Consider the following 124879-nt stretch of genomic DNA (forward strand, 5'->3'; position numbering starts at 1 on the left):
AATTAATTAATATGAATAGGGTATGGACTAATATGGAGGAAGCAGTATTCAGCAAAGATATTTAGAAACGGACCCTTGAATTTAACTTTACTAAGACTGTTCAGTCATTTTCCCAAGAGACGAAAAACTTTTTGAAACCTCGAAGCCATTTAAGGAATAAGGAGTTGGTCAATGAAGCTTTGGGAAGTCAACCATAATAAAATGATGATGAGAATCCTAGACATCATTATGGCAAGTGGCAGAATTCTAGAATCAATAGGTCATATTTTAATCATTCCTAAAGACCAGATTCTCTAGATCATATTGTTATTTTTATATTAGTAGTTTTGGTATCAATAATTATCGTTTTATGGAAGCCAGTCTACATAAAAAAACCCAATCAGTCTATTTATTATTATTATTATTATAAAAATAGTTTAGCTTATGATGTGAATGAATTGAATTTTTAAAAAAATTTAGGTATATAAAATTATCACATGAAGCCGAAGATACAGCTCTCCATAATATGGAAAGCAACAGAAATAAAAAATAAATCATCCCCACAAACTCCCATCTTAGAAGTGGACATTCTAAGGTCTGACACTTTTTCTAGGTGAAAGTGATATGAGGATTATAAAGCCATGTTTCACAATTGCCATAATTATCATATAAAAAATCACTAACTCATTTCTTTAATTGCATTTTTCATATATTTTAGATATTTTGATCAGTGGTTGGCACAAGTCACCACATGTATATACTTTGCCCTAACTGATATTGACATTTTGAGGTGATTGGCACATTTCACATATTTTCGTCTTATTTTCATTATTATATATTATTTATTCGTACAGTATATGATTAGATGATGTTAAAATTATTATTTTAGAAACATATTGGGGAATTTGACGTCAGTTTAATTGATTGAAGATGACGAGACATTTCTTCAAAAGCGAAGGCGAAGGTTCATCATTAAGGACAAGGACGGGCGTTTCGGCATAACCCTTTAAACTCCGCTCCGTGTTGGTAAGCATTTTTGACAATTTTTATCTTAAGTTATCCCAATTGTTGGGCCAGAAAATTATTTTTGGGATGCCGAATCTTACACGTCCAGAAATTTGACGAGGAAAACTGTTGTCAGTGATAAATATCGATGTAAATAGGGTGTCAAAGAAAATTTTTTTGGGTGTCGCCTTAGAGTAGTGGATGGATGTCGTGAAGACAGTCGATGCGTATTTTATAAATATCATGTCGGGCTTCATTTTATGAAGCATATTGTGCTAGGGATAATTTGTACATTAATATTTGGCGATATTATTCGAGGCTATTTGTAAAAAAGTCCTAGTCTTCCGATAATGTCTAGTCTCATGAGATAAGCCCTAGGCTAGTTTTAGGCCTTAGCCGGGCCTAATAATTATTGAACTCTAGCCAACGATAATTAGAATTTAATTCTCCTTAATATCGATAGTCTTTATGAACTGCTTTGGTATATGTGAGGTAATTATGGAAATGTCAGACTAGACCTAGTAGGCTAGGCTAGGCCCTGTAGCAAGGTAGCCAGCCTAGGCTAACCATAAGGCTGGGTGGTAAAACTGCAGAGTACCTCTGCGCCCCTGCGGTTCGGTAACTGCCAGTTTACATGTTAAATGGGCGTTGTGTCTAGTACCAGTCCCTCTCCCATAGGGGGTTAGTGCTGTGAGTGGCACATATGCAGAGTAGGGAGACGTGTTGGCTTGAGAAATCTGACTGTTAAAACTAGCATATCAAAAATAGATCGGCGGGACTAAATTTCCGTTTGGACACGTGGTCTGGCACTGGCTACGAACTAATCAAAACAACCTTGACCTAACCTTTCCTAGAGCGTCATGCCCTAACCTAACCAGATCTTACGATTCTAACCTGACTTAGGGCTTCATGCCCTGACCTGCCTGGAAGGGCTTCACCCTCCTTGGAGCTCCCCAAGTAACACTCAACATGGACTGGGGTAATGTGGTAGTAGGTTCAGACTCTTGAGTTTTGTCATACTAATTTAACAAAAATAACAAATGAACTGCTTACCAAACTCGAAAGCATTGTTTAGCATTCTTCAAGTGTTTGGGGGTTGATCATGTAAGTGCTAGAACTGGATCATATTGTATTCGGTCAGGATGGTGAAATGTATTCTGGAGGCAGTGAACATATTTAACTATTTCAAGAAACATCAGAATTTCACACCAAACACCTTTCACATATCGTTTCTACAGCATCAAATTCATCACGCGTTTTAACAGTAAACAAACATTCACGTCACTGCTTCCACTTTGGAAGATGGAACAGGAAAGAACAGCTGCATCAGGATCAGAGCACTTAAAGTAACTTTTATTCTATTGAAGTTTTCACTAGGAGGCAAAATTACCAACATATAGCCCTGTTCAGAGCAAGTCTTAGGCCTAAATGGTAGTCCATAAAAATACTTTAAAATTCTTAATACGTAATATGGAATTTTGGGACGTTGTAAAGATCAGCAACCCCAGAGTACCTGAGGGTTGTTTATCTTAACAAGCTAGTATTTGGGGTGGCTGATGTTAACAAGCTCATTCTGATACTGGCGGTGCATCTGTTTGTTGTCGGCCAAATGGAATGTCCCTTCGCCGTGTTCAGTACTGGGGGGTGGCTGATGTTAACAAGTTCATTCTGAGGATAGCCAATCTTTACATGGGTATTCTGGGGTTGCGGATCTTTACAACGTCCGAATTTTGTTAAAAACTAACCAAAATATTTCAAGTTGATTGCTAATTTTGGGTTATAATACAAACAAGAAGGCAACTTTACAAATTCCCTTGTTTTTGAAGTAAGATTTTGTAGTTTAGAAATCATTCCTATTTGTACGAGAGTAGATAGCCTGACTGTAATGAAATTTGTCAAGAACATGGATTTATTTGTATTTTCATTATCCACACTCCTCTTAATAACTAAGGAACCACTGTATAAGACCTAGTTTTTATGATGGGGAAAACAGAAAAGAAATAACACCAATTACAGTGGCAAAATATCCACGGAATAGAGAAGCAATGAGAGGAATATTATCTTTGTAACATAATTAAAAAAAAAAATTCTCTAAACCAAGAGGTTAAAATGACATTTAGGTTTATGAAATTCTCTAAACTGAATGAAATTTTATAGTCTTTTGCAATATTTACAGGAGGTGATAATCTCAAAACGCACAATGCCAGCTAGAGGGCGGGGTTGCCCCATCTCTCAGGGAGAGGCACTACGAAGGCCTGGCCAGATAAGTAAGTGTAACTGATGTGCATTTCCACTAAATGGTTACTGTAACACAGCAGATCTATGATGTACAGCAAGCAGATGTTTTACTTGCACTTTATTTTTCACATGCAACCAGCTAGTTAATAGTTTACAGGCTTTAAATAGGTTATTGTTATCAGTAATCTCAGGACAGAATATTGGAAAAGGATTGTGGAGGTAGGCACAATGGTAGGAAGGATCATATATTGGTGGAGGTGCAGGAAAGAAGTGGCTAGTGTCCTGACACAAGAAAAGTAAAAGTTCTAGGAGGTGAAATTGAAATGCAAGAATGTGGGTGCCATTGAGGAGATTCAAGCTTCAAAAGGATATGGTGTTCATGAGAAAGAAGTAAGAGGAGGTAAAGGGAAATGCAGAGAGAAAAAACTATTGCTTTAAAAATTCTTCTTTCATAGTGCATTGGCTGACAATCTGAGAAGCAGGTGGAGCAAAGACGTAATACGCCCTTCACTGAGGCTGCTCCAGTTGCTGTGTATTCACCACCAAAACTAGCATAGCAAATATGAGGGTAGTTTACAGTTTACCGGGGCAACCACGCATCAATCAAATCCCTCCACATAGGTAAGTAGTTCGACCTTGACCCGACCACGCGACCCATTCATTCTAGCACAGAATTCAAACTGTTAACATGGCATCTTCCCATCCATCTCAAGTTCAATTTGCTGCTGCAAATTTGGTCACTATTATTGATTTGGTTAAATTATGTGATGATGAAAGTGAATTGCATTTGTTTCTGGTGAAAAATGGCCTTTTAGGCGATTTTTGTGGTCTCTGTGAACAGTTTAAGGAAGGAACAGTTAGTTTTGTGAAAGATGAAACACGGGACGTCACGGTACAAACGGAACAGCCATTGCCCGTCGTCCAAAACAAAAGAAGAAAAATCGACTTGCCAGAATGGTCCGACAATTCTGATTTAGAATAAGGCACATGTGTTTTTTACATATATAGTATGAGGGGGGTATGGTAGGATTTTCTTGGTTAGGATAGTAAATCGTCAATAACTAGAGGTTAGGGGTAAAATTTCGTCCCCTGTAACCCCTGTGGGAAGCGCGCAGCGCAAAATTATTGCTTGCCAGGACATACATGCTTGCCAAGAATCTTTCAAAATGCAGATAAGGCGCGAAGCGCCGTTACGCCACACCAAAACTGAAATCAGAAATGTGTAAAAAAAATGACCGCTAAAATTTTGTGGTAAATATTAGTTTTTGTCTTGTCGCCATTTTTGTTGTGTGTCCCTCCACCAGTTTTCTTGTCAGAGCTTACTACCATCTAGTGGTAGGTTCTGACTAGAAAATTGGCCAAAGTTAGGGTTGCCTAGGTAAACTGTAGCCGCTCCAATTATGACATAAAAAAAAATTGTATAAAAAAATTTCCGGAAGATTTACTTTGCCAGCAGTAGTTGCAGTGTGCGCTACATGTGACCTATTTATTACTGTATTTACATAGTAAAATATCACATGGTAAGTGCTTTACTTTGGTATAGAACTTTACGGTAGGCATGAGGCCTCTTACAGAATTTTATATTTCATTTTGGTTACTTTATTTGTTAAGTTTCATAAGTAATTGCTCTTTTTGTGGTGTTTATCCATCTTTTAGTAGAAGTAATAACCTCATTATCAGAATAAGACTATAAAAGGCCTTTTCATCTTGTAATATTTTCATTTGTTCTTACATGAATACAAACCCTTGGTCTTTACATGTGGAAATACCTTCACTGCAGCTGGAAACCTGCCATTTGTTCTTAACAAGGTTGTTAGGTAGTTAACTACCGCCAGTAGAGTGGGGAGTCCCACCCTTTCAACAAGCATCCACTACCTTTTGGCTTCCAGATGAGAAGTATGATCATGCTTGCATCTGCCTGCCAAACCAGGCCACACTTGTGATCCTGATTTTTCTCTGTTGTGATAGTTCTTGTGTGCTATTTGTCTATATTTGTGTTTCTGTGCATATTGTAGTTTGATATGCAAATCCATGAGTCATCACAGCCTAAGGAGAGGAAGCCTCATACCATGAGGCATTGCCCAGGCACAGGAAACATTCCTTGCAAGCGCCCCCTTGAGATTGATCCGCACTTATTGTGTATGCAGTTAGCCATAAGTGCAACAAAAGTAGCCCCTTGTGTGGTTTGGCAGTTGGATGCAGTTTGCTTGGAAGAGAAAATATAAGAGGAAGGCTTCCTGCATGCCGTCAGAGGGCCCCCCCGTGATGCTTAAGGTTGCCAGTCCATCTAGTTCCTTCCTCCAGTGTAACTGCCTGTCATTGCTACTCTCCTCAGGGAGAAGACCAGGACGACAGCTCGCATGCTGTTTCTGTTCATTTTGTGGGCAGGCGAGGAATCCCCCTCAGAGCATAGGGAGACGGCCCAACTAACCCGACTTTTTCAGGTTTGGGGAGATCCAGAAGATGTTTGGCCCTCCCTAGGTCTCTCTGGGAAACTCCATGTCGGGGGTTGGTATCGCACCTTAGTGGTTCAGACTATGACTACTGCTTCTGTAATCATGACTGCAGCCAGGGTTGCAATGTCAACTGGGACCAGAATCGCACATTCTGCTTTGATGTCATTGACCTCCGTGCTCCCTCCGACATCCTCCTTCTCAGAGGATGTCCTCCTACAAGCCTTAGTTGAGAATTATCAATGCAACTCAAGAAGAGATGTGTCTGATTGTCTTCATTGTCATCATCTTTGTCTTGTCAGTGTCTCCTCCCTTCTTCTAAAGGTCCTGTTACTCGAACAGACCAGACAAAGAAGGAGGAGCTTCTGATAAGAAGGCCCATAGGCCTTTGTACAGTCAGCCTTCTTCCATGGAAGAGGCACTGGGATCTCTCAATTACTCTCCCATGCCTCCAGACACTGGAACCATGGCACAGACCCCATGACGCAGGTGCAACAGGCGCATGGGTCTCCACCAAGAGCCAAAGCTGGGCTGTCAGCACCCATGTCACCAATACCGGTACACGGAAGTCACCCTCCAGTGCCGGTAAAGAACCTCCCTCCACGGAACCCCATGTAGCAACAGCAACTGTTGTACATGTCTCCATGGACCCCTGTGCTACGGAGGCTACATGCATGCGGATCTCCACGGACACCCACGTCACCGAAGGTGCACGAGTTTCTGTGAAACCCTGTGTCACTGATAGCAAAGACTCAGAATACATTGGTCCCTGACACCAGATCAGAGTCCTTCTTGATCCCCTCCCCAGAGGACTTTGTTGGCAGTGAACCAGACTAGATGCTACTGTGTCCAGTTAAGAGTACTGCAGTACTGCCTCAAGAGGGCTTAGCAGCTCAGGCGTGAGTGTCAATGACTCTTCGTTAGTACTGGTTCAACCAAGAAAGATGTGTCCAAGAACACCATTTCTTTCTGGCTTCACGAGATGATCAAACGGGCGTATTCTACATCTTACGAAGAGAGCAACAGTACGTTCCGAGCCAGAGCTTACAAGGTCAGGGGCAGTGGTATGTCTCTCACATTCGGGAAGAACCTGTCTTTTCATCAGGTACTGAAGGCAGGAGTTTGGTCATGACAGACCACATTCACCTCCTCATACCTAGGGATGTTGCCCATTGGTCCTTGGACACTTTTTCCTTAGGTTCTGTGGTGGCTGCTCAACAAGTTGTGTGGCTCATCCAGTTTCCCTAGCGGGGACAGGTATCATTTCACCTAAGATGTATGGTTGCGAAAGAGAGTGTGTGTGACTGGTCTCCTCCCTATCTCTTTTATACCCCTCCTCTTCCCACGGGCAGAGGATCGGTTGGAAAGCCGGCATGTGCTGGAACAGGCTTGATGCACGAGTTAAATTTGTAAACATCTTTTTATTATCTAATGTACTGTGAACTTACAGGAGCAGGGCCTACCTTCTCTCTAGCAAAGGGAGAGAGGGGCTGACAATAAAACAAACCTGTTGTTATCTTTAGCTTTATTGTCTTCGACAATAAAGGTTCATCCAGACCTTTTTCGAATCAATGATGCTTCCCAAACCCATTAATTCAAAAGGCCCAGAAGTCTGACAGCTGAACACTCATATGTTCAGGGGGCAGAGGCATGGGACTCCTTCCTTTGCTCTAGCTCTACACAACCAGGGAGAGAGGCCCAGGTTAGGTGAACCACCAGTCTGTTTAGAAGTAATGTCATTTTCCAGGTGTGCTGAAGGTATTTCCATATGTAGAGACCTTGGGTTTGTATGTTAGGAAAAATACAAATTACTTTAAAATTTGTCATTTTGGTGTTGTTCCTCCAGTGTTATGAATGCCTGGGATCCTTTTCAGTTTTTGTATAGTATTTCTGCTGAAATAAACCAGTATGGGTGAATGAGATGCTACAGTATTTGTTAGATTGCAATTTAAATTTGAACTCCCTTTTTTTATGTTTCAGATGATGAAATTAATCCTGCTCTAGTCAATCTCATTGATAACATCACTAGCATCAAATCTCCAGATGATATCCAGGTTTCAAAAGTGGCTGTTGAACTTAAGGATACTGTTAAAAAGTTTGATGATCTTCAGTGAGTACAGGAGATTTTATTTCTTGCAAAATTAGACACTGTATTGCCATGGTTGTTTCAGGAGCACATTACTGTAAATACCTAGAGTTATGGGACTACGGTATCTGTTGGAAAAATGAAGAGTGATCTTAGAAATTTCTTTATTATAATATGTATGTGTAAACAATGAGATCCTTTTTTGTCATATTCATTAGGTCATGTGGGATATTGGATAACTGAATAATTCTGATAATGAAGGATACAAACGCTTCTCAACAACTCATTTCCATTCCTACAACTCATTAAGCAAATTGTTTGATAACTAGGAGTGTGGTTTTAATATATAACGTAAATTAGAAACTAAAACTTGAACACTGTGTAGTTAAATTACTTTTAAAATATGATATAGCCCCAAAGTAATATTACTATAATAATTAGGAAATATTAAAATTTCAATGTTTGTTGATATAATTTCCTTAATATATCACTGAATTCTTGATATAATTTCCTTAATTTAGGACAATTCTACATGATCTGGAAATGTTTCAGGTACTGTGTTACAGAGTTATGCAACCGTGGACTTAGAGATCGAACCTGTTCACCTGTAGTGGCCAAAGTTTTTGGGTTGACTGCTCAGCATTTTGTTGGGGACTGTAAAGTTCTTTCTTTCTTGCTTAGGAGAGTACAAACTGAATACCAAAGTAAGTGTATTTGAAATCTTTATTATTTGGGATGAATCTTACCTACTGTTAAAGTTAGCTTACATCTTCACACGATAGGTGAGCCAGCATTCAAATAATAGATTGAATGGCTGCCCGGATGACTGTCGAGTTTACCTGTTCTCCACCAGGTGTTTAGAATGTTTTAGCTCTTGTCAGAATTCTTCTTGTCACCATTGGGTATAGGCACTTGTTGGTATTTCATGGCTTTTTGTTGTGGTACTATTATTTTTCCTAGGATGCCTCCACTGGAATCAAGGCTAAGAACGTCAGGTCCTGTAGGAATGATTACTGTGTTAGCAGAATGTTTCTTTGAGGAGATGCACATTGTTTATGCCAGCTGCAATGGTTTTAAGTGTGATCTTCAGAATAGATATGAGGAAGTGGGGATTTCTGAAAGACTTTCTGCTTAAGTTCTTTAGTATAGGAAGAGAAGGGAAGCAGTTAGATTGTAAAGCAATTAGTTAAGTCAGACTCAGCTTATCAGCCTGTCACTTCTCCCCCTTCTCCAGGTCCTTCCTCTGTAGGTATCCTCAGTCTAGGCTTTTCCTTTGCTAATACTTTACTTAGTACTGAGATTTTCTCTTTAGCTCCACCTTCCACTCCCCTTTCGGTTCAGGAAAAGCCTATTGAGAGTTTAGAACAAGACATAAACCTTATTTTGGTCAATAGCATATGGAGAGTTTAGAACAAGACATAAACCTTGGGTTAGGGAACTGGTCTGGGTCCCCCCATTGTGCAATCATTTTCACATTCCCTTGTAAGAGTTAAGGTGTCAGTGCCCTCGCTCGCCCGTGGCTCGAGCCTAGGACTGCAACAGTTGGATTCTGAGGAAGAAGTTTGCTGCCAAGGGACTGGGTCAGTTCTCAGGGCGCTGTGGTTCTGTGCCCTCCGTCACCTGCCTATCGTTTTTTCATGTTCATAGTCTGGTATAATGCATTAGCCGAAAGATCGTTTTGGTAAACGTTAATCTTCGCTAACTATGCGACTTCTGCTGTCATCGGCACCTAGTAAGAGGTTGTTAGCACTGATAGGACTAATATGTGTATACAGTAAACCCTCCAGTATTTGTGGGGGATGTGTACCAGACCCCCGCAAATAGCTAAAATATCCTAATATTTACAATACCTACAGAAATGCTTATAACTGCCTATTAAGCGCAAAAAAAAAAAAACTAAAAATACTTACACATCAGTATTTTAATAGTTTTATCACAAGAAGTGTATTTAGTCACAAAAATTATTAAAATACTGAGGTATAAGCATTTTTAGAGGGTTGTTTTGTGCTTAACAGGTAGTTTTAAGCATTTTTTTTATAGGGGTTTTAAGTATTCAGGGATTTTGCAGAAATAATGTAGGCATTATTTCCACAAATAATGCTTACATGTGTTCCATAGAGAAACTTGCAAATGGGTGAGAACATGAATCTCACGAATGCAAATACGGGGTGTTTACTGCAGGTACAGTGAACCCCCCGTATTCGCGGGGGATGCGTCCCACACCCCCCGCTAATAGGTCAAATCCGCGAATGCTTAAAACCCCTCTAAAAACACTTAGAACTACCCATTTTGATAGCTTAAACCAAGAAAAACCCTGTAAAAATGCTTATACCTGAATATTTTAATAGTTTTATCACAAAAAGTGCATTTATTCATGAAAATACAGTAATTAGTGAATTTTTCTCAGTGAAAAATACATGAATGGGCAAATTTTCCTTGAATGATGGCTAGATATGTTCCACAGAGAAACCCGCGAACGCGTGAGTCCATGAACCATGAGAACGCTGAATCTGGGGGTTTACTATAGTTTTATTAAAAATAATGTGTCATAGGGAGTTTTACTTATTCTGATGTTATGTCAACTCAGTCAACTGTTTAACCAATCTCTTCATCTTGTACTCATTCTAAATCCTTGTCTACTAGCCTATTCCTCTTTCTCCATCAAAATGCACTTGTTAGTTCTTTATGAAGCCTTTTCTTTGGCTGTTGGTAAATCTCTTACATCTGCCTTGATTAATGTTTTTCTTTCCAAATCTATCTTCTGTTGTCCCAAGCTAGATGTTATTTTAGCTACATAGCTTTCTAAGGAAGTGTCGTATGGGAATGCTCTAAGTCTGTTGACTCCCTTTTGGATGAGGCAGAGGGGTCATTGTAAACACCACCCCCTGCCTCCCAACTTTCCCATTTTCTTTTGGCACCTTGTTTGTTTTCTTTCACTCAGCTGAATCGCTTCAACTGCTTTTTTCCCGTCTAATAAAGAAGCATTTTCCTGTCTACCTTTCATCGAGTCGAGGATGTGAAGCAGGTGCTCGGCTGCTGTTGTCTCCTGTCGCCAGTTGTTTCTGGGAGACAGCTGTCTTCTCCTGTTGCCAGGAGATGGCTGTCTCCTCCTGTTGACCTCTGACAAAAAAAAAAAAAAAAGTTTGAATTATAGGACCTCCTTCGGTTTGATCGCTGTTCGCTAGGGCTTTGTGCTTCACTGTGTCCTTATTTAGTTGAGGAAAGAGACCACATAGAGTACAGGTCTCAGTTGTCTTTGAGTATTGTGGCCCCCTTAAGTATTTGGAGAAAGAGAACCCAAGCTTTCTCCTTCAGTTAGAGCCGCTGGTTTTTTAGGAGTTGCGGAGCACTGACTCTTGCGATACAGGTGCTTAAACCGTCTGCGGTGGAAAATTCGGTTTTCTTTTCTCTTTCCTGTGAAGAGGTGAACTTGAGACTGACAAGTGCTTTGGACATGCTGAATCAGTTTAGATTGTTGAAGTTTCATCTTTTATTGAACATTTTCTCAGTATAATGCATCTTCTCTGTGTCAGCTCAGAGAGGTTGAGGCTCCAGCTTTGTGTGTTTTTGGCCCCAGCTTGGTGTTTTTAGTGTCAGCTTAGGGAGTTTGTGAAGCCAGCTGTAAGGGTTTTTGGCACCAGCAGGAGTTTAGTGAGGAAGAGTGTTAGTTTTTAACTCATTTCTGATGCTAATGGCTAATATTCTCATACTTATACTAACTCAGTTTGAAAGAAATGAGAACAGTTATACTCCTATCTGTGTAGTAAAGGCTTATGCCGCACAGGTAGAGGCAAGAAGGGAGTACAGTATATATTAGTGCAAGTCTTATTTTATACCTTTTGGGGATAAGTTCGGCCCTATGGTTCTGGTAGATGGCCAATTGCAAGCCTCCTAGCATGCTTGGGGAGGCTTAGGAGCAGAACCTTACATGGTGGAGGCAATGAAGGAGTGTTATGATTCCTGTTAGGTTACCCTCCATTGGTTTAGTCTCTTATAGCTGTTCCTTTGTCTTCTCCAGCAGAAGTCTCTCTTTGTTTAGTTGGAGGTTGTAAATTAGAGAGAAAGAAATGGACCAGGCAGTAATTCACTGGGATTTTTGCCTCTTGACTTTTTCCTAGCTCCATAAGCAACTGGAGATTGGTAACCACTGTTGGACACATTGAGACTGAATGACTTTACATGTCTGTCTCCCTGCTTTTTGTTTTTCCAGCATGGTTTTAGTGACTTACCGAATGAACGATCAGATGTTTTGGTGGACTTGCAGGAGACATTTTTCACATACCAGTATACTCAATCACCCAAGTTCCTTCAAGGTGTATTTACAGAGGAGGTATTGCTGTTCCAGGCGCTTTGTTGGGGCTCGTGTACAGCACCTTTATAAGTATTCACAGGGAATATGTTGCCCACAGGTAGATGGGGTCAATTTTTAGGAGCAAGATTCTTTTCTCCCAGTCTACTGGTTCAAGTTAGCCAACTCTTGACAGTATGCCAAAGGCTAAGGATCAGTTGCTTCACCTGGCTCATTCTCTGTGCAATATGATTTTCAGTCGACTTCCCTAACTCCTCCTCATTGCTATCTAGTGATGTGGTAATGATACTAGAATTTGCAGGCATGTCTGTCATAAGGAGAGTAGGCACTTGCTTCTTGAAGAATTTTAGCCCTGAAGGAAGCTTCCTAAGTGGTAAGGGCTTTCTTTGTTAAGAAACATGGCCTCACTGGGGATTTATCAGAATAATCAGGCCTAATTACAGTACAGTCTTAAAAGATTATGACCTACAGCTAATGTTCATTAATCTTGTAAATTATCCAGGACCATCATTGTTGCCAGGTTCTGTAGGAGGGACTCAGAAATCAAGTGTTGACCATTTTATTCTTAAACCTACATCCAGGTTTTGTTTTTTCCGTGTCGTGTAACACGAAAGAAGGAATTTTGACTAGTGTCATTACACTTGCATACAACATAGAAGGGTCAACACTACATCTGGTAAAGCTTACTAGATGTCAGGGCAGTGGGAAGACCATCGAAGATGCCTAGCAGCTTTATCCCTGATCAGAAATAAAGTCATAATGGAAAAATTGCTGCTTTGAGTAAACTGAACATGATGTTGGTTTGATAATTCATTCTGTGGAGGGGCAGGGTTTTTGGCAGTTTGGGATTCAGAAGAACAAAACTACCTACAGAGTGGCCATTATATCCACAAGTTCAGCAGTTGCTGTGGGGTTAGAGGAGCACTCAAGTGTAAACTTACTAGCATGCAGACGAACAGGAACAACCAATCGATTGCTTCTCCTTTGAGGGTTCTCAGGGTTGAGCAGTGGATATGTTTCTTTAAGTTTGGCCTGATTCAGACTCAGGCCTTTTCCCTCTATCTAAGGAAATATTGAGCAAATTTCATGTTCAAGAATTGCTTGGTGACTCTGGTAGAACTCTAGTAGCCTCAGAGCTAATGATTTTCGAACTTTTTAGCTCTCTTGGTACATGTATCTCTTACTCTTCCATTAAGGGGAAATCGACTCAGACTACTAACTTTCTTGCACTTCCACTAACTACTGCATCTCACCACCACTTGGAGATGCTCGGTTGTCTCCTCCCAATAGGGAGATTTCCAAAGGTATCGTGGGTTCTACCCTCCCTTAACCGGGTGAAGAACAACCATTATGTCAGAAGCAGTGGTTTGTGTATTAATCGGGGTGCCTTTTTAGAGGAATTTTCAGCACCTGGTGGAACCTTGTAGTCAAATTTTCTATGCTTTCTTGGATATAGTAAGACTTTTTCGCTGTCTATGTTATTGTTCTATACTTACCTTGGTATTGCATCATGTGCTTTTAGATCTGGCTGATGATCAGCACATAGGGTTTTGAAATCAGTTGAGATGGAAGCTTCTTCAACTCAGTACTGTATAAATCTTTATCTGGATTTAGACACAGGTCAAAAGTTTATCTGCATATTCTTGTGAGCATCTAGAATGAGTTCCATTGAATTGTTTACTATGAAAACTTCTTTTATTTAGTACTGTCAGCAGTTAAAAAAAATTAATTTATTGCAAGCATTCTCCTTAAGGCTTTTGTAAGGGAATGTTATTTTATCATTTTGCATTTTAGCTGAGAATGAGGTTAAGGCTAAGTTTTCAGAGAACTGTAAGAATTCCATTTAATCTCTGGTGGGGAAGAAGAGGAAACAATTCTCTGTCATGTTGGGGCAATTAAAACTTACTTAAATAGGTTAAGCCTGAAAGCGGCAGTTATCCTTTTATTTTGTGATTTTAGAACTTAGAACATCTGTGTCAAAGGTCAAGCCGGGAGGAGGCAAAATTAACCTTTTGTATTGTGGTTTTAGTAAATGTAGATGTCCTTGTCAAGGGTTAAGCCTGCAAGAGGTAAAGTTAACCTTTTGTTTTGTGGTTTTAGAAATCTAGAATGTCTTTATCAAAGGTTAAGCCTGGAGAAGGCAAAGTTAACATTTTGTTTGGTGGTTTTAGAAAACCTAGATGTCTTTGTCAAAGGTCAAGCCTGGAAGAGGCAAGGTTAACCTTTGTTTTTTGGTTTTAGAAACCTAGAATGTATTTGTCAAAGAACACTGGGTTCTTTGTGACATATTTGATTGGGTTAGTGCATGAGAACTAGCTCCATACCATTTACCTTTATTGAAGGTAAATATTCATAATGTGAGAGTTGCCACTACCTTGTTTAGTTTGATGATAATTGTCACATGAGGATGGGTTTAATGCAGCGCAGAAGTGCAATTTGGATTTGCCGATCAATACCTTAAGTATCCAGAATCATGTTTGAAACAGTAAAGCCATTAGTCCGTTACTATTAGCGGGTAAAGTCTTTTCCTGAACTGAGGAAAAAGCAGTCTTTTAGGCTCTTTGTTTTAAATCCCAGGTTTTAGTATTTTGGGGAGCATGAAGGTACATATATTGTATAGGAGTGTACCTTTATATTGTAAAGGTATTGGTTTTTAGTGATTGTCATTTTGTAGGGCTTTTGGACCCAGGCACAGGGGTCCCCTCACACAGCTTCTGTTTCATTCCAGCTGAATTGAACTGGTTTTCTCGGCAAGGTTGCTCTTCGCTGCACGCATGAGAGCCTTACCCCTGAATAGAATACAACTTCCGGCAGCGGTAAGATCCAGAAAGAATTCCAGATCAGGTAAGAATGTTTTGGGTTTAATGCAAGAAACCTTTAGCTCGATTGGCTGAAAGGATTTAGTCTACCTGCACTACCCACCATCCTCTTCTCAATGTGGGATTCAACTTACTTTAACAGTAGGTAAGATTCATCCCAAATAAATTTTCATAATAAAATTTATTATTTTGGATACTTACCTACGTTAAAGTAGACCCCACCCAGCCTCCCCCAACTTAGTGGGCTGTCAAGGAGAACTCTGACAAGCTTAAAGATTTGAAACACACCAGGTGGAGAACAGGTGAACTAGACAGTCATCCAGGCAGCCATTCGATCTTTTGTTTGAATGCTGACTCGCCTATCGACATGGAGATGTAAGCTAACTTGAACAGTAGGTAAGTATCCAAAAAATAAATTTTATTATAAAAACTTATATTTTGTTACAAATCATATTTGGTGTTCATTTCTGGAGTCATGATGACGAGAATTTGGCAACTTCAAGTACAGGGAGACAGTTTCTTTGCACACTTCTCAATAGCAACACTAAAATAAGTCCTTGGGTTTTTCAGAGAAGGACGAGTTAGCCAAAAGTGATAGAAATAAATTTGTTACTTCTGCACTTTTCCTTGGAGAAGTTTTTCATCATGTTCAGTCAGAGAAAAAGACCCCTTTCAAAGTAAGTAGATATTAAACATATTAAGTGTTTTTCTATTGCTTGTAGAATGCAGTAGTTATTTTAGGCTCCAGTGTGCCAACAAAAATGTTGTCATTGTCATTTACACAAAGGTTTTTTTAATGATGTTTTCCCTCTAAGGTTAGGTTAAATGTGGAGTAAGTTTTTCAGTTGTATTCATGTTAGTGCTTTGTTCCTGAGTACCAGTCATTTCTAGTCTTCATCCATGTCCTTTTTTAATTTTCTGGTCCTTCCTGTGGTTTGTTTCCTACTACTTTACCATATGCTTCCTCTCGAACTCACTGCTCCTCTCCCCTTCTCAAAAGAAACAAAGTTATATTCGGTATTATATAATTAGGTTTCATTTCCAAGGAACATGTCTGGTCAGGAACTTCCTAGGAAGCTTTTAGAGTGCACATATACAGTAAAACAAAAGTACAGAATGGGAAACTATAATTTTCATGAATTTGCAGTAAAAAAGAATGGAAAACTTGTGATTACTTGCCAGATTCAATGTCTTTAAATTAAAGATTAGGTAATAGGTAGATAAGAAATAATAGACAAGGCAAAGGTCATTGTACTTTTATGTACCCTTTATCTAGGAAACATAAATCCCAGACTAGAAAGCCAAGGTACAGAGATCTGAGTATGGTGGTTTTGGTTGTCATCCAATGTGAAGCACTAAAGTGTTACTGAGCATGACTCAGTATCACAAATAGAATAGATGTTCACCAATTAGTCAGGCAAGACAAATAAGATTTGGAATTGTTGAGCCCCATCAGTTATAACCTTTTGTTCCACAGTAAAATATGTGGTGTATTGTTATAAATCAGTGGATTCTGTAGATTAAGTAAATGTCAAGGTTTTGAGTTTAGGCTTGGGGTAACCTACCAGATGCTAAGCATAGGACTTATCCTTTATTTCAGTTTTCTGTACCCTTTATAGACTTAATATTGTGGTGAAGAGAGAGAGAGAGAGAGATTAGGATGTAGGAAGTGCAGAATGAGTGTCCAGTCTACAAAATTATGTCGGTGTGTTAAAATTGTAATAATTAATTTATTCACTATGCCAGTTTTATTTTATTTTATAAACAGATTCTTCTTCAGGCACAAATTTCAATATGCTGAAGTTAAAATTTCAGCATTGATTGGCTTTTCTAACTCTTGTAAGTTACATTTGTGCAAGAACTTTTCGTATACTCGAGTAAGTACTTCATACTCCTAAAAGACTATTTTGTTATTGAAAGATCAAAGACATTAGTCATCTTTGGTAGTACTGCTAGCTGTATTGCGTTTGAAATTTGAAAATTTCACATGCAATTGTGCCCATTGGAAATATAAGAAGGATAACGAGTTTTGTTTGTTGATGTTCAGGTTTTGGTTGAGCCTGTGTTGAACTACTTGGACATGATCATGAGACCCCATCTCACTGAAGACCAAAGAGAAGATATAGATGATGATATGAGTGTAGTTTCTAAACAGGTAGGTGTGTTGCTGCTTTTATTTGAGTTAGAAATAGTTTGTTTGCAAGAAATCTGTGGCATCTGGCATCCGATACGTAGAAGAGGTGGAAGCGGGTCAGAGACCTAGCTAGAACCTTGCGATGTATTGTCTTTCTTCAACGAACTTGAAGAGTGGACATTTGTTTTTGCTCTCCTCCCCCCAAGCCGGTTTTTGTCTTAAGCCCGTGATTCCTTTCTCTGGTTGTGTTGTGTTTTTGGGTGTCAGTGTGTGTGTATTGTGGTTTTATCATGGATTCCTCTAATCAGCCAAAGAAGTCCCATAAGCATCAACACGTGTCCCAGCGTTCCAGGGTTCCCATGTTGGCGCTTCCTGGCTTCCTCTGAGACAGACCGCCCATAAACTTGTAGGAGGTGTTGTTTTAATTTTTGTAATATCACCAATCCATGCCTGGAATGTCATTCCTGGCCTGTTGAGCAGTGGAAGAAGTTCTCCAAGGAGGAGCCCAAAAGGAAGTTGGAGTTACCATTTGGACACGTCTTTTTTCCTTCATCACCATTCGTCATCCTTTGATGCCTTGTCTCCTTCCTTTTCTTCCATTGATTCACCTTTGGAAGTATCAGGAGTTGGTCAAATGATTTTATGTTTAATGCTGCCCTGTCTCGCTCAGCGGGGAAGATTGCCCCTTCAGGGAGAGAGGAGGCAGCGCCATCTTGTTCCTTTGTTTCAGGCCGCAAAAGAAGTGGGCCTCCCTAGGTCATCAGGAACCCTCCCTGGAGGGTCTGTTGTCCCATTTCATGTTCTCACGCCTAACAGTGTTGGCTCCCGAGGAAGCACTCCTTCCCCCTCCTGGCCTCCACTACTTTGGGTCTCGTGTGATGCCACCTAGCGGGACGCCATTGGTACTAACTACGCATCATCCTGGGTCGATGTTTCCCTTGCCCACAGCAATTCCATTGGCTCTGGGGCAGACTCCGTCTGCTCCCGTGACGTCACTCCCTGCATCGTCTCTCCCCGTGACGACATTATCCGTGACTTCATTTCCTCCAACTGTTCCCGTGACTTCACATCCAGCTGATACCATGATGTCATCATCTACAGTTGCAGGTCCATCAGATGCTTTTGTATAGACTATGATGGACAAACTGGACTGTTTTTCAAGAAAAGTATAGCAGTCCTTCTAAGAAGAAAAGACGTAGGCACCCGTGTTCTTCTTCTGTGTCCTCTTCGTCATCTTTGTCATCATTGTCGCCTTCGTCTGCCCCTGCTCGTTCTTCAGTTAGACTTTGGAGGATTAAGGACTTTGTCGCTCCGACTTCTGAGAGGCCAAGAGCTGTTGTTTCGCCTTCGTCAGTTTCTTCTCACGGACTTGTGTCACCAATTCGCTTATGCGGACGTAGTTCTGTCTTCACCTCCTCATTCCGTACAAGTTCAGCAGAAAGATAATAGGCTCTGATTAAGAAGTTGAAGTTGGTGGAACCCCCTGTTTGAAGTCCAGTTGCTCCGAGGCCTCCAGGATGTTCTCCTTCCCCTTGATTCAGGCCTCATTTGCTTATGAGGATTAGGGATTCCTTGCCTGATTGTGTCATCCACGGACGTGTTTGTGGTCAGATCCGTGATGTTGGGGATGGACGTTATCTAATCTTGGGCGTGCTTCTAGGACCATACGTGGATCTGGTAGTGACCGTGATTCTCTGATTCCCAGGAGACTGAAATGTCCCATGTCTCATTCTCCTAGGAGGACCCACGTACGTCGTTCATCTTCCAGAGTCCATGGACGTGACTCATCAAGACCGAGGATTCATGCTTCTGTTTCTCATTCTCCCGAAAGGGATCACGTACATCGTTCGTCTTAACACATCCACATACATGACTCTGATGGTGTGGGACGACGCATATCCATCGAGTGAGAAGAGGTCTTCCGTTTCCAGAGTAAGTGATTGGGACCCCCCCCCCCTCCTATCTACTTCAGGACAACAGCCTTCTTTGCAGGAAGCAGAGGAATGGGAGAGTCCAGAATTTCTTTCTTCCTACATGGAGGTTATTGATCTCATTCGTGATTTCAATAATCTCTCTAAGAGGTCTGAGACTCCATCTCCAATGACCCCTACAGGCATAGAGGTGGCCTTAGTAGGACCAAAGAAGGATGTAAGGACATCTTTTGAGTTGCCTTATTCTGGGTATGCTAATTCAATCTTACGGCATGTGAATTCTTTGGTTTTGGGACAGGTTAATTCTCTTTGTTCCCACAAGTCATTTAAGCTTCTTCCCCCTCCGCTTGTTCGTCATAGGAAGTATCATTCAATAAATCTTGTACCTCATGAGTAGACAGATCAACTCAGATGTCATTCGGTTGAAGCTTGGGTTAACCCTGGATCAGGTTAGGGCTGAGGGTCCTTCTCTAACCTTCCAGGAAGCATCTACCTTGGAGTCGACTGCCTCTTCTGCCTTTCAGACTGTCTCATGGCTAGATTTGTGGTCATTGGCGGTAGCTAGGATTCCTTCATCCCATTCTGCGAGAAACATTCGATAGTCTGTCCTTCATCAGGTTACTACAATCTGGTGCTAAGGCCATATCATACCTAGGCCATTTGAATGCAAACTTGGGGCTAACTTACTACTGGTGAGAAGAGATGCAGCCCTCTCTAAAGTGGCTCAGTTAGTTGATATGGATTCTTTGCTGTCCTTGCAGAATGGAGATCTCCTAGAATCCCAGCTTCTCCTACCTAGGGAACAGTTGGACACTGCATTTGACAGAAGACGGGCTGACGATAATGATCGACTTGTCCAATAGGCAGTGACTAAGTCTTCAGGTCAGTCTTGTTCATCTGCTCCAAGGCAGAATAGGCAGTCCCCTGCCCAGAAGTCTTCAAGACCTTCAGCTTTGAGTAAGGATTCTCAGCCAGCTCCAGCACCAAAGAAGAAACCTCAGCAGCGTCCCTTTCAGTCTCGTCCTTAGAAACCAGGGAGGAGGAGTGGGGACAGAGGCAGGGGAGGACATTGGTAGATAGGGTGCCACTCCCCACCCGTTGCCACCATTGGGGGGGGATGCCTGGCAAGCCACTGGGCTATGTGGCAGATGCACGGAGTGGAATAGGATAGTAAGGTGTCCTTCAGGTAGGGTATCTACTTCCTTTTGACTTCCCTCCTCCTCTCTCTGATCGTCCTCTCCTACACCTGACTTACACCCAAGGCTCTCTGAAGCACTTAGCTCTCCAGGAGGTGGTGAGAAAGATGGACAAGGGGGCAGTAGAAAAGGTAGCACGTCCCTCTCCTGGGTTCTACAGTCGAGTTTTCCTGGTACCAAGAGCCACTGGCGATTGGAGACCAGTGATAGATCTGTCAACTTTGAGCCACTTCGTCAGGAAGACGAAGTTCAGAATGGAGACACCCCGGATAGTCTTAGCAGCCATGAGAAACGACTTCATGCTGACTATAGACTAGGACGCCTACTTTCAGATTCATGTCCACTTTTCGTCCAGGAAGTTCCTTCGCTTCAGTCTTGGTGAGCAAGTGTTCCAGTTCAAAGTTCTTTGCTTTGGACTGACAACAGCTCCATAAGTGTTCACAAGGGTCTTTACCCTAGCGTCGACTTGGGCTCATGCTCAGGGGATTTGCCTGTTGAGATTTCTCAAAGATTGGTTAGTTTTAGCAAGTTCCTGTGAAAGGCTGATTTGGGACAGGGACCATTTTCTCCAGTTTTGTCACAAATTTGGAAAAGTCCAATCTTCTTCCCAGCCAGAGGATTCTATACCAGGGAATGATGATAGATACAGCCTTGTCAAGAGTTTTCCTGTCAGACCAGGTGCTCACTCCTTCCTTTTGAGGGAGGAGCTACCAGCTCACCACTTGCAAGTAGTCCTGGGCCTCTTGACATCTCTAGAGAAGCTGGTTCCTCATGGGCATCTACATACTCGATCACTGCAATGGAGACTAAAGGACTTTTGGTCCCCAGCAGGAGACCCCCTTAGCTCCAGATCCCTCTGTCAGCAGAGGTGAGAAGTGACCTCCTGTGGTGGTTGGACAACCAGAACCTGACAGTGGGCATTCCTCTCTATTCGTCCCCTCCAGATCTTCTTCTGTTCTTGGAAGCATCCTCCAAAGGTTGGGGTGCTTGTCTGGAAGAGCTCCAGGCTTGGGGGTTGTGGAACTCTCAGGACAAGCAACTCCACATCAACATGTTGGAGTTGAAGGCTGCCTTCTTGGGTCTTTAGGAGTTTCAGGAGAGGGTGATAGGTCACTCTGTCGTTCTGATGTCAGACAACACTATGGTGGTAGCATATGTGAGCAAACGTTGGGGATGGTGTCATGCTACCTTCACTCACTAACAGTCGAATTGCACCAGTGGGCGATCAACAACTAACAACTCGATGGAGCTCATGCTCATGGCCAGGTACATTCCGGGCAAAAGGAATGTAGTGGCTAACAAACTAAGTCATCAGGGACATGTTCTAGGTGCGGAGTGGTCTCTGCATCAGGACATAGCGGACAGGCTATTCCATTTATGGGAAGACCCATGTTAGACCTCTTTGCTTCAAGGTTCAACAGAAAGCTAGAGGTCCATTGTTTGGTGGTCCCAGATCCATTCGCTGTGACGGAGGACGCCCTTCAACATCCTTGCGACAACCTGGAAGTTTATGCCTTCCCTCCATTCTGCCTGATCCGCCTTGTCCTGAACAGAGTGATTGGTTCCAAGAATCTCAGGATGACCCTAGTAGCTCCTTTGTGGCCCCAAGCAGAGTGGTTCCCAGATCTGCTGTCTCCTCTCTCAGCAGTGCCAAGAAAGATTCCCCTTGGCACAATCTTCTCTGCAAACCTCATGTAGGAAGGTACCACCAGTCGGAAGGGTCCCTTCTCTTCATGGCTGGAGACTATCCAGTATCTCTTATGAGCTAGAGGGTTTCTCGCAGAGCAGCAACTTAGATGTCCGTCTATCTCAGGAGATCTTCATCAGCCATGTGCCAGGGCAAGTGGGCCATTTACTGTGATTGGTGTCGTCAACAGGGTTTCTCTCCACTCGGAACTTCTGTTCAACAGGTAGTGGACTTCCTGAGCTTTCTCAGAACAGAGAAGAGTCGGAGAGCTCAGTGGTCTAGATTATGATGTAAAACATACCAGAATTTGTGGCTAAGACTCAAAATCCCTCTGTTCACGATGACAGATTTGCCTCATTTTCCATTCCTTCCCTTAGGGATTTTGTTAACAACGATCCTCAGGAGTTACTGCTTTGCCCTGTCAGAGCACTGCGTTGTCATCTAAAAAGGACTCTCACCTAAGACCTAGGTGTCGTAGACTTATTGTTAGTACAGTCCGAGCCAAGAAAGAAGAGTCCAAGAATACTATTTCGTTTTGGCTACAAGGTGTTTAGGCAAGCCTACTCCTCATCATCAAGTTCTGGCATTCAAGAAGAACTTGTCTATTCATAGGATTTTGAATGTTGGTTCTTGGCTTTGTCAGACCACTTTCACTTCTACCTGAAGGACATTGTCCACAGGTCCTTGGAAACTTTCCTTGGGTCCAGTGGTGGCTGCTCAACAAATTGTGTAGCTCATCCAGTGCCCCTGGTGGGACAGTTAGTGTATCTTGCCTAAGGTGATAGTGTGGAAGAGAGAATGAGTGAAATGACTAGTTTCTTTTCTTTCCCTTTTTCCTTTCTTCTCTACCTCCAGGCAGTTGGAAGAATATACACATCATACACTGGCACTGGCTTGATGCAGTTGTGTTGGAGTCATGCTGTGACAGCATTTATATGTTCCATACAACATACAAATATGCATCTCAGTAGCCTTTACTTCTCTCTCCAGCAAGGGGAGTGAGGATGTGGCTGACATGGTTTGTTGCTTGAACAGATATCGTTCTCTTTGACTTCCATGTGTGCAGTGAATCTCTCGTGTAACATTGAATTTTAACCCAGTGGACTGGGTGTTAGACAGCCACATATCTAACAACTCAGAGGCTTAGGTCCTCTTCCTTAGAACCCTAATTTCTAGGAAGAGTGATCAGGTGTGCCGAACCTCCAGTCAGTTCAGGATTCTCATACCTCTCTCCAAGTGTGAGTCTGTCCTAATGTTAAGACCGAAGGTTTGTTCCACGTGTGAAGAAATGACAAATTTTTAATTAATTTGTATTTTTCTTAGCTAACAAACCTGAGGTCTTAACATTGACTGCCCAGCTCTAGCCACCCCTCTTATGTCTTATCCTGGGTTGGAGGAAAGACTGGATATGTCACGAGGTTCTAGCTAGGTCTCTGACCCGCTTCCACCTCTTCTGCGGATCGGATGCCAGATGCCACAGATTCCTTGCATATAAAATTTTTTATTGTTTTTAACTGGTTTCCAGCTGGCACCAGAAGATTTATCCTAATGTTAAGACCTCAGGTTTGTTAGCTATGAAAAATACAGATTAATTAAAAATGTCATTTTTGCTCAAGCGCCATTAAGCGGTTTATCGGCACTATTATTGTCGATTTTTAGTTAGCAGCACTCAGCCGGGAATGGAACCCCCTGCCGTTAACCTGGGACTGCCTGTATTTTACAAGAGGTCAAAACTTTTATTTTTAAGATACAAAAGTTAGAATTACAATATTTTGTATTGTTAAAGCAGTACTGAACAGATGAAGCTTTTATGAAGTGACAGCATTACTTAGAACATGCTATTTACAAAAGATTCTTTAAAGAACCCTATGTCTTTTCCAGTGTGCCATCTGATTAAAATTTAATCTGGTAAGAGCAGGGACCTTATACCATTCACTGTGATAGAAAAATTTACTTTTAAGTGTTTTTGGTATGAGAAATGCTAGAAATGTTCTACTTTTCCATTTTGTTGGTTTGTATTTTTCCCTGTTGTTTGCTTAGTTTTGAGATAACTTGTGTTTTCCAGCTTTTACAGAGTGGTGATGTACTTTGTGAGTTTAATGCGGAGGGAGTCCTGAAGGTTGTTCAAGACGTAACTGAAGTTCTGTGCCGTCGCGAGTTGAATATGTCAACTCGCGTTAACTTATTAACTGCATTAGCTGAACTCTGGCCTCGGCTAGCTACATATTATAATGCTCGCACAATCCATGCTCAACTAGCAAATAGGCTGGAAGTGTCTCTAAAGATCTAGTGTGGATTTTACAAAATGGTAAGTGAAGTAGTTTCCAGAATTATTTGTAACATGTTTAGCAGAAAAATTTTAGTGACCAAACTGAGCAAAAAAAGTTTAATTCCTCTACTAACAATGTTGCAAAGAATTTTTTCCATATCCAATAATATAGTACATTTTTGTTAAAATATAGTAATCCTTTGTTTATGTTTTGTATTGTCTAAAGCTAATGGTAAGTTAGTGTTTATGAATCTTTTCTGTACCCTAAAGAGATCTCTTCTTATAAGGTGAAATTACATGTGGAAATACACATGACACATAAAATCAATTATATTTAGTTTTTTATACAAACTGTAGCTTTGTGTTCCCTGAAAAATGAAACATACATTTGATTATTGATTTTACCAGATTCCAGCTGGCACTAGATATTTATCCTATGTTAAGACCTCAGGTTTGTTATAAAAAATACAAATCAATTTAATAACTTAGTCATTTTGCTTTGGCAGAGGGGGCTGTTTGCATTAGCATGCCTTAAAAATTGAGCTGTGAACAGAGAGGCACCCTGTATCTTACAAGCAATTACTAAAGTAGGACATGATTTCAGTATGCTGCTTAATTTTCTTCTTTGCATATTATTCTCAGGCCATATTCTAAATGTGGCATTGTTTACCTTTTAATCTAAAGGCACGTCTGAATGCTGCAATTAACGTACAGGTAGTAGGTTCAACTGGTGTAATTAAAGGATGCTGATCTTTCAGGTCTTTAGTGTCAAGGTGTTCTTCATTACCTTCTTCAGGAATTTTGTCTAACTTCTGCATAGAAATGTCAGTAGCCGGACATAGAGTGATTTATGTTTGCATCTGCCTCAACACTCTTGGGAGGGAAAAAAGTATACCTTAGTTTTACCAGACCACTGAGCTGATTAACAGCTCTCCTAGGGCTGGCCCGAAGGATTAGACTTACTTTACGTGGCTAAGAACCAGTTGGTTACTTAGCAACGAGACCTACAGCTTAATGTGGAATCTGAACCACATTATAGCGAGAAATGAATTTCTATCACCAGAAATAAATTCCTCTAACTCATCAGGCGGCCGGGGAATTGTACTCCGGCCCATCGACTGACAGTCTGCAGCTCTACCGACTCACCCAACAAAGAGCCACTCTTGGGAGGAGATATATTAGATGCTACAGTTTCTTTACCTTATCAACATGGTAAGGACATAGGCTTTCATAATCCACAATATTTTAATTGTGTGGAACTGTAAGAGGAAATCTGGGATATTTGTGTATTGTGTTAACAAGTAATGGTTTGCTGTTGCAGGTGGAAGAGGTCCTTTCTAAAGGTTTGGCTGCCTTGCAGAATTGAGTATCAAATTCAGATTTGTCGTTATTTCATAGGCACTTTTGGCCAGGTTCAATTTATAGGCTTTATTTCATGTAAGACAGTAAGATTATCATTCCTGACAAATTGTGAATCAGTTACTGTGTGGTAGGTAATTGCTAGGTAATTGGACATTTACCTTGTGAAAATGCTTATGCCAGAGCATAAACCTTCTTGTTGCAGTAAATTGTATTAAGATCAAGAATGATGAGTCAGTTTAGTAATTTACTTGGTCTTTGTTACCATTGCTGAAACATTGTGATTTGTACATGAAGGCAGTCAAGTTGTATTTCTGATACTTGAAAATACCCTAGTCACAAGTAGTGGTAACACTCACATTATCAATATGGGCAAAAGTAACTCAAGATGCAGTTTTTTATGTTATGAATATTAAATTAAAAGCTGGAAAACTTTAATTTCAAAAAAGATTATACAGAATATGAATATTAAATTAAAAGCTGGAAAAACTTCTTAATTTCAAAAAAGACTGTACCGAATTTGTCATCTTGCCTTGAAAGCTGTACATAATCCTGCTGGTCAAATGGCCCCTTGATCAGCAAGGTATGCATGTCCAGATAAAGATACAATAGGGGAACGTGTAGCCTACCATGTCATCAGTGGGTGGCAGCAGAATTGCATCCAGTAGAGCAATGGTTTATTGTTAAAGAATAGTCAACTCCCATTTTAGTTGTATGACCTTATTTGAAGCTATGTTTGAGCCTATGTGATACATGTACTGACTAGATGCCACTTCAACAATTTGGAGACTTCCACTCAACTGAAATTCCAGTTTTCTCATATTCTTATTTTATATTAAGTGGCTAACAAATTTCAAGGAAATATATATCTCATATCAAACCTTTTCATTTTAGGTTTGATAAGTTTGTATATCACAGTATAATCCCTCAGTGGCACCTTTATTAACCAAAAAATTCACAAACAGATGCAGTGGTGTAGCTGGCATTCCTTCAGTGGGGGACCTAAGTAGGGCCAAGATATTTTTTTAGGTATCAAAGAAAATTACAAAGAACTAATGTACCAGTTCTGTAATTGGTAAAATATACTGTTCTCAAATGTATAAATCCATGTGAATGAAAGAAAATAATATTATTAGTAATTAGTAAACCTGTATTTGAAATTATAGAGCTCAGTTTTCAATTAATTTTCAACTCTTACTGTATGCAAATGTATCAAATACTGTCAGGGTTTAAGTTTAGCTACAAAGGGAATTTCAACTTCGGGTGCCAAGCATCTGAGCTGGACCCCCCCACCATAGCAACGGCCCTGAACAGATGGTGCAACAGAGTTCAGGTTCAATTTGTCGGGCAGAGTTGTTTCAGTTGGAAAGATCTCCAGGAAGTTGGTGGAGGTGACCCCACTGCTTAATGTCTAGTTTTGTTAAGATATAAATTTAGATCTTGTATTAACCTTCCATTGTTAGTCAGATTGTAGTGGAAACAAATATATTACTACATAGCTTTATTCCACTTCAGCGAATGATAAGCATACTCATCTGTAAAAGAACATCGATATTGATTAGAAATTTTTCCACTAATGTAGTAAATAATGAATTTAATGTAATTTAAACTTTGAAACCTGTAAATATCTATGAGCCATGTTCCTGGACTTCAGTGTTGCAGACAATTTTGTATACCAAAAGAAAAATAGTGGGAGCACTATGCATTGGCATATAGGTCCCAGAGCCTCCAGTAGCTAATTTGTGACACTTATGTAATTTGAACTGTTAGCTACAGCAAGTTTCCAGGGTTTGGAGCCATAAACAAAAAAATAATGAAAATATTTTTTTGTGTTTGGAAGAAACTACAGTTTGAAGAAATTAGAATCCTCCTATGTTTCACCCAAATCCCATTGTTACAAAGAACAGCCATATGGAGTCCAACTTAGCACGAGTGTAAACATACTGGAGAGTAAGTGATGTTTAGTAACACATCTCAAGAGATGCAAAAGCCCAGATAATTCAAGTCATGCTGTCACTGAAAATCTTTCTAGACTTCGTCCAAAATGGCATTTGGATGGTTGCATGTCTGAATTCTTGCAGGTCAAATGCTGAGGAGTTGGTTTGCCCAGGTGGTGTTCAAAAATGTGTCCAGATCCTGGCATCCAGGATTGTTGCTGTGAAAATACAGACTACACTACCCTTGGCCATGACTGTATGACCAAGCCGCATTAGGACCAGCACTTGGTCGTGACTGTATGACCAAGCTGCATTAGGACCAGTGTCCTACAGATAACTAGGACTTGCAGCAAATAACAGGGTCATGTAAGACAGGATTTCTTTGAAGGCACCACCCCAATACCAAGACCATGTAAATGTCACAGGTCATAATCACATCAAGAGCACCAGTGGGACAGTAATGCAGTAAAGCAGAGGGTCATGCAAGAAAACATTTCATTGAAGGTACCACCCTAAGATCAAGTCTGTGTATATGTCAAGAGTCATGATCACATTGAGAGCACCAGTGGGATAATAATGCTTCAGTGGTGCTATACCAGGATAATGTCCACATAGATGTCAAGTCATGATCACAGCAAAGGTGTATACAAGATCGTTTCAGCACCACTCACCCTTGCAGGTCCTCTACAATAGTCATTTACCAAGGAAAGTAGGCATGGATCATTGCTGGTTTGAAAGTGGTTTTCTTTCACTTGAGGCTTCTGTTCCCATTCTAGCAGACTTAAAGAACCTTGTCATACTTTACTTCTGCATACCCATCTGCACCTTTGACGGCTTTAATCCACTCTGCTAGATGCTCAAATGTGTGTGTGTACCTGCTTCAGTATTTTTTGCTGCCCAGAAGCTGCTTCGGTGCCCTTGCCTGGGACCTCTGCAGATCCCTCAACTTCATTCTCTAGATATTTTGCTGCCATATACCAGCCCCTTCTTTTAGTAATTCCAGTAAGGTCTTTCCTGTCTAGAGTATTCTGAAACCTGACAGGAGAATTGCTATTCTCCCAGTCCAGGGGATCAGATCCTTGGCAGCTTCAGATACAAGAGTTCTCTTGACAGGCAGAGGCATTACTTGGACACTCCAAGTTGTTTCCAGTAAGCAAAGCTCTTTACAGTAAGCAAAGCTCTTTAGTCCAGCTTGCACTTGTCATCTTTTAGGACCTTCTCAGCTCCACCTCCAGCACTTGCCATCTTTTAGGACCTTCTCAGCTCCACCTCCAGCACTTGCCATCTTTTAGGACCTTCTCAGCTCCACCTCCAGCTCTCGCCATGTTGCTTGTAGCTGTGAATTGCATTGATGACCACTAGTCTCTGCATTTCTTCCTGCAGTTCTTCACTTCTTGGACTGTGTATCCACTTGCATTAACCTGATGAAATCCTAAGTCCTCTCAGACAGTCTTTGATATGCACGCTTTCCAGGATAACACATGTAACTGTCAAGTTTTAAGCACAGACTGCCTCTTCCAACTTCAGTGACTACTCTTAGGACAATGACTAGGTGTCAATTTCAAAGAAATATGAGCTTCTCCCTGCAGGCTTTGATCCAAGATGATAGGTTATGTATTAAGGGTTGAGACTCCAGAAGGTATTATGACCTCCTCTTGAGTGCTCCCCATGACGTTTTTCTGTTGGGCTAGCACCTTGGGAAGTTTTATCAGACCCTTGATGGTAAAAGAAGGCAGCCTAACAGCAACCTTGTATTTGATAAAAATTTCCCAAGACACTATTCCAGTAGAGAAAGGTCATGAGGAATTGCTCATGGGTCAGTCATAACCTCTGCTGGAATTACATACCTTCTTAGTCTGACAGCTTATGGGAAAAAACCAAATACCTAGCCAGGGAGGACCCTCATATTACTTAAAAACTGACACCTCACTGTTGTCCTAAGAGCAGCCACACAATCATCACACTGATTTAGGGAGGTTCAGTCAGTGCTGGAAATGTCAAGAGAGACAGTTAAGGATATCCACACGAGGATGATGTCATGGAGTGTACACAAAACTGCTATAGTTTCTTCATCCAATCTTCCACTACTAGTAACATGCTTCAGGTAGATGAATCAAATGTTTCTTCCACATAAAAACTTCATAGATATATCTGGCATGTAAACAGCCTTGGTTCAGGGTGGGTGTTGAAGGTTCTCCCTTCAGTTTCAAGCGTAAACATCTTTGCAAACCTTACGTCAAGAAGGGACTCCATAGTATCACAATTAACCTGTTAGAAGAGATCTCCTTTATGAAACAGCAAGTAGAAGGGTGGCCTTAAGGATAGGGGGACTGCATCTGAGTGATAAACTTATTATTGGATGTTCTCAGTGGTCTCATTCAAGGTACATAAACTTCCCACATACAACAGTGATAGTCATACTGGGGGCCACAAAAGTGATAGTCAGACGGGGGGGCCAGTTCTCAATATATGTCCTTACACAACATCTAGCTTTTTAATTATCAAAAACTACTTTAGATGTTTTACTTTCCATGGTCAGTCTACAATACACAAAATTAGTAACTACTGTAATGAAAAATGAAGAGAAACTCATGAAAAGACAGTCAACCAGTAATTATTAGGAACATTTCCAAACATGTCCTGCACAGATTGAAAATTGAAAATATCAAAACGCATATTTTATTAAAAATATAGTAATTGTAGTTTCATAATTTTTATGTGAAACACCACTAACACCAGAGTTATCACAAACTAAAACAATACTAAACAGTCACTTTACATTAATTTACAAAATAACAGTAGTTTTATTAACAATAATAGATTGCAAACCATTGGTTGAGAAAAACAGGACTATTCATATCTCCTACTGAATTTTACATCAGTATAAAAAACTATTTACTGTATTAATACCTGCAATAATATTTCAAGAAAATTAAGTAAAAATCAACATATCAACACTGTATTAGTGAAGTAGTAATAATCATAGAGTTTCAAGTGTATGTACTAATGTCAACCCACCCCTGTCATTGTTACACAAAAATAATCAGTGGATAGTTTTTCATAACTTGTGAAATCAGAAGTCTACAATATCCAGTAGTTTTTGGTGCTATGACTTAACCCACCCCACATTATTCTAGTTCGCTATAATTGAGAGTCTTTGAAAAGAAATACAGTATTAAGTGGATTAAAAATGTTACTAGTCATTTTAAGTCAGTTTGAAGTGGGACAAAAGCTTTTCTTAGTAAGTAGTATAAAGACTATACAGCATTAGTAAAGTAACTTCATAAATTATTTACATATAGTTTATGTAAATAATTTATGAAGTTACTTTGCTAATGCTGTATAGTCTTTATTCTCTAAGTAACACAAGAAAATGTTACCATTTGTTAAAATATCAAGGAGTACTTTTTATGATGGTTCTGTTGTGAATATTCTGCAAGTTATGTATACAGTATTACTGAAATTTTTATTTGTTTTCTAGGAATCTTATTTATTGAGACATAACATATGGACAATTATTACTGATCATTCTTCAAGCAACTTTGCCAAGGCAGATCTTTTATCTTCTATGAAAGTGATTTTGGAGTTTGGCAACAAGAAATAACTTTATTGTGATTGTGTTAATTTTTTTATTGTTTTGTTGTGCTGTGTATTATGTTCAATGGACAGCATGTGATAAAACACTTTCAGGTGATGAAAAAACAGTATTTTGATGATAAAATCATATTTCAAAAGCATATGTTCATGTTTTTTAAAACATTAAGGGGTATTGTGAATTTTAAGTTATCACAGTGTTATTGCATATCTAGTCACAGTAAGGAATAGAAGTTTGTGCACAGAAGCCAAATGAAAATGGAGTCTCCTTATAAGTGGTGCTTTACTATTTAAGCTCTTGATTAATTACTAGCTATAAGATATTGCTATGAAATAGAAGATATTACCATATATATAGAGCTTTAAGGACAATATATAGTTTTTTCCAGATACAGTAGTTTGGGTCTTGTAAATATATTTGAAATTAATCCCAAATGAAAACGCAACATGGCTATCATGTGTTTTGTAATCATATGTATTGAAGTATGTAATACTTAGTAAATGTCGAGTGTAACTTATATTTTTATCTGCCCAAGGTAACAGTTTTAACATATATTGATTGCATTTTGAGATAGTGTCATTGACATAATTACCCATAATGAATACATATTTAAAACTTCATGCCTTTGACATAATTACCCATAATGAATGCATATTTAAAATACATTACTGCAGCAGGAAGACCAACATCGGTGTAATTCTGGCTTAACCTAAACCCTAGGGTTACAGGCTTAACAGTGGACATTGAGCTTCGGTTGCCTATGAAAAGTAGTGCTCTTCATGTTTAACCATCAAGGTATACCATTTAACATTTTTAATTCTTGCATTTTGATGTCCACTGAATGAGGGCATTAGATCAGGTTTGACCTGGAACACAGCAAAGTGAATAATGCTTAGGGTTTTTGCCTGAATGACTTGGTATTCAAGGTACTTATTTATGCGTCTTGGGGGGTGAAATTCTATTAGCCATGTAGACTTCAGGTTGGTTGTTTACCTGAAGTGGGACAGAAAAGATTAATGTTGGATTTACTTCGGTTCCAAGTCAGATCTGGGACAGTGTTTTCAAGACACTCTGAAGCTTAAAACTAGAAATTTGTCATTACAATAGGCATTTTTGGGAGAGGATGGACTTTGGCATTAGCAAGGCTAGCCCTCCTGTTAGGCTAGTTAGCGTATTACAATAATGCCTTAGCGTCATGAAAATGAAGTTGTTGTTGTGCCAAATTTCATTCTTTTTGTTATACAGTTGTAATACCTAAGGTTTTCCTTGTTACCCTTGCCATGTTTGGTTAAAATGTTAATTAATTACAGTCATATTATGCAACACCTTAAGAGCCAACCATAGATTGTTGATACAAGGCTGGTGTTCCAAGGCTGCTTTTATTTCAGTCATGTTTCAGAAAAAGGTAAGCCATTTTGGGACATATTGTTTTAATGGTATGTAAGTGTTTTATTTTTAAATGGTCTAATGAAATTATAGGAACATGTTGCCACACCTAGGAGAAATGAAAAACAAAATTATTGAAAATGGCATAGTTAAACTATAGGATTTTTACATTCTTATCCCTACACTTGTTTAGGTAAAGGGCTGGTAATTTTTGTGCAGATGTCACCACCATATTGTTAATAAGGCTGGTACATTATAGAATGCTTGTGGCACTCCAAATTAGTTAACATATATTAGTTAATGCTTTAATGTAAATGTACGTATTTTAGATTGTTATTGTTTAAAAGAAAACTTAACTTTCAATATGCATTTATCAAGAGTGCTCTAATGTAAAGGTGATGATGACTGTCCATTAATACTTTTGTAAACAAGTTTTCACTCTTCTGTGTAAATTTTGTGTGCATTCCTTTCCTCCCATTCTTTTCATTTTTCTCTCAAGACTTCCTACAAGTAATTGTTGTAAGAATTATTTATAACTCTCTCCAGGTGCGAGTTATAAATAATTCCCTGACCATTGTAAGCAGTATATGATAAAATCAGGTAGGCAGACTTCCCCATTAAAAGAGGGCCACCTTTTGCACTGGTATATGGTAATGATATACAGAAACAAATGCTACTGAAGTTAGTATATGAGCTCAAGAACCAATATTGAAAGCAAAAGAAGTCTTCCTTCTGGGAAACTTGTCAAATCCAAAGTATCAGACAAAACTCTAAAAAAATTGAAACAAACCTATGAAAAAGACAAATGCATGAAAATGAAAAAAGGGCAAATTATAAACAGCCCAAAACATTATTGATAGCTCTCTTAAAAAACACATGTTGATATATCTTCTATAGCCTTGTGCAACATAGTCAAATGTGTTGTTTTTCCATGTAGGTAGTAGTTCAGTTAGCGAAGTATTTGTATTGAAATTTAAACAAATTTGTTTACTTCCCATCAATGGAACAAGACTAAAATAGCATTAACTCCTTTAATGAACTCTAGCAAACAAAATTCTTGAGAGGAAAAATTAAGTGCCAGATGTAACTGTATAATTTCAGATTTCAAAGTTAAAGGTAAAATAACAGCAATATTTTTCCATTGACAATAGGGCAACTGTTTCCGAGTTTTTCAGTAAAGGAAATGACACCAAGGAACTACAGTAGTATGTTCTGTGCAGGAAATATTATTAGATTCTCAAAGCAACTGGAAATAAGAGTGAAATGGGATTTCCCTTCTGGAATAGAGGTTATGGAAGGTGGCTGAGCTTAAGTTAGTTTCAGTGAAAAAAAAAAAAAAAAAAAAATTTTTTGTCAGAAGATTTGAGAAGACTGCTAACATCCACACAAGAGAACAGTATTCCATCAGTGTCCGAACAAAAGAACAGGAAGCATGTGGCGTTAATACCATCTTTTCTGTAGGTGTAGTACTCTTTATAAATAATACATAGCCTTCTGACAGCATTAGACATTTTGCAAGTATTACTGAAAAGAAAGCTTGGAATGAAAGATAGTTGTTGTCATATCTAGAGTCATTCAAGCAAAGTGTTTCTTTAGTTGGAGGCTTCCAGAAAACTTCCCTAGCCCTAAACTGGCTTTAAAACAATACTAGAAAATGTGCAGCATTTCATGAATAAATTTTTGTTAATTAAAAATCCAAAGTCGTCTCGATAAACTGTACTACTGGAAAAAGTTATAAACTTTAAACAGACTCCTCCTCAGTGTTTACATTGAAAATGATAAATTATTTCTACCAAACACTACGGAGGAACAACATTCAGGTATTGAGTTTTGTTTAAAGTTTTTAACTTTTACCAATAATACAATTTGATATAACAGCTGATTTTTAACAAACAGTCATAACCAATTATCACACCGGTGCAAGGGTACCTCATATTACCCGTGTATGTTTCTGCTGAGGGTTTCTTTTATGTGGTAAAATATTTTAGCAAAGGTGTTAAGATGAATGGTCCATTCATAATTTACATCCTGTAGTTATTTGGTAGTGTATAGAATATAATTGAATCAATGCCTCCCTTCTGAAGGGTTGTTATTCACTGGTATTAATAGGTTTTAACAAAATACAGCACAGACAGTTATACTTTATGGTGTTAATAGACAAAGGTAGGGAGCCAGATATTGAATAGCTGTTAAAAATGAATGAAGGAGGTTAATTTGTAAAGTAGGAAGTCCTCTGGTCCCACCTGTTAAAACCTCATTCCTTTACTTTGTTTCTTGAGCAGCAAACATGCAGAGTGTACAGTGTTAAACATAAGACCCAGAAATGTTTGCATGGACTTAAAAATTTTTGGTGGCATTTCACTTGCACTTTCATGGCAAATGTGAAGAGGCTAATGGAAGACAAAACACAACCTGCCTGTACCTCATCAATGGAAATATGTTACCAATTTATGTGATTTTCATAGTTTAATATTGCCTCTGGGTTAAGGTGTAATTCAGAATATGAACATTTCTTATTACTGCATAGACAACCTTTTACCAAGGAGTAAGAGTTATCAATTTTAACTCTTCAGATAAACTAATAGGCTATTCTTTGTTATCCAACACCCTTACCAGTCAAGGCATTTCAGATAAAGGATTTTACAGTGCCATACCAACTCTTTGCAGAGCTCAAGTCAAAAGAAATGACTGTTGGAATTACTGGAAATGCAAGTAATAAGAATATCTGTAATACATAAAAATGCCTTTTACTAAGAATGCCCTCCTTGTAGTCTACAGATTGCTACACTTCTGCAGTGTCAAGGAATGAGAGCTTTTCAGATGTTAACACTGGGGACCTTATGTTGCAGTTGAAGTCTTAAACATTATTAACCATTACAAATTGGTGCATTTTAGCAGCTTTCTGGCACCTTTGCCTATCTTGTAACAAGCTTGTTTTTAAAAATGTAGTGAATACAAAATGTCTGTATTTGTATGCTGCAAAAGAGTTAGATAAATACAGCAAAAGGTTTAGTCATGTAATTTTAGAATAGTCTATAAAATTTAGATATTTTAATAAAAGTTTGTTTAGGTTTGAAGTCATTTTCAGTGCTTTCGCTAATGACCATGGCCAGTAAATCAGTACCTGAAGAGAATGAATTCCATGACAGTTCCAGTCTTATAATGTACATGTACCTTATTTTGTCTTGCGTTTAAAAGTTTTTTGTGTATGTTTTGTCCTCTGACTTTCTTAGCTGAAAATACTCTTATTTTAAGAAAATTGTATGTCAGGAAGTTAGTTCCTGTAAACAGTATTTTTTTTGCAATCTCCATAACTGCTAATTTGAATTTTTGATGTTTAAAATGTTCACATAGTTGAATAAATCAAAATGCCATGTATTATAGTTATTACAGTATTTGTAACTAGTAGTATCATCCACACCGTATCATATATTTTTTCACCTTTTAAATGTAGAATAAATCATTTGAAATTTTACGAAATTTGAGATGCGCTATACATGCCTATTATGCTATTCAAATTGGTGCTACTTTTGAGATTGCAGTTTAAGAAAAAGACATTGTTTATAGAAAAGCAGTTATTGTTAATGGAAAAGCAATTGCCTGGAATCTAATTCCTATCTGGCATTTGTTTATGCACAGTTCTCTAAGCTCAAAATTAACTAAGGGTATTAGTATTACCATTCTTTAGGGCAATAACTGCTTTGCTATGTTCTTTGTAAATATTTTGTATGATATGGTTTTATAAATTGTCATTACTATACAGCCTTCAATTTTTTTAAAGCCATGTTTTGACCAAGAAATTCTGATGTACTTTTAGTTAGAAATCAAAACTTTAAAGTTTCCTTTAATGTCAAGTGTTGTGTACGTGATATACTGTATAAAGTTAGCAAAAATATCATCCATATGGTCAGCCCTATAAGTCTTGGATGGTCTCAGTGATTTGGTCAAGCTAGTAAGCGAAGAATGACTTTGAGATTACCGTTGTAGGTATTAAAGTATCTGATCAAAAACTGCATAGAACTTTTTTCATTAGGTTAAAATTTTATAGTAAGGAACCTATAAGAGTAAAACCAAAGAGCATTTTTAGCCTACTCCATAATTCTGATTCTACTGGTGTTTATCTATCAGTACATGCACATTCTGCAGTACTGTGAATGTCTAAGTTACAATGTCACCTTTTTAATATGAACAAAAACAGAAGAATTTAGTTTATCGTCATTAGTGAAAGCTAAGTTTGTTTAGGTCCAGAAATTTCCTAATATTCCACTTAACATACCATATTCACATACATTAGATAATATTGCAGACTAATGAGCAGGATTATAATTAGTTAAAAACTTGACCAGATATTTTTGCTTTTATCAGCGAGTATCAAAAATTATAAAGTGGGTATTGTGAAACTTTCTTTACCCTTGATATCTCAGAAGATGGGGTTTGTGAAATAGGACATTCATTGCCCTTATTAACTTGCAGCACCTTTACCTCTCATGTTTGTTTATTGCAGAAAATTTTATGATATTCAGCCAAAAACTTCATCTCTGCAAACTTATGTTAGCATTGATAGTACAGTATTGCACACTAAACATGATAATACTGTATTAAGGAGGAGAAAATTTAAAGGCAACAGATAAGTACACTAATTTGTCAGCATTCATGGTTCACTTTTGTATCCAAAAATTTCACTAAATCTTTGAGTGCATCTGTGTTTTTTTTAAACATTCACTCTATAGTTTAATTGGCTTTTTCAGATTTTTAAGTAGTTGAAAAACTCAAGTTGGTGGTAGTTTAATACAATTTTATTAGTGCCAGAAATCCTGAGTAGAGTCATACCCCGACAAGTGTTATGCTTTGCTTGCTTTAACAGTAATCTTTTTGTAGCCACATTCAGATGGGTATCTAAGTGCTGTCTTCCAGATGTACTGTAATGGGAATGTTAGGCATATATATTATGCTTAAGTTGTTTGTATAGTAGCATATTTTAAGATATGTAAGTTTAAATGAAAATTAAATGGCAAGCTGACATCCATCCAAGACCAACATGGGTTAAGCACCTCTTTCAGAAGGCATATTTTGTATAACACCAGGTTAGTTTTTGGATAGAATTAGTAGGTAGACTTGTAAGACTCTTACAGTATGATGTGCTGTTGGTAATGGAAGTATTATTTGTGGTAAATGTTATTAGCCTTAAGAGTAAAATGCCAGATTTGTTATAGATGATTAAAACATTGACCTGGATGCTCACTGTGCTTTAAATAGTCTGTATATCAGGATTCAGGTCTTTCAACTTTGAATTATTCCGATTGTTGCCAATTACTTAATGTGACTGTTACTCGTAGTTAGATGATGTACAGACTCAAGCTATACAGATAGTTAGGATGCTGTTGTATTTTATTAGGCTTATTTTAAAAATATTTTTTCAAGTTCAGGTATGTACAGTGATTTATTTTTTCATGGCTGGAGGGAGAGGGAGAGAGTGAGTTTGTTTTGTATGTGAAGTTCTGTAGATTGTAATTTTTAAATTTTGTAAACAGAAAATGCATATCATTCTAAGTGACAGTTGGTGCACTAAAAAATTAACTAATGCACACACACATCTGGTCTAAAAGATGTACCTTTAAATGAGAAGTGACGGTGGAGAAGGTTCAGGAAGAATGGTCACTTATGCAATGTATAAGGAAGAAGGTACTGAAGTTCATTGACAAAATGATGCTGCAAAGAGCTCATCATACTGTCATCAGCAATCCATTCTAGAATTGTCATTATTGACAAATCTGTTTGACCCTGAAACAAATACTGTTACAAAGTAGCAAAATGTTTCAATTGACTAAATTTGTTGTGAGAATCTGCCAGTTGATCTACATTCCCTTTAAAATAAAAGACAATGCACAGATCTTTAAAATAAGAGAGACAATGCACAGATCTTAAGTTACTCTCTGAACAATTTTTGTTCCATTCATTAATCTACTACCTTGTGAAGAGGAATGGAAACTTCAAGAAGAAAATAGAAATTTAAAATTGTGATTGGATTTTTCAATAAACCTGTTCTGTAGAGATTCTTCATTCCATTTTTTTTAGCAGAATAGGCCAATAGGAAAACTGGGCGTATGATCAGCTAAGAACTTGCAGGTTAGTTTGAAAGGCTTCCAGTAATGATGTGATACTGTACTAAGATGTATATTGAGCTTTCATGCCAGCCAAAGCCTTTGTATTTTTTGTGGTCTACCAAGTGTTTTTATATGCAACATTGTGTTTATTAATAATTTGAGAATTTATTTTTTTATTTGTCAGAGTCAGTGTTGTAGTTCACTTACTTCGTGATTGTCATGTTGATTATTGCTAAAATGTATTGCACTTTTAAGGTTTAGCTTTAAAAGCCTGGTGCCAAACTTGCCCATGTAATATCTTAAGGTATTAACTATGCAAACAGCAATGTGGTTATTGCATATTGTATAGAGTTCCAAAATCTAAGTGTATATTTATTTATTGTATAGCTGTTAAAATGTTTTTTTGGCTGTTTATGGACTGCATCCCTGAATAACAGTTTGTATTTACTGATCTGGGATCCTTACTGTTGAGTAAACTGTATAAAAAAACAAATGAACTTTTCTTAACTTGCAGTTTTCAAAATACATAATAGATAACATTGTGAATCTTATATTAGCAAAAAATCCTGATTTGTAAAAGTTGCCTTGGACTAGTATTTTTATTTTTAAAATTTTTAAGTCCAGCCTTCATGAGTTTCATGATTATGGGTCACCAAAATCATAATGAAAAATTTTGAAGTATTGAAGGTGTCATTAGATGACGATGAGATCAAACCTTAATAATAGGCAGCATTTGTGCCTTAATGCCTGAGACAGTTCAGTCGAGTTCCAAGTGCATTAACTTGCAAAGAGGTGGTTAATGCATGGAAAGGTTGTAGTCTTATCTGCTGCACTTTTCACCTCTGGGGCCTACCAGCAGACCAGGTCTGTGTACCACCCAAACGAGACTAGGAAGAAATTGCTCCCAGTAAAAAAAAAATACCTTTTATATACATATTGGCTTCATGAAGCATTAGAACTCAAAACTTGGTATGGAGGTCAGTGAAAACATTTCTTTGTACAATTCAAGTGTGACTGCTCTGAGCAAGAAAAATGTTTAATTGCTAAGCCATAGTTAGAAGGTGTGATCTCTTGATGTAGAAGAATAGCACTTTGCTGCTGAGGTAAGTAGATATTTAAGCAGCACCATGAGGAATGACACAGGTCTGTTTATTTGTTGACTGGTGAAGAGAGCAAGATTCTTTCAAGAGAGTTCTCCCCTCCAATGACAGTATCAGGAAGGGGGTCAGAAAAATATTACCTCAGTTAAGAGCCTGTGAGAGAGGTGCAAAATAATGAGCAGGGAGACAAGTACTGCTGATTTATTGATAAAAAATAGCTGCTTATAAAGCGGGATGCAGACGTCTGTATAGTGTGCAGAGACCGCTGGTACAAAGATTTACAGGTGACCTAAGGTCAAACTAATTCCTTAAAAAACAGGACAGTTTCATACAGAGAATATAGTGATAATGTCTGACATATGAAATAAATAACTTGTTACTTGTACATAATAAATGATTGCTTGGAAAGACAACATATACATGGTTTATAATTGTGATGATAAATATATATTCCGCAAGACCTTAGGTTGCGGAAACGCACCGCAGAAAACGGGATGTTTTCACAGAGAACGTGTTGAGCGGCGACTTTACAATACTCCCCCCCCAAGACGGAGGTAACGTCTAATTAAACCAGGTATCTCCTGGGGTGATGAAGGGGGCCTTTCTTGATGTCAACTGGAGAGGGTGGTCGCCTTCCCCGATGTCCTCTGCAGTGGTTTGTTGTGGTGCATTTTCGTCAGGTTTCTGGGTTTTCCGGGGACGCCCTCGCCTCCTTCCTAAGACCGGGGTTGTTTGAGGGGCTGCCGTATCCTGCAGGAGATCTTGGGGTCCACCTCCGTTGCCCCCCTCCAGGAATGCAGGTTTGAGATGATCTATTGACGCCCAGTCTTCCCGCCCATGGATGGATATTCGGAATGATTTCTTGTTCCTTTCCAGGACAAGGAAAGGTCCTCTGTAGGGCCTAGTCAAGGGTGGGTGTATGATGTCGTCCCTGACGAAGACGTGGGTGGGGGAGGACATCTCACGGGGTGGGGGGGGGTGGGCATGAGTGGGGACGTCCTGTTGGTTAATGTCTTTTGACAGGGGCGAACTTTCCAACTCTGTCTCGAAGCCTCTGTATTCCTATGTCGTCCCTGTTCTCTGCAACAAGTTCCCCTGGGACTACCAGTCTTTTCCTGTAGACTTTTTCTGCTGAGGAGGGGTCGCCGTTGGCTCTGGGGGCAGTCCTCAACCTGTGGAGGACCCAGGGTAGCTGGTACTTCCAGTTTTCAGAAGAGCAACAAGCTGTGGTGAGTGGTCCCCATAGGACATGCCAGGGCCGTCCACAGTTCGGACAGGAAAGCGGGTCCCTTGTCTGTTGTTATGTCGTCCAGGACACCGAACCAGCTAATTCCAGCTGGAGAGGAGGGGTTCCGCGCATGCATTGGAGGTGGCTTCTTCCATGGGCGTAGCTTCGGGCCACCTGGTGGAGCGGTCGACAACTGTCAGTAGTATCTGGCTCCTCCTGATGGGGGAAGAGGTCCTACTACGTCGACGTGGATGTGCCCAAAACATCTCTTTAGCTGGGGGAATTCGCCCACCCCGATTCGGTGTGCTGCCCCACTTTACTTGTCTGACACTGCATACATTGTCTTGCCCAGGCCGCGCGTCTTTCCGTATGCCGTGCCAGACGAACTTATCCGTCAGCAGTCTAGCTGTTGTCCTTCCGGAGCAGTGGGATAGGCTGTGGATGATGTCGAAAACCAGCCGACGTCTGGAGGCGGGTACCAGGGGGTGGGGGCGGGGGCGTCCGGTACTGATATCGCTCAGTAATGTTGATACTTCCGAGCCAAAGGGCACGTCCTTCCACTTCAGCGAAGTGACGGCTGTATGGTAGGCTGGGGTCTCAGGGTCAGCAGCTTGTTTGTGGGCGAGGTCCTAGTAATCTATCCCGAGCTGTACAGAATTGATCTCGATCCTCGAAAGGGCGTCAGCTACCGGGTTCTTCCTGCCAGGGAGGTACTTGATGGTGCAGGTGAACTCCATGATGGCTGCGAGGTGCCACTGCTGCCTAGAGGACCATGCGTCACCCAGCTTCATGAAGGCGTGGACCAGAGGCTGGTGGTCAGTCCATATTGTGAAGGGCGCCCCCTCTAGGAGGAACTTGAAGTGCCATACCGCCTGGTATGCTGCTGATCTGTTCCAGAATTGCCCAGCAGACAACGTTGCTGGCGTCCATCGTCAGCTGGAGGGGAGCGCTGGGATCCTGGTGGGCCAAAGATGTTGCTTTGCCAAGGGAGGCCTTCTGCTGGTCAGGTCCCCACACTAAGGTCTTTGGACGTCCCTTCAGCATCTCCATCAGGGGGGCCATGGCGTGAGCGATCCCCAGGATGAATCTTCTGTAGTAGTTGACCATCCCGAGGAATTCTTGTACGGCTCTGATGGAGTAGGGGTGGGGAACCTCTCGACGGCTTCGACCCTCGATGACATCGGGTGGACGCCCTCCAGGGATATCTTGTGGCCCAGGAACTCCATCTTCTCGACACTGAAGGTGCATTTGTCAAACCTGATGACGAGGCCATTCTCCTGTAGGCGCTGCAGGACCTTCCGGATGTGTCACAGGTGTTCCTCCCGGGATTTGGAAAAGATTAGGATATCGTTGGCGTAGCAGACACAGAAGTCCAGGTCCCCCAAGATGCTGTCCATCAACCTCTGGAAGGTCGCACCCGTGTTCTTCAGGCCAAAGGTGGAGAAGGCGAAGACATAGGATCCAGAGGGCATGATGATGGCGGTCTTGGGGATGTCCTCCGGAGTTACTGGGACCTGAAAATAAGATTAAGTAGGTCCATTTTGGAGAATATCCTGGCCCCGTCCGTGGAAAGAGGCCGTCAGGTCCTGCATGTTCAGTAGGGGGTAGTGGTCCGGCTCTGTTGCCAGGTTCAGCCGCCTGTAGTCGCCGCAGGTCCTCCAGGTGCCATCTGCTTTCTGCACCATGTGAAGAGGGGAAGCCCATGGGCTGGGAGCCTTTTTGCATAATCCCATCCTTTCCATCTCTGCGAAGGCCTTTTTGGCCTCCTGAAAGCACTGTGGGGGAAGCCGTCGGAACTTCACGTGCATCAGGGGGGACCCTTTGTCTTAATATGGTGGTATAAACCGTGTTTGGCAGGAGTCCCGGGCATCTGGCAGAGCTCAGTTTTGAAGACCTCCGGGAACTCCTTCAGGAACGAACCATAATGGTGGGGCGCAATGGAACAGATGGCGGGCTCCCTGGGGCCTGGCAGGACTGGGTGTCTAGCAGGCATTTGCAGCCGACGTCAACTGTCAGACTGAAGTGGGCGAGGAAGTCCGCCCCCAGGAGTGGAGTCATGACGTCTGCGATGATGAACTCCCAGTTGTACCTCTGGCCAAGGATGGAGATCGACAGGAACTTGGTGCCACAGGAGAGGATGGGGGACCCGTCTGCGGTTGTCAGGCAGGTAGTCGGGTCTGGCGGACGTCTGAGGTCCTCTCCTGAAGGTGGAAACACCGAAAGCATGGCTCCAGTGTTGACCAACATCATCCTGCTGGAGATCGCGTTGCGGATGTAGAACCCTACTGGTAAGGGGCCACTGGGTATTTTTGTTGTTGCTGCCACGGCGGCCTTTGGGGTTGGCCACCGCCACCTCCGTTTTTTTAAGAGAAGAAAGGGCAGGGTTCTTCGCACTTCCGGGCAGCTCTCCCCTCTTCTGCTGGTGGGACAACCTTTTCTGCTCAATGGAGTTGATGGGCTCCGTGGTGGGGTCCTCCAGCAGGAGGCAGTTGGCGGAGTGTGCGGGCGTGGTCGCCCGCTTGGCCGCCTTTGTGGAGTCATTCAGCTGCTGCGCCAACCTGATTAGGTCCTCAACCGGCAGGGTGTATGCGTCCGTGATCTGCTCACGGACCTCCAGCAGTAGCTGCCGCCGGAAGATCCCCCTCAACAGACTGATTTCCTTGCGCCTGCCGCCGCTGTCAGTCTCAGGGAGGAGGAGGAGGTCCTGGAGGGAGTGCCACACTTCTAAGAGGTTTCCCTCTGGCCGGGGGTTGAGGACGAGGTCAAGGGCGTGGGCAGCTCTCTCAGAGACCAGCAGGGAGCAGGTCTCGACAAGAGTGGATTTCATTTCTCGGAAGGTGGCGGGGACTGACGTCATCATCAACCATGGGGCGATCTTCTTATAAATCTCCTCCGGGAGGGCGTTAATGGCAATGTCCGCCTTCAACACCTTGTCGGTCAGGCCTGCTATTCTGAATTGCCCCTCGACCCTGTAGAACCAAGACTCTGCATTCTCCCTGGTGAATGGCAGCAGTCTTATGTTAAGGGCCGTCTTTGGTTGGTCCGTCAGGGGAGCCATCAAGTGGGGCGGCAGTACCGGTGTGGAGGTGCGAGAGGGAGGTGTTTGCCTCTGAGAGGTTCGCGGTAATTTGTACGTGGTTGGGAATGTCTCCGTCCATGCTCTCTTCGCCCTCTCACTTGGAGTGCGTGGGAACACTCACGCCAGTACACGCTGGGGGAGTGTGCCATATGGGTCCACTAATGACGTTGGCGACCTGCCGACTAGAGGGTCGGTTAACGCCCAAACACTTTGTTAGAGTGCCGTAGTTAGTCCATTAGGGGTGTAGATTAGGTTCATTGGGCCAAAACTTGTTCGTCGTTCGGGTCCGTTAATGGCTTCCGGGAACCACTACAGGGGTTACCACTGTGAGAGAGGTGCGAAATAATGAGCAGGGAGACAAGTACTGCTGATTTATTGATAAAAAATAGCTGCTCATAAAGCGGGACGTGGATGTCTGCGTAGTGTGCAGAGACCGCTGGTACAAAGATTTACAGGTGACCTGAGGTCAAACTAGTTCCTTAAAAAACAGGACAGGTTCATGCAGGGAACATAGTGATAATGTCTGACATATGAAATAAATAACTTGTTAGTTGTACATAACAAATGATTGCTTGAAAGACATATATATATAGTTTATAATTGTGATAAATATATATTCCGCTCGACCTTAGATCGCGGAAAGGCACCGCAGAAAACGGGATGTTCTCCGCAGAGAACGCGTTGAGCGGGGACTTTACAAGCCCACAAAACTACTGGGAAATGGAAGAATGAATAGTGCGCTTGGTCAACACCAAACACAATACCCAACACTGAAGAAAAAATGTTCTTTCCCCCAAAATTTGAGAGGAATGACAGTGAATAGTTCGTTTAAAAAAAAAATTGGTTTAAATAGTACTCAATACAGTACAAAGAAATGTAATTTTATAAGATATTTTACAGGACAAACTACCACTAGAGATATTCCAACTCCTCGTTCGAGACGCCAAACAAGAACCTAAGTTTGATGGGAGCAAGTAAAAAAGTAAAAACTTTTTGTTTTGTGAAAATGTATCAAACATACTTGATTTGTGAAAAAATGCACCAAAGTAAAAGTTCATTCACCATACAGCCATGACATAAGTTCAGAATGAATTGATTCAGTAGTTCCTACAATCGCGAAATTTTTCCCACCAAAAGAGCTATCAGTTAAATAGATTGACGTGGCGCAATGATCCGTGTTGTCATAAAACGTTCAATCAATTTATTCTCATTCTGCTCAAACATTTAAAAGGAACAATCGACACCCTATATAACAAAGTTCTCTTCACTCCGCTAACAGTAACAGTTGACATTAAATTGATAAAAGTTTACAGAATGTACACAATTGATATTCCACTTCATCCCACCGAAGACAAAATCTATTTCCATCTTTTAAATGACTAGACAGACGACACCAATATATATACAAAACAATGCAGACATACACGGGATAAAATGAATATCAAAATCAAGGAGAAACAACCAGTTAAACTAAACTTAAAGATGTATGGAAGGACTCTTCTTCAAAGACATGCTCTTGTGAACAGACCATAATAAAATGGGATGAAAATGTATCATAAAAAAAAGTAAAAAGTTCCACCAGCACACCGTATTCATGGCAGTATCCTAATCGCATTAGGTTTAAAAGATTAGTGGCGCAATGCCTAATCAAAAAAAGCTAACTAACAGGCCAGCCTGTTTATAGCTGAAAAAAGATAGAATGAAATGGATATTCGGATCGAAAACAGGCCTATAAAAAAGAACTGCCTGTTTATTGCGGATCGCTGGCTGGTATTTAATTTCAATAGGCCTACATTTGAATAAGAATATATAGGCCTACATTTGACTGAGAATATAAAGAGTTTAAACAATTTAAAGCAGTTGGTCGCAATCGAAATGCTTTAGCTCTCCAGTTAGCGTCCGGAATACCGAAATGGCCAACACTAAGCCAAATTCAGGACCCACTTATAAGTGGGTCCTGGCCGATTATATCATGTAAGAAATAAAAGAAAAAGTAACGAGAGATATTGTTCCAGCGAAGACATTGACTTGACACACTCAAGGAAAATGTAAAGAATATGTAAAGCGATTAGAAGTAAATTATGAATAATACAAAATGGCTTAAAGTGAGCCCTGGGGTAAGAAAAAAATAGTCTGGACGGATGGCCTCGCCTGTTAAGAATCACCAGTTTGCTGGTTTAGAGAATGATTTAAGTTATCTTTTCCTAGTAACTTTTCAGTATGGCTTTGCTTTATCTCTGCAAATTTGTATATCAAAAGTACAATCACTTATAGCGTATATAGATTTAGGAAAATGAAGGTTAAATAATCGACTACACTCAAAAACAGATACCGTACTTTGGAAAGTCAGTTAAAACTAATATTCGCCAAATATACGAAGGCGGATTCCCCCCCCCCCCATTCCACGCGATAGTCTACTGAAATAAATAAGCAAATTTTAAAAGATTCACGCCCGTTTACGTGAAGATTCTGTTGAAAACGGAAAATCTTCAATGGTCTAGAAAAAGAGGCAAGAGAAGCCCGACCAATTTTATAGTTTTCCCAAACCTTCAATACTTTTCACGTTTTTCCTAACGTCCCCTCTTCTCTCAGTTGCTGTCTACATCACGTTTTAAACCTCTCCCTCCCAACTCAAACTGAGAACTGTAGAGTGTACGGACTGTCTACTGCTAGACTAAAGGGGGTTTCACACTGTCAAGCATGTTGGCCAACACATTGGATAACAAGATGTTTGTGAGCATTGTGAAAGGGATAAACGTATTGAACCAACGTATTATTAGACGGATGTCTGATCGGCTCTGACTTTTGTGGGCGGGGCTTGCTCGTTCATGTTCATGTATGATCGTCTGAACATGCACCAGTCTCAAACCGTCATACATATTCCAATCTCGGGGAGGTAAGATCTATAGCAGTTCCTCCGGTATCAGACTGGGCCTATTATTTTCAGAATGAGTGACACGTCCGTCTTTAATGACAAGGAAAGGGAAATCATGATGGATTTCATTGACATACATAGGAAGCATAGGCTATAGCTTTGTGGAAGGTGAAATCTCAAGTCTTTCAGACAACTGCGTTGCTAAAAAAACGCAATGTTTGCTCAGCCGTTCATGAGGGCTAATGGACTTTCTCATGACAGTGTCTTTATAAGTAATGAATGGAGTGACCACATTCAAAAGCTCTAAATATGGAGATTCGTACATACGCATATAATTGCGCCAATCTTTTGGCTGTAATTTTAGCTCCTTCATTAAGTTTGAATGAAAAATGTGGTCCCTTTTCAGTAACCAGCCCTTTGTCCACTTTGGTCGCTTCCTTTTCCTTTCCTTGAGAACAACCACTATCCCGATTGCCATCACCTTGCTAAGAGCAGGATCCAGAGAAAAACGGATCTGCTAACTTGATAACGAAAATGAGACCTTTTCAGAGCAGGTAACAACGTGAGCCCCTGTATGTCCAGGTACAGCTCATTAATGCGGTCTTTTTTTTTTAATAATCCGTTTCCTTTGGTACAACTCATCTTCAGTTAAGACTTTTTCTTATTTTTAACTTTGATGCTAAACTAATTCACTAATGCCATGAGTCATTAAAGGTCCGAGGGCACAAAACTATCCAGTAACACGGATAAGAAGAAAACTGTTTTCATCGTAAGTATTATTATATGGATTCATTTAACAAAATAAGAACAAATAACTTGATACCCATTCAGTATTAGTTTAATAAATTTTCTTTCCATGCTTTGGCACTCGTTTTTTTCTTTTTCATTATTACAATCACTTTATTTAAATAATTCGCCCTAAGATACACAAATTTTAGCAGAAAAAGAAAGATTACATCTTTGGGATCATCAGCTTCAGACAATTCTTATTCAAAAGCAAGAGACTTTATAAAGTCTTTAACTTTCCATGAAGTTTCGCCATGAGTTGCATTAACTCTCACAATAGATAACCGAGACGTGAAATCGTGACTGTGCTCAGCCATTATTTTTCTGATAAATTGCAGCCTGTTGTTTTAACTTCTAAATTAGGATATTTCTCTGCAGATTTCTTTATTTTTCACGTTTTCCTCCGCCTTTCTCTGTCAGATTCTGTTTTTCTTTAACATCATCTTTAAGCCTTCAATTTCAATTTCAAGTTCACTGGTTGGATTTTAAAAGAAAATACTAATCAGGCATTTCTACTGATAATTTCCGATCGTTCATGGTTGTTTTGCACAAGCAGATGATGACAACTGCCTATTTAAAAATAAAATTAGTCTTTTTTACATTCAGTGGGTTTTTTTCACTTAACAGTGCAAAGTCTTTTCCTAACAAATACTCTCTCAAGCAAAATTTAAAATTCAATGAATCTGACGTATGCAGCCACCCCCCCCAAAAAAAAATGTTCCAACATATCTTGATTTAATCACCTTGTAGGTATGAATTTTAACGCTATAAAATTTACTTAGTATTTCATAGAGAGACTTACTTGACAGAATTTCTCCCTTTTGAAAACTATAAAGGCAATTAAATCGTGAGTTTCCTGCTATCATGGTTTTCATGGTATCTACCTTTTTCTGCAGAATTTTTTCTTCTCATAATTTATCCCAAAAGCATTTCGTGATACTGTCATCATATATTGAAGAGTTCATATAATCAAACCATTTATCAACAACAATGAAATTAAGAGTCTTCCACATTGATGCTGTTTAAGAGATATTTCTTACCTAAGTAGTCAATTACACTTGCAAACGAAGTGGATAATAACTGTTATCCAGTTCACGCGCTGTTTCTCTTCGCCTAACAAGTTAAAATGGCCTTCATTTAATTCATAAGAAAGGCCATATTCTGTTTTCCCCTGACTAAACATTTCACGAATGGAAGAATCATAATCAAAACTTCCGTCTTGCAACTTTATTTCATGTCAGTACTATTATCCTTGCAAAAGTACGACGAGGAAATCGTAGCATGATCTGGGTTAAGTTTATCAGATCGTCGATATGCTTGTGTGTATGAATCTCTTAAACTTTCAACTATCAAAAAAAACTAAAGAACTTATGCCTAAACCTATAGATTTGATTTTCCTTTTGTGTTAAAACAGCCAAAAACTGTGCAGTCGTTCGGCATTGTGCTGACAATATTTTAACGTGTTTGACCAGGAAAAATGTTTTCACACTGCGAGAAATGTTGGCAAATGAAGCATTGTACAAGACAACTAGTATTTATATGCTGAAATCTGCATATTATAAATTAATATCAAAGAAATCCTTAGAGACAGGATAAAGATAAAATATTGATAGAACATATTTTGGGTTGTCCTTTCAAGCCACATCTTTGATTGATCCTACCCGCTCAGACTTAGACCAGCGCGTTGGCAAAACCGTTCTTCCTTTATCTAAGGAGAATGTTGCTCCTTTGCTTCTTGGCACCGACTGAGCCACTGAGGTTGGCTGTCGGTCTCGTTTGAGCGTATGAAACCTCTTCCAGCACGTTGCACCGGAGGTTTGATCAGCGTGTTGGCCAACATGTTTGACCATGTGAAACCCCTTTAAATCGTACGATGATGATCTCTCTCTCTCTCTCTCTCTCTCTCTCTCTCTCTCTCTCTCTCTCTCTCTCTCTCTCTCTCTTTTAATTCAACTGAAACTGAGAACTGGTGCTAGGAAAACTGCCAGTGGGAGAATTGCCATTGGGAATATTTTCGGTTGGTAAACTGCTCGTGGGTAAATTGCCATTATGAGAAAATTGCCATTGTGGGATAATTGCCAGTTAGAAAACTGCTAGGCGGAAATTGCTATTTAATAAGTACAATTTATAAAGAAAAGGATTGAAAGGAAAAACCATTACTATCAATACTAGATTTATCTAAAAGTTGCCATTTACTACGTACATACAATTTATAGAATAATTATCTGAATAAAAAATCATTATTATCAAAACTATTGAAAATTATCCGTTTATATGGGCTGCAATTTATAAAATAATTTGAATAAAAAATCATTGCAATTAAAACTTTACTTGAATTTACTGAAAAACTGTACTTAGAAACGTTGATACACCTAAAAAAATATGCATATTATATGTGATGCCCCTTAAATACATTTTATTATGACTCAATTTAAAATGAGGTTGCCAAGTCGAACATGTAGGTTGCTGTACTTTTTGCGTATAGGGATTGTATCCCCTCTTTCCAGTTGGATTCTTTTTGCAATAGCCAAACCACCTTCACTTTTCAGAGCATATATTAGGGTGACTATTGCTGACGGATTTATTAAAGGAATTGTGAAAGGTCTCAACACTATTATTAGTACGAGGCAGTGAGATCTCATAACGGGAATAAACGTTCCAAATTTCAACCGGGAGAAGCGGCACATTTATTTTCCTGCTGCGTCGAGTTCCTCTTTCAGTTCATATATACGTATATTCAAAGTAGGATAAAAATTCAGGCGGGATGTCCTCGTCATCCGAGAATTCTTCAAAAGCAGATATGGCATCTTGTGGTGGCATAAAAGCAAGTGCTGAGAAATGTCGCATTTTCTAATTAAACTCTATCATTATAATATTAGTGTCTTGCTCCTATGTCAATAATTTTCCTGTACAGTGCTTTACCAAAATAATTGTCATTAGGAAAGACATGTTTTACTGCCTTTGTCAAAATCACCCTTCACACGCTCAGAGCATCACCATCAAGTTCCTTGATTTTGTTGTAAACATTTATGTAGGTAGCCTCTGTTTTGTTTGGTCTAAGGCTAAAAACTCGAGGAATTGTTATATTTTCGATCTGAACGTGAACTGTGAGAATTTGGTGATAAATTTCACGAGCAATCTTGAATATACCATCGACTGCCCAATTTTTGGACTCCTTAAGATCCTTCAGTCCTTCATACGAAACAAAATCAATATTCTATCGCCATCACTTATTCCAGAGTCATATTGAAGAAATCGGGCTCCTGAAGAAAGATTTTGAAATTGCAATGGAATACCATGGCCACTCCTACTAGATGGAACAGGTGGGAAATTGCGCTCTCTTTTGTCTCCAATGCCTAATATTTAGACTCAAATGACGCACAACTGGCAATTGAGAAAGTATACATTCGTCAAGACCGGTGGCAAATTCAGACACCAAGGAACGACTTGATTGATGAGAAGTAGTCATTTCAGCTTTTAAATCTCTTTGAGCTTTGTTTAGCTTCAACTTTGTCTTTGCTTGATGAGTGTATATGGTTATTTAAATTCTTTAAAATTTCAAAATTACCGTTGGTGTGTACTCTAGCTCTGCAACCTTTACATTTTCTTTCCTTGCACTCCCAATATAGCACAGCACCACTTTTATTCTTGCCATTCAGATGGTACATATCTTGCAAATCATCGACCAGAATGTCTTTTCCTCTCTCACTTTTTATCACATACAAGATAATGGGCTAAAAAGAGTGAAAAACAGCAAATTCAAAAGATGCTATGGGAATACTGACTGTTGATATAGTTGGTACTGTAAGACTTTCCTCTTTTGGAAAATTTAACAGACTTGTTTGCTAATTTGTAAGAGGATAGTTTAAAAGTAAACGGACAATTTTCTGCCTGGCAGTTTGCTCTTATAGTTCACAGCTTAAAAGACATGCTTGTTAATTTTTAAGATGATAGTTTAAAAGTAAACGGGCAACTGATAGTAATGGTTTTTCCTGTTAATCCTCATGTCAAAATATGACATCAATAATAAAATATTGTATTTAAGGGGCATCGCATATATATTATATATGCATATTTTTTGTGTATCAACACTTCCAAGTAAAGTTTTTCAATAAATTCATGTAAAGTTTTATGATTTTAAATTCAAATATTTTATAAATTGTAGCCTATATAAGTAGTAAATGGATACTTTTAAATAAATTCACAAAATTTTGATAGTAATGATTTTTAATTCAAATAATTCTATAAATGGTATAGAAGTAATAAATGATAACTTAAAAATAAATTCAATTCACAAAGTTTTGATAGTATGGTTTTCCTTTCAATCCTTCTCAAGTTTTTCAATAAATTTGATAGTAATGGTTTTTCCTTTAATTTTTTTTTTTTTTTTATAAATTGTACTTATTAAATGGCAATTTTCCGCCTAGCAGTTTTCTCCACGGCAATTATCCCACAATAGCAATTTACCGACGGGAAATATTCCCACTGGCAATTTTCCTGTCAAGCTGACAACTATAGCTTATACGAACTACTGTTAGACTAAAATCGTTCGATATGCTCTCTCTCTCTCTCTTCTCTCTCAACTAAAACTGAGGGCTACAGATTATAAGGACTGCTGCAAGATTAAAACCGTGCAATGGGAAGTACATATCACGAATTTCTTTGTTATATAGCACTACAAAAATTGTTTAACATTATCATCACATTTACTCGGGCGAGGCGAGTTGCTTGATCGTAACAATTCAAGTACTGCTCTGAAAAAATTATAGCACAATTTCATCGTATAAAAAATAATACATATGCTCGACTCTCTGCTGGCTTCGCACGTAAACATTACATTCTTCCTAAATGTTTTGATTTCAAAGTGACGGGTGTTTGCTAGATTCTTAATTTCATTAAAAACCTTTCTACACCCTGTAGGAGGGTAGTGCCGTCACTGTACCTCACAAGGTGCACTGTTGGCATTACTTAAGTTTCTTTGCAACGTCCCTTCGTCCCCTAGCCGCAACCTCTTTTATTCCTTTTATATTTACCACCCTCTCCTAACAATTGTTTCGGCATTGTGTCCAGCGCTGAAAAACCTCATAGGTCCCAGCGCTTGCCATATGGCTTAAATTTTTTGTTCCAGTTCTAATTCCAAAACATTTCTACAGAGCAATTCAACGTGGACAAATAAGTATATCTTAGTTTTACCAGACCACTGAGCTGATTAACAGCTCTCCTAGGGCTGGCCCGAAGGATTAGACTTATTTTACGTGGCTAAGAACCAATTGGTTACTTAGCAACGGGACCTACAGCTTATTGTGGAATCCGAACCACATTATAGCGAGGAATGAATTTCTATCACCAGAAATAAATTCCTCTAACTCTTCAAAATTCCCCTTTGTTATTTCCCTTAATATACCAATAATACTACATGGTACGTTAAATCTCGAAAACTATATATAAACACCATTGGTAGTTCGGGGGTTATCTGCCAATATATTTCTAAAATCTTCCAGGATCATGTCAAGATTTGCGAACCCAACATCTCCATGTCAAAAACAGCGAACCCAATGATCCCCATGGAAAGAATGGCCAACCCTTTCCGGTCCGAATTCCAATTCCACATGAGGGCTAGTACTAAACACGGCGAAACAGTGATTCATCTACATTGTTTCGTCGTGTTTAGTACTAGCCCCTAGGAGTTCAAATGTATTTTGCCTTTAGTACTAGCCCCTGGGGAATCAAATGTCTGGTACCGAAGTGTTCACGTCTAGAACAGCGAACCCGATTATTCCCATGTAAAGAATAGCGAACCCTGCTGCGAATGGGTTCGCTAATATTGACATGATCCATCTTCCAAACACTATCTGAGTACGATATCTATCCTAACATAGAGAAAGGAGTTTCTATTACAAAGTAAAAAGTGGTTGAAATCGAAGAAATTTCACTGGGGCAAGTTAGTTGATCAGATGGAACTGATGTGAAGTATAGGGGTCTCAAAGGATGGGTTTGAGGGACAGAAAGACTTACGCTTAATATTTAATACTGTCAAACAGTATCACTCGACAAGAACTTTCATCGTCTGCGAAGCACATAAATGTGGATACAGTAACAATAACCATACCTTACGTCATGTTTCCCGAAATGATTGTCTGATACTCTCACAGGTGTTAACAACTGAAAGGAGAAGCATGAAGGCAAAGCACAGATCGCCCTAGGTCAAGAAATGCCAAGGACCCGCCCAGAGCAAGTTAAGCATGAAACAACCTCATTACCAGGATAACCCAGTCTTCTAAGCCCCAAAAACGCATTAGCCTATTTTTCTACAAGACTGCAATTTACTGAAAACGCCTGTATCTGCATGTTCATGTTAGCAGTTTAAGCAGTGACACATTACTTACATTCGAGCGGTAAACCTTTCAACATGACCAACATAAAAAAAAAAAAAAAAAAAAAAAAAAAAAGTTTCAGTCCAAGTTCTTCATAAAGTATTCTGGTAAACAGATGCAGATCCCGTGGCAGTAAACATCAAAGTACCTATGTGGATACCTTAAACTGACTTCCAAGGTGATGTTTTGGATCTGCGGTAGTTTTTTTTTTTTTTTCTTTTTGCGAATTTTGGTCTCTATAGGAAGATGAATCTATGTCAAAATTATTAGGTTCCACACATTCTTTCAACCTTGAATTGAAAATTTTCTTTGTAACGAGTTTGTTCTCCATATGAACATTCTTTGAGGTGTTTACCAAATACTGTACACACCTGAAGTACAAAGTTTCTTCACTCACCTTACCAGGTCATTTGATTCCAAAGAGAAAGCCACGAAAATCCGGTCACTTATAGATCACCTGTAGTAGATAACTAAAATCAGCTTGCTTCTTTCAGAATAAGTCATTGCAGTTTCTCAACATCTGAAAAAAGGAAAAAGGAAATACACTGGGAAATAAAAAAAAAACATTCTTATCTAATACCTTACAGAATGAAAAAATCTTAGAATACACACATTTCAAAGCATTTGACAACCAATAGTCTTCGAAGGCAGAAAAACATATTTTTTATGCAGTAAGAAACATACCTTGCATGCATTAAAACGTCAATGAAACTTGACTGAATAAATCTACCATATAGATTGTTTAGCAAAACTTCTTTAAGGAACTGGTGGCAGTGTCAACTTATAACAAGCTGAAACTATGAACGGGAAGAAAATACCATAAGGCCAATGCCGAATTTCATTACCTGCACAAAGCAAATTTATCATTTGGGATGACAATCATATATATATATATATATATATATATATATATATATATATATATATATATATATATATATATATATATATATATATATATATATATAATTAGTTAAATAATCTCCGTATGATTTCCAGCTCTTTTATCTGACATGGTTAGATCGATTCCTGGACTTCTTACTTCGTTTATTTTTAAAAGTGCCAGTAAGGATGTCTCATAAGAAATTTTCCCCACACAAGGGATATACTCAGTCAACATGGACATGTTTCGCTTTATAGGCAATTCAAGGTTTACTATGATCAATCTGTGATAGCCTAGTAAGGAATCTCGTAAAACAATAACTACGTGGGAAAAATACAACGATTTACATGTGACAATTACCCACTTTCGTTGGAGGCAGTTGGATATCGAAGGTTAACACAGGCCATAATTTCAAAACTTAGCAACAGTGGGCAAATACATAATACCTAAAACAAAGGGGTTCTGGCACATTAATTTTGCCAGGGAAACAAACCAACTGTACTGGGCTTCCTTTGGGTAAGTGAAGCAACACATTGTACAGTAATGTAAAGTCTGGTTAGGTTAAATTAACTAGGAAGGCAGCATGCATGAAGTTTCCACAGTAAAATTTAATGCACATGTTCCAAAGTGACAAATAGCCTATATAAAAATATATATATATATAAAGATTAAAAATTAAAAAAGAGAATAAAAAATTAATTTTCTAGAACAAGAACCATGAAATTTTAATGGATTATCTTGCAGATGTAATGATAGTTCTAAACGAAAGTTATAACAATTATTATTAATAGTAAATGAAAATCAAGCGCAGACAAATATAAATACAAAAAAAGGATACCAGTATAACAATCAAATACTTTCTAAGTACCAACAAGAACAAAATCGTTAAAGGAAAAGAATAAAAATGTTGAGGGTTTTGTAGTTTTTAACTCGAGTTTTATGTCAAATATTCACCTTGTACAGCATAATTAAGCTCCGTAGTTGAATAACAAAGATTTTCTAATTACAAGCTTTATATCGCACCCATTTTTTTCTCAGCACAATGTACAGTAATGCCCATTCTTACATGACTTTTTCTTACACGGCTTATAACGCGTCTTTTCCGACACAGCTTTACAGTATACCTTGGGGAGTACACCGGCACACTTAAGCCTAGCCCCTTCTTAGGTAGATACGGCCAAACTTCAAGAGCTTGACCTTGAAATGCACTCAATGCATTACACTTAAACCCTACTGGATAGGTAGTAGTAGTATATAATAAAAGGCAGACAATGTTGTTCATATGATTGAAATATAATTACGACACACATGCTTGAAATATAATTACGACAATCTTGTTCGCACACTTTGGCGTGCTATCTGTAGTCATGCATAGCTTATAAACATTTGTATATTTTATATCATACACAAGTATACCATATAGTACTTATTTTGTTTTAAGTTTTCCCACGTCACATAACACTATTCATACCCATTATTAATTAGGGTAGTTGAAACTATATGTTCATTATGGATTGAGTGATTTTATTTTTCCATGTGTTTTGCATCTTAAAACTTTTGCACAATCGTTCTTTGCTTTCCTGTTTCTTTTAAATTTGTTGTTAAAGGATATACAAACGCCCTTATACAAGCTTTCCATGCAGAATTAATGTAATTAGTTAAATAAATCACACCTTGGGTTTGATAAACCATTCTCACAGCGTACACAATATGTGTAATTTCAGCTTTAGTGCAATGCAGAATGTGCTTGACCGCAAAGAACAGCCTTGTTGAGCTGACTCCGGTTGGCTGGTGATTTTAGATTAACTGGTCATGTGTAAGTACGCATATCCTTGCTCTAACGCTGTCCTTAAGTGTGGTAAAGTGATAACTGGAGGATAGGCCTGTAAGGATCGTGCTGAGTGACATACTGGCTGGGTGTTGTCTAGTTTATTGGTGGTTCCGAAATGCATGTACAGAATCTTCGAAGTTGTTATTGTCTGGTGCGAGCAGCAAAGTAGTTTCTACACACAGACAGGGCAAAACAGAGATTATGTTTCGGACATCTGTGCTTGTGGACAGACAAACAGATGGCGATTGTGAGAGACATAATAAACGTACAATGATAAAATATAATTATATCACTGGAAAGGCCAGGAAATTCCACATATGGCCAATTGCATGAGATTCGGGACAGATTAGTGAATACAATGCAGTAGCATAATATTTGTGAAATGGCGAGACGTTTGGCGTCTTCACAAACAGAAACATACATACAGTTTGATACAGAAGATTCGGTGGAACATTATGAGTACATGATTGGAATGCTTGCATGGCAATGCATGTAGTGGTGATTGTACATAAATCGAGACAACAATGGTTAGGGGGAAACAGACAAATATTGTATGATAGAAGTTGCGTTCCTGAGAGAGAGAGAAAACGGGATGCTTTGTCTTGCTTTTGCCTTGTTTCCTCCGATGGATGACGCACACACACGTGCGCCCGAAAGACCGTAATTCGGTCTCTTACAGGCCTAGTTTGGATCTCTGGACTCTGCCATACCAACAGAGCAGGAGGTGATGCCTAATTATTACTTGTACTATGTCAAGTTATTTGCTTACACTTATTTACAATTAAACGGAAAAGTAGTGCTAACTTTCGAAGGGCAACCTCGTTGTTGGGATGTGACGTTACGAAAGCTTCCCACTTTCCCGCATCACACCTCTTGCACCCCCTACCCCTCTCCCTACCCCCCAAAAAGGAAAACAGGTAACTGGTTGGTGGGTGGCAGTCTTAATTGTCTACCTTCAACATTTTGGATATACGCTCGACCACCTAGCCCAACTAAGTTAGCCTTCTTCACTTGACCTATGCTCACACGGGCAAAATGTAACCTCACGCTCTCAAAGCTTTATCACGCCCATTCTCTCAAAGCTTTATCACGCCCATTCTCACAGAGCTTCATACCATGCCAATTCTCTCAAAGCTACATCCAACGCCCATTCCCATACAGCTTCATATCACGTCGATGCTCAGATGTCTACACGCCATGTCAGAAAACCGGTAGTTAACAGGAATTGTCAAAATTACTAAAAGGCTATGAATGAGAAACAGTATGAAGTCGAGGTGACAGTAGTTTAATTTACCTTGTGAAGTCAAAGAAGACAGAACTGGGTACTGATTGATTTATTACTGTTGTTGTAGATTTAGCTGGCCTTGTGCCAGCACGGGCTCTTGCTCCTAGAGCAGCCCGTAACTCTGTGTTGATGATGAGTCAATGAGATGGGTAGGTTGGATGAAAACTTTATTATGATGCATGAAAGTGATTTTGGTGGAGGGGATTTATTATGTTGTTTTAGATTTAGCTGGCCTTGTGCCAGCACGGGCTCTTGTTCCTCGAGCAGCCCGTAAAGGGGTTTTATTACCTGGGCATAAGGTATACATAGCAGCGTGTGGACGGAAACAAGGTGCCCGACCCCAGGTCTCCGTGACCCGCACGCTGAGTGAGAGCAATTTGTGTTTGTTAACAGACAATCAAATAACAATAACAAGAGACATAGTGTACATACAGTGATAAAATATATATTGGCGAAAAGGCCAGGAAATTCTACATACAAATATATACACGAGATTCTTGCTGCATTGACAGATGCGATACATGACCGTAATTAATGGGTAAAGACGACGTGCGGGTAGGACGTGTCTGAAGTGCTCTGGGTAACAATGCCTGACTTGCGCGATGTTCACAGTGAATACGAAGAAGAGGAAGGAAAAAGTGAAGTACTGTAGAAATTAAATCAAGTAAAGGGAAGATCAAACTATCATACGAACATTATCTCATAATTATCGAAGCAGCACGTAAAGACGGAACTCTAAAGAAAATACTGGAGAAGGATGAGTCAATCCAAATCGAGAGAGAGTCAGCAACCTGCGGACATTGCTCTGGAGAAGTTGATGATGAAGGAACTTGCTGTGAATGTGTGACGCATGGTTTCACTATGAATGCAAGGGCATAGAGGTCAGATACACACCCATACTTCGTAGTGATAACATATTGTACATCTGTAATAAATGCAAAGTACACGACTGTTACATGCCCTATCAATACTATAAATGACAGGAATTTGGTCATAGCGCAACAAATTTTAGAAATGACCAAGCTTGCCCTAGATGTGGTGAAAATCACAAATCAAATGAATGTGCTAGTAGCATCTTCAAGTGTAAAAATTGTGTAAAGAAAGGCCATAGTGATACTAAACATAAAACACATGATGGCAATAATTGCACAGTATATAATGTGTCAAAGGTGAAAAACAATACGGACCATGGCTTTGACTAATAATCTTCTATGCAATTTAATAAACACAGTCCGTAGGAAATAAAAATAACACTATTAGAAATCTTACAAATGATCACGATCTAGATATATGCATGCTAACGAAGACTTGGCTAAGCAATAATGTAAGTGATTATTCTAAAATAAACGAAATGACGCCAGGGTCTCAACTTTTACCATGTACCGAGAGGGAAAAAAAAGGTGGTGGAGTGGAATGTCAAAAAAGTGTGCAAAGTATCTATACTGAACCAAATTGTGTTCAGTACATTTGAATACATCAACACCAAAATTACACACAAACACACACATACAAATCATAACAGTTTATAAACCACCAACCGACATCATTATTGAACCATACCACTGACCTAGTGATACAAAACAAAAAACAACGAGATTGTGAGTGACTTACTAGTTGAGCCTGAATGCGTGATATCTCCAATACATAAACTAGTTATATTTAGTATAAATATCTGGAAAGGTTATACACTGAAAAAAAAACTATCACTTACAGAAACAAAACTAACTTTAAAGCTGATGAATTTATTGTTGAGAGCATAAAAAAAAATAAGAGAAACAAGCCAGGAGTGCAGGTGTAATTTGAGGAATACCTTGACAGGTGACCAAGTTGGCGTAAAGCTACAACGATAAATGTCCAGAAGTACCAAGGCAAATAACAGTTAAATAAAAATCCAAGTGGTTTAACAGTGAATTACGTGAAGCTAAGAGAAAGAAAATTAAAATGTAAGATCTACGGAAAAGATCGATAGAATCAAGTAGTGAAAATTGGTCACTGCATAGAACAGCTAGAAATCATTACAACGACTTGATTATGAAAACCAAGAAAATATATTACAAAATGTTAAGTGTAGAGAAAAATCGCCCCCCCCCCCAAAAAAAAACCATGACAATTTAGCCGGAATATTGGGACTCAAGAAAGAAAAAGTTCTACCTGACGTAACTAGTGACTACAAAAACCTGGCCGATAACTTTGTGAACTACTTTGAAGAAAAAATTGAAAGAATCTGTCAGTTTAGATAAAGAGATCCCTCCTGATCTCCGAGTGATCGCAATGCAAAATAGCAAATTCAGTAAGTTTAAAGAACTGAACATGAATGACTCTGACAAAATGATGAGAAAAGTGAAAAAACCTATTGTGAAAATTACCAGTTTCCATAAGTGATATAAAAGAGGCAAAAAACTGATCAGTTGCGGGAGCTATATTTTGGTATTGTCAACATGAGTCTAGCACAGGCATCTTTCCCAAATAGTGAAAAGCTTGCTTGTATCAAGCCGGCCTCTAAAGGAAAAGGTGATAAAGAAAATCTAAGCTTCTATAGACCAATATCGAACCTATCGTACTTATCAAAACTTATAGAAACGGAATTTCACAAACAAACATGGAAACACTTGAAACAACTGAACGTTATACCTGATGATCAGTCAGCATACAGAAAAAACCACTCAACAAAGGCTACACTGTGTGCAATTATAAATGATATGGTATAAATTATAGCAAATGGAAAATGTGGCATCCTGGTTATGCTTGACCTAAGTGCAGCATTTGACACAGTTGACCACAATCTACTGCTTGAAGACCTGAGAGCAGTAGGCATCGAAGATGACGTACACAAATGGTACAAAAGCTACTTAAAAAATAGGAAGGTTGCAAATGTGAAATCAGAAAAGAAAAGCCTAACAAAAAGAGTGTCCCAAGGCACCGTTCTGGGTCCACTGCTATTCAGCATTTACACAATTGAATTATCTAGAATTCTAAATAAGCACAAGGTTAAGTAGAAACTGTTTGCTGATGATACCCAGTTCTATTTTCCTGTCGAAACGGTAGAAGACACCATTAGTAAAATTGATGCAATAATGAAAGATATAAAAAAATGGATGTCGGCGAAGAAATTGAAACTTACTAAAGACAAAACTGAGTGCATGCTATTTGGATCTGACAGTGCACTACGAAAATATGAACACTTCAAAAGAATAACTATTGGTTCGTCAACAATAAATATTGTAGCAGCAGTGAGGAACTTAAGAGTATTTACTGATAATAAATTGTCGATGAAGATCCATATATTGCAAATTACAAAAACCTGTAACTATCATATTAGAAACATTGCATTTATTAGAAAATACCTAAACTAAGATACTCTGAAAACAGCAATTTGCAGCCAAATACTTTCGAGAATTGACTACTGCAACGTTATATACTACGGTCTCCCTAACTACCTATTAAGAAAATTCCAAGGAGTACAAAATAGAGCCGCCAGGTTAATAAAAGGACTACGTTCCCTTGACAGAATAACCCCAGCACTAATTGAGCTACATTGGCTCCCAGTAAAAGCTAGAATAGAATATAAAATACTACTTACAGTCTTTAAAGCACTAAAATATGATGAACCAACATATTTGAGAAACTGCTTAAGCTTCTTTAGACCCGAAATGAATATTGTAATCAGACATGCAAGTGAAGCATATAGGGCTATTTGAACCTAGAACAAATTGTAAGTCAAGCGAAAGCGCATTTGTATACTGCGCACCAAGACTATACAACAAAATATCGCCTTAAGTGAAGAGCGTACAAAAGGCAAATTTAAAATGGAACTAAACTCTCCTGTTCTGCAGGAACTACGATACTGACGAGAAAACACTGAAAGACAATTACAAAATATAAGCAGCAGCTTATTTTGAAAACGTATAAGGGGCCACCAGAGAGGGAATTATCCCTGTGGAGGGCTGTGCGTAAAACGAAACAAAGTTAAGTCATGGCAGCCACTGAAGAGTCAAAATAATTACAATTTAACTGCCGTCACTTACTGGTCTGACTTCGGTTGGTTAATTGAATGGAACCAGTGGCCTGGTCGAGTGAGAAGAGGAATATGGAAATTAATATGAAACCCTCTGTTGCCTTGAATGTGCTTTCGTTTATGGTGGCCATTAAAAGCCATTTTTAAAATTGCTCATGTATGCACGGCTACGTAATTTCAGATTTTATCCGTACATTATAGTGCTAATAATGCTCTGCTTAAATATTTTTTCACATAAGAGCAATTTATTTTTTTCAGGCTTGCTTTAAAAAGTCACAGATGGCCGTTAGGCTAGGCGTACTCTTGGTGAAAGGTAATAATTAGGCCTATTAACCTGTAGCTTTCCAAAAATTAGGCAGAAATTCATAATGTTTGGCGGTCAATATCACAGTGTAGCCTAGTACTGTGGAATATTCCAATCTTAAGCACGTTGTTTATCAAAACACGGGTACTCACCAGCTTATCAAATGCATCTCGGTTCAGGATAATTTCCACCATCAGGTGGCTGTATTCAACATAAACACCACAACAGAGACATCAGACACAGGTCTCCTTCAGACGGCCAGCGAGACGAACCGCACAAACTGGCAATAGAAGCGTCCGGTCATCTGGCCTCTTCGGTCCTTACTGTAGTACTATGAAGTTGTATATGACTCGTGCCCTCGTTAGTCGTTACCATCTCCCGGAAACTTATGTTTTTTCTTCGTTTGCCTCAGTTTTTGTGGGCAAGGGTGTAAAACCAGTTACCTGGAGTGTTATTATTTTACAACGTGAATGTTTTCTACCCAAGTCTAGCATAGGCAAAGATGATAAAATTGCGTTCCTGAATAGAAGAAGGATAAATATTATCTATATTCTCGTGTAGGAAAGGGAATTCTTTGTGAGTTTGCAAAGTCAGTAAAAATCAACCAACTTGCTCGTTAACATTGTCAAATTTGCTTCGAGAGATCGCACAAAGTAGGAAAGAAAAATTATTTTCCGAAATATGTATCCATATTGCATAAATATCCTGACGTTTTGAACATATTTTTTTATATTGTTGTAGACAATACAACATATATTATGGTTAAAAAATTATGCCAAGCAATGTGGTTTACTTCAATCAAATTTGGTATTTGTCTCCATTAATTCAGGTTGCATATTTACAATGTTGGCCTGTCTATTTTAGATATTAAGGGAGAGTTATGTAAATGTTTTTTTTTACCATATGTATATATATATATATATATATATATATTATATATATATGTGTCAACATAAAATGGTTCCCTTTAATAGTGTGTGTCTAGAGAGAGAGAGAGAGAGAATAAGGGTAATTTATGCCCACGACGAGACCGGATATTGTTATAATGTTGGTAGCATAGAAGAGAAACTTCTTATCCTCTGACAATGGTCACTTATTTTCCTCTTCAGAAATTTTGAACTTGAAAAGTGCAATCTTTTCTTTTGCGTAACTGGAAACACAATATTTGAAAATCCGAAGGAAACTAGGTTTCATCTTGAGAAGAGGCACAAAGCCTCCTCTTAAAACTGGCCAGGTCGTATGAGTGAGGAAATGCCGTCTAAATTCGGTGTCCACCGAGACTTCCGGTCACTGAAATCGAACTGCAGTGCTATATGCTTGAGCTTTTACGCACCACGCTCAACCCACTCCTGACATGGCACATTCCTATGTCTTCATCTGCAACAAAGTCTTTCAAGTGCTTGCGGTTGTTTATTCTGCTTCTAAATACACTTTCAGCTTGAATGTTTATTAGACATTCATTCTGCGGTGATTATTGCAGTGTGGCTGAACCATAGCACTAAACTTTTTACATTATCGTGACGGTGCGGGAAAAAGTTTCGCTCCTCCATGATGCTAATATTTACATATCGATGTTCGGATGTTTTAGAATTTTCTCATATACGTTCAATGTTCCCTTAAAGTGAATTGCAATCATGAATAACGCAGATCTTTTTAAAATTAATTGACAATAGTTACAGAAATTAGTCGATGAAAATATCTGAGTTGTGGCAGCCGGTGTGGTGTCCTAGACCACAAGTAATCATGTTTCGAGTTTTGTTAATAGCTCACTTTCACTTATAATTTGCACCATAGGAGGCACTGCTGTCATTCTGTAGGAATTCCATAACCCTACCCCCGCACCACACCCCTAGGCCTACTAAACAGCAAGAGATTTTAGCAGTCCCCTAATCGTGTCGCCGGGAAAATCAGCCTTATTATTGATTTTCTGCTGTCGGAGACCATCTTATAGGCCTAAATTTCACGAACCGTACATTTTTTGCACATTGCTCTGAAGGTTCCTTGTTCTTGAGAGTAAGACGGTTGCTCAATCCACGGTCAAAAGGAACAGATAAGCCATCTTCAGATAACGGATTTTTGATCTTCAGGTAAACAGCTCTCCACCTTCAGATCATTACTCCATCTATCAGTGAAAAAAATTAAAATTTTTATCGAATTAAAGGTAAAGATCAATATATTGATCTGAATGCTGACCTACAGGAACCCTTTCCAATCACTGTATTTCATTTATTTCCAAAAGTAAAATTGTTCCATTAGTGAAATGAAACCTTTTAGGGGCGAGTGAGTGCGTGTGTACCCTAGGATAAGATAGGCTAATGAGCAAATGAGTTTTAGAGTAAAACTTCCAAATAAAGAGATTCTGTTAAAGTGAACATTGAACTGTCTGATGATTTATAAAATTCAAAGAATAATAAGATGCAGATTTGAATGATACAAAGAATGAAACGGCCAATATATTAAAACAAATAAGGGACGATTGAAACAGGAGTAAATAATGGAAAATTTCTCCCGCTGTGTCTTTCACAAAAAAAAAAAAAAAAAAAAGACGACCTTTTAACAATCATAGGGTTATCATTACTGGATTCCTATGGTTAATTTTGAGGTCCGACCCCAGCAACCACACATGTATTGGTCATACATGGATTCAGTACTGGACTTCCTGACTTTTGGACATTGACACAATGCTCCCTAAAATGGTCAGAAGCATTGGTCCAACTTATATCCGTTATCCGTTTGCGCACTGGGCCACTAATGGCACTGTACCAAAACATTCGATCCATAATCATCCCAATGCATGTATTGGAATGGTACTGGAACGATTATGTGCCACTTTACTGTATTGGGCAGATACTGACACGATTACCAGTATCCAATTTAGGTTTCATTATGGATTGCCATAATCAGTTTTAAATTGTTATCAGCTGTTTCTTCGATGCATGTACTGGATAAGGATTGGCACAAATAAGGGGATCCAATTTTATGCAATGGGTCAATAATGCAATAATGAATGATACCCAGTATGGGTTTCACAAAGGAATTCCAATGCATGACAGTTTCGGGTACCTATTCCAATGATAAAATCCACAATTCTGTTTTATGCATTAAATACCTATGTAAGCACAGGCAAAAGAATAAGAAAAACAGAAGCCTTTGACAGTTTGTTCAATGGTCTTCGACATCTGAAAGAACCCACTGGACGAACTGTTAGAAACTTAAATTTCCTTTTACTGGTATTATATATAGTTACATGCATAAAACATTATTTATATAGTTACATGCATAAAACATTATTTATATAGTTACATGCATAAAACATTATTTATATAGTTACATGCATAAAACATTATTTATATAGTTACATGCATAAAACATTATTTATATAGTTACATGCACAAAACATTATTTATATAGTTACACGCATGAAACATTATTTATGCAGTATAGTTACATGCATAAAACATTATTTATATAGTTACATGCACAAAACATTATTTATATAGTTACATGCATGAAACATTATTTATGCAATATAGTTACATGCATAAAACATTTATATAGTTACATGCATAAATCAGTTATATAGTTACATTCACAAAACATTTACATAATTACATGCATAAAACATTATTATATAGCTTATTTTCAAACTTTAGCTACTACAGGGTGATGTACCATAGACATAATACATTTCTTTCATATAATTTTGCTGGCAAAACTTTTACCCTTGTGCATCTGTATATTGCAATATTCACCTTCATGCAGTAAATTCATTTTGATCAAAATACTATGGTGGCAAGTATTAAAGAAGTTATTGTACAAAATTATTTTTAAATATAATTTAATAAACACTTTTATATAAACAAATATCAGTCAATAGGGAAAAGTTGTCCTTATTCTCCCAGGGGAACTAGACTGATGCTAATACTGTACTGTGATAAGTACTGTGGCTGCCATGCAAACAAAGCTTTTTTAATAAAAGTATTAACTCTTGTAAAAAAATAGATTTCTTGTACAATGTTCCTTCAGGATCACCACCAGAATTAAGGATAGTATACAAATACTCGTGAAAGATCACACCACACCAAATCCACAGTACTTTTAACACAACTACTTACCTTATACTGTATTACGTATAAACACCGCTTGGCACTCAACAAAACTCAACAAAAACAGTATACTGCTCCAAAGTCCGTTTTCCTAAAGCCGGCAAAATTGTTGAGGACAAACAAAGATTTTGGAATTTCTGTGAAATTCACAAGAAGTGACGTCACATAGGAACTAACACTGACATCTGTTGGGAAAGGAATGAACTATCAAAACAGAACAGGAATTACAAATGATTGAAAAGTCGTTTTTTTAGGTAAATTTTTTTATGTTTTCATATAAATATCCAGATGTTCTTAATATACTGTATGTTCCAAGTACCCACAACTTATGGCCAGATATAGTGAAACTTGTTTCATAAGGAAACATGAAAACTAAACCTACATCAACCATCAATATTTTCTCCTGAGGTTCATTAACTAATATCTTAAAAGCTGTACCTTTAAAATAGATCATTATTTTTCATCAATTTTTACTTGCACATTAGCAACATCCTGCTAAAAATGAGAATACAAAAGGAATACAATGAATGCTTTTAATGATATGCTCACCAGAATTTAAACTGTTGCAAAATCTCGATGTTCATCTATAATTTGACTGATGCTAGCAAATTTGAACCATTGCACTCACTTCCCAAACACTACATCACCAAAGGGTCTCATAAACCAGCACTGAGTAGCCACTAACACTTTCTTCTGAGGAGTAAAGATGATCCAATACAGTATCCTGAAACAAAAGAAGAAAAGCCTTAATTTGTTGTGCTCTCCGGGTGTCCATTAAAGTAGGCATTTGCCATCATAACGCACCATTACTGTCTTAAATATAAAAAAATATTTGAGTTTTACTTTAATTAAGCAAAAATATTTAATAATCAATATCAAAACACTGTGCCAATTAACAAAATTTGATTGAACTAAGTTTACTGACTATAAAAAAATTAACGCTTTAGAGAATTAGCTCCCTGAAACATAACTTGTTTTGAAGAAATATATCAAATTTATCATTTACTGCTGCCATATTGGCATAAATTTTAACCATTCCATTCATTCTCTAAGGACTTTACCATGGGTGAAATCTGACTGAAAACATATTGTTGGAGAAACTACCCAAAAACAATTAATACCCAATTCACAGAGGACAACACATGCCCCTAAACCACTTTCATACATATAAATACCATCTGTGAGACGACAGAATTTCTTATAACCTACACTATTCTGTCATTAAACATATAACGTGGATTATCAACTACATTAGCATCCTGAACTCCTTTCACTTCTCAGTTGATGTTACTTTATTAAAGTATTTGTTTACAAGAACACATTTGAAATTCTGTCACATTTAAGTAACTCAGGCATTCGTTATGGAATAAATTTCATTCCTTACGAAATGACAAGAATTTATGGCTAAAAGTTGATAAACTAACACTGCAGTGGCGTCATCTCCAACGAAGAAATGGTCGACTGGGGGTTTATCTTCAGTTTTGTTTGGCAGTCTTTCAGGGGTAGGCAGGTTGGCTTCATGTCGATCAAGCATTTTGCAAAGCTGTGTCTTGGCAAAGACACCACCATCAGACTCGGACACTATGGCACCTACATCCACGCACAGGAACTTGTACTCAGCGTCAACAACTCCCAGTAGAATTATAGAGCAGAACTTCTTATAATCAAAATAATGAGTTCCTCCAAAGGTTGGGTTCTGGAGGCGGATGTGTTTCCCATCTATTGCCCCAAGGGTGTGTGGGAAATTCCATCGTTGCTCAAACCCACGGGCTACCTCCTTCCATTGCTCTGGGGTGCTGGGTACCTGCATGACCTCATCTTCGTAGGCAGCCACAATGAACCTACAAGTCTCGGGCACAATACTGCTGATCGTGTTGGGAGCTACTCGGAATTGTTAAGGCAGGCTCTTGTAGGATTCTCCAGTTGCAAGGAAACGTAAGGTAATTGCAACACGCAGGCCTGGCTCAGTGGGTCTTCTCCAGAATGTGAGGGCCTTCTTTATGTAGGGCGTGACCCGTTCCACAATTTCATTGAATAGCTCCTCTGTAATCCTGGTAAAATTCCGGTACAGTTCTGGAGTTTCAGTTGCCAATTCTTGCATCAAGTTCTCATAATCTTTCTTCTCTCTTCTTTGTAAGTAAGGCCAGACCCAGCACCTTCTTGGTTTTCTTTTCTTCTTGCATTTTCGTTCCTCCAGGCACTTAACAATTCTTAACTGGGACAAGGTATTGTGGTAATCCAAAATACATTCTACTAATTCCGGATCATGCAGGTTCTCGGGTATGATGTTCAACAAATCCGTGTCCCCCACCTTCTTGATCTGTCTGCAGCTGCAACAAGAATGGTGAGTGCCAAGTTCACCTGGCATTTATATATGGTGGCATCCATGTGCACGACACATGACGCTGCCGTTGCGTTTGTCGGCACGGGACGTAACTAAATCGGGCATATATCGTCATGCCTTCACGGAAGTCGCCGTCCTGCCAAAACCGTTAAAAATTGGCGTGGCCTGAATTATCGGCGACTGGCGAGTACGACTACGCACGTTCATAATCTCATCTCAATGCGCGCACTCCTGTAATAAAAAAATTTGTTCATTATGTACGACGTCGTGGTGTCGTAATCAGCTGCTTTTTCCTTTTTTTTCTGAGGCCCAAGACCCGTGACTGATGCCAATCGGTCGCCAAACCCAGCCATTACTACAGTTGCGGTCTTGAATCGCCAATGTGTGACGCGGGCATTAGTACAAATGCTCAAGAGGGTTTTCTTCAATGTAGAGTTCATAACGTAACGCGATTGGCTGGATATGCATCTATACGTCTCTGTCCCTGTATTATTTTATAAGTTGCCAATACACGATATGAAATTGTAAGGTAAGGTAAGACAATACCGGGCTCCCCCTCCCCCCACCTCCATAGCTAATAAGGCAACATTGTAACCAGCAAACACCCCTAAGTTATGTTAGGTTGGTATTTTTAGATTTTTTTGTGGCCTATCTTTCCTAGCCATTTTTGCATGAAAAGCCCTAAATAGTTTTTCATGCAAAAATGGCTGGCTGGAGTCTTATTGGCAACTTATAAAATTTTACCTCTCTCCCTCCCCCTTCCCCATTTTTTCCTCAGAAGAACACCATTTTACCAAAAACTCCCCTATAACACTGCACATGTGCGGTAACATTTGAAGTGGCCACCATGCAAGAACAAAATATCATCCCCCTCTTCCCCTGGTCTACTACACCAGTAACCCCGCTTTCCCTAGGGGTGCCCTACCGTTTTGGATCATCCCTCTCTCCCCTTGGTCTAACCCCCAAAACCCCTTTTCGCTAGGGGTCCCCTACCTTGTTGGATGAAGTACTGAGGGTAATTATAGGTTAATTACAGATGACGGAAAAAAACTATAAATTGCTAATAAGCAACCAAAATACTATAGAAAACGTCGATTTCCAAGGTAATATCCAATGGCAAGCTTTTACATAGCCTACTAATAGTTCTACCCAGGATTAATAGAGTACTCTATTAATCCTGGTTCTACCAATGAATCTTACCAAAGACAAAGTGATCGCTGCATATTCAGCTACCAACATCTGGTTCCAAATTAACTCTTTCTATTGTTGACCCCACTTCTTCCGCCTTTCTAGATCTTATTTTGGAAATCGGAATTTCTTTTGCATGTCTCGGATACGGATACGCGTCGGTTTTTGCAACCATGGGCACAGCGATCTTCGATTAAATGCACCGCGCTATTCATCTTCACGTCCAGTTGGCACCTAGTTATGATATTTTTCCTGTGTAACGGCACATCCGAACATACACGATTGCTAAAAGCACACAACTATTACCAATGTTCAACTAGTAATATATAAACATATATCCAGGGTGTAACACGAGTTTATGCAAATATTTTGGAAAATGAAAGGAAAAGTAATTCTGAGCAGAAAATGTTCTATTAACATGCATTTTAAGGCTTCGTTTGTCGGTGGGAGGAATTTTAAAATAACCGTTATCAGTTTGTAAATGGAATGCGCAGCAGCCTGGGATGTTGGCGGGGGACGGTGAAGTGAATAAGGCAAGTGGATTGCTAGCCTTTTAATTATGATTCTTTTTCTTGCAGGTAATTTAATTAGCTTACAACGGTGCCGTATGGCTTTATGTATCGAGTAAGTAGTGTAAATGTTGCTGGGCAACATTCATTTGCGATCGTTGAATGCTCGGGCGTCACGGAATTGTTGAATCAGGAGTCATGACAGCCTATGCCTATGATTGGTGTCTGATGAATACTTTAAGAGAGGGAGAGATTTTTAAAAAATATATTTTAAATCTTTTATAGGTATCTAATGAATAAACCTATCTTTGATGGAGGGGACATTCAATTAGCCTTACTTTTTTTATCGGTGTCCAATGAATACAACTGATAGGGAGGGAGAGGGATTCAATGATGTATACACTTTTTTTTGTTCAAAACTAAATAATATATTGGATTGAAAGGTATTTTATTCACATCAGCCCAATTGCTCCATCCTTCTTCGCCACCGCTCCCCCGCCCCCCTCCCACCACAACATCCCAGGCTACGTCGACTTCTCGTTACCAACCTCCATCCCCTGAAAGCAGCGCTGATAACGGTTATTTTAAAATTCCCCCCACCGACAAACGAAGCCTCAAAATGCAAATGTTTATAGAACATTTTCTGCCCAGGATTACTTTCTCTTTCATTTCCCAAAATATTTGCATAAACTCGTGTTACACCCTGTATATACATCATATATATATATATATATATATATATATATATATATATATATATATATATATATATATATATATATATATATATATATATATATATATATATATTAGTAATAATGTGTATTTTAGATGGTTATCAATAATTGTCGTCACTATGATATTCAGTTTTTCTGCTGATATGCAAACATTTTTATGAAGTCGGTTCAAAAGATGCAACTGTATTCTTTATGAATCGAAACCACAGTTGGATATCCAACATTGGAAAAGAGGTAATCAAACCAAACTTGGATATCCAGTGTTATCCAGCACTGAAAATGAAGTATTGTTTCGATAATGGTCCAATTCAATGATTCCATTATCCGTCAGTAGGCTATAGTCGGGTTTCCTCAATAATCCAGAATTGGCCCAATATATCTGTGTTTTCTGGGGTCCGTATTGTTGCCGAGTAAAAAATAAATAAATAAATAAATTGCAGCTCATACACGGATTTAATCAGTACATAACAATTATGACTTCCTTAAGAGTCTCGCTCTCAGCGGTAGATACCGAGTGGATGTCAAGGTTAGGACTCGTTTTCGAAGAGGCCGTAGTTCTACCTCGGAACTTGTGATGCTGTCTGTCAAACTGTTCCTTTATTTTCTCGTATTATTTGAAGTTAGTTCTGCTAAAAGGATTAGGATTGCCGCTCTATAGGAATGAGTTGATTTATTGGCACCGTGAACACGCTCTTCACAACTGGCAAGGGTTCTTCAATACAGATTACAGAGAGAGAGAGAGAGAGAGAGAGAGAGACTATTAAAGTGAACAATATCAATGTAATGTTGGCAACCAGGACAGAGATACAGCTTATCGCTGACAGTTTATAGGCCTGTACATGAATTTGAAAATCAGAGTATGGTCAGAACTTCCTTGGAGAAAGGTCAGATAGCTGAAAATCTAAGAAAGTAGATAAAGGTCTCCAAAGTCTAACACTCCTATATCCCGCAAAACAAGTCTGGTACTGGTGTGCTTACAATAACACTGCAAATGTTGCAATCATAATTCGTTACCAGCGCACATGCTGGCAGGCAGTGGTATTTGAATGATTTATACTCCTTTTAGCATTCCTAAACAAATACTCATAATACGTACGCAACAAAGGAACAAACGCTCACACGTGCATGTTTCGAGACAAAGAAGTTATCCATTATAACCTGGGTAAAGTGTAGCAAGTCTGGGTATCACATTGCCGAATAATGTCTGAGGACATTCTAGTAAACTTGATATTTATGTAAACAATTCTTCTTCTTACCGTCGGAGTATGGCGCGCAAATTACTCCTCCTACTCTCTTGTGACTCAACATGTCTTCATCTGTGTACTCTGTCCATTACAAGTAATAAACTTCTTACCATTTTTGGCGAGTAGTGTGATCACTGTCGCTGAATTACTTTCTCTTTGGTATTCGTTTCATTCCCGAAGGATTTTGCGAGCCCTCCTACCCCTGCCACGGTCACCATGTGAGGGCACAGTTTGCTAAGTTCTCAAATCATGCATCGAAGGTCTCGACCCCCGTTCCTGTTTTCTTTATTTTCTCTCCAGACTGAAAGAGAGAGTAAGACCGTTGTTGTTGGTGCCCTGCCTTGGTGCCCCGCCCCACTCCCGCAATGCCCCCAGATTATTGTAGACAGGTCAAATAAAACTAGCAGTCTTATTACCCCACCAGGCTACACGAATTTATACAGCCTTGACGAACGAACAGTCGCGTCATCTTGAATTTATTCGAAATTTCAGATCAATTTTAATAGCTTTAATAGAAATATCGAAGGAGGATTTAGTTAAACCGAACTTATGAAAATGGATTAAGAACACAGCCATGCCATCCCATCCCCGACCTTTGTGGAGGGGGAGAGGAGGGCCTGTGTAGCGGGGAGGAGAAGTGATCGGAGAGGTAGGGGTTGGAGGTGGAGGACTTTGGGGAAGAAGGAGGACTAAGCTGACTCCTATGTAGTGTTCGGCGCCGGCAACAGGTGTCAGCACCGGCGCTGCTGCCACAGTCAACAAAAACAACCTGTTCTTTCGCTCCCATCCACTCTGTGTAAGTTGATTAAAAATGCCATAACGGCCTTCATGACCAGCGTTACGTTTGAGTAAGTCCAGGGGCACCACCGCCCGCTTCCCGAGGGCATCGCCGGTCACGTCCCGCTCAAGGGTACTTGGCGTTACTGAGTGTCAGTGAAAGTTTATGAAGTTGTGGACTGAGGCCTCTGCTCCTCCTTTCCTATATCCATTCGAGGGGCGTTATTCGAGGGCCGTCATGCCAAAGGTTGGCCCCATGACGAGAATTTGGGCGAGGGTGGGCGGCTTTGCCCCTTAAGATCCCCGAGAGGTACGTTTCAGGCGCGGCTCCCATGGTACGTCTGGGTAGGGTTAGGCGAAGAGTAGCCTGCAGATAGACGAGCCTATCAAACACCGTAGGGTATCTCTGGTCAAGGGACACTTTTTGAGAGTCGAAAATAGGGCCAAATTCTTGCCCCTACGCATTTTGGGGTATGGAGGAACTTACCAGAACGGCCTGGCAATCGTGCAACTGTAGAGCTATCATGGATACCATAACTTTCTGTAGCCTAGCCTGCCCTGCATAAAGAAGGTCAAGGTCATCAGTGGGCTTGGGATTAGGAAATAGATGTCGAAGGTGCCGATGTGATTCCCTAGGCTAACCGTTGTTATCAGGCAGTGTTGGAGCAAGTGTAGAGTGAGGGGTCAGGGATATGGACAGAGTGTAGAATGACAGGAACAAGTTCTTCAGACGAAAACAAACCTAACTTGACCTTACCTTCCTAACATCACTTATGGCACTGGGCCCTGACCTAACCTTGGGTCTTCTTCCCCCGCCCATGGACCTCCCCAAATAACACTAAATATGGGAAAGGCCTGATCCCATCATTCTGCAAACTACCCCAGGCTACTGTAGTTGGTAGTCTATTTTAAAGGGAATATGACCGAACTAGATTTAACTTTACTTAAGCTGACCTTGGACACCTTGCTATAACCTGGCCCCAGGTCACCTTTGCCCCCTCAAGTAAATCATGACCCACCGTTCGTTTTGGCAATGGTACTAATCATTGTAAGGTGTCAATGTCGTCACCTAAGTGGATGTCTAGCCTAGAGCAAACTTATGGCTTTGAAATAGGCTATAATGCAACATTTAAGAACATTAAAATTTGACTTTGTCAACTAAGTTACCAAGTGAAACAGTCTAGGCCAGGATGTAGCCTAATAAGACAGAATAGTCTGATTGGGTATTTACTTTGGATAGGCTGTCATTGAATTTGTGGGGTTGGCCTTGGTTATCATATGCTGCTTATGTTAACAGCAGGTTCATTTACACTTTGGGATATACTGTGCTCAGTTTTATAAATTTGTATTCTTTAAGTGCTTTCTGAAACTGTGACATTTATAAACATGGAAAATAGACTAATAACAAACCATCTTGAATTTTTTATGTAAAAGCTCTTAACATGGCCTTGGACTATGTTGAGACTTTCTGAATAAGTTGCAAGTTGGCTGTCTTCTTGGTGGTCAGGAATTTTGCATTGTGATTATATTAAAACTCAAAGTAAACCAAATTTACCTTGGAAAGGTTTTGAACTCTATCCCTACTGTATGTCCAGTCTATCTTAGACATTATAAATACAAAATTGGGCATACATTGCATTATAATCATGTATTCCTTATTTTTATAATCCTCAACCTCCTTGTCACCATAACTGTTATTGTCAATATGTAATTTTCTATCATTTGTATTGGTTTATTTATCATCATGTCATGTATTGTCCTGAGTGTCCACATCACTACAAAAAAATTATCATAAACATGCCCGACTACCATTTTCATCAAGGGAAGAATGGCTATCTTTACTACCGTGTTTTTTACTTTTTTTCAGTTTCTCCTTTAACTCCCTTCATTGCACTAAATTTGCTCTGAGTTTGTAAGTACAGTAAGCCCCCATATTCTCGTTTTCATGGTTTGCGGACTCACGCATTCGCGGGTTTCTCTGTGGAACATATCTAGCCATCATTCGCTGAAAATTCGCCCATTTGCGGTATTTTTCACTGAGAAATATTCACTAATTACTGTATTTTCATATAATTTTCAGGAATAAATGCACTTTTTATGATAAAACTATTAAAAAACTCAGGTATATGCATGTTTACAGGGTTTTTCTGTGTTTAAACTATCAAAATGGGCAGTTGTAAGTGTTTTTAGAGGGGTTTTAAGTGTTCACGGATTTTAGCTATTTGCGGGGGGCTGTGGGACGCATCCCCCGCGAATACGGGGGGTTCACTGTACCATAACTTTAAACACAACAGACAGAATGAAAAAGAAATTAGTAACAGTTTCTGATGCAAAAATTCACTTAAACTCCTGAAAAATGTAGCAATAGGACTATTTTTGACAAAAAGATCTGATCAACATCAACAGAACAATTTGTATCGACAAGTCCAAGTCTGTTTGATTATTTAAATTATCATTAACAGTTAATTCTTATGTTTATGACATTAGATTTAAGTGTTGTAAGTTCTTTTTTTTTTTTTTTTTTTTTAGATTTTGTGGCTTTATTCATTTTATATTATAATTTTATTTAGTTTTATGTATAGTAAGACAAAAGTAGTTTTCATAGACCTTTCATCATAATTTTCAGCCAAATGATTTTGTTTTTACCTGAAAAGTTTCAGCATGTTGTGTTCTCCATAGTTGTTGTACCACTGTTACTTCTATAGATGTAAGTCTTACAGTCATCAACAATAGATCATATTTTTAGGGTCTCTCATGTTATCACTTCATACAGTGGACAGATTGTAACTGTATTGTATTGACGGCAAAGATGCAAAGCCCTGACACACTTCATGAGGCAGGGTACAGTTGCGGCCAGGGGCTTTCATGAAAGCATAAGCAGCTGACGTTTAGCCATCTATTTCAATTTGTGTCGACCATGAACATAAGTGTAGAAATTAGCTGTTAATTTTGTCACTTCATTCACTGCTGCTGCTTGTGCTCTTATTTACCTTGTAGGAGGTGCTTAGTCACTTTTGCTATGTTATGATTATTTGGTGATATAAAACCTATAAATTATAAGAGAGAAGCTGTGCAATAAGAAATGAAGGCTAATAAAGGCTTTAAATTGTAAGAGAGAAGCTTTGCAATAAGAAATGAGGCTGTTTATTTTGCATGCAGTATTATATACTGTTTAGGGAAATTGTCAAATATGATTCATTCATTTGCATCTGACATTTTCTTCCCTCTTTCTGGGTAGATCAAAATACTGGACATATTTAAGGATATGCAGTGAAGCTAGAAGAATTCATCTGTAATTTGGGACCAAAGTTGTCATAATTTGAAATGGTTTATTTTTGAGCCAAAAATAAACCATCAGTGTTAATTGTTAAGAGGTTCTGTAAGAGATACAAACTATGATTTATCCTTTTGTACAAGTTCTCACTAAGTGCAGATATCTTATTTTGTTTTTCCTGTCCATAGGACTGAACACAGTTGTGCTGTTCAGTGGGTAATGGTTCGAGGGACATCCCTAACCCTAGGCAATTACTGTATTGTTAATGCTGTCTTAACTGCTGTATACATAAACTTTTCTCGTAAAACTTAATACTGAATTTACAACAGTTACACAAGAAATAGAATGACCTATCCAGTGCTATTTGCTGATAGCTATTTCTGCTGTCAACCTTCTTTCTTAATTTTTTATTTAATTCTTGAGCAGCAGTTAGAGCTTTGTACATAACATTTTTGCTTGGGGTGGTAAACCCAGTTTTGCAACCACCATGTACAGTACTGCCATGGAGTTGAGAATTGAATTAACATAATGAGGAGTAGAAGCATAAGGAGCAATTTTAAATCATAGATTTGAGTCTGATCATAAAGCAGGGATAAGTCTTAGTGCTTCTTGCAGCCTCCTGAGTTCTGTATTTGAGGTAAGATGTTCATTTCTTGCTCTGAGAGTGTGTGCAAGAAATTCTTGAGGCTTAGAACTATGTCATTTCTTATAACTAACTTACCAAGTAATTACATAGCTATAGTTCTAACTCGAGCGGCAACCATTATTTAAAAAATCGCGGTAGCTAGCACTTTGATAGTTTAGTGTAGGTGACAAGCCCCGCCCACCAACGGGAGTACTGGAAACGACTTAGCAGAAAACCTCATTCTGTTTCTGTCGGCTCTTGAGTAGTTTTGGGGGTTTGCTGCAGCTTTTGTTTACTGATTTTCGGTTGTATGGCTGGATTTCAGTGAAGTATCATTTAGCCTTCAAGCTTTAATAGCTGTCAGGAACTTTTTTTCTAGTTCTTTGGTTATTATTATGTCTGATTCAAGTTCAGCTATTTTCACTATTGTAGCGAAAGTTGCAAACCAGATTATCATACAATTTGCGGTAAATGTAGGGGCATAAATAAAGTAGGTAGAAAACTTGTGCTAAATGTTATGGTTAGCAAGAGTAGAAGGTACTTAATGTCAACTAGACAAGTTAGAGAGGAATAGAAAGGAAAGTGGCCTCTAGAGCCAAGAAATGAGCTTCCCTTAGCCTAGAATTCTACCCTAGCCTAGGTTAGAAGATAGCTCTGCTATTCCTTCTTCCCCCATTCCTGCCCTTTTTCTCTTGCTTCTAACCATCCTACTTTTAATCCACCTACTCCCACGCCTGGCTCCCTTGCTTCTGACTTCCCATAGCCCTTTGTTGGCCGAGTTGGTTGAGCTTCAGACCGTCATTCGATGGGCCGGAGTTCGATTCCCGCCGCCGGCTGATGAAGAGTTAGAGGAATTTATTTCTGGTGATAGAAATTCATTTCTCGCTATAATGTGGTTCGGATTCCACAATAAGCTGTAGGTCCCGTTGCTAAGTAACCAATTGGTTCTTAGCCACGTAAAATAAGTGTAATCCTTTGGGCCAGCCCTAGGAGAGCTGTTAATCAGCTCAGTGGTCTGGTAAAACTAAGCTATACTTACTTTACTGACTTCCCATTGCCAGTCTTGAGTCTAGGTTTAACAAGAAATGAACCTAGTAGTGATTAGATTTTAACAAGAAATTAACTTAGTAGTGATACAGTGAAGCATACTCCCCTAAGCCTGGGAGGAGTCATACTGTAGGCCAAGGAAAGTCGGTGAGGTTTGCCCATGAGTAGTTGCCCCCACAGGCAAACCTGTTGCACGTTACCAGGTATCGGCAGACAGCCACTGGAAAGACGTCTTGACAGGAGAAAGTGTTGTGAGAGTGGAGGAGGTGGCTGCTCATCCCACCAATTCTCCTGGACACAGGTCCCTGTCATACTCCCCTAAACCTGGGAGGAGTCATACTGGAGGTCCAAGGGAGGTCAGTGGGGTTTGCCCACTGGTAGTCGCCCTCTCAGTCGAGCCTGTTGATCGATCCCGGGCTTCGACGGACAGCTGTTGGAAAGGCGTCTCTGTGGGTGTGCGTCAGTTGTTGTCCGACTCTCAAGACTCCAGCCTGGACTTGGAAGTGCTGCAAGCACTTTCTAGATTCGTCTCATCCATTGAAGAGTCAAGCAGGCAATGCTGGCTGCTCTTCTCTGATGCCCAGTTAGCAGTTTAAGGAGCCGGGTGCAGTTCTCAACCTTCCTGCGGCACATAAAACATTCCGGATTATTTCTCTCCTGAGCGTACTTCTTTTGGGCGTCAGTATTTGGCGCCAAGTGCCCAACAATCCCTCGCAGATGCCCATGGTCTTTGTTCAAGCACCCATCTCTTCACAAGTGCCCGACACCAGCTCCTGAGCATCCGCCGCCAGTATCTGAGCGCCTGGTGCCAGCTCTTGAGCGCTCAGTGGGTTGCCAAGTGCCTGATGTCAGCTCCTGAGCACCCAGCGCCAACTCTTCAGTATCAGTCTCCTGCTCGGAGCGCCAAGTGCCCGTTTCTTGCCGTGGGTCACCTAGCCTATGCAGCTCTCCTTCTGTATTTGTGGGCGAGATTTCGTACCCTTTTTTGGCTCCTGCTAGCCCCAGTCTTGCCTACCTCAACCTTCCTGATGAGGAGCCATCTAGATGACAGACCTAGGCTCCCCACAGTGTGCTTTCCTTATCTTCTAGAAAGGCACTCAAGGAGATTGAAGTTTGGTTTTCTGCTAAGAGGGAGCAAGGTAAAGCTTCCTTCTTTTTTCCTCCCTCGCGCTTAATCCGTAGGAAGTTTCTTTTCCTACACCACCGGGGAAGCTCCTTTTTCCCAACGCTTGGCATTTTTGTTGGTGAAAATTTTGTGTTTCTAAGATGGTCTCTCCTCTCCAGTAACATCCCTTTCTAGGAGTAAACCCTAGTCCAGTCTAGGACCCACTCCAATGTCTGCATCTCGACCAGGAAGTTTCCAGAATGTGGTCTCCAGAAGAACATAACCTTCACATCAACATTAGAGAGCTGAAAGCTATTCACTTAGAGCTTCAGTGCTTCTCGACTTTTTCTCTCTGCCAGACAGCAAGAGACCTTCTGCTGGGGACAGTTTAAATCAAGTGAGTCTAGTCACCCAATTTTTTCAGGGCAAACTAAATTCTGATGGATGAGCTGAGCTGTCAAATAGTATGTTCTTCCCACCGAGTGGACCTTGGATCCCCTGGTCTATTGGAATCTCTGATACTATGGGGCAGGCTGACATTGGACCTGTTTGCCACCTCAAGGAACCATTGCCTTCCTCTTTTTTGTTCTCAGGCCCCAGACCTTCTAGCATGGGTAACAGATGCCATGTCGCAAGATTGGTCCCACTTGGAACAAGAGCTATCAAGAGGAGCTCAAGTCCTTGCCCAAGAAATGAGGAAGAAGTCTTCTGTGCACAAGTGGGAACCAGACTTCTTGAGTTTTGGGAGAAGTGGAGTATCAGAGGGACAGAATAGTGGATTGTCAAGGTTCTGAGAGAGGGCTTCTCTAGTCAGTCCTTTCACCCATTCACCAGGGTGATTGGATGATAACCTTGGATATGCAGGACGCATGCTTCCACTTTCCCTTCCATCTGGACTCCAGGAAGTATCAAAGGTTCGTCTTCCAGGATACTCTCAGGCGCCCCACGTCAGTGCCTAAACGCCTTTCTCCTGGGAGCGCGTGGCACCACCCGAGCCCCCAGCTCCAACTAAATCTCCAGTTTCGGGCTCTTTGCTTCGGCCTCTCTACAGCACCTCAAGTTTCACTCGAGTCCTCAGTCCTCTAGCAAGTGACTTCATTTAATAGGCATTAATGTCAGTCTATATTTGGATGACTTAAATCTTCGATCTCCTGTGAAGAAAAATGCACAAAGGGCTTGTACATCTCCTCTCTCTCAGGAACTGGGAATAATCATCTCTTTCAGAAGTCCCAGTTGGACACGTCGCAAGAGTTCCTCTATTTGGGAATGAGTCTCAACTCTGGAACTTTTCGGGTTTTTCCGTTTGCCAAGAGAATCACCAGCTGCTTCAGACAGTCCACAAGTTCCTAGCCCCTCTGTCTTGCTCGGCCCATCAGTGGATGAGCCTACTGGAGACTGTCGTCCGTCAAGATGTTTGTCAGGTTAGGCAACTTCTCATGAGAAGTTTTGCAATTCTTCCTCTAGTCCACCTGGGACAGGGAAACACAGCCGGACACCTACGCATTTCCCATAAACCCGGCAATCAAGTTGGACCGGCATGGTGGCGGTCCTAGCGTAGACTTTCAGAAGGAAAGCCTTTCATCCTCTAACCCCAAACTTACACGTCTCTTAAGACTCCTTGGTTCTAGGTTGAGGAGTCCTCTTGGGCTACGCCTTTCTGCCATCAACATGGTCAGGGAAGTGCTGAACAAGTCTTAGGGAATTCGTTGATTCTCACAGCCTCTTTTTGGCCCATGAAAGAATGGTTCCAGGACCTACTATGGTTGTGGGTGCTTTCCGAGATTTCTTCCCCTAAAGACCGTGTCTACTCAGACAACCTCACTTTAAGAGAAACCAAAGGGTTGTCCGTTCTTGTCCTGACAGGCTTCAGACTGTCCGGAAGCTTGTCAGAGCATAAGAGTTTTCAAGATATGCTGCAGAGCTATTACAAGATGCAGGCGTTAACTTACTAGCCGCATCTTCCAGGCTAAGTGGGCGATTTTCCGAAGCTGGTGTCTCAGACTCAACATCTCTTCTTCGAGACGTCTGTGACCCAATTGCGGATTTCCTTCTTTATCAAGGATCTAATAATCTCTTGTCCTCCAAAGTTAGGGGGTTTTGATACGTCTAAGCAGGAAAGGAAGATTCGGTCTCCTGGAACCTGAACGTAATGGTGAAGTGGCTGACAGGTCCCGCTTTTCAACCCCTTCGTTCCTCTTCTTGGAGAAATCTTACTCAGAAGACTCTCGATCTTGTGACCTTGGCTACCGCTAACATATTAGCGAGCTGCAAGACATCTATAAAGGGTATATTTTTTCACAAGATGCAGTTTTCTTCTTTACCCTTGGATTTTTAGCCAAGAATGAGGACCCTTCCAAGCTCTGGCCCTATCCTTTCCTCATTAAGACCTTAATGGATACCTTGGCTCTGAGGAAGAAGAGAGAGTTCTTTGTCCTGCTAGGGCTTCAAGGTATTACCTCAGTAGGACCGAGAAGATCAGAGGACCATCCAGTAACCTCTGGTGCTCTGTCAAGAACCTGTCTTGCCCTCCGACTAACATCGCATTGTCCTTTTTCATCAGATACCTAATTTATGAGGCACACTCTCATATTCAGGAGGGCATTTTGCCTACATTTACAGTGAAAGCTCATGACGTCAGGACAGTTTCTACCTTATTAGCTTTCAGGCACATGTTTCACTCACTTCCATTCTGCAGACGGCCTACTGGAAGTGTGATCTGATCTACCCGTCTCATTATTTGAAAAAAGTTGAAACAGTGTTTGCAAATTGCAGTACCTTGGGCACATTATCAGTGGTTGGCATGGTATTGGGTGAGGAAGCATAGGAATCTCTCTTTTCTCCTACTATCTCTTCACCTTAAAGTAGGATGTCGAATTTTTGGGAGCCAGGGGGTACAGTGTACCTGGAGTACCCACCAGTCTCAGTGGATGGGTTGTGGTGTTTTCAGTGTAGGTGAAAGCATTGTCTGGTTGTTTTTATTGTGGAACTGCGCCAGGTCAAGGGTACTTATGGATGCTTTGCTAGCCATCGGATATATCCTTCACTGAAAAGCTCCCACCTAAGTAGAGGTGCTCCACAGCTCTACCACCATACCACTACAGGTTAAGATGAGCACCAGCCAGAGGCTGTAATTACCTGCAGTAGCTCTCTAACCAAGTAAGGAAATGACAATTAGTGTCTTCAGTGCTAGCAACTTTTCTCTTTGAAAGCCATTACCATAACTTAATGTTTTGGAGTAGAATATGTCCATGCATCCCACTTCCTGTCAATGAGGGATTAAGCTATGTAATAGCTTGGTAAGTTACTTATATGAAAATGTTATTTTCAAGATAAGTTTCATATATACTTACCAAATAATTAAGTTTCATATGTACTTACCACCTCCTCACCTCTCATGGACATAAGGGCACAAACAGAATGAGGTTTTCTGCTAAGTCATTTCCAGTACTCCCATTGGTGGGCGGGGCTCGTCACCTACACTAGACTATCGAGGCGCTACCGTGATTTTTTAAATGAAGGCTGCCCCATAAGTTAGAACTATAGCTATGTAATTACTTGGTACGTATATATGAAACTTATTTTGATCATGAAAATAACATTTTTCCATTCAGAATCATTCAGGGTTGTCTTGTCATGATGTCCAAGGGATCTCTTATTCCATTTCACATGATGTTCAAACTCATGGTGTCAGTTCTTAGATTTCCATCTTAAGATACAGAGGTCTGTGGCCCTTCCTGTTTTTTAAACATTGTCTCAGCTTTTTAGTGAAATGTTGGCATGAGGTAGCACCACAGCAAAGCTCAAGACAGACTTTTGCATGCTTGTATTTAAGCATATCAGGGGGAAACACTGATAATTTTGTTTCCAGTAACATGTAGTTTTCAAATAATATGTCTTAAGGTTTAAGAATTCCACACCTTAAGGGTGAGTAGTATTATCTCATTGAGGCATGTTACCTGTATTTGAATATAAAATCAATAAGATGCAGTAATTAGGGTAACTAAGGGGAATGTGAGTTTTAAAAGCCTTACCACATAAATTCTAAACTTGTTGATTACTGCATATGGAGTTAGGATAGTAAGGTTCAGAAGTCAGAGGAAACTGGGACACTGTTCCATGCAGCTTATTTGGTTATTTTGATTTCAATATTTTAAGATGAGTGGGTTTCTTTTAACTTAAGATTGGATTGGAAGCAAGTTATTCATTAGTGGGATGGGTTTCATTTCTCTGAATAATGGTTACAGTCATTTAATTGTGCGTTAATGGAAGATCCCATACCAATATAATACAGTATCAGAATTTCTTTTGTTCTTCTTTCATACTTTTCTCTTTATGTCTGACATTCCTTCACTGCCAGGGCTTCTTTCATAATTGAATCCATTGAGCTTGTAGTGTTCTGCATTTTTAATTAAAAGTTGCATCTTGGCTTATAATAATAATAATAATAACAGTTGTACAGTACTGTATTATTTACTACATTTTGCAGTTCTGTAGCGCTTCTCCTTATGGGGTAGGGAAGGGCTACCATTATTACGAGGCGTGATGTGAATAATTAATGTAAGGTAGCCAGTCACACATGTACATGCTGTTTTAATTGCATAATACTCTCCAAGGGTTGCCAATGTCATATGATGTTCTTGTGATTGTTATAAATGTATCATTGCACTGAAGAATTCACCATTGTAGAATGCATAAAAGGATAATTTACATCATGTATTATTGGCTGCAATGTTCAGATTGCTGAATCTGGTCTTTGGTTGTGCATAGAATGCTAAATATTTATTTGCATAAAAATGTTGGTGATGAGATAGAACTCTCAGAAAACAAATCATACATTGAATTTGTAGCAATATCCCTGTGCTGTAAATAAAAGTAGTCAATTACAAATTACCCAAAAAGTATGGCATACATATGTAGGCTACTCGCTTAAGAATTTTATAGAATTTTTGTTTAAATTTGTGTGCTTAATGGATAGTAGTTTCAGACAATGATCTTGAAGGATGAGGACTGTCCAGATAATAATGTCACCCATATGACTGCTTTGTTTACATCTTCCACTCAAGATGGTCAAAATAATACATGAGGTTGATTAATCAGAATGTGGGAGAATCCTGTGCTTTGGTTTTTTGAAATAATGGATGTGATTCATTTAAGGTAGATTGAACTTCAGATAGTAATTAACCAGTCAGGTTTGGTGTCATGTAATAGTAATTATATTGTAAAATGATCAATGTTGGTTTTGATTTCATATGATGTTGTTGTTGAAAGAGTCCCGTTTCATGTGCTGTTGGTGCCATATCTGTCCTGTGTTGATGTACCTTATTTTTGGTGGCCTTTGCATATCAGACCAGTTCCCATTTCCATATGAACTTACTGATGAGGAGCTTAAGGTGGTAGTGTCATTATCTCCTACTATTCTCTGTAGTCTTTTTACTTGCTTTTCATTAAATGCAGGTTTATACTGTGGTGTAGTTGTATGATTTTTTGTTGCAACTTATTCAACCTTAAACTGTGCAGCTTTAGATACTTCTTATCCAGTTGTGTGTCATCACAGTGTGTAAAGTGTCTGCTCTGTGCATCCATTTCTCTATCCTTGTTTTGCTGGTATGTCCCAGAAGTTATGTGGAAGTAGATGTAGCAAGAATTGTTTTCGTGATTTGACATAGAATGCCTTGGATGATTTAAGCAGACAGTGTAGGACAGGTCACTGTCCTGAAAATGCAAGAATTTTTTAATAAAAAGATGTACTTGGTATTTGGCATCAGTCGCCTCCACTATCACTAGACTTTTTTTCACATATGACTGTCATTTTTGTTGTTTGCCTTGGAAATGTTTTTGTAGGTCATTTTTGTTGTCTGCCCTGCAGTTGTTTTTACATGACTTGAGTAAGAAGCAGTTATTCATCCAGTTTTACTTCTGTGATCACAACCTCCTTCAAGCAGTAGAGAGAGTTTTATTAATTTGAAAGATTCAAGGTGAGGCTGAAATTATGAGGGCTTTATTCATTCTCATGGTAGTCAGGAGTGTGTTCATTGTTGGAGCCATGTCATTAATATAACAGGAAATGGCACTGGCCACCTGACCTCATACATCACTGTTTTTGGAATATATCTTGTCAGACTTTTGAATACAGAAGTCTCATAGACCTACAAAGAACTTTAGTGGGTGAAAAGATAAAATCATGTAGTGAAAATTTTTCTTGAAAAAGATAATCAAATCATTGCTACTGGTGTTGTGATAAACTTGAAATACATACAGGCCACGGTATGCTGTGATAGTAGCTAAAGATGAAAACCACTCTTAGAAAAAACCTTTTATATTGTAACCAAACAGTCTTCAAGTACTGGTAATTATTGGTGGGATGAAATTGGCGACTGGAGATAATACAAGTCTATTGTATCTTTCCTAAGTTGATGCTCTGTAAGTAATAGGTTTATATTTGTAATGGACACAAAATTCAAGATGATAATATTTTTTCTTTGATATTCTTTGTTTGAATTGGCCCTTCTTATCTCCTCAAGCTAGACCACATTTCTGGTCAGCATGCAGGGTCAAGAAATGATGGGTGAGATTGAGGTCCGTCTCACTGAGGAACCCAATTCTAAAGCCCCAATTAGTGCTTCAGTTATTTAGAGCAACTTGCCAGCCCTTTGTAAGATGACCAACCAGTCCTTTGTGTCTGCCAAACTAACAAATAGATTTGTCTGTTGTGACAAAATAGCCACCAACTTCACTGTGTGTATATATTCAAATTACTCGTATTAGGCTTCAATAAGACAGGATGGTTCAAATTCCAGATTCTTTAATATACATCGTACTACAGGCTCTCTGAGACATAGTCTCTGTCTTCAGGTACTGGTCTTAGAAAGCTTGTAAAACAATGTAAATTAAAGAATCTGGAATCTGAACCATCCTGTCTTATTAAAGACTACTACAAGTAATTTGGATGTGTATGTTACATTGGAGTTTAGGCTATACCTCTTGGTCTCCCCTCTTGGATTGATGTTGTAGTTTGCAAGTTCAGTGAGACCCTGAAGAATAATCTCATTGCACTGGGTCATTCCCTTCATATCACTACAACTGCACCAGCTAACAATTCAGCACTCAGGTGCTGTATTTTATGCTGGCTTCTTTCTTGTTAATTTAGGTTTGTATTCTTTGAAAATTAAAACTGGTTTGTTGTCTATAGAAAGTTGAAGCTGTTTGAAGAATTTTATTATCAAATTTCAGTAGAGATTTTTTTAACATACACCTCATTCTTTTATTTTTGAGGTTATTTAAAATCATGTTTTGTCTAAATTATTTTGAAGCCTCTTGCAAAATTCATATAACTGAAGAGGAAATTTCTTTACTTTACAGAATTATGATTACTTACTTTTTTTATACTTGTCATTGTGCTGTGTATCACTGCTAATTGTTAGCAATAGACACATGTTTATTGAAAGAAATGTCTTTCTATGTTTATTAAAATGTGTGTGTGGCACATTGCCATTGCATCAGTTCATTCATCATCAGCTATATTTTGGTTTTATTTTGCCGCTAACACCTCAGCTTTGCAGACTTTGTACTAGACTACTTAGCTACCATATTATGGTTTTTCTTATGCTATCATTTTTTATGTGATACATTTTTTGATAGAGTATATCTCTCTATACTAAAGGGTAGTTTAAGTCAGGAACTATGTGGAATCGCTGTTGACTGGAAGGTAGCTAGAAACAATTTGAAGTACAGGCTATAATATAGGGTTGCTGTTATTTATCGGACTTCATTACTTATCAGAAAGGCCAGTCCCCCAAAGCGTCTGGATTTTGCAATTGGAACTTAAGAAGTTTAAGCAAAGATGCAATGCATTACTGTACTACCCTAATGCAGTTCAATTTGTATTTTAATATTTTACTTACATTTTTATTTATTGATTTGTTAATAAGTTTTTCTAATAACTGATCTCTTCTTTCTATATTTCCCATTACTCTCTGTTACTAATTTCGAATGAACACCATATTCTTTGGAGTTTGAATTTCAGGTCAACGGCTCCTGTGGGCTTGTTCCATACGAATGGGGTTCATCTTCTGAAGAAGAATACTGTAATAATAATAATAATAATAAAATTGAGGTGTATTGTAGTTGCCCAGTAACCATTTCGTACTTTAGGGATGAAACTTCATTTTGGTCTTCTTTTTCCAGATGTGATGTGGCAGTGCAGTGGACCAAAATATCAAAAACAAACAGTGTTTGGGTACCATGCTCACTGGGGCTTACAGAACTTCGTTTGGCATTATGGTGTCCTGAAGATCTTGCGTAGTTAAACTTTTGGACGTATTAGATTGTGTTTAGTGTTTGTGTGTGTGTGTGTGCGTGTGCCATGTTCAATAGATAAAGGAAAAAGTTTGTTACTTGGAGGTCACATTAAAGAAATGTTATTTTAGAAGGGAAATTCGAATTATTTAAAAGATAATATATACAGTTTATCACTTATAGAACTGGAAAAGTTTAGAGGAAAGTACAGTACATATATATATCTAAATTTGAATACGCTTGACTTGTTGAATGAAAAATTTAATGCAAGACAGTTGTTAATCTTATTTTGCTCAAAATTTTTAATGTGAAAATACAAAACTCTGTTAAATGTGAAAGAAAACAAAAGGAGACATTTGATATATGTGCTTCCAACCAAAACACAAGTGCCTTATATAAGAGTGTTATTAATGTGTATGTTGTTGAAGCCTAGAACATTTTGTTAGGAGAGCAAATTTGTGTTGGACTTAGATAGAAATTATCAAAGACAAATTGTATATATTTTGTGACAAATGAAGTACTCTGTAGATATTTTTGTAGTTTGGAAAATCTTGTGATAATTGTGCCGTATAGTACTTAAAAAAAAAAGGAATGCCCGTCATTTAAGACAAGATTATAGTTAGCTGCTTACAACTGTTCGGAGAGAGATTTTTCGAAGCTGCCAAGCTTAGAAATGGCATTGGGACCAAGCGATGCAATGAAAGGCATTTAAACATAGTAAGCTAGATTTTCATATTTTGAATGAAACCTGTTTAGAGTTAGCACAAGTCTTTTGCTGATCAAGATGAGTCTTAAGCGTATTCGGCGCCGCCTCTCGCAAACCTTCACCAGGTTTCACGACGGGAGTTTGAACGAGTTGGCAGAACACCTCACCATTGACGAGAATGGTGGAATCAGAGAAAATGGTAAGTTACTTTTGGATGGAGATAATTATGTAATGAAGCTGTAGGTTATTGAATTATTGAAAATTCTCACCAGAATATATACCCTTCTACAAGGCATTTTCAAGAACTGGAAAATTGAAATTTCTATGTACTTTTAGCTCTGTAGTATTGTGTCAAGTTTTGCAGTGATTCATGTGACTTTTTTTTTTTTTTTTTCTCAGGTTTTATCTTCTCTGAGATTCATGCTTGCAACTTGTAGGAAAGTTTCAGTTGATAGCACTGTACTGTATTCTTATAATGGATGGATTGAAACCTTGTTTGTTTTGAGGTTAGAATGTAAGATAGTACAGTACAGTGTTTTGATTATCTGTTTGCAGCCATTTTCTCGACCCTCTTTATATTCAGGGTGATTTTGTTGCTGTTCTTGACAGAAATATGGATCAGATTAATGATTGGCATAGTCGATGGAGTATGAGGCCGAAAACATACACACTAGGACTGTTGATTAACTGACTTACGATTGCTGTCCCATTCCTGTGGTACTCGGTAATGATACTGAATATTTCATAACAGTGTTATCTTGTGCTTCAACCGTTCTTTTACTAAATACTAAATCTTGTTCAGTATCAGCTAATGCTGCTAGGTGAGTAGGTATTGTGGGAAATGCTCCCTGTAAGCACTGAGGTGTTGGTTTTACTGCAGTTCACATGCTTCAGATCTGTTGTTCTACTTTTGAAGTATTGTACATCTGTCAGAGTCTCAGCTGTTTCCAGCATCACAGAAATGCGTCCTGTTTGGCTGTCTTCCATTATTATTGCTTCTAGTGATTTTGCCTCAGAACTTGCTTTGCAGGGAGTTACCATCCACCGGCAATTGAGGGTCCATTGTGCCCCACTAATGTCGGAGGGTTCTTTCCTTAATTTACTGTAAAACTTCTGAATGACCCTTGTGATATTATCATTAGTATCAATGCTAACAAGTAGAAGGACTCTTAATGATAATTTGAAGCACCATGCATTATTTACATTTAATGGATCCATGCTCTCTCCCTCTCTCTCTCTCTCTTTTTCCACTTATGAGTACAGTATTCTGTTTCAAGGAAGGTCACTGTTCTTGTTACTAAATGTTTGTTGTTTCATGTGAATGCAAGGTCACATTTTAATAACAGTAATAAGTAACAGATGATGATGAATGTATAATTTTTATATTGGGCACTTGTAATATATTGAAGGTATATAATTATGGTTTTACTTTCTCCACTTAATATTACCATTTTCATGTAGCATTGTTGCTGCAATACTAATTTATTCATTTGGTGATCAAGAGAACAAGATATGGTGACTTTAGCTAAAAAAGTTTTTCATATTAACAACCAGAATTGAATCAAATTTGTAAATGCAAGCATTGAGAAAAAGCAGGAATTGCATAGCAGTATGGGAAAACTGTTAGTCAGATTGTGTTGCTATAAAAATTTTGTATTGCATTATGGCCACTAGCCATTTATTCCAACAAACTTAATTGACTTTCTTTGGAAAGACTTATGAGAGACTATTTCAGTGGCTGCAAGCATTTTTATCTTTGTAAAGGTGAAATTACGCCAGCGACAAACGCCATTTTTTTATGTAGTTAGTTAGTTATAAATGATTTGTTTAACCAGACCTCTGAACTCTTTTAGGGTTTTTCTCGGGCTGGGAAAAGAATGGGGGAAAGAGTACATAAAAAATTAAGTAAGTTTTGATATAGTTCATTTCACCTTACTATTCAGAGGTGGCATTTTAGATTTAATATATTTGAAAGAAGGATGGAGGAGTATTCTCTATTTATATTTCCATTTTTTACTTGATTTTCCAGGTTCTACAACAACTCCAACGTACAGAAGAATAAGCAGAAGGCTTTCTTTGTCAAACTCCAGGATATTCAGTGATGCTCACCATCAAGGTAATGTGTAAAAAGTTATTTACTGTTATCGACATACTTGAAATGTTTTCAATGAGATGCAAGTGTTAGAATCTTGGCACAGCAATTTGCAGTATGGTGAATGACCTGTTACTGGATATACAAATCAGTGCTGAATGACCTCATAGGTCCCAGCACTTGGCCTTTGGCCTAAAATCTATATTCCTTCCTTCTTTCTGGATATACAAGGGGATTAGGGGTTGCTTGAATAGACTGAACATAGATGTAGAATGATAGTAGTTTGCTCACTGACAACAATTATCAGCATTTGGTTCATGGCTCTGTGTATAAGCTTTGGGAAAGTATTGCAAATTTTTTACATTTATAATGTTTTTGCAATGATAAATTTTCTTACTTCATAGAATGGCTTAATTCTGAAATATAACTTATAAATCTTTTTACGTTATCTTGTTTATTATGTTTACACGCTTTCACCTCAGATTTTACTTTCTAGTCTAAGAGGTAAGAATAACATTTAGATGCACAGCATTAAGTTATCTAACTGGATTGTGGACAGAAAGAATGATATCAAGCAGCACTGAAGGACAATCAAACATAAGAACAAAAGATGGCATAGATTTTGGGGAAGGTTGGACCCTTGAAAAGGAATCCTAAATTACTGCCACTTGAGTATTTTAGCAGTCAGCCTTTGTAACTCGTTCAGAAATTGACACACACAGAAAATTGTGATCCTGAGTTTTTTATATTGAGTTTTAGACAGGAATTGGGGGAATGTAGTTTGCATTTGTTAGCAGTTGGCTGTTGTTTAACCATCCTGGGTTGCAGGACGTATGGAATTTAAAACTTAATATAGCTTTTGTTTAATTAATGGCCTGAAGGTATTCCACAGTACGGACATAGCCCTCCAGTGGGTTGCTGTTCCTTTATTTTTTAAGCGTTTTCAGTGTAACTAGTTTTCCATCGTTGGTTCTGTCAAACAAGATTTTGTATACCAATGTTTGAATATATTTAAATAAATTGTTGATGACCAGAAGGAAGACTCATTTTAAACTCTTCAATAGTAGGTGAAATTGTAAGACTAGGTGTTAGTAGGCACAACTGCTGCTTTCCAGGTAAGCATGGTTTGGTGAAGTGCTTGTCATCCAGGAATGATGAGGTTTCTAAATTGTTCATTGTGTCTTAAGCAGTTTTTTCCTTGACCCACAAAGTAACTGGTGTGTTAATGGCTGTTAAACTGGTGTCATTAACCTTTTACGCACAGTATATGGTGGCACTGGTATTTTTGTCGTAATTTATTGTGGACAGTTTTCAAGTTTGAGACAAGTTCATGACTAAAGGTAAAAGGGAATTTTTAATGGATGGGGCATGCTCTTATGCATTCATGTTGGTTCTCTTTCCCTGGGTACAGCATATTAGTTGGTTGGTAAATGGCTAAAATATGACTCGGATTCCATAGCCATGCTCTGTTTTCATAGTTCATAATGATGAAAGAATTTTACAACAAATAAAAAGAACTGTATGACAAACTGTAACTCATTGCAAACTTGTGCATTCATCATTGTACAGACCAGTGCCTGAAATTGTCCTTATACTTTGCTGGGGAGAGTAGTGTGTTAGTAGTTCCCAGAGGTGGTGGATTTTCACATTCTGATCCACCTCATTGTTACTGTTCATAGTTCCCAGAGGTGGTGAATTTCCACATCCTCATCCACCTCATCGTTGCTCTTCAGTCAAATTTTGGGATAATAATCTTCCCTTATCACTTTGTGGAACATTCTCCTTGAGGATGTTGTGCAATTGGAACCTTGAAAGTTCAAACGAAGATGCATACATTTTTATTTATTCAGTAATTTAATTTATTTTTGTATTTTCTTATATGTGGTCTCCTCTTCATGTTCTTCATATTACCTTCTGTTACTCCTTTCAGATGAACACCATATTCTTTGGAAGCTTAAATTTTAAGTCAAAGGCCCTTGTGGTCTTGTTCCATATGAATAGGGTTCATCTTCTGAATATTGATGATAATAATACAGTAATTGTATGGTATAATTTCTCAGTCTATTTCCTGTAGGTGATACTTGTCTGTGGTGTTCCTGGCATAGCATATTGTAAATAGAATTTAGGGTTCGTTGCGACTCCCTGTTAGGCATCTGGAGCTTTTTCCTGCTTCTTAACTTTTCATCCAAATCCTTTGGTCTCTTTCTTACAAGCAATCTTGCTTTAATGTTGCCAACTCTTCATTTAAGGAAAGTCCATCAGGCAAGCCATATGAGAGTTTAGATATGTGATACTTTACTTTAGTGGAATTGTGATACGTTTGAAGTGTTTCAAGCTAAAATCAGATTTTACCTTAAGTATTTGGAACACCACTCTATCCCTGCTATTGCATTACTGTATTATATATTTTGTATGAATGAGAATGTTCAGTAAAGTTACACCTGACCCTGTGATGGGACACTGTGATTTACAAATGTTAAGAATGAATGTAATAATGGAGATGGTTCTCAATACTGTTAAGCATTCGTTCATCTTAGGGTATTTTAGTTAACACTTTTTTTTTTCCTTTAGCTTAAATGACACAATCTTGCACAGTTCGCCTTCCTAAATTAAATTATTATTAGATAACCTTGACTTATGTATTGTATTTGAACAGTACAGGTTAAAATCTTGTAAATGTATGTGTATGAATATTTAGTTACTAATAGAAGTCTGAAATTACATCTGATAGAGATTTTTATATGTATCAGTTTATATATAGTACTAAATTAACCAAACCTTCATTACAACATATCAAAACTTTGAGGAGAGACAAAAAAAATCTATGAACATATTTGCTTTACCTTAGATAAATTCTTAATGAAATCTAGGGGAAAAATTGGCCCTTAGCAACATCAGTTTTGCTTCTAGAAAATACTTTTTAAACATCTAACTTACCTGGTAGTTTATATATAGCTTAAGTCCCTGACGTCACGGCAGAATTTCAAAACTCGCGGCAATCGCCGATCGGTAGTCAGGTGAACCACCTGTGCGCCCTCTACCCAGGTACCTGGAACCATTCCAACTATTCCTCAGATCTTCCTGCCGCTGTGTCGGTAACATCGATGGAATTTCGCTCGTAGCCTGTGTTTTTCGCAACTTATTTTGGTGAAGTACACTTTGGCTTGGCTTTAAGCTTGTTCGCTTTTGGATTTTCTTATAACATATCTGACTTCATCGAGTGTGAAAATGTGTGTGTGGGGATGCAAGCGGCTTGCTAAAGTCTCCTTGGATCCCCACTTAGTATGTCTGAAGAACGGGAATGAAAGACCGGCTCAGAAGAGCCAAGAGTACTGTTTCTCACTCTTCCAGATATTCCCAGGGAATAGTTAATTCTTTTCCCCTTGATAACTATCCTATTGATCCTTCTCCCGTAGTGGTAGTCTCTGAACCCCCTACTGAAACAGGTAAGGACCCAATACTTAATGATTTGTTGGCTGCCATTCAGACCCTGGCCCAACAGGTAAAATCCCTCTCAGAAGACAGGGATAATATGTGATCGATAATAAGAGATCTAAAAAATACAAGTGTTAATATGTTGTTAGTGCTCAAGTGCAGTGGAGGGTGCGACCGCTCGGTCCTGTTGTGCTCCTAGTCCTAGACCTCTTCCAAGCTCACCAACCCCTGTGAGAAGGAAAGTCGACAGGCGAAGGGAGGCAAGAGGCTTTAGCTACCGAGCAGTCGTCCCCTCGAGCGTACCTGTTGGCGTTTCCCAGGGCGCTCACCTCGCCATAGGAAAGGCGAGGTTAAAGTGTTTTTCGGCCATTGGTTGCTGTCGTCAACGGAGGAAGCTTTGACCGATGTCGCACAGGCGGCCAGTTCTCAAGTAACCTCTAGGTTTGACGGGACAGCGAAAGTTAGAAGTATGGACGCCAGGACGTCGGGCGTCGAAGCTGGACGCCAGGGCGCCGAGCGCCGAAGCTGGGCGCCAGGATGTCAGGCGAGAAGCTGGGCGCCTGGACGCGTCAAGTGTCGAAGTTAGACGCCAGGGCGTCAGGCGTCATGAAGCTGGACGCCAAGACATTAAGCTTCAGAAAATGGACGCCAACACGCCAGGCGTCAAGAGACTGGACGCCAGGGCGCCAGGCGTCAAGATGATATTTTGAAAGACGTCGCTACTTCCGTCTTTGTAAAATCGGAAGAAGAGAATGATAATATCTCGCATTCTCCTGTGAATCCTATTGTAGAAATTTCTGGCGAAGACAATATAAAAGGCCATCAGCTTTTATCAGACTTGAAAAGGCTTATGAAGATATTTTCGGAAATTTTTCCCAGAGAAATTTATCCTGACTGCTCCTCGTTCCCGCCTTCAGAATTTACTCTTGTGAAGGCGTCTAAGAGGGCAGCATTTACTTAAGAATGGATACTTTCGAAGGAGAAACAATGAAAGACAGCCTTTGTTTTTCCTCATATATCTGATGTCGTGTATGGATAAAGGACTCGGAGATAGTTCCAACGAATCAACTGCACCTTTCTCAGCGGGACTCCTGAAGAAAAGGGCCCATCTTTGCTCTTTCCTGGCTAATGGGGTCACGTCCAATCAAAATCAGAATTGATTTATACCTCTTTTTCCTCTCACCCCTTCTCTCAAGGTTTGGTATAGAGACCTTTTCATCTTTGGCCCAGAAAACCACGTAAGATTTAAGATCTAAAACAGCAAGAAAAGTCCTACCTACGACTTTCATCGCTAAAAAGAGTAAGGCTGAGGTTCCTGTGTTTCAGGTATTTCAGCTCTTTCATGGTCGACCCTCTGATAGAGGTTCCTCTAGGGCGGGTAGATGAATGATAACGCCGAAGAGGCTCTACACAGGGAAGAAGAAGGACCTGCCTTTCTTCTCCTGCAGACTGCGGTAGGAGCCGGACTGTCCAGCCTGAGTAGGCCCCCTCTAGTAACAAGACAATTTGTTGACCTTTCTGCCAAATGCAACGACAGAACCAAGGCAAAGGTTCTACAGCAACAAGTGTCTATGATGTTGCAAAAGGAGACCAGACAGAGAGTTCAGGATCCGAATTCCCCAGGATTCTACATTCGGTTATTCTGATCCCCAAATACTTGGGGGTTAGAGACCGGTGCTAGACGGGATTGCACTCAATTTTTTTTTTTGTGCAATAAACAAAGGTCGCTATAGAAACGACAAAATCGGTTCTAGCAGCGGTCAGACAGCATGACTGGATGGCCTCACTGGACCTCCAGGATGCGTATTTTCACGTCCCCATGCACCGATCTCCAAGAATTTTCTGAAGTTCGTCCACGGGAAAGGTTTTATAGTTCGCGGTCTCTCTCTTTCGGCCTAAACAGACAAGGTTGACGTCTGGCTCTGGAGCCGAGACCTCTCAAGAGCAAGTTACCCAATATTGAGGGACGTCATGATAACACTTCATAGACTACAGATTGTAGCCACAGCAGCAGCCGGAGCTCTTCCCTTCCAGCCCCAAGGGTAGCTCTCCTACTAAGAACAAACATAGACAGTTCTATTCAGTCAGGATACCGGGCTGCAAGAGCGTGGCGGACAATGTGCTGCCTTAAGACATCCTCCTCTTCCTCCTTCGGATTGGTACTGTCTGCGGAATACCCTCCTCGGTCCATTATTGACGATGAGAAGGAAATAATTGCAGAGAGTTGAGGCTTCCCCAGCCTGTCCCCAGCAGCAGGAAGCCCCAAGATATAGCTTCACTATAAAATATGCAGCAGACTTTGTCTTCCCAGCTGCAAGCGTGACAACCAGGAAAACAGAAGAATGATAATAGACGTCCAACTAAAGCTTCTAGGCGTCCAGAAGTTTAAGACGCTGAACGTAGTGAATGAAACTCTAGGCGCTGGATGCAGTGGCGTCAAGCATCTAGGAGTGAAATACCATGATGACAAGCGTCAATGAACCCAAGGCGTAAAGCGCCGAGGCATTGGGCGTCAGGCGTCAGGCTTCAAGATATTGGAAGCCAAGACGTGGAGTTGGCTCAGGACGCAAGATGCACTGGCATCAGCGTCTAACAAAGAATTAGGTCTACTGATAAACAGATAGAAATCTCAGCCGATCCCATCCCAAGAGGTTCTATGCCTTAGGATGAAGATTCAGAGTCAGGATTTTGGGCTTTTCCGTTTATTATAAAGACAGGACAAGCCTCAAGAAAATTTCAGAACTTTATAAAGAGACAGTCATGCTTGGCAAAGGAATGGATGAGTCTGCTGGGAACCCTTTCCTCGCTGGAACAGTTTGTCTCCTTTGAGAGGTTAATTCTATGCCCGTTACAGTTTCATCTAAATCGGAACTGGGACAAGGAAATAGAACTGGAGACCAGTGCATCCCCATTTCGGAACCAATAAGACCGTATTTGTAGTGGTGGAACGTCCCCGTCAAGCTCCAGGAGGTCCCTTCTCTATATTAGAGGAACCCAGACCTAGTGTTGTTATCCACTGCGCCGGACTCAGTATGGGGAGCAACACAGGGAAATAAAAAGTCTCGGGCTCCTGGACTAGAGAGCAGGAGGATTTAAACATCAATTAGAAGGAATTAACTGCAATCCTTCTAGCTCTCAGGAGTTCGAACACAGTGGGAACAAAGAGGTGCAGGTCAACACCGACAACACGGCAGCGTTGGCCTACATCCAGCAGCAAACAAGGGGCACTCACTCCAGGTCTCTATCGAGACAATAAGAGAATCTCTTCTTTGGGCAAAGGAGGAGAATGTAAAACTAGTAACCCACTTTATCCAAGGGGGAGAAAAAATGTGAGGCGGACATTCTGAGCAGGAAATAAAGTCCTCTCAAAAGAATGAACGCTACATCAGGACTTTGGGGATGTCCTTGCATAGATCTCTTCGCCACAGCACAAACGAAGAGGTTGGACACTTACTGCTCTCAGTACCAGATCCCGGGGCTATATACATAGACGCGTTCCTGGTGGACTGGTCCAACTTGGACGTGTATGCATTTCCCTATTTCAAGATAATACACAGGGTACTGAAAAAAATTTGTGTCACATGAGAGGACCGGAATGACCCTTGTGGCCCCTTACTAAACGACAAGAGATTGGTTCCCAGAAGTACTGGATTGGATGGTGGACATTCCGAGTAGCCTACCTCAGAGTAGATCTACTCAAACAACCCCACTTGGAAAGATATTACCAAAACCTACAAGCTCTACTAGTAACTGCTTTTGGACTATCGGAAAACTCACAAGAGCCAGAAGTTTTTCAAGGAGGCAGCTGGCGCTATCAGTAAATCAAGGAGGTTATCCACCATTAAGGTATACCAATCCAAGTGGGAGGTATTTAGAGGATGGTGCAAGGACAACCATGTGTCCTCTTCCAATATTTCTGTAACCCAAATTTGTATATAGAGAACTCACCAGCATGGAACCTAGACGTGGTCCTGAGGTTCCTCATGGGGAGAGGTTCGATCCCTTGCAGAGGGCATCTTTAAAGGACCTCACCATGAAAACTCTTTTCTTAAGTCAGTTTGGCCAGGAGCGAAAAGAGTTAGTGAGATACATGCTCTCAGCAAGAATATAGATTTTATAAAAGGCAAGGCAATCTGCTCACTGCAACTAGGCTTCCTTGCAAAAATGAATACTCATCACAACCCTAGCCCAGAACGTTGAGATTCGAACCTAACGGACATAACAGGGGAGGAGAGAGAGAGAGTCCTATTCCGGTAAGGGTTCTAAGGCTCTACCTGGATAGGACAAAGGACTTTAGAAGGAATTCAGAAGGGCTTTGGTGCTCAGTCAAAAGCTCTCTGTATAGATGTCGAAGAATGCTCTGTTTTATTTTATCAGACAGTTGATAAAAGAAGCAAATATGGAATGTAGAGAGATAGACTACAAGATTCTGAAAGTAAAAACGAGGTCAGGGCAGTAGCAACCTCTGTAGCTCTTAAACAGAACAGGTCCCTGCAGAGTATCTTGGACACGACCTTCTGGAGAAGCAAGTTAGTATTTGCCTCTCACTATCTAAAACAAGTCAAGACATTATCACTAAGATTGCTATACGCTGTGCCCGTTTATAGCATCTAATTCAGTAATGGGAGAGGGAATACCCTACAATCCCATAAACCAATACCCTTTTTCTTACCTTGGAATTGAGAATTTTTATGGTTGTTTGTAAAGACTGGACGCAGTCTTCCGCAATCATTGGGATGAAAGTTCCTTGGTAGAGCCGGAACAAAGGGTATTGAGAGGGAGGTCTAGTCACATAGAGGTTATACACGGTTGACAGCCCCTAGAGATTTTCAGCCCCTGGGTGGATCGCTGGATCTCTTAAGGAATGCAGACATAATGAGAGGAGTTCATTGAAGTCAGCTTCCTTAATCCAATCCTATAAAATAATACCCTTTGTTCTTGCCTTGGAATGGTTGAAATTTGATGGTTGTTTGTGAAGATTGAACAAAGTCTTGACAACAATCATTGATTTTAGTCAGATGATCATTTTTGTTCCTTGGTGATGCCCGGAACAAGGGTATTATAGGTTGTCTGTCACATAGAGGTTGGTACACCGGTTGGCAGCTCCTAGAGGTCTTCAGCCCCTGAGTGGATCGCTGGACCTCTTAAGGAATACAGACATAATGAGGCGGAGTTTATTGAACTCAGCTTCCTTAATCCAATTCCATAAAACAATACCTTTTGTTCTTACCTTGGAATGGTTGAAATTTTATGGTTGTTTGTGAAAGATTGAACGCAGTCTTCCACAATCATTGATTTTAGTCAGATGATCATTTTGTTCCTTGGTGGCGTTGGAACAAGGGTATTATAGGTTGTCTGTCACATAGAGGTTGGTACACGGTTGGCAGCTCCTAGAGGTCTTCAGCCCCTGAGTGGATCGCTGGACCTCTTAAGGAAAGCAGACAAAATGGGAGTTCATTGAAGTCAGCTTCCTTAATCCAGGTAAGGACCTTAAGTTGGTTTATTAACCCTTAAGCAAATTCCAACGATGTTGGCTGTCTCTGACCCTCCACCAAAGGTGTCAATCAGCTATATATATAACTACCAGGTAAGTTAGATGTTTAAAAATGATATTTTCATAATAAAATAAATTTTTTGAACATACTTACCTGGTAGTTATATATAATTAAATTCCCACCCTCCTCCCCTCTAGAGACTAGGGGCATGGAAGATCTGAGGAATAGTTGGAATGGTTCCAGGTACCTGGGTAGAGGCGCACAGGTGGTTCACCTGACTACCGATCGGCGATTGCCATGAGTTTTTGAAATTCTGCCGTGGCGTCAGGACTTAAGCTATATATATAACTACCAGGTAAGTATGTTCAAAAATTTATTTTATTATGAAAATATCATATTAATTTCCTTTAGTACCTAATTGTACATCATGAAAAATCCAACTTTTCATGAATGAATATCACAATAGGCTATTAATAAAAGAATATTAACCACTCTTTTACCCAGTATTCAGGGATATGGCATTTAGTTTTTTTTTTCTTTTATCTTGTCAGTGGTATGTTTTTGGAGAAATGAAGCTGGCAAAAAGCTTTGAAGACTTATTAAGAATATTATTAGTGTTTTAGGGTTCCCCTATATTTACCTTTCATGCGGTCCACTGTAGGAATTACTTGAGGTTCTTTGCAGCGTCCCTTCGGCCCCATGCTGCAACCCCTTTCATTCCTTTTATTATACCTCCATTCATATTCTCTTTCTTCCATCTGACTTTCCACACTTTCCTAACAATTGTTTCAACATTATTTTCAGCGCTGAATGACCTCATAGGTCCCAGCGTTTGGCCCTTGCCCTTAATTTTATATTCAGTTCCAGTCCTATATATATCTTTGGATGAAGTATAAGCCTGGTTCTCCCTAAGCCTATTTGGAATTGACAAAACACGAGAACTCTAGTAGAAATACTGATCATATAGTTTGCTATATCTCGTTAAAGATTCTTAGAAGTGCTCACATCTTGAGCTTGTACCAATACCTTATTTGAGGTGTTGTACTTGCAGTAAAGTATAGGATATATAGCAACATGCAATCTTACGATGTTACTTGAACTTTTCAAGTCTCCTTTACTTATTATTATTATTATTATTATTATTATTATTATTATTATTATTATTATTATTCAAATCTTCTTCACAATCCCGTGAATATGTTTATAAAATACAAAATCCACATTTATGTAAAGTAATGTATTTACAAATGATAAAATAAATTCCAGGAGCTTTCGAGAGCCTGCTCAGCTCCCTTCTTCAGCTAGAAATGACAGTCTTGGTTATGAGAACTTAAAAACAAACTTTAAAAGCAAGGGTAAACAAGACGCATTCTTTACAAAAAAATGATGATCATTAGGTAATTCCCTCGTTCTCGATCTCCAAACAAGCCAACCGTCGCGATCTCCTCAGGTGACTGCCTCCACGGTTGTTTACAGCCTCCTCTCTTCTCAAACCAGCATAGGCGCCTGCACGAGTCAGCTGTTTGCAACTCCGTTACCTGGGCGGGGAGGCAGAGATAGCGGCAGTATCAGGGGTGACTTGTGGTATACAAGGATTTCTATAATTAAAATTTTTGATATAAGTAGAACAAATAAGTCTGTTGATAAAGCTATCTTCTGTTGTAAACGACTTATTACCTTCCATCGAGTTCCCCATGTTGATGACGGCCCCCTCAACTAATCTTCTCTCATTGACATTATGGTTCTTGTAAAGCAATTTAGACCCTTCCCAGTTGATTCTGTGGTCGCATTCCAGCTATGTCTGACTAGCACGTTATTGTTGGACATTGATTGATATGCCCTTTGATGTTCATTAATGCGAATTTGCATACTCCTACCAGATTCCCGTAATAATTAAGATTACAACCCTTACAAGGTATTTCATACACCCCTACGTCTATCTTCATTTCTTCTTCAGTTTTGTTTCGAACCAGTCTTTTCCTAATTGTGTTCTCGTATTTGAATACTAAGTTTACATTGTCGTCAGAATATTTACTAATGAGGGTTTGTGTGCTCAAGAAATTAGGGTGGAAAGGCAATGAAAAGGAATTGCATCTTTTTCATCTCTTTACGTGGACGTGGATTGTATATTTGCTTTTTAGCCCTACAAACGCTTTTCAATGAAATGTGCTGGGTAGCATAGTTTCGTAAATGTCTGTCTTATATGTTCCAGTTCAGTATCTAAAGGTGGGGTCACAAAGTCTGTATGCTCTAATTACAAAATTCATGATAATATTACTTTTTACTTGTTGGCTGTGAAAGGAATAAAAATGTATGTAATTCTCTGAATTAGTCGGCTTTCTAAAGACAGTAAAATTAAACCTTTTTGTCCAAGGATCATGCAACACTAAAACATCAAGAAACGCTATCTGATGGTCAATTCAGAGAATTACATACATTTTTATTCCTTTCACAGCCAACAAGTAAAAAGTAATATTATCATGAATTTTGTAATTAGAGCATACAGACTTTGTGACCCCCACCTTTTAGATACTGAACTGGAACATATGACAGACATTTACGAAACTATGCTACCCAGCACATTTCATTGAAAAGCGTTTTGTAGGGCTAAAAGCAAATATACAATCCACGTCCACGTAAAGGGATGAAAAAGATGCAATTCCTTTCATTGCCTTTCCACCCTAATTTCTTGAGCACACAAACCCTCATTAGTAAATATTCTGACGACAATGTAAACTTAGTATTCAAATACGAGAACACAATTAGGAAAAGACTGGTTGGAACAAAACTGAAGAAGAAATGAAGATAGACGTGGGGTGTATGAAATACCTTGCGGGGTTGTAATCTTAATTATTACGGGAATCTGGTAGGAGTATGCAAATTCGCATTAATGAACATCAAAAGGCATATCAATCAATGTCCAACAATAACGTGCTAGTCAGACATAGCTGGGAATGCGACCACAGAATCAACTGGGAAGGGTCTAAATTGCTTTACAAGAACCATAATGTCAATGAGAGAAGATTAGTCGAGGGGGCCGTCATCAACATGGGGAACTCAATGGAAGGTAATAAGTCGTTTACAACAGAAGATAGCTTTATCAACAGACTTATTTGTTCTACTTATATAAAAATTTTAATTATAGAAATCCTTGTATACCACAAGTCACCCTGATACTGCCGCTATCTCTGCCTCTCCCGCCCAGGTAACGGAGTTGCAAACAGCTGACTCGGTGCAGGCGCCTATGCTGGTTTGAGAAGAGAGGAGGCTGTAAACAACCGTGGATGCAGTCACCTGAGGAGATCGCGACGGTTGGCTTGTTTGGAGATCGAGAACGAGGGAATTACCTAATGATCATCATTTTTTTTGTAAAGAATGCGTCTTGTTTACCCTTGCTTTTAAAGTTTGTTTTTAAGTTCTCATAACCAAGACTGTCATTTCTAGCTGAAGAAGGGAGCTGAGCAGGCTCTCGAAAGCTCCTGGAATTTATTTTATCATTTGTAAATACATTACTTTACATAAATGTGGATTTTGTATTTTATTATTATTATTATTATTGTTTTTATTATTATTATTATTATTATTATTATTATTATTATTATTATTATTATTATTATTATTATTATTATTATTATTATGGAAAATGAACCCTATTCATATGGAACAAGCCCACAGAGGCCACTGACTTGAGATTCAAACTTCCAAAGAATATGGTGTTCATTTGAAAGAAGCAAGAGGAGGTAAAGGGAAATGCAGAAAGAAGAGATCTCATTTATTAAAAAAAGAAAAGATTATTAATAAAAAGATAGATAAATATGTAAGTGTAAATTATAAAAATGCAAGGAGAATTGTATTAGGGTTAGTAATGCATTGCATCTTTGCTTGAACTTTTAGAGTTCCAATTGCACAATATCCTCAGTCCAAAAGTTATGATCAGAAGTCTCTTTTTAGGAAAATAAGCAATAAAAGTACGGTCGAACTGTCTTTAGCTAGATTTGTGTAACAGATATTGCACCTTGTTACATGAAATAACAGCTTAGGAAATCTTTAGACGCCACAGGGATAAAGTAGGAAATTTTTAGACCCCACAGAGATAAAGTGGGAAGCCTGGACAGGGAGACCTAAGATTTTTTTCTGTTTCTCATATTTTATACAAGAATTTGTATCACTAACTTTGATGTCTGAGTTAACATTTCTTTGCCCTTGATATCTTTTAAGAAGATCTAACATCTGTTCTTATGGCTTTATCCACCACCCCACAGTCATGGATATTTATTAGTGTTTAATATGTTGTTTTAATGGCTCGGCATCTACTCAATCCCCTCTCATTTAATAATTCATTTTATGGTTCTGTTCTCGCCTATGACTCCTCTTCCTCCCCCGTCATCCACTCTTAGACATTTACATTTCTTCTATTTTTCACCTTTTAGTTAATCTCGATCATTCTAGTTCACTGTATAGTTAATCTTTTTTATCACCTTTTAGTTAATATTGATCGTTCTAGTTCAGTGTAGAGTTACAATCTTTTCATCTTGAAACAGCCACCTTGGAAATAGCCACCTTGGAAGTCTGCCTGAATTGGATCCCTTTAACTTAGTCAAGGCAGTTTCTGTTGGCTGTTTGTACACTGTCACTTTCTCCTTTACTCCAGTTGAGTGAAATTGTGAATCGTACGTATTAGTGCATATAGAATCTGGTGGTCACCTTTTACCAGATACATACGTAACTTTAATAACCACAATGCCCTTCTAACTTTGCGAATTCTCCACACTTTGTGGATACACCTGTCACTACAAAGCCTTGGATCCAAATGCAAGAATGTGAAGTAATTCTAATGTTCATAGTATGATTCGAACCTGCATCCTAAGTAACAGAAATGGGTCACGTTGTGGGTTCGAATCCTGCTACGGACATCAGAATTACTTCATTATATTGTATTTGAATCCAAGGCTTTGTAGTGACAAGCGTATCCAAAAAGTGTGAAGAACTCAAGAAGTTAAGAAGACATTGTGGTTATTATGATTAAATACTAGTATGTTACTAACTTGAAACTCTTGTTGGAAAGGTCTGACAGTTAAGAATCTATTCAAATTAAAGCTATATTTGTAACTTCGCTTCTTCACGTCAATATGAAATGTTTTTTTTTTTTATTATTATTGGAGCCTTGTCTCTACCAATTGAGTATTGCGCTCAAATTAAAAGAACTTCTTCCTTTGTTTCCCCTTTTTGACGTAATTGAATCAAAGGCGATTTGTTTTATTGGTGGTAATTTTAACCTCCTCTGCGGATCATCCTTCTCTCTCTCTCTCTCTCTCTCTCTCTCTCTCTCTGCCGCTAGATGTCCTTGTGGTTGCTTTTGTAGTAGTAGTACTGCTTCTGCTGCTGATCAGGAGTAAATATTGCATTTAGTACGAAATGAAGTAGTAAACGAATCGTAGTATTTAATAAGAAAGTCAGTGGAATCTTTTTAGTTGTGCAACGGGAGAGAGAGAGAGCGGAAGCAAAATGTGTCTCGTAAATTTAAGACGTGCTTGGAAGAACGCCGATGCGCCTGGCTTGCGACGAGAGTAGGTGAGAGGGATAAGGAGATTCGCCCCATCGGAGGGTAGTGCCGTCAGTGCACCTCACGTAGTGCACTGTAGGCATTACTAAGGGTTCTTTGCAGCGTCCCTTTGGCCCCTAGCTGCAACCCCTTTCATTCCTTTTCTTATACCTCCATTCATATCTTTCTTCCATCTTGCTCTCTACCCTCTCCTAACAATTATTTCATAGTGCAACTGCGAGGTTTTCCTCCTGTTACACCTTTCAAACCTTTTTACTGCCAATTTCCGTTTCAGCGCTGGATGACCTTTGGCCGAAATTCCATATTCTTCTAATTCTTCCTTCGGCGTAGGTGTGAATAGGAACTATAAGGTACGGATTATTAGGGAATGGTAAAAGGGACCACTAGATAGACGAAAGGACCGTAGGTGCCACAATGTCAGGTTAATGATTGGGAAGCGTGAAATCGCATGCCAGGCTGGAGAAGGGTTAGGTTTTGGGGAGATGGGCTGCTCTTGGGTTCTCCATGATGTTGCACGAATCTTCAGGGGCTTCCGGGCATCGGTTTCTTGTAGAGTTTTGAATCTTCATTTTCCCACTTAAGGTTGTTTTGTAGTCGATGTTTATGTATTTTGATAATTTACTTTAATTTTTATCTGTATTTATTAAATTAATTTATTTTTAATAAGTTTTTTCTTCTTTCTGTATTTCCCTTAACCCCCTGTTACTTCTTTCCAACTTATTATTCTTTGGAAGCTCGAATTTCAAGTCAGTGGCCCCTGTGGTGTGCTTGTTCCATATAAATAGGGTTCGCCTTCTGAATAATAATAATAATAATGATAATGATAATAAATATGCCATCGTTCCAAACATCTTTTTAAAACAGTGATGATGGTATGCACGTCGTAGGTTGCCGGGGAAATTACTCATGAAGTCCGGAAATTCTCTCATGGTCAAGGCCCCATCCAAATGTGGACTGACTTAAGAGGATGACCTTTGAAATTTCTGTTTGAGTTAGCGGAAGGGCCTGTCAGGAGGGGGAGGGGGCCTGAGGGGGGAAGGGAAGGGAGAAGGAGGGGAATGAGGAATAGGTTTCTTCCAGGTTTGAGGAGGAAGGGGTTTGTGTGTGTGTGTGTACACGCACATGGAAGAGAAGCATTGTATTGGTGGTGTGAGAGCAAGGAAGTGAAAGACAAGGGGAGGGGGAGATAGGGGAAGGGTGTTGGGTGGGTAGGGCTTCGATACACAGTATAGGGCATGGGAGGAGAGAGAGAGAGAGGGAGGAAGGGAGGGTGAGGGGGAGGGGCAGGATGAGTTTGGATGTTTTCGAGGTGTCATTTGTATGTCTTCTTGTGTGTCTCCCGATGACCCACATCATCATCGTTCAGACTCTTGATGCCTCAAAAGTCCATCCTTGCCAGTTGTTCTCCGTCAGCTGACCTGTCTGTAGCTCTCAGGAGGACTCACTCCTTCTTCAGATAGCTGGCTGGTGCCTTTAGTAGAAACAATAGCTCTGTGAAATAGCAACATCCTTTCGTTTCTTATTGCGAGGTAATTCGCGTGTGGTGTGCATTGATGAGTCTGGACCTCTCATGCGGGCGTTGTTTTGTCCATCTACGAAAAGTGTCAGTGTGATTTAGACAGTATGGACCTGTGCGCTAAAAAACTGAGCGATCTATTGGTGAAATTTTCAAAAGAAAGTTATTTTTTACTAATACATCTCGCTAAAACTCTTTTGGACGACGGAAATACGTTCATAGTGTGCGAGTTTTACCGAGTTGTACCTCACTCTTAAATTACCAGACGAAAATACTTTTCCGTATTGTTTATTGAAGAGTGCCAGTTCATCTTAGTGACCTTGTGACTTAAACAGTCGACAGTTCCAGTCGTCAAGGTCGCATGGTATACTCAATAATCATTAGACCCTTGGCTCATCTGTATGGACTGTGCCTTGCCATTGCTTATCGAAGGAAGATTGAGATGAATTTCTTTATGATGGCCAAAGGCTTCTCGCATTATGCTGTTTAGTTGGTAGTTACTTAAGCGTGTCTGCTGGATGTGTGTGTCTATGTTTTATGCATGATTATGTTAAAGTTATGTGGGTACACAAGCGCACACACACACCCACTCATTTATATATATATATATATATATATATATATATATATATATATATATATATATATATATATATATATATATGTGTGTGTATATATATGTATGTATATAATATATATATATATATATATATATATATATATATATATATATATATATATATATATATATATATATATATATATATAGAAGTAATCAACACAATCACGTTTGAAACTGGAGTAAATTTTTACTCAGATCGGGATCGAACCCAGGTCTTTCAGTTAAAAGCCAATGATGTGTGTTTCAGTTGGTACTGTAGCACCCTTGCCTCTGAACTGGAAGACCTGGGTTCGATCTCGATGTGAATATAAGAAGGCCCATAAAACACTATTTGAACGTTGCAACCATATATTTCGAGCACTTCCTTCTGTGCCCCTGTTCACTGGTAAAGGAAGTGCTCGAAATATATGGTTGCAACGTTCAAATAGTGTTTTATGGGCCTCTTATATTCATATTACACTATGGTATTACAGTAAAAGACATTTTTATACATATATATATATATATATATATATATATATATATATATATATATATATATATATATATATATATATATATATATGTATGTATATACATGTGTGTGTGTGTGCGTGTGCATATTAATATTTGTGGAATGTGATGCAATCATACCATGAAGATAAAAGTGTGTTCATTTTATAGAGGAGTGATTAGTCTTTGAAAAATAATAAAGCAGTTGACCGGGATTCTAAAGACTGTTCCTAAATGTGTTTGAGAAAGTTTTTTATTTTCTCCTCTCGAATGCAAACGAATACAAGAACCTACGCTATTTCAGGAACATGACAAATACACTAATACTGTTCCATGTTGTTCAAATATACATGGAGAGTTATCTGTACAGTACATCGCGAGAAGAAGAGAAAACTATTAACTTTTATATTTGTCAGCCAACAGGGGCTGGTGTAAGGCACGAAGGGAGATAAAAGACGCCTCTCTCTCTCTCTCTCTCTCTCTCTCTCTCTCTCTCTCTCTCTCTCTCTCTCTCTAAGTTGTTATCGTGATAGTTATGACTGGGTGATAAGGCATATAGATTAAGTCTCTCTCTCTCTCTCTCTCTCTCTCTCTCTCTCTCTCTCTCTCTCTCTCTCTCTCTCTCTCTCTCTCTCTCAGGACATGTTCTTAGGAATGAAATGGGTTTAGGACAGGTGTTCTCAAACTCGGTTAACGTGATAATATTTGAAGCCATCTAAAGGCTGGGAGTGGAGACAGACCTCCTGAGAATCTGGATTATCGTTCTCTCTCTCTCTCTCTCTCTCGTGGGGTTTCAGTGCTGACTGTTAAAAATGCTGGCGATTGTTTTCCTTCCGCATGATGGCAAGAGTTCAGATATATGTATTTGTGTTTGTTTGTCCATCTGTTTAGTCTCTTCTTCATTTCAAGAATCGTTCAACTTCTACCTTTCCAAAAAGTAGGTTTGTGTCTTTTTTTTTATCCTATTATAGACTACACACACACACACACACACACACACACACACACACACACACACACACACACACACACACACACACACACACACACACACACACACACACACACACACCATCTTACACTGCGTTCAGGAATTTTGATGTTCTGTTAATGGCTTGTCGATTGTGCAAAATCTTTTGCTTTGATCGGCATGTTATATGTTGGGTCAGCCGTCAAGTGCCAAGTTTGTATGTATGTATGTATATGCATGTTCGTGGTAGGTTACTGACTTATTTTTGAACTGTGAAACAGACGTAGGAATGTATTATTTATTTCTGGTTAATCACTTGTGATTAACCAGAAATGACATTAGCAAAACTTTCAGATTAGTGACAAGGGTATTTGTATAGACTACAGCATCAACAACAACAACAACAACAGATACTTTGTTGTGAACTCGAGGAAAGAAATCTCATGAGTGTGAACTTCGGAAGGAAAAGAACTCTGTGTAGATTTAGGAAGGTGATCTTTTTGAACCATAAGAATAAGAAGAAATACCTCGACATCATCATCATCATTTAATTCGGCCCCCTAGGGACTGTCAATCATCTTGACCTTCGGTCACATCGTCGTTGCATGTGACGTCATATTCGGGACGCCTTGCGGAGGAGTCTCGGCCCCTCTGCCCCCTTCAGGAGATATTATGCCTGTTCCCGTAGCACGTGTGTCCTCGCCGACAGATCCTCAAGCTCTGTTCCGGTATCCCGCGCCTCTACCCCCACCTGCAAAGAAAGGCGATAGGTGTGAACAACACCGCCTCACGCCCGAACCTCCTGTTGCAGTAGTCGAGAACCGACCTCTGTCTCCAGATAACTACGCGGTGGTCGCCGTATTACCGCAGAGCCCCTCCATCATCCACCCCTACACCTCGTGTCCCTCTCCGGTTATTAACGTCTCCTACCAGGCGGACTTAGATTGTCGAAGCCCAAGTCCCCGCGAAGCAGCTGCTTCTCCCGAAGGGTCCTCCTCTTCCGCCCTGTCTGGTTCTCCCTTAGGGGTCTTGCCCTCCCCGAGCGTCCACTCGTCAGCGACCCCGTCGTCAGTGCCGTCTCTTGTCGTGTCTCCCAGCGACCTCGTCGCCGAGGGAGGGAGGCGGGTGCCGAGTTTTTGGCTGACGCAGCCCACTCCTACACCGTCGTCCCTTTCGACGACGTCTTCGCCTTGGGGTTTGCGATTGTCACCCGAGAATTCGAACTCTAGACCAAGCTCTGTCTCCTCAGTTTCCACAGCGCCCCCTTCGTCGTCGTCGTCGGCGTCCTATCACAGCTGCAGTAGTGGCCCTTCAAGCGACGGGTCGGTCAGAGCGAAGGTCTCCGTGAAGAGCAAGTCTCAGCAGACTACAGTAGCAACCACCAGTGGCAGCTGGTTCGGCTGCGGTCGTAAGTCGAGCATGTTGGGGATGGTGGTAGCGGCCGTGGGTAATTGCATGCGATCCGTAGAGCCCGCCCAGAGGAACCTCATTGATGAGCCCGAATTCGTTGCCGAGGCTCAGGAAGACGTCGTTGCGACCCCTGCGAATGTCCGCTCCGCAGGGGGACGCGGCAGGGGTGAGGGCACCGTTCAGGAGAGGGGGGATGGATGGGGACCCGCTGGCGCCCCTGGCAGCAACGGCGGTGAACGCAGTCTGTGCATCATTGAGGAATACTCAGGCTTCGTGGAGTCGTCTTACAGCGGGAATGCTTCTCACTCGAGAGATATACCGATTATCCACCAGACTGTCTTAGAAGAGGAGGGAGACACGATTCACAACAATAATAACGTGAGACACAAGAAGAACAGAGGGAAAAATGGCGGGGGCTCCTCTGCCAGTCGCCGCCCTTTGATTTTGATGTTTGGCTCACAGAGATCGTCCTCTGTCCCCTCCTCTTACGGTTACGGAAAGAAGTCTAAATCTAATTCAGGTTTGTGGGGTTTTGTTGTCATATTGTACTTAAAAGTTGTTTAGTATTAAATGCTTTTTGTTATGTGCAAATTGCATCGAGCAGTAGCACGGTCAAATCGTCTACATTGGTTTTGTTTTTTTGTTTTTTTCTTTTTGCATGACTACATTCTAAAGGTCCTATTTCTCATTCTCATTCTCTTTTGTATCGTGTTGTTGCCTTGTGCAGTATTTGAAATAACATCAAGTATTGTTTATTGTTTAAAGTAGAGTTTAAAATGCAAACTAATAATTTGATAACTTGTGTAGTTTGCCTTTTTAACGTGCGAGTTTACTTAATTTGGCATAATTTGAGAAGCCAAAGTACCCATTACTCGTATTTGCAGATTTTATTTTCAGATTTTTAGTACCCAAAGCATAACGTTAGTCATAAAATGAACCGATTCGTATATATACACAGAATGCTCATCAGCAGCGTGTCAAATCCTATACAGGCACACTTGTCATTTACCGCTGCATCAGTTCCAGACGTCGTCTATTCATCGCACCGTTGGGCTGTGGAACAGTCTCCCTGAGGATATCGTGCAGTTGGAACCTCAAAGGTTCAAGAGAAAATGTAACGCATTATTACCCTAAAACAATATTCCTTGAATTTGAGTAATTTAGTACTTACATTTTTATATATTTATTTTTGTTAATTTATTTTTTATATGCCTATAACTAATTCTTCCAACATTAAAGTGGTGTGATCATTAAATTTCCAAAGAAAGGAGATCTGAGTAGGTGTGGTAATTGGAGGGGAATCACGTTGTCACCTGTAGCCTTGAAATTTTCAGTAGAATATTGTTGAGTAGGTTGGAGCCAGTAGTTGATGGTACTCTGAGGGATGAACAGACCGGTTTTAGAACTGGGCCGGGTTGCAGTGATCAGATCTTCATAGTTAGGCATTTAATGCAGCAAGCAAATGAAATGAAAACTCCGTTAAGTCTTTCATTTGTTGAATTTGAAAAGGCCTTTGATAGTATTTCGAGACGGACTATGGGAAAAATTATGAGGCTTTATGGAATACAGGAAAAGTTTGTGAAGGTTGTTATGAACATGCATGAGGGCACATCTTGTAAGTGATGGTTGATGGGTGGTTGAGTGATCCATTTGAAGTTAAGTCTGGTGTGATTCAGGGTGGCAGTCTGTCTCCTTCTGTTTTTGTATTGGTCGTTGGTTACGTTATGAGAAGGGTTAAAAGAGAAACGGATGCAGGTATACTCTGGGGAGAATAGGGAAACTTCTTGAGGTAGATTATGCTGGTGGTATAATTTTGATCTGCGAGGGACCAGAAAAGATGCAGAGAGTGTTGGATTGTCTAGTGAGTGAAGGTCGAAAGGTAGATTTGGTTATTAGTAGTGGAAAAACTGAAATCATGAATATGGATATTGAAAATGCACAGGATTGTCTAATTGAAGGCATGATTGTAAAACAAGGGTATAAGTTTAGATAAGGATAGTTAAAAAAGGCTTATCAGACAATGGGAATGCCTAAAAATATTTAGAATAATAGTAGTTTTTTTGTGTATACAAAAATAAAAATTTATAAGGTAATGGTTAGGAGTATTTTGATTTATGGGCATGAGTCATGGTACAGTACAGTGACCTCCGATGATAAATTCTTAGCATTTGAAAATAAGGCGCTGAGAAGAATATTAGGAATTAATTGGAGGATAGGGTATCAAAAAAGAGAATTAGAGAAGTAACGGGGGCGCAGCCGGTCGATGAGTATGTTAGGTTCTCACGCTGGAAGTGGCTAGGCCATGTGTAAAGAAGACAGGGAATAGTACGAGATAAACCGAGGTCGGTTGCCCTTGGTAGAGGAAGTCGAGGTAGGCCAAAGGAGACCTAGTTGAGGAGTAGTGAGGTGGGAAGCAGGAGACGAGTGTTGGGAAGATCTTGATGAGTTAGCCCTGGACAGAATGTGGTGGCGTAGTTCATCGAGGCCCTATGCATCCCCGTGGGTGCCACAGGAAATGATTGATTGAATAACTAATCTCTTCCTGTGTTTCCTAATTCCTTCTGTTACTTTCAAATAAACACCATAATATTCTTTGGAAGCTTGAATTTAGTGGTGGCCTTATTCCATATGAACAGGATTCATGTTCTGAATAATAATATAATAATAATAATATAATAATTATAATGCTAAGAAATTCAAAATCTCGTGGAAAATTGAAGTGTAAGAAAAATCCACAATTATGAAGTAAATCGCATGTTTTTATCTTTTACATAGTAATGCAATTTGGTATATGACCGTGGATTTTTCTTGCACAGTAATAATAATAATAATAATAATAGTAATAATAATAATATATCTTATACCAAACTATTTTCCTGGAAGTCTAGGCCCTCCCTTTCCAGTACCACCTCCTTGCCGTCTTTCCAGCACTTTCTAGGTCTTCCTCTCCTTTCTTGTAAATCTTCCAGTTTGTACACTTTTCACCAACCTGGAAAGAACAGCCATGAACTACTTGTAATAAGATAGGTCACCCTTTATATGTATTCTGATATGCAAGGCAGTTATTGCAGTATTTTAAAGGAAAGAAAGTGGCTTTTGGTTTTAATTCTAATATGGAAAGTGGCTTTTGCAGCATTTTTATAGGAAGAAAGGGGCCTTTTGGTTGTAATTCTCTTATGTAGAGTTTGTTTTTTAGTATTTCATAGGAAAGAAAGGGGTCTTTTTGTTTTAATTATATGTAAAGTGGTTTTTGCAACATTTTATAGGAAAGAAAGAGGCCTTTTGGTTTTAATTGTTGTATGGAAAGTCTTTTTGCTCTTTTATAGAAAGCTTTTAATTATATGTAAAGTGGTTTTGGCAACATTGTATTGGAAAGAAAGAGGCTTTTGGTTATAGTTCTCATGTGTAAAAGTTTTTTCAGTTTCATAGGAAAGAAAGGGGCCTTTTGGTGGTAATTCTTCGGGGGAAAAAGTGCTTTACCATTTTCCTATATTGAACGATTACGGTGAGTGGATAATAGCAGCGCAGCTTGTTAGATAACCTTGAAAACAAAACTCGCCGGTGGATCCTTGCCAGCTAACTTAGCTTAATCAACCTTGAGAGCAAGGGTACAATACAATGTTGTGTGCTTTGTTTTGACGCCAAACTTGGGAAGTAAGTGGAACGCGCCCTCGAGCGGAAAAGTTTGGAAAAGCGGGAGGAGATTTTGAACACATCGTTGAGCTAGGCGCAGCAGAGTTGCCAGTTAGGGAAAGGTAAATATTACTTTTAGTTGTATTGAAAAGGTATCTGTTCTTTTTAAGACGATTTCTTGCTACAGTCAGCAAGAAGCAAATGGAAATGAAGTAATGGAAATGTTATCAACGAAATTGTTTAGGAAGCATCATTATCTGACTGCGCACGCACACATAGACATACAATATAATTACACTGACACTTTCTGATTTATATGTCCTCTGAAAATGGCTTTGATATAAAGTCGAAACCGGTCATTGATTTACGCTTAGATTTACATTTTCCTTTTGGTAAAGTGATATATACAGTATATATGTGTGTGTGCTTGTATGTATGTATGGATATACACACGTATAACTCATGAACTTCGAGAATGAAAACCGTAAATCTTGAAATACTGCATTGATTCTTTAAAAAAAAAAGTTAAGTATACCTTAGTTTTACCAGACCACTGAACTGATTAACAGCTCTCCTAGGGCTGGCCCGAAGGATTAGACTTATTTTACGTGGCTAAGAACCAATTGGTTACCTAGCAACGGGACCTACAGCTTATTGTGGAATCCGAACCACATTATAGCGAGAAATGAATTTCTATCACCAGAAATAAATTCCTCTAATTCTTCATTAGCCGGCCGGAGACTCGAACTCGGCCTACCGACTGGCCCGACGAGGGACTTAATTCTTTCAACATTTCCGATATCTTACTCAAGTCTAATTCTTTCAAGATAGACTTGAGTAAGATATCGGAAATGTTTTGAAGGGGACAAGAAGAATCAAGTATTTTGTAAAAATTCTCTCTCTCTCTCTCTCTCTCTCTCTCTCTCTCTCTCTCTCTCTCTCTCTCTCTCTCTCTCTCTCTCTCTCTCGTGGGAAATTAAGACCACTAGGCTCCTGAATCTTTGGCCGGGTTCAGTGGCGTTCCCAAATGTAGATAAAAGGCTTTTACTTCGAAGGGAAAAAAATTATCAGGGGATGAGTGATCTCAGGAGATTGCAACAAAATATATAGTAATCTTGAGGCTGGGTTCTTTCTTATTGTTTTTTTTTTTTTTTGTGGGGACAGTTCTGTGGGATTCTTGGTACTTTCCTTTTTAATCTTTATGTGGGGAATTTTTAGTTTTTTTCTTTTTAATATTTTCGTGGGGACAGTTCTGTGGGAAATTTCGCTTCTTATGTATTTTATTTTTTTTGTGGGGACAGTTCTGTGCGAAATTTTGGGCGTTTTTCTTTTTATTTTTTGTGGCGACAGTTTTGTGAAAATTTTTTTTTTTTTTTTTTTCTGTGGGAAATCTCGGGTTTTATTCCTACCTACCTTTTTGTGGGAACAGTTCTGTGGGAAGTTTTTGATGTTTTCCTCTTTAATATTTTTGTCGGGACATTTGTGGTAAATTTTAGGGTTTTCCCTTTTTAATGTTTTTGTAGGGACAGTTCTGTAGGAAACTTCGTGTTTTCTTTTTTCTGTTTTTGTGGGGGCAGTTCTGTGGGAAAATGTGGGCGTTTTTCCTTTTTAATTTTTTGTGGGGATAGTTTTGTTTGTTGAGACTTCTGTGAGAAATTTCTCCATAGGTTAATGGATTGGTTTTGGCTGGGTTCATGTAAATGTGTGTCGTGTGTCGCAGATATGTGAGTATAATAATAATAATAACAATAATAATAATAATAATAATAATAATAACAATAATAATAATAATAATAATAATAATAATAATAATAATAATAACGTATAGGTAGTAGACCCTACTTTCAAGCAAGTAGTATTGAAGGTGATATAGCTGCATTCAGTTTTATATATATATATATATATATATATATATATATATATATATATATATATATATATATATATATATATATATATATATATATATATATATGTGTGTGTGTGTGTGTGTGTTATTTTTTCTCTCGCCTTGAGCATCTTAGTCGCTCGTATCGTTGCCAAATTGCCCAAACCAGCCAAATCACATCTCGTCGTCAAAATGCATTCAGCACAATACACGGGTGAGTGGCAGACATCTCTCTCTCTCTCTCTCTCTCTCTCTCTCTCTCGGGTCCTCCACCACCACCTGCAATCCCGATCATTTATCTTCACAAAACCGCGAAGAAAAGAAGAAGCGCTCCTGAAAGATAGAGAGAGAGAGATTGAGAGAATTTGTTAAATATGATACCTAAAGAAATGACAGTCACATATTCATGTGTGATTCTAAAAGAACTGAGAGAGAGAGAGAAAAAAAAAATATGTTAAATATGATACGTAAAGAATTGAGTCACATATGTGTGATTCTAAAAGAACTGAGAAGAGAGAGAGAGAGAGAGAGAGAGAGAGAGAGAGAGAGAAACTTTGTTAAATGTGATACCTAAAGAAATGGCAGTCACATATTCATGTGTGATTATAAAAGAACTGAGAGAGAGAGAGATGCTTGTCGTTAGGGTGAATTTTTTTGGGCGGAACAAAAACAATGACGAAAAATGATGATGAAGACGAGGAGGTTTGGCGTCAGGTGACACACTTTGGAAGAGGAAGAGGAGGAGGAGGAGGAAAAGGTTCATCTTTCGTCTTATATTATCACGTCTTTGTCAAAGGCAGGCTGCTGGTCCTCCTCCTTTTCTTCTTCCTCCTAATCATTCTTCTTCTTCTTCTTCTTCTTCTTCTTCTTCTTCTTCTTCTTCTTTATTGGATTAAAGTTTTGTCTCGTATCCCTTTTAGGGGAAAGATTGAGATGAAACCTCCCTACTTTCCTTTGTACGATTATCATCTTGTATTTAATACGAAATGGAGGAAAACTATTTGAGGTTAAAAATATTAACTGGTATCGTTTTATTTATGAAAAACTCTGGGTCGTTGTAAATTAAAAAAAAAATCATATGTTATTCAAACCCAAGGAAGCTGTTTTTATCATTCATTATACATATTTTAGAAGAAAACTTGTCGTTATGTTATTTATATGACACGTTTTTGACAGTAAAATTAAACTAGATATTTCAGACAAGTCAATCTTGTCCTTTTGACGAGATCTTGACACCCCACTGTTCTAGAAAAAAGATTACTTTTATATATCCATTAGAAACATAGGAATTTTTATATCATACGCGTGTCAAGTTCAGTCTTACACGCCTCTAGATCAGCTGATTGGATGAAATTTGTGGCTGACTAATATGCTTTGTTCTGTTCATCTCTGGAGGTGTTAAGAGGCATTAAACGACAATGGCGTTTGTTTCGTTCTCGATTTGTGGCTGAGAGAGAGAGAGTTATTTTACAGTAATTTTATTTGGTATGTACTCCATGCCAGTGTTCATATGGAAATACACACACACACACACACACATATATATATATATATATATTTTGTCACAAAGTGATTAAGTACCTGTTATTACACAAATGTTAAAATAAAAAATTTACCTCACTTCAGCCAGATACCTGAAACATCATAACAATAATATTACGACTGAACACTCTAAAGGTAACAGTGATCCTTTAAAACTTGCTTAACACTTGAAAAACCAATCTAAGTTTATCAAGTTATGGGTGAGGTGACAACTGCTAATAAACAAATAAACTAGGGAAAAAAGGGCATCACTCCATCAGACACTATAATTGTTTCCCTGGTTCTAATTCACTTTGATAAAATCAAAGGAGAACGTTACAGATATATCACTTACCACACACACACACACACACACACACACACACAAATATCTCTAATCACTGGTGGTCAGAATGAAACATTGTGCTTATAAAACTTTAAACAAACAAATTTATTTCTAAGCTCAAAAGTTATAAGTAGAGTTCACAATCTCAAAAGATTTAATATTACTTGATAACAATGTAAGATTTAATTAATTCTTAAAAACAAGTTTTAATTCACAAAACTTTATCAAGAAATTAAGTTAACTGAGCAAAATTCAAACTAATATTTATTTCAAATTTGAAAAAGAAATCTCAAGAAATGGAAATCAGCACAAGTATTCATTGTTAGTATCAACACATAATTTTGGGTAACACTGTGAAATTATAAACACATGAGCACATAATAATATGAAAACAAGGACATATTAAAAATTAATATGCAGCAGAAAATATACCAACAGCAATTTCACTAAGATGAAGTCTGTTTTTAAAGATTATATCTCTCTCAAAAAGATTACATCCACTTTTTAAAAGATCATATTCACATCTTACCAAAATCATAAATTAATTTTTTACCAAAACCACTTCAGTTTTTACCATGGTAAAAAACAAGCAAATAACATATTACCTTACTCCTCTCTGCACTCAATTACACAACTCCTTATTCCTCAGTAAATACACTTTACAATGCCTGTACAATGCAAGTATTTTGATCCATTCACAAAATTATATGTGTTATGGGAGAGTGACCATAACTTTACACCCTTCTATATAAGGATGGGTTGAGAGAGAGAGAGAGAATTGCCTTCTTATCCTACCAGCTCCCTATTCTAACTACTTTTGGTTCACCAACGCCTGTTATGACTCCAAACCTGGGTTACCAGTTAGTCATTTAAAGAAAGAGGTTACACTGACAGAATCTTAGAATAAACTGAGTTCCTTTCTCTCTACACTAGAATAAACAGAATACATAATTACTTCTTCTATAGAATAAACAGTCTATTCTTGGATTTATTCTTTGGCTCAGAAAACAATATATGTTTTGTCCCTTAATTGAATGATTGGCAACTAACTTCCTGGCTGGACACTTGTTCAAACAAGCATAGGTCTCTGAATGAGTCTCGGCTATTAACCTGTCATCCCTTCAAAGATAACATGAGTGCTCTCCCTCGCATACCCATTTTCTTTGTGGCCCACCTTGGTACACACAGTTATGTAAACACAAAACGCCAACCCTTTGTAGAATTTGAGACTCCCACAAATATTATTAATGTTATTTCAGTTCATATATGACGATCACAAAAAGAAAACATATATACAAGCATTGTACAAAAGCATACATATTACAAAATCACCTCGTTATATTTCACAACACATGAGATCTCTGGAAGAAAAATCATATAAAAAATGCAGAACACATATTACTTTTACATAATATTCACACACACACACATATATATATATATATATATATATATATATATATATATATATATATATATATATAAAGGCAAATGCTATGTAAAGGACATTAAGTTTAAAGGCCTAGCACCACTCCGTTGTTTCTCTTTCCTTCGTGGCATCTGCCTTTATATATTCATCACATTCCACATTTTTGTGATTCATTTATACATTTATATATATATATATATATATATATATATATATATATATATATATATATATATATATATATATATAATATATGTGGTTGTGTGTGTGTACATTTATATGTAACACGAATAATTACATTTGATGAGAAACCTTACCTTACTTCCAGGGTACACAAGTGGAATGCAATAAAAATCCAGCAGTAACTGGAAGTGTTTCATGGAGATCAAAAGAAGATTCTCTCTCTCTCTCTCTCTCTCTCTCTCTCTCTCTCTCTCTCTCTCTCTCTCTCTCCACCCTTTTTCTAGTGGGCTATTGTATTCTTCTGTTTGAGTGATGAAATACCATATAACAAAACGAAGTTTAAAGCCCCTGAGAGAGGAGAGCAAATGGCCAGCTAGAATAGAAGTGTTATATAAAGACACTTTTTGGTCGTTCCCCCTCCCCCTCCTGGCCAGGTATGCATGGTTATGTGTTTATTTCCGTGATGATAAACAGCGCAATTCACCTGTTGAACTCCTTAGGGGGGCACTGGCATCAGTGCACCTCACGCGGTGCACTGTATGCATTATTGCTTAAGGCACTTTGCAGCGCCCCTTCGTCCCCCAGCTGCAACCCGTTTCATTTGTTTTACTGTACCTCCTCCATTCAAACTCACTCTCTTCCATCTCACTTTCCTCAACCCTCTTCTAACAATTGATTCATAGTGCAACTGGGATATCTTCCTCCTCTTACACCTTTCAAATGTTTTCACTGTCAATTTCCGTTTCAGCAATGAATGACCTATTAGGTCCCAGTGTTTGGACTTTGGCCTAAATTCTATATTTTAATTCCAATTCCAAAAGTTGTGCTTGATTCATGCATACTGATGTTGAAGGATATACATACATTAATAAATATATATATATATATATATATATATATATATATATATATATATATATATATATATTATATATATGTATATATAAATTTCATGGCATCTATAGGGGAGACGCCTTTAAATGTTTTTCCCCTCCACTCTACGCCTCTTAACTTTCCTCCCGTTGCCTTCCATTTAGAAGTAAGTTCGAGTGAGCTTTCATGTTTCCGTTATGTACTGTACTTCTTTCTTTCTTGCTTTCTTTCTCCGCTTCATCAATTAAATTCAAAACTCCTCTCTCTATTCCTGTGGGGTTTTCACAGTCCTCCCCCCCCCCACTTGAACCATTTTAAGTCGTAGGGGAGCCTTTTCCCCAGTCCCCGTCCTCCTCCCCCTTCCCCTCAGACATTTTAAATCGTAGGGGGCCTTCGTTCATTCATAAGCGGAGGAGAAGCATATAAAGGTTTCCGAGGGTCACTTTTGTGTCTTAATTCTGCATCGGGGTCTCTCTCCTTGTTGTACACACCGATTAGATCTAGAAACTTTGTTCAAAGTCATCATATATGAGAATAAAGTCTCATTAGTTTTGAAGGTTTTTAAAGTGCGCCGGAGGAAAGTTCGCTTTTCATTTTGTCGTCGGGAAGGTGCTATTGAAAGAGTATGATTTGGCTTTGGTTTTTGACCCGACGTAATGGAAACGGTCTTTGTGTGTCCGGTTAGCGCTGATAACTGCTTTCATTAAAGATTTCAAATAAAACAGCTTCGCTTTTGTCGACTGTGGATACCACATACACTGTATTGCATATATATATATATATATATATATATATATATATATATATATATATATATATATATATATATATATATATATATATATATATATAATTTATATATATATAAATATATATATATAAAATATATATATATATATATATATATATATATATATATATATATATATATATATATATATATATATATACACGCATGCATGGATACGTGTAGCATTTAATGTGACGGAAGCTTGCGTTTCCTTTAAATGACAGCTGACGTATTTGAAGGTCACAGCATGCCTTCGTGTGTAATGCAGTGACGTCACGTGCATGTTGGACCGCCGCTGGTGTTACGTTACCCTTGTAACAGTAGTAACGGGATCGTGTGATGGTTTAACTGCATTCTGAGGTAAGGTGGCTGTGTGTGTGAAAGTTCCCTTTGCTCGAACTGCTTGATTATTCTCTCTCTCTCTCTCTCTCTCTCTCTCTCTCTCTCTCTCTCTCTCTGGGAAACGATGAGTTGGGTGTAGCGGTGTAAAAAGCGTTTCCTTAACATCGGTTGTATACCAATGTTGACCGCAACAGTGATTTAGGGACGTGGTTGCTGCTAGTTGGGCGTAGGGGGTGATGATGGGGGAGAAAAAAAAATGAGTGCTGCACATACCATGAAAACCATGAATCTTATCATTATCTACTTGTATTCTATCCTTTTTATGCAACGTCACAACATGCTTCATGAGGAAATGTATACTGATTTTTCTTGGTTATCTGGTAGGGTACTCGTACATTCTACATTTCTGTCATGACAGTGAACCTTCAGTGGTGTATGATCCCCATAGGTGGGTAGTGGGGGTACAACCGTCTGTGCACCTCATGCGGTGCACCGTAAGCATTATCACTTAAGGTTCTTTGCGGCGTCCCTTTGGCCCCGAGCTGCAACCCCTTTCATTCCTTTCGCTGTACCTTCGTCCATATTTCCTTTCTTCCTTTTGCATCCTCTCCCAATAATATTGTTTCCTGGTGCAACTGCGTGGTTTTCCTCCTGTTACACCTTTCAAACCTTTTTTACCCTCGATTTCCCTTTCAGCGCTGAATGACCTCATAGGTCCCAGCGCTTGGCCTTAGGCCTAAATTTTGCATTCCATTCCATTCCATTCATATCTGTCATGAGGGTGTACCTTCCTTGGCGGATGGATGGTCAAAATAGAAATTCAGCCTTGGAAATAGTTGGCCGTTGATTGATCGGTTGTGAAACATTCGCCGTGTAGATTGAGGGTGGGTTTTGGCCCGTGTTTCTCCTGTGCAATTATTATTATTATTATTATTATTATTATTCAGAACAAGCCGCTGACTTTAAATTCAGGCTTCCAAAGAACATTACAGTATTCATTTGAAAAGAGTAACAGAAAGTAATAGGAAATACGGAAAGAAGAGATCACTTATTAGAAAAGAAAAAGTAAATTAACAAATTAATAGATAAATATATACCAGGTTTATGTTTACATGTCATTGCTGTAGGTTAACCCTGGATGTTATTGTGTTCAGGGTAAAATCATTCTCTCTCTCTCTTAGTAGTATGCTTGTTTACCTAAGGGATGAATCATGTACTTGGCTGTTTGTCCTATATTGTGGATCACAGCTGGTACAGAGAGAGATACACACCAATGATCAGAACTGTGTCACATTGTATGCTATCGTATAATTGCACACGGGATGGCCTCGAGGAGGCAATCATCTCAAATTTCTGATGGTGAGTTTTTGATAAAAGTGGTAATTTCGATTTTAGTATTGTTAGTAAACCTCGCGTCAGTTGTAGTTGGGTATAAATGATATTGATAATAATTTAGATACTTTTGGTATTAATGGCAAATGTTATTTGGATTATGCAAAGACTAGGGAATATGTTAATTGAAAGCTTATGCTTGTTCTTTCTTGTGTACTCATACTTATCTAGTGTTTTCGATAATTATTATTATTATTATTATTCAGAAGATAAACTCTATTCATATGAAACAAGCCCACAGGGGCCATTGACTTGAAATTATCTATTAGGTAATTACGTTTATTATTTTTTTTAGATGTTCGTGATTTGCATAGTTATTATTATTGTTCTTAATCAGAAGGCGAACCCTATTCATTTGGAACAAGCCCACCACAAGGGATCATTAACTTGGAATTCAAGCCTCCAAGTAATATGGTTTTCATTAGAAAGAAGAAACAGAACGTAATGGGAAATACAGAAAGAAGAGATCCCGGATTAAAAAAGATAAAAATAGATTAAATTGATAGGTAAATAGATAAAAATTTAATTAAATTATTAAAATACAAGGAGAATTGTATTAAGGTAGTAATGCTTTGCATGACCGCTAACAGTGAAAATAATCTGAAAGAAAGCAAACATAAATAAAAACACACACACATATATATATATATATATATATATATATATATATATATAATATATATATATATATTATATATATATATATATATATATATATATATATATATATATATATATATATATATATATATATATATATATATATATATATATATGTATATGTATATGTATGTAAACAAAATCCGTTCGTGAAACCGTCGGCAAATTCCTACGTGACCTCTGAACATTGAAAGTGACCATGACCTCATTTTCCACAGCGGATTGATAGGGGTAGTGAGTTCAAAAGTAATTGACACCATAAAAACTTTTGACCTAGATGACAAAAGGACAATTACTGGGCTTGTAGACAGGCCAGTTGTTAGGTTCTCACTGTCGGCAAAATTGGTGTAGCAATTGCGAGAGGTACAAGAGGGAAAGTACAATAAAGTGTGGATGGATATGGAGAAAATAATAAAGTTACTAAGAAAATAATTGTTAAAAATTAACCGAGGAAACAATTAAGTAACTTAGAAAGAAATAGGTGACTGTTAAAAAGATAAGTCTTCTCTTCCTCTTTCTCTGTCGGTATAGAACTTGAGGGAAAAGAAAGATACCTCACTTTTCTTTCTCCCCCGTATAGAAATCAGAGCAAGAGAGAGGAGAATTCCTCACATTTTCTCTTTCACTCTCCGTATAGAACTTAGAGAGAGAGAGAGAGAGAGAGAGAAAAAAGAGAATTCTTCTCTTTTTTCACTTTCTCCGTATAAAACTTAGAGGAAAAAAAGACAAGTCCTCACTTTTTCTTTCTGCGTATAGAACTTATAGAAAAAAAAAGACAATTCCTCACTTTTTCTCTTTCTCCGTATAGAACTATGAGAAAAAAAGACAATTCCTCACTTTTTCTCTTTCTCCGTATAGAACTATGAGAAAAAAAGACAATTCCTCACTTTTTCTCTTTCTCCGTATAGAACTATGAGAAAAAAAGACAATTCCTTACTTTTTAAAACAAACACTTTCTTCGTATAGAACTTATAGAAAGAAGAAAAAGAGAATTCCTCTCTTTTTCTCATGTAGAAATCCGAGCAAAAAAAAAAAAAAAAATATTCGATTGGATTTACGTCAATCCAGCTGCCATCTTACCGTCTCCATGGTAGGTTGATCTAGATCTAGAGAAGGCGTCTTTTGCGGCAAACGTCCTGAGGATACGTGACCCTACGTCAGGTCTCGGGGATTCTAGAGCCATGTCAGTTCCCCCACCCTCTTCCCCAGGGGGGAGGGGTTGTGAAGGGGGGGGAAAGAATCTAGAGATTACTGTCATTTTGCCATGTCCAGTAACTGCTGTTCCTCCTCCTCCTCCTCCTGAAAAGCAGGAGGGGGGGGAGGGAGGAGGGGTGAGGAGTTGGAGTTTTCGAGGGGGGCGTGGGATGGAGAACATGGAGAGACATACTTCTCAATAATTGTTGGAAGAAGAAGCAGCAGCAACTCTCTAGATCTGGTGGAAGTTATGAGATTTCGTGCGTTCGTGTTCACGAATACAGAAGTGCGTGTTCGTGTGTGCGTATCTCATTCAAGCTTTGTGAAGTTCTCGTCATTGATGCTTAGTGTTTACAGGTCTTTATTTAATCTTTATATATATATATATATATATATATATATATATATATATATATATATATATATATATATATATATATATATATATATATATATAATATATATATATATATATATATATATATATATATATATATATATATATATGTATATATGTATATAATATGTATATATATATATTTATTTATGTATATACACATATAATTCTTACATATTGCATTGCGCTCAAGTTTTTCTTTAGCGCTGTGGGGTCTCAAGAAGTAGTAGCCGTGCTTATCTGCGCTGTCTGGGCTGATAAGGATTTCGATAAGGCTTTTGAAGCAGCTGATGAGAAAGAGGTGGTTACGTCCATCGCCGCCTGATTTATATCTATTTCACTCTCACTTGATCACTGACGTTCATTTGGTGTCTAGATTGAATTGTGACAAAAATAAGTAGCGGAGTAAGAACATCTTCGCTTGTGGATAGT

General features: G+C 39.0%; 3 protein-coding genes and 1 long non-coding RNA gene across 15 annotated transcripts in view; 2 read left to right on the top strand and 2 right to left on the bottom strand.

Annotated features, from left to right (window-relative positions):
* Positions 1-762: 762 nt before the first annotated feature.
* On the top strand, positions 763-33183 carry LOC136839475 (CBP80/20-dependent translation initiation factor-like). The gene is made up of 8 exons (XM_067105566.1): positions 763-1005; positions 3161-3251; positions 7656-7785; positions 8314-8465; positions 15460-15566; positions 16937-17044; positions 23903-24145; positions 30884-33183. Exons 2-7 carry the CDS (start codon positions 3185-3187, stop codon positions 24125-24127), a joined length of 789 nt encoding a protein of 262 aa, XP_066961667.1. The 5' UTR covers positions 763-1005; positions 3161-3184; the 3' UTR covers positions 24128-24145; positions 30884-33183.
* On the bottom strand, positions 28689-62579 carry LOC136839476 (uncharacterized). The gene is made up of 3 exons (XR_010853349.1): positions 62400-62579; positions 54327-54449; positions 28689-29670 (listed from the first exon to the last, which is right to left on the bottom strand). It is a non-coding gene; the product is annotated as an uncharacterized lncRNA (long non-coding RNA).
* Positions 62580-66977: 4398 nt separating this feature from the next.
* Positions 66978-68163, bottom strand: LOC136839834 (uncharacterized). Its single transcript, XM_067106163.1, has 2 exons — positions 67778-68163; positions 66978-67077 (listed from the first exon to the last, which is right to left on the bottom strand). Exons 1-2 carry the CDS (start codon positions 68161-68163, stop codon positions 66978-66980), a joined length of 486 nt encoding a protein of 161 aa, XP_066962264.1.
* Positions 68164-72376: 4213 nt separating this feature from the next.
* LOC136839477 (cyclin-dependent kinase 17-like) overlaps positions 72377-124879 on the top strand; it is a 304654-nt gene continuing 252151 nt past the window's right edge. For 2 of the 12 annotated variants that reach the window (XM_067105569.1, XM_067105573.1), the window contains exons 1-3: positions 73169-73223; positions 87388-88403; positions 90234-90320. In XM_067105569.1, the coding sequence (XP_066961670.1) occupies positions 88283-88403; positions 90234-90320 (208 nt within the window). In that variant the 5' untranslated portion in view covers positions 73169-73223; positions 87388-88282. Of the gene's footprint in view, positions 72470-72985; positions 73488-87387; positions 88404-90233; positions 90321-106119; positions 106319-108743; positions 110320-124720 lie in introns of those variants that run through there. The other 10 variants (XM_067105579.1, XM_067105580.1, XM_067105574.1 and 7 more) reach the window with 9 other exon arrangements.

This window comes from Macrobrachium rosenbergii, chromosome 6, assembly GCF_040412425.1.
Source record: "Macrobrachium rosenbergii isolate ZJJX-2024 chromosome 6, ASM4041242v1, whole genome shotgun sequence".
NCBI lineage: Eukaryota > Metazoa > Arthropoda > Malacostraca > Decapoda > Palaemonidae > Macrobrachium > Macrobrachium rosenbergii.

Bases quoted from the DNA above. Each gene is read 5' to 3' on its own strand.
- LOC136839475 (XM_067105566.1), top strand. From the start codon at position 3,185: ATGCCAGCTAGAGGGCGGGGTTGCCCCATCTCTCAGGGAGAGGCACTA. The intron at 8,466-15,459 runs GTAAGTGTATTT...TGGGTTTTTCAG, and splicing joins AGTACAAACTGAATACCAAA to AGAAGGACGAGTTAGCCAAA. The intron at 15,567-16,936 runs GTAAGTAGATAT...GTTGATGTTCAG, and splicing joins AGAAAAAGACCCCTTTCAAA to GTTTTGGTTGAGCCTGTGTT.
- LOC136839834 (XM_067106163.1), bottom strand. From the start codon at position 68,163: ATGCAGGTACCCAGCACCCCAGAGCAATGGAAGGAGGTAGCCCGTGGG. The intron at 67,078-67,777 runs GTTAGTTTATCA...CTTTTGTTTCAG, and splicing joins GGAGATGACGCCACTGCAGT to GATACTGTATTGGATCATCT.